Genomic DNA, 109,429 nt, shown 5'->3' with positions numbered 1-109,429 from the left:
AAGAGTGAAAGGAGTTTAGCGTGTGAAGGACAAATATATTTGATTTGATTTGATACGCCTGCAATAATCAAATACAGTGAGCATAAAGGGAAGCTAAAGTTCAGTAACCCAGTCATTCCAGTAACAAAAACTGCTTTTGCTGGTTTTTCTAATAACCATTTGGTTTCCTCCATCAACTGGCTCATCTCTTTTTGATCCACAGGTTTCTTGCGTTATTTAAGAGACAAAACAGACAAAATGATAAGCTCAGCGAGTAATCCTCCACCAGGTTCAACCAGTTATTAAAAGTTTATAATGTCGCTGAAGTTCCTTTTATTTGCTGCAATTTTCATCATAATTCGCAAAAAAAAAGTGTTGAATTGACATTCAAAGTGTTCACTGACTCAGGGCTGAAGCTCCTGCATTAAATAACTTCAATAAAAGAAAAAAAAACACCCCACCTTTCAAACTGCACGTAGCTGCCGGTGTCAATGCTTTTATTTCAACCATTTTTTTTTCATTTAGAGGAATAATTAGGAATAGTGTTGCTTTTTTCACATGGACACTTTATTTTATCCAGTGGTCACTGACCTGTATCTCACTCATCTGCTAAGGCTTTTCTTTCTTCCTGTTTGATATAAAACAAGTAAATAAGAAATCGTCAGATATGTTTTATAGGGGTGCAACGATACACAAAATTCACAGTTCTGTTCGATACTTTGGTGTCAGGGTTCGATATTTTTTCGATACAAAAAAAATGTTCATGCCTTTTTAATTTGTCATTTATTAAAATTATAAATATATATTTTAACTGAAAAGTACAGTTTTTAAATGTAATGTTGCTGAAACAACAAAGTAATAAATAAATAAATCTGATGGAGGAATCACTCATCTTTGGAAAAGAGTTTATTACAGAGAAATGGCTCTTTCCAAAATAAAAGCTATACTATACGCTTCTGGAATGCATGGAAGTGGGTGAACATGTGATCACACATAGCACTACATACCTGGACTTGATGTCCAAAATGTGTGTGTTGTAATGAAGCGACATCTACTGAAGCAGAGCTGGAGCCAGGCTGTACTTTCATGCAATACCACCCCGCACCACAAGATGGTGCAGTGAGATTTTTATTTTTGTATTTTTCTTAACCAGGCACAACATTATGACCATATTCGTATTTACAATAACAGCCCAGGAGCAGGAAGCATATACCTGAAAACATCTAAACACACATACTGGTATGGTATACCGTTACTCAAAAAGTCATCTCTAGACCCAGCAGTCTTAGCTAATTATAGGCCAATCTCCAACCTTCCTTTCATATCAAAAATCCTTGAAAGAGTAGTTGTCAAACAGCTAACAGATCATCTGCAGAGGAATGGTTTATTTGAAGAGTTTCAGTCAGGTTTCAGAGTTCATCACAGCACAGAAACAGCTTTAGTGAAGGTTACAAATGATCTTCTTATGGCCTCTGACAGTGGACTCATCTCTGTGCTTGTCCTTCTTGACCTTAGTGCAGCATTCGATACTGTTGACCATAATATCCTATTAGAGCGATTAGAACATGCTGTAGGTATTACAGGTATTGCACTGCAGTGGTTTGTATCATATCTATCTAATAGACTCCAATTTGTGCATGTAAATGGAGAGTCCTCTTCACACACTGAGGTTAATTATGGAGTTCCACAGGGTTCAGTGCTAGGACCAATTCTGTTTACATTATACATGCTTCCCCTAGGCAGCATCATTAGAAGACATAGCATACATTTTCACTGCTATGCAGATGACACCCAGCTCTATCTGTCCATGAAGCCAGATAACACACACCAATTAGTTAAACTGCAGGAATGTCTTAAAGACATAAAGACTTGGATGGCCACTAACTTTCTGCTTCTTAACTCAGATAAAACTGAGGTCATTGTACTCGGCGCTGAAAAGCTTAGAAATATGGTATCTAACCAGATTCTTACTCTGGATGGCATTACCTTGGCCTCCAGTAACACTGTGAGGAACCTTGGAGTCATTTTTGACCAGGATATGTCCTTCAACGCACATATTAAACAAATATGTAAGACTGCGTTCTTCCATTTGCGCAACATCTCTAAAATTAGAAATATCCTGTCTCAGAGTGACGCTGAAAAACTAGTTCATGCATTTATTACTTCCAGGCTGGACTATTGCAATTCATTATTATCAGGATGTCCAAAAAACTCACTGAAAAGCCTTCAGTTAATCCAAAATGCTGCAGCAAGAGTACTGACAGGGACTAGAAAGAGAGAGCATATTTCTCCTGTTTTGGCTTCCCTTCATTGGCTTCCTGTTAAATCCAGAATTGAATTCAAAATCCTGCTCCTCACATACAAGGTCTTAAATAATCAGGCCCCATCTTATCTTAATGACCTTGTAGTACCATATCACCCTATTAGAGCACTTCGCTCTCGCTCTGCAGGCCTACTTGTTGTTCCTAGAGTATTTAAAAGTAGAATGGGAGGGAGAGCCTTCAGTTTTCAGGCCCCTCTTCTGTGGAACCAGCTTCCAGTTTGGATTCGGGAGACAGACACTATCTCTACTTTTAAGATTAGGCTTAAAACTTTCCTTTTTGCTAAAGCATATAGTTAGGGCTGGACCAGGTGACCCTGAATCCTCCCTTAGTTATGCTGCAATAGATGTAGGCTGCCGGGGGATTCCCATGATGCATTGAGTTTTTCCTTTCCAGTCACCTTTCTCACTCACTATGTGTTAACAGACCTCTCTGTATTGAATCGTATCTGTTATTAATCTCTGTCTCTCTTCCACAGCATGTCTTTTATCCTGTCTTCCTTCTCTCACCCCAACCGGTCGCAGCAGATGGCCGCCCCTCCCTGAGCCTGGTTCTGCCGGAGGTTTCTTCCTGTTAAAAGGGAGTTTTTCCTTCCCACTGTCGCCAAAGTGCTTGCTCATAGGGGGTCATATGATTGTTGGGCTTTTCTCTGTATCTATGAAGCGCCTTGAGGCGACATTTGTTGTGATTTGGCGCTATATAAATAAAATTGAATTGAATTGAATTAAAATTCTGCCTCTTGCTGGTGACAGCTTTAGTTACGGTCTGCAGAGAGTAATTAGAGAAAGTACCTTTAATGAAATGAATGAAAATTGCCCTATGAAGTAATATCTTTTCACAGTTGCTCAGATATTGTAAAGGAAGGTGTGGAAAGAAACACAGACACATGTATTTTTTTAGTTTTTTGAAAATATATTTATTTATTTAACAGGGGCGGTGCATGGTAATAAACATGAGTATAAAAATCTAATGTAAACATGCCAGATTGTTGCAAAATGAATAGTTTGCAGCTGTAGCCCCTGAGCAGGTCACAGAAAACTTGAAATGATCCAAGTCACAGTCTAGAAATATATAATCCAAATGCATGTATTATCAGCACACTGGGCTTTTTCCCTCTTATGCACTCACAGACATTGTTGTTGCTGTTTAATGTTGCAGTTTTCTTCAGTCCCTATGTTGTTCTGTTTCACACCTACCTGAATAAAATACACTCACCACATATCTTCTCAAAACCCTCACTCCAGAATCTTCGTATCTCTCTGAGCACCAGTCCCCTGACTCCTGGATTTTCCCTCAAAACAATTTAAACATTCACTTTTTTCTGGGGCCCGGCCAGAGTACAGGTTGGAAGAAATTCAAGCAAACAGAGGGCTGCATACTTTCTTGCACAACTCTTTGCCTAGCAGAGAGAGCGGCCTTGTTGAGGGGGCCCGTTTCAAAGGAGACATTTGGCAAGGAGTCCCTGCTCCGGCTCCTGGCCTCAACTGTTTTCTGTCACTTTTTAAAAAAAAAGAAACATCAGTATTTTTGTTGTCTCCCATCCATCGTCTCTAGAACAAATATTATCCAGGAAGCCAGAGCATAAGCAGCCCGGACTATAATTTTTCTGGTTACACCTACAGTATGTTTTCTCTTCTTTATTAATGAAACAGTTGCAAGTGTCACTGATGCAATAGTTCCATAGATTGTGTCATTTCAGGTCATTTTAATTTCAACTAAAATTCATAGAAAAAAAAGAGAGAAGCAGCATGTTTGCTGAGCTGAAATGAAACCCTCGGCACCTTCTTGTGACTTGGAAGCCCTCTGGCATGTTTGTTGGTTTCAGATCTGCACGATCACTCCCTCCCTGCACTGAGAAGCAGTCGATATCGCCCCGGGCGCCTCATCCCACCTCGCACATACGTCTTACTCCCCTCTCTCCCTCCTGCTCTTCTTCATCACTCACATCTCTCAGTATTTCAGAGTTTAAAAGATGTCCTGGACGTATGCAACCCTCTTGGCTCTCCTCACTGTGCTTTTTGCCCTTTCATGTGAGTATGATGCAGGAGTGAGATTTTTTACAAAAAAAAAAATTGTCTTATTAGTTGGTTGCAGGCATGAGAAAAGCTGGATTCTGTGTTTTGAATTTAGACCTTTCATGTTTTGTGCTTCGACACAGGGTCTCCGGAGGCCAGCTCTGCAGCTGTGCCCAGTAGCACAGGCAGCACTAAAGATCCTCAAGGTCAGGGGCTGCATCAGCTGCGTTTCTTTTCCCTGCGTATCGCCCTGTGTATCACTTTACACTGTGAACTAAACTCCCTCCCGCTTCCACTGCAGGTCCACTGAAAAGGGTCTTCATGAAGCAGGCCGATGCCTCAAACTTCTTCAGAAGACGCAGCAGACGTGGTGTGAAGTCCCAGGATGAGCTGGACGGTGAGTTCACTTTGAGTCAGTTTGCAGTCGTTTGGAGTTTGACATGGTCAGCCAGGCTGTGTTTGTACGGTGAAGTCTGTTTGTGGTCAATTCTGGCATAAAATGCTAGAAAATGCTAGCTTTTACCTGTAAAAACAAGAAAAACATTACTTCTGCTAATGTTCTGCTAAATGTGCTTTAGGGCTGTACCTTTAATACCCACACACAATTCAAGATGTGACAGAAATAAGCTACAGTGTCATATGCTGTAATCAGATCTAAGAGGACGTGGACAGACAAATTACCGGCATCAACAGGTCCTTAAAGACTCTCAGAAGAGCTGTTTATGTGTTATGTCATGATTTAAAATCACGTTGGAACTTCTCAGAGAAGTTTAAATCTAGATGTGAGGGACCAAGCAGTGAAGGCATAGAGGACGCAGGAAATACAGCCTCACGGTGGGTTCTATTTTATTTTACCCCAATAAAAGAGCTAAACTAAATATGATTCTACTCAAAAAATGACTTACAGAAAATTCACTATTGCAAAAAAAGTATACACAACTTAAACACAAAGACACAAGAGGGTAACTTGGATAGTGGTTTGGCCAAACCGTTAACATACAATAAGGGAAACAGAAATAAACACTAACTAAGCACAAAATAACCTAACTAACCCTAAAACACCCCCTTGCTGACAAGCACATAGTTGGTCCTGCTGAGCTGGCGTTGTGCTTTCAAAGTCATGCTTTTTGCTTAGGCAGGAAACAGCCAAACCAGGTTGAACAAAAGAAAGAGAACCATGATATAATATACATTTAATTTGACAAAATACATTTTAGAAACCACACAGCGCTACTATGTGCGGACTTCATAATATCACTGTTAGGTTTAAGTGAAGAAATGAATGAATTACATTACTGAAATACATTTTTAACTGCAAAACCAAACCAATGAGGTGAGTGGACTGGTTTTTTACCAATGTGTGGCTGAGGCCATCACACCAGGTGTGACTGTAGTTGGTTATAAACAGAAAAATGAGCCTAGAAATGGGCTTTTTGTAAAGCTTTGAATATCTGATTGTTTAAATGATGGTTTAATTGTCAAAAAGACAGCATGGGTGGAGTACAGGAATATGCAGAAGACTAAAAAGAGCAGGAGGAAATCTTCACTGTTACTTGAAGATTTTTTAAAAATGTATTTATTTTGGCACTGAAAGAAAGCCTGATACGTCAGGCTGATAAAATATCTCTGAGATCCACAAGCCTCAACATTCATCATGTGCACAAGTGAAAAATATAGTGGTGCCGAGGCAAAGATAATAACGTTTTACACATTTGTCATCCTTATCCTGAACATAAAGATGTTTGATACTGTGCTGGGAACAAGTGTCAGAGTATTGCTGAACCCCAGTGATGAATGTATTGAAATAGTTTTATTGTATTACTTGTTTTATTAAAAATGCACTTCTGGTGTCTGTATTAATGATGAGATGACTCATAGAGATGCAGCCCTTTTGTTTCCTGACTCTGCTGTGAGGGAACATGTTTATGGCAGCCTGAAGGATTTTATAGTCATGGCAGCCAGCAGCTGTTAACCTTATTGTGGACCTGGCATGAACTGAGACCATCCCAGACCTCAGTTTCCTGTCCTGGTGCTGCAGCAGGACACACAGGGCGGCATGGAACCCACACCAGTTTGCTCCTGTCAACGTATTCGCATTACTGAACAATGTGTGGCATTCTTGAGTGATTTACCGCCGGCTGTTATGCACAGTTTTACCAGCAGGAAGGTGAGCGCGCACAACAATGCTGCTGTTCTGAACTGCAGTTGCATAACGTGCTGTATGTGTGATGACAGCGAGACACTTTGTGCAAAAAACCCCAGAAAAAACAGGAGGAATAAAATGAGCACAAAGCAGAGAACAGACTGAAAAGACAGAGATGGATGAGTGAGTGGGTGAGTGGCTGTGAGTTGAATGTGGAATGTGCCGACACACAGGCAGAAAGGGGTCAGAGGGGAAAAAAAGCAAGTACCAAGTGAGAAAAACAAGCTGCTCACTTTGAAGAGCCTCTCGTGCTGCATTAAGGCATGTACCTGTCCTGCAGTTGGATGAAATTTTGAAGGGAAGTATTTGATAGAGGCAGCTGTTTCAGCTGGCAGATATGATGACATATAGTTTCTAGTCAGAGTTTTGATATCCAAAGATGGACATCGCAGTCCAGCAAATGATGCTGTTTGGCTTTTGTGGGAGTCGGTCAGGGTGGATGTGCAGGGTGGATAAAATGATGGATGATTAGCTCTGCTTGTCAATTTTGATGGGGCAATCGTGGCTCAAGAGTTGGCAGTTCGTCTTGTAATCGGAAGGTTGCCGGTTTGAGCCCCGTCGTGGACAGTCTCGGTCGTGGTGTCCTTGGGCAAGACACTTCACCCGTTGCCTACTGGTGGTGGTCAGAGGGCCCTGGGCAAGACACTTCACCCGTTGCCTACTGGTGGTGGTCAGAGGTGTCCGGCAGCCTCGCCTCTGTCAGTGCGCCCCAGGGTGGCTGTGGCTACAACGTAGCTTGAATGGGTGGATGACTGGATGTGTAAAGCGCTTTGGGGTCCTTAGGGACCAGTAAAAAAGTAAAAAATACAGGCCATTTACCATTCTGAAAGAGATAAAATATTAAACTAAAGTCAGATGACCTCAGTACTAACTGTGCTGAATAAACTTTCACATGCTGGTGACAGATACTGCTCTGTAAGTTAATCTCTAAATCTTTTTCAGCTTGGTAATTTACAACTTGAATTCCAAGCAGCCGCACGTGTGCATGCCAACTTAAGCTGGGAATTCTGATGAAATGTCAAAGGCTGCTCAACTTTTCCAGTGTGAGTGGTTCGTCTTTGCTGAAATTGTGGTTAGGGTGTGGTCATTTGTTTGTTGTCTGTCTACTTGCAGCGAGCAGACAGCTGTCGACGGAAACGGCGTACAAAGTATGCGGTATAACCGGTCTGACAATAGACGTTACAGCTAAGTCTGCTGTCGCCCCTTGTGGTTCAAAGTGGTATTACATGCAGGTCAGGCCATAATTCTACTTCAGCTGATACCTCTTTAACACAATACCTAGATTTTTTTGGACATAAAGTCTTATTACAGCTCGCTTATCAACCAATCAGCTTTCGACCAACATCATCCACGTCCAGCAACATGCAGTTGTGATTGTGCAGGACTGCACAGGAGTATGTCTGCGTTGGGTGAAAACCCTCCTCCTCTCTGAAGCCTTGCTTTGAGTGCTCAAGCAGGGCAGAAAAGCACTATAAAAGAACCAGTCCATTTACGCTGTCTGCAGGAAAATACATACAATATGTGAACAGACACAGTCGTGGTATAAATTCCACATTGCTTGCCCTACAGGAGTGTTTTCTTCATTGTCTACCTGCTGATCAAGGATCCAAGGAGGATCTCTTTGTATTCTATTAGGAGACGTCAGTGAAAGTTTTAATTCTTCTAACTATCCATCTATTGTCTTCGACTTATACAATTCATACACAGTGTTTGCCTCACACTTCACAGGTCCTAGGTTCAAACACAGGCGTTTGACCTTTTCTGTGTGGACTTTGCATTTTCTCTTTCTTGTGCTTGATTTCTCCTGTTTATCCTTCCATTAAAAATACAATAGGTTAAAGGTACTTATTAGGTAATTATACTTGTCAGAATTTCAAGCGGTTCTTTTGTGGTTACGCATTTGTCTAACAAGTGGAAGATCCTTGTTTAGTCCCAAAAGGAGACACATATCTCTTTAGGGCATGCACAATCACACTGGATGGAAGGCCATCCAGTGTAAAAAACCCACCAAATCAAACATGTGGAGCTATCTGCTGTGACAACCCTTGTAAATAAGGGAGCAGTTGAAAGTAACATTCAGTACTTGGCAGAATTTCACTAAAACATTTACCAGTAGGGGGCAGAATTTTACCCACAACAGGGTGTTTTTTTTTTCTTCTGATATGCACTGATATTTTTTTTATTATTCTCATTTATTTTCTGATTTGTTTTAGCTACACCTAGGGTGCTTTCTGAAGGTAACTCCTATCTCCTATTCCTAACCTCTTTTCCTTGACTTGACTATAAACATCATCGAGATCAAGGGAAAGTGGGTAAGAGAACTGCTAAGGACTTAGGAAAAGAGAAACACCGTGAGAATTGGAACACTCTCACACTCGTCTCTCCTAACAATGTGACATTGTGTTAAAACTACAACGTACAGAAGATGAACTACAAAACGCACATCATATTTTGCCACAGTGTGTTCAAACCCTATTGTTTTATGGGCATCATATAAACAAGAACAGCCTGTGAAAAACAGGAGTGTTTTTGTGGTCTGCCTTATGGAATATGTATTTGTAAGAGGAGGAGAGAATATTCTCCTCATCACTTTCAGGAGGAGAATATTTAAATGTGTCACGCAAACATGTCTGTGGCACGCAATTTCTTGCAAATTGCACGCTGAAAAAAATCCTGTCTTATGCCTGTTGTGGTTGTGATAGCTGCTACTAGGAGAGTTCATTTTTAGGAGGGCGAGATGTTATCAGAATGAGTGTGTAATCGGCACTTTGCGTGGATGGCTCAAAGCTCTTATCGCAGTGCCAAAATTTTGTCTCGGTCCTAAAACTCTTCACGCAGTCGTCACGCTGAGTGTTTAGAGGTGAATGCCACATATTGTGCCTCATGCAAATGCGCCTTATGCAAATGTACTGTTTATAAGATTGAGGAAACCTGCAGTCAGCTGAGACTGAATCACTTGGATGAGTGACAAAACGTTTTTCCCACGTAAAACGCTACGTCCAGATGAACAGAATCAACTTTTGGGAATTTACTTACCTGGATGATTGAGCATGCATCAAGACATATTGTGCCTCAGTCACGTGGGATTTTACTGAAACTGAGCAGAAATTAGGTTCTTTTTCTTAGCACTGCGCACACAGCGAACAAATTCCCTCTGCTGAATCTGTAAAGAATGAAAGTGTTGGTGTATTAGATTATTGCCTGAATGTTGTAATGTGCTACCAACACTAAGAAGCTGTGTGCGCTTCACACACATGGCACAGTAAGATAGTAACTGGGACTGCTGTTTACAGAGAGAAACGCTTGCATGAAAGTTTAACACGCATTGTTAGGAGATCATCCTGCAGTTGTGACATCACAATAATTTGCCTCACTTAAGTAAATCTTCCAATGTCCTCTAATATCCTTTATTTACCATCATGGAGGAATTCAGGTGTTCCAGCAGCAAAGTGACAGGTAGATGGAGCATCCAACGAAAACCTCCTTGGGGGCAAAAATGTTTGAGGAATCAGTCAATGGCACACCTGCACCATCTTGTGGTTCTAAGTGGTATTACGTGAAAGTACAGTAAGGCCACAGTTTTCCTTCAGTTGATATCTCTTCAGCACAGTACCTAGATCTTTGTGGACATAAAGTCTTGGGTTATGGTTTGCTCACGTTAAACTGATAGCTTATGTAATTTTGGCTTGCTTGAAAAGATTTGCTGGTTAAATAAAGGTTAAAAATGATGATTTATATACCCAAGTGGGTTAAAATGTAAAACTGAATCGCTGCCACAAATCGTCATCCCCTGGATGAAGGAACAGCCCATTCCTCAAGTGATGCCAGTGTGAGAGCAGACCAGTGTTGGGACTAACGCGTTATTAAGTAATGCGTTACAGTAACTACGTTATTATTGTGGTAACGAGCACGGTAACTAGTTATTATGCCAAAATCAGGAACGCGTTAGTTGTTACTGGGATTTAGATAGGGTCGTTACTCGTTACTTCGTGTGGTGGCTATCGCGGAGCTTCCACAGATTCAATAACATTAGCAAGTGTTGGAGGCAGCAGGTGGATGAGGGAAAGGGGACGCAGAAGGAAAAGAGACCCGAGGCGGCCGCCGGTCCAAGTGTGAACTGAACTTCAGGTAAGAAGTTATGACCTGCAGTCTATCTGGGTCAGATATAAACCAAGTTTAGGTGGAGTTTATTTTCGTTATTCTGACTTTTTCCGTACTGCGTACTAGCTAGCATGACGGAGTTTCTATACAGCTGGGTGGGTGCTATGAAGTTAATCATGTTGAACTTTATTTTGTTCATAAGTTATTAGAGTTGCCAACCGTCCCGTCTGGTATTCAGAGAAAATATTACGCGTTTCTTATTGAGGTGAAAAGGAACAATTTGTCCCGGACTTCAGCTACAATGAAAAAGACACAAAGCTGGAGTTATTCTGTGTCTTTGCTGCACAGCTGCCTCTTCTTCTCTCATTCTTCCCCTCCCTCTCCCGTTTCTACTTCAATCATGAAAACTGATCAATGATCAGCTGATCGGCTCTCTTGTTTGTTTATCGCCCACTTTGCGCCAGAAACAGGAAACCAGCCGATGTCGCCTTAAACAACAGCAGCACGTTTAAGCTTGATCAGCTGTTGTTAGAATTTATTTAATATTAATTTCTAGTATCAGCTGATGTTTGCTGGAGCCACAGCTGCAAAAAAGCTGCTGGTCATGATGTCGGTTTGGTTATCTGGTGAGAGGGAAACATGAAGATGAAACCAGGAGATGTCCTTACTGAATCATCACAGCTGAACAGGTGATGGAGAAACAGGTTTACCTTTTAGGTGACATAAATGAGTTGAAGGGAAGTTATGAACTGTTTCTGAGAGACAGATAAATCCAGGATCCTTTTCTAAGTAGCTGACAGCTGGTAACTGTGCAGGTGCGGATCTAGCAAAGTTTTGCCAGGGGGGCCAAGTAGGGCATTAACAGGGAGAGGTGGGCACAAAGAAATACTTTTCTTTCTTATTCTCATTTAAAATGTCTAGCTTTTAAAAAATAATTATCTGAATCTTATAACAAAGGATTGATATATTGATGCATATATACCATCAAAACAGTGTACATCACTGTCACAACAGTGTTTGTTTTCATTCAAAGGCTTTATGATTTTTCCTATAATGGTGGGCCGGTCTCTAGTCAAAATGCCCGAGCCGATTTTTTGTCCCAGTCCAGCCCTGTATGCAGCTCATCTGCAGTCTGGTGTTACCTACATCTTCCTATTCAGAAGGCAGAATTTCTGAGTTCTGAGTACAATCAAAGCACCACGACTGCAGTTTTTGTGTTGGATGTAAAAGGCGCACATGACGCTGTGACGTAGGCTAGAATCATGGCAGCAGTCAATGACGGTCCAGGCGTGGGATTTCTCTCGTGGAAATATGCACATTATCTTTTCCTTTCTATTGGTAGGTGGCACAGTGCACTTGTGGCAAGTAAGCAAGCTAGAAGACTGGCAAAGTTGTGGAAGCAACACATTAACAAGAGAATTCTGAGTAAAACCAAAGTTACTTTCTCTAGTAACTAGTTACTTTGAAAGTAACGAGTAACTTGAAGTAACTGAGTTACTTTTGATAGAAGTAACTAGTAATGTAACTAAGTTACTATTTTAAAGTAACTTACCTAACACTGGAGCAGACGATCGCATTTCACAGTCTTTGTTACAGAAATCAAGCACAGCAGTTACATTCCAAGTCTTATTATTATTATGAAATTCCCTCTTTGTGCTTTTTTTCAAAGCTCAGCAGTGCAATGCAAACCCTTTCTTCCTCTTCTTCTTCCTCATCTTTCTTTTTTGGAACATTGTAATGTGTGAATAGCGAGTCAGCGTGAGACATTTAGAAGTCAGTTGGGGGCCTGAAATACAATACAGAAGTCTTCTGTCTCCTCTTCAGTGCTTCAGGCGTCTATAGCTCGTCCGTGTTTTCAAAGTGTCCCTGGACGCAGTGATTCAGTTCTGTGGATTTGTTTGAGGGAGCAGTTTTGTGATGTTTAACAGCTTGTGTGAATGCGTGTAAAAGTATGTGAGCATTAAATTTAAACTGGTTCTCTTTTGTAGCTGCTGTATTTTTCTGCACTGTACGCAGTGTACAACTTCATACCTCTACTCTTCTACTTCCTAGCAGCTCCATCTTTCCAGCTGATAGGAAGGCATTAGTGACTCAAATCACCACTTGTTACAACAAAGGTATGCAGAAAAACACCTCTGAACACACACTACACTGTAACTTGAAGCAGGTAAGCTACAGCAGCACAAGACCAAACTGAGTCTACAATTTACACATACTCATCAAAATTGGACAAAAGAAAATTGAAAAAAAAAGTTCAGTTTTGATTTCTGCTGTGATGTTCATCAAACAACATGAAGACAGCCTACATGAGTGTGGCTGTTGACTGCCTCCATCCTTTTATGACCCAGTTTGGGCCGGCTCTTATTTACAATGTTGCTTCAGGTCACTGAAGTTTGAGTATTAGTGAAACCAACTTGTTTTTGTTCTTTAATATCACAATAATCATCTCACTAACCTGCAGATTAATTTCTTTATCCAACAAGAGGACTGGTGTGACACAACTGGACTAAAGTACCTAACCTAAATAAAACCAGCTCAAACCTCGACAAACGGCATCATGCATCAACCGGGATTATTGACTCTTCTCAAGAATAAATACTTGTCCTTCAGACATTTTTGTACTTTGAAGTCACGCATTAAATGCAGCTCGTATTTCAAAGGAAACAGTCCAGATAGTCACACTGAAAACTGGACTCAAGTAAATGAGTGCTTCAGTAATTTTCCTACCAATTAATAATTTCCTTTTACATCACCTTAAACAAGATTTTGGCGTTTATCTTTCTAAAATGCTCCTTACGCCTTGAAAACCTGACCATTTCATACTTGCTGTGCTTGCAGCTGAGCAGAGGCAGATTTTGGCTGCAGATGAGCGGAAGAGAGAGTTTCACGAGGAGAAGCGGAACGAGTTTGAGAGCTACGCTGAAGAGGAGCATGACGGTACGTGGAGCATTTTCATCGGACGCAGGTGAAAAAGAAGAGTTCGTTCACTGAAATTCTCCTCATCTACTTTCAGAGCAAGACGAGAGGAGCAGAGAGAGCACCGAGCAGTGGAGGGAGTTCCACTATGACGGGATGCATCCTGCCTACGAGTACAACCGTCACTCCACCTAAGAGTGATAAGAGGAGACGTGCGACTGCTACATAGCGATGCTTTTCCACACAAAATGTGACCGCTAACATAGTAAAGGCAACGACTATGCAATGTATTTTTCAATTTTAACTAGATTAATGATTAATCAATTAATCACGTGGTGTAGAAAATGTTAGAGAAGTGTTTAAAAACGGTCTGACAAAGTGGACAATGAAAACCAGCATAACAAGTTAACATCAATCAAAATGAAGAGCTTTTGGAAACTTATTTACCCCAATTTCATAAAAAAAATTATTTATCCTCATTTTATTTACCCCAATTTACAGCTGAGATCACCTAGATCAGGGATGTCCAACTCATTCTACATCTAACCCTAACCCTGAGTAGGCTGCACAAACTAAACTCCCTTTTCTGTCACTGTAAAAAAGTTTAACTACCATTTAATCCTCAAGATTTCTTAACACAGGAAAGAAAGGTGTGTGATCTCAACAGTGCATCTTAGTTTTTCTACATGATAAAGACATGCTCTTTTAGTAAACTAAAGAAATCTGTCATTGGGCTAAAATTGTAATAAATAAATAAAATCCAGTTAAAAGTCCAAATGTTTACGCCTTACTTCGCATTTCCCAAACCTGTCCCGTGGGCCACATTCCTACAGCCCTATTCTGGCCCCTGTGCCTTATGTTTGACACCCCTGTTCTACATAAATAAAATAAATGTGAAGTGTTTTATTCAAACTGTTCAACTTTTCAGGATGCCCCGGACTCCTGGATTATAGATAATGCAGTTGGGGGGGTTATTTGCAGTATGCCATATAAACTGTACAGGCAATGGGTACAAAGTGTAACTTAAAGAAAAAAGACAACCACCACACATGCAAACAAGCTTCTTTTTAATGCACAAATCTCTACAACTCCAAAGCACATTTCAGTAATAATATGTAATACATGCATACTGAGGGACTTCCAGTGCTTTATAATTTGCTTTCTTTTGCCGATCCAGGAGAAGTGGTGGGAAATATAGGGAAGACCAAAATAAACACAACCCAAAGCTTGTTGAGATTTGTATTTACAGTAACTAAAAGCTCAAAGTCCATTTTGATATTCACCACATTTTCTTCTCTTTTTTGGGATAATTCAAGATTGCAAAACCCTCAAAACTGGAGATGCCGTCGTGAAGGGTTTCTTTCTTTTCTCCTTTCATATTGAGCTGGTAAAAATCCAGTGGTTACCACAGAGAAAAATACAAAGACGGATGCCTTCACTGCTCTCTGTGAAAGTCTGCAGAGAGCGAGTGGTAAGGGAGAGAAGGAGAAAGAGTCTTTCTGCTAAATTCAACAGGCTGGTATGAAAGCACAGTGATTAAACACAGAGTGAGTGAGCCGTTTTCAGACCAGCCACTTCACGAGCGGAAGCAGAGCACGATATTTCAACTACTCAACTGGACACCACTGATTGGATTGGTCTCGACTCCTGAATACATTCGCATTCATTTGTAATTTTTTTCTTTTTTTCTTTTTTTAAACTACAGACATAAATTCACACGTCACTGGTCAACACTTTCTTTACATCCAAATATGATTCCAGGTTTTTAAAGGGAGAAAAAGAAACTATTTGGCAAGACTGCTTTAAAAGAAAGGAAACATCTCTGGCACATCAGAACAATATGCAGTATTTTAAAGGAATAACCTCACCATGTTCATTGAAACAGCAGAGCTTGATCACTTGGAGTTTGGTCAGCTTCACCTTCACGTCCCTGCAGATCCCTGAGAACTGGTCACAGAGCAACAACGCGTGGTCGCCTTCGTGTGGTCAAAGAGGACTTCACAGTCACGTCAATCAAGTCATCAAATAAAACAGCAATTACAAACTAACAACTAGTAGATACTGTATCGTACAATTCGGCAACTTGATTTAATAACACATTTACATGATTCTGTGACTGATATTCTTACAAAAATTCATAACGTATTATAAGAAAATAAATATTCCAATACATTAGTGCAATGCACTAGTCCTCTCAGCGATCGCCGCCATGATTGATAACACACCGTCCTGCTTCACGTCCACACACTGAAAAGCTAAAAAGGAACAACATCACTACCGTCAGGAGTTTACGATGCCGTGAGCCAGAAAAAAAACGAGAAAGTTCAGAGTGCAGATGATGTCACAATTAGTAACCACAGCTTGAAGCTTATATTTCACTTGCATAACACAACTCCACTCAGCAGCTCCAGGCAGGACATCGACACAAGGCATACAGTGGAAGGTCCCGTCCCAAAACAACAGAAAAGACAGCAGCTTCAATAAAGAGTTTCCTTTAGTGTGGCACTTCCAAGATCAGACGCTCTTTTATCTGCCAGGCAGCACTGATCCAGGCTGAGCACGGCCTCCACACATTCACACCTTCGGTCGAGAGGCTCCCTTCACCCCACCTCTGTACTTCCAGGTCTAAATGACAATGTGAAGGGAAGCAGAGGGGGAAGCTGTGCTGATCCAAATGGAGCTGAGCCAGCGCTCCTTAAATTCCTCCCGTTTCTTTGTTTTTCGTTTTGGCAGAAACTGATGGGAGGTGGCGGGACGGGCAAACTGGGTAACGACACTGAATCACGAGGCCTGGGATGGGTTTTTTTTTTTCTTCTTTACCCACCCAAGTCTCAAAGCTCCGTGGTCTCCCAGCTCACCTCCCGCGGAACCTGGCGTCATTTAGTCCCCGTGTGGATGACGGTAACAGTGGAGGGTCGTGGCCTGGGGGGCTCGGCCGCCGCTGGTGGCTCCTCTCGAGTGGGAGAAGGGGCATCTGAGTCCTGATGGTACGCTTTAGCAGCACATGGCAGAGGATCTATAGGGTGACCTGTGGGAGAAAAAGATTTCCTTCACCAATGAATCACATGCCATTAACTCTAAGATAAAGAAAGTTGCCAACAAATAATAATGAGCACGACCACAACTGCTTGCTAGATCTCCTGTAACAATTGAACCCTGTAGTTGTACGTTAAACGAATAAATATTAAAATATTGTAAATACTGGATTATTTAGTCATCTATACATGTTAATCATAACCCACAGTGCAGCTGATTTTTGTGGAAACCGCCCTTGAAAAACAGATCTACAGATGGTTCAGAGAAACAGTGTTTGTGAGCCTCTCTGTACGCCAATAAGAACCCATCAGTTTATTCAGCTTCTGCCTTTTTATGGCTACTTAAGTCTTTATTTGATCCTGAATCACATAAATGGTAAAAACATTGCCAACACTTTCATGTTGTGCATTACAGCAGAGTGATTCAACTGACAGCGTTCCTGCTGGTTATTTTTCTTAGCTTTTAATTTAAAAAATAAAATCCTCACATTTGAGAAGCCGTATTGATTTTTTTCCCCCCTTTGTCAAGAATGTGTTTTTGTAAAAGTGGATAATTTTTATAATAACGTGCAAAAGTCTTAAGACATTCTGCATTTCTCTATATTTTTCTACTTTTGGTAGCCATCAGCAAGCTTGTGGTACACGCTGGCTGGATGCTGAACCACTCTTCTTTGCACAATTGACGGAGATCATTTAAATAGGTTGGTTTCCTTAGTCCACAAATTTTCAATATGATTGAGGTCGAGGATTCAGGAAAGCCATTCTAGAAGTTTAACGTTAGCTGTCTTTACACTAGTTTTGATGCGTGTTTAGGCTCATTGTCCTGTTGTGTCTAAGTTTCAAATAACTAGCTGGTGATTTGAGGTGAAGTTGAAGAATTTGGAGGAACCATACTGTTGTACCTCTAATTACTGATGACCATTTGAACCAAAAATGTTACATTTGGATTAATCTGACCTGTTGCCACTGATTTTCAGTCCAGTACTTGTATAATGTGGAATACATCAGCCTTTTCTGTCTGTTTCCCTCCCTTAGATATGGTTTCTTAACAGTCACTCTTCTACCGAGACCATTTCTGATGCTTCAGCGAGCACTGGGCTGATCAACCGAAGTTCCTGTGTCCGGTCTTTGGTGGATTTTTTTTTCAGTTTCTTAAGAACATGCCTTTCAGACTGAGTAAAGAGTCCAAATATCCAAATAAAAACTCTGAAAGGCTTTCAGAAAGCCTGGAGAGCTAATGCTCAAGACCACTTTCAAAATCACTCCTTGTTAGGAAAATAGAAAGAAATGAGGGGTGGTGGCTCAAGACTTTTGCACAGTGCCTTAGGCACTGACATCAAACTAAATTCAACAAAAAAATTAAATTAGGACCACATTTCACATGTTAAACTCCATTTAGACTGACGAGAGCTTGTTAAACAGTTGTCATTTAGCTTAATGAAGTGGGCAGGAGAGTGAAAAGGCTGCGCTGAGCGTGGCGCTAAAACTGAGATGTGGTCGTGTGTGAAATGTCACTCACAGTCCTCCAGGGAGAGCGGGGCGCAGTCCACAGACTGGCTCTTGGCTGGACCTCGGCTCTGAGAGCTGGACACGGAGCTGGAGCTGGAGACGCTGCTGCCAAAGCTGGTGCCCAGCTGCAGGCGTCTCATGTGGCGGATCACAGCGGTGGCGTTAAAGGCTTGCTGTGAAGAGATGTCGTAATCAGACAAGAGTAACCAAGACAGATTTCTGTAGAAAGACAAACGACTCCATGACTTTTTTTTTCCCCCTAAAAAGAGAAAATATTAGAATATCGTGTTTTTTTCTTTTATGATATTGAACAACTGAGAAAAACGAAGTCTCACCCTCCATTTGCTTTTGGCAAAGTTTTTCCTCATCTGTCGACTCACTGACTCGTGTATGTTCTTACACAGGGCAGTGTCTCCAGCAATCCTGAAAACAAAACAAAAAAACAGATCAAATATAAAAGACAATACACACAAACCAAAACAGCATTACCCAGAGGACTTATATTTGTATGTGTAAAATCCTCATGCTGTTTTCCAATTTGCTGCCATGATTTTTTTCCATTCAGCAAAAACGTCATGATTGATGGGGCGATGTTTCAGCAGGTGCTCGCACACCGTATCACGTTCTGCCTCATTCATCACAATATCTCAGCACGAAATATCGTCAATGAAAGTCATTTCTCTCCGTTACGACACCTGTTACCGGTGTCACAAGCCACATATTTATATCAGAGGGACCACCTGCCCAAAACCCAGAAAATATGCATCGCTGGCTAAAGGACTTATTGGCCACCTCAGCTGGAGACAGCAGCCCACGCCATTTTTCTCGTTAAGCTCTGATGCGGGCCTGGGAAGACATCCCAATTGTTCATTAGAGTCCACATTCTTCGAGGATCCTTCACGACACCAGCCACTAATTGGCAGCCATTTATTCAGCAGATTTCTCTCCGAGGGCCGGCGATGCCGAGCAGAGGTGGACTCGCGGCTCGAAGCCATGGTGACAGATGACAGTGGGAGGACGAGCACTCCGTGATAAATGCGTAAGCCCGGCAATCTGCGTAACACTGCTGTGTAATCGCACCGAGATGTGTGGTTCCCTGTGATTGTCTGGATGGGACGCAGTGTGGCGACAGTCAGTTTCTCACCAGGGGTGCTGAAGGGCCTGATCGCAAGTAAATCTCTTCTCTGGATCCTTCTCCATTAGGCAGCTGATGAAGTCTTTGGCTGAGGAGAGAATTAAAAAACAAGAAGTCAAAAGTTCATCCAGCTGAGAAAAAAAAACTATATCATTCAGTAACAGGCTCCAACTCCTCCCGCGACCTGAACTGGATAAGCGAATTTATATGATATTAATACAATTTTAGACAAAACGCATGTAATTAAATAGATAAAAGAAACCAAAACTACACAATAAATTCAGAGTTGAAGTCTCCAATTAAGTATTATTATTAGTCGACAACCATTAGAGTATTAATAGCGAATGGGTCCCAAGCCTGCATTCTTTCTAATGCCCAACAGATGGCAGTGAAAAGAAGTCTAAATATATGGAGGGCTATGGGAAAAATGAACTTCTGTCTCACTTGGTTTATGACCTCAGTAAACACTACCCTCATCAGTCTATGATTTCTTTCAGTAGTTTTAAGTCTTACTGAACTCAACGTGATGTTCATTTAGTAAATAATGACCCACATTAGAGTCAAAAGAGATGATGATGCTTTAAGCCGGGCCGGCATGAACATGCAGTGTCTTCTTAGTGATTTCTGCCCTTTGCTTAGCAGCCTCCTTTTTTCCTCATGATTTAAGCCCTCATTAAATGCTTTCCTAATGAGTCTCTTGTCTCAATCCCCACTTTCATGCCGTCCATAGACACTGCTCATTTATGTCCCATTTAGAGTAAAATAAAGTAAACAATAACAAGCAGGGTATTCTTTATTATCTGGCTACCCAGATGGCTACCCTGTGGCTAACATACTGCTACCATACGAGTGTGCAGCAATGTGGGTGTCTCTGTCAGATCCACATATTGCTTGTTCAGAGATAAGATGCACTAAGGCATGCAAGGGAAGCATTTCCAAAATTATGTGCCGTGGCCCCCTGGAGAGCTGTAAAGTTACTGCAAGGTGGCTGCAAGAAGTCACTTAATGACAAAAGGCTTTTAATTTGTTTTATACGTCTTTTCTATAGAGGGAGTAAAGCTTCTACAAATTTACAATGTACATGTACAAAGCAAAGTGTCTGTAGATTAAAGTGAATCAATGAAAACACAAAGATGGAAATCCTTCATAGTCTCACAGTTTGGGAATGGGCCCATGAAAGTACAGTTCTTAGAGTAGATTCCTTTTTGTTCTAAGACTGTCGCTAGCATCCCAGCTGATTTCACAAATACACCTCGGCAAGGAAACTAGCCAGCTTGTGCTAACATTAGCTAACAAGCTCAACACACCTTTCAAATTATCATTACACCCAGTTTCAACAGACAAAAATATAAAAACTGAAAACTCTGGACTTCAAAACACACACAGAACCTAAAGGTGGCCAATTTTGATATATACACTTAGTGGCCACTTTCTTAGGTATCTGGTTGGATGCCCTTTTGCCTTCAGAATTGCTTTAAGTCTTCGCAGCACAGGTTCATCAAGGTGCTGGAGACATCTCTCAGAGATTTTGATTCATATTGACATGATAGCATCACACAGCTGCTTCAGATTGGTCAGCTGTACATCTATGATGTGAATCTATTCCACTGCACCCCAAACGTCCTCTGCTGCACTGATATACAGTGACTGTGAAGACCGTTTGAGTACAGTGAACTCACTGTACTGTGCTTTGAGGGAAGGAAACAGCAACTGAAATAACTCGTTGTTACAACCAAGGTGCGCACAAGAGCATCTCTGAATTGAGCATCTTGTAGCAGATGAGCTACAGCAGCAGAAGACCACAGCAGTCAGCTAAGAACAGGAAACTGAGGCCACTGTGTGATGCTATCATTTCTTCTATTTAGTGACACAATTTACATTTTTGGATTTGGCTAATCATGGTCTAGTTATTTCTTCGACATAAAATTTCTAAGTAAAGTACAGGATTCATGAAATAGAAATGTTACCATATTTCCCTCCAACACAAAGACTGACAGCTAAAACTCACCAGAGTCAGATATGTCGTCCCAATACGGCGCGTCAAACTCATAGTCTGCCTTGAGGATCTGCTCAAACAGCTTCGAATCGTTCTCATCGTAGAAAGGAGGATAACCACAAAGCCTGAAAAGATGAAGAGGGTGCGATTACACAACGCCGGCCAGTGTGAAAGCCATCATCAAACTTTAACCCAAATCTAAAAGGATTTGCTGTGGTCCAATCTCATTTACAAGCAGTTTGATTTTTCGCATAGCACGCAACAAGAGGCGCCTCCGAGGGATTATGGCGAGCACATGAATACAGAGAGAGAACAGTCAGAGGCACAGACGGTGCGGGCATTGAAATTACACATGTGCAACATGATTGGGAATTTTTGCATTATTATTATTATTACTAAACTTTTTTCTACAGAAAACATCAGGCAGAAGCGTCTTTTGTTAACATCAGAAACACTTAATGACCTTAAAATTTGCTGCACTTAAGGAAAAGATCATTACACCAGGGATCGACGCCACTTTGCATAATTAGGTTGGCGGCTTTGTGTAACACTTTCTACTGAAAGCCTTCCAGACTCTGAATTATAGGAAGAGCAGCTGTTTAGACTGCTTTTATGTACTGCACTTTATTACTTTTCTTAAGATATGAAATCCTAATTGTCCCCAATTGCACTTGTTTTATAATTTTACATACACAAGGTCAAGAAATGGCACCAATAGTCAGCCTGCAACCACTTCAGAGATCCGGGCAGTACAGAGGTGATTCCTAATAACTTAGTTAAATCGCTTAACCGCTTTTCAACTTTGTCCAATTTTTGATCTGCTTAAAAATACTGGCTTCCTGGCATTTAGCTCGTAGCATTACTGCGCACAGTACATCCTAATAGATCAGCTGACTGCATGACTAGAGAGACCGTTTATCTTTAATTTTTAATCTTATTATCTATTTCATTGTGTTTGCTCACTAATATATCTCCCTTTCTTAATCAGGACACTTTGAGCAAAGAGGTTTTTAATCTCACTGAGGTTTTCCGCTCGGTTTCTGATCTGAATAAAGAGTTTCTGTTTAAATGGGGGCTTATTATGCTTATTTACAGCTCAAAGCTTCTTCTTTTTTTTTTTTTTTAATTCAGGGACTTCACTAGAGGGGCTTTGTTTGCAAAAATCTCTACAGATTTTATGCTGACAGTAAATAATCATTTTTAGCCATTTCGTTCCATTCACTCCTATTTGTCAAGGAATCTCCCATGAGCACACTTTAGGGGAGATGCAGCTTTTGGTGTTGTGGTCCATAAATAGGCTCTGTCTACTTGCTGGGTATCCCATGACTGTTGCAGATTTCCTTACATAGAAATGATAAATGAATAAATTAAAAAAAAGTAGGAAGTAGAAAAACAACAAAGCTGTGAATCACAAGCTGATTCCCTTTCTCATACTTTTACCTCTTTATTTGGAAGTTTGACCGTGTGTTTAATAGGACAGAAACAAAGGAAAAGCATGCTGCCCTGTATGTGAACTAAGGCAGAATTTTAAAATGATTACTCACAGAATATAAGCGATGACCCCAATAGACCAGCAGTCCACAGCTTTACTGTAAGGCTTCTGTGCTAAAACTTCAGGAGCTGCAACGATAAAACGTTCTTTTTAAAAACATCATATATATTTATGCAGTAAAGCAATGCTAGCAGTTTTCTGCATGCACGACGCCACAGAGGCTGGAGGACAATGTGAATATTTGGTGGAGTGCCTGAAGCAGATGGCTAAGGTTAACCTGCGGCTACTGGCAGATTAAATTAGGTCACGTTCAGCCAGCGAGGCCATCTAATTGTCTCTGAGTAAGTTTTCAGCAAAGCCAGGGCGTCAGAGGGCATCCTCACCGACGTATCCTGGCGTCCCACAGGCGGTGGCCATCACGCCACCTGTTCCCTCCATCTTTGACAGGCCAAAGTCACTGATCATGATCTTTGAATCGTCGTGAGGACTGAAATACAGCAAGTTCTCAGGCTGAAAACATAAAAGAAGAGAAAAGCTAAAACCTATGCATTCGCATGTCTGTCTGCGTTTAGTTAGAAGTCATGTCATGTGTGCGCTGGCAGCAGCTGTGGCAGTTCTCTGTCTACATTTTGCTACGAAAGACATTACTTAAGCTCTTTTTAACAACTTTTTACACAGTCTCTAATTGGATTAAATCATAAAGCCGCAACATTTTACATCTAAAAGGATTAAATCATAAAGCCGCAACATTTTACATCTAAAAGGTCAAGTCTGGACACACATGGATGTAAACATTAACTTGAGTGGTTGGTGGAAGGCAGCCACCAGATGATAATCAGATTCTTCTGATTAGACTGATGTTAGTCACCAAGACATTAAGATGTCAGGCAAAATGTGACATCCAGGAAGCTCTGACGGTTTTTCAGAAAAGGAAAATCCCTGACATTTAACCTTTGTGGGTCATGAGTACTGAGTATAATAGCACTCGCACAGGTTGAACAGCGGGGATTTCCTCCTTACAGGGTGACTGAAGAGGTTTCCTGGTTAAGCACTAAAAGTGCAGTCAGCTCATCAACACCAACAACAACAAAAAAGAAGTTTGACTATGAATATCAAATACCGCAGTACCTTTAGATCTCTGTGTACTATGCCCATGGAGTGCAAATAGTTGACTGCGTCCAAAACTTGCCGAATGAGCCGACTGGCATCCATCTCTGTGTAGAAGCCCTTTTCTACAATGCGGTCAAACAGCTCGCCTCCAGACACCCTGTCAGTCCACGCACACAACAGCAGAGGGAAAGGTTACATAAAACTGTATTTGCAGTGCTTTACAAAAAGCAGGCGTAAGGCAAAGAAAGATTAAACGCATTACTGTTTTTCATTTTATGTATCACTGTTTGCTCTTTCTAATTTGATATTTCATTTTAACACCACAAATTCTTGCCTGCTTGCATTTTCCCCTTGACGCTGCTGCACACCTTACATGCAGCAGTGACTGAAAGGGCCCTTGCACAGGAAAAGTGTGGACTTCTTTACTTATTTGTACCTGCACTCAGCCTGCAAGAAAATCTCCAAACCAACACTCCGGATCGCTCAAACAGCCTTCCTGTTGAAGTTCACCCTCAGGGATTTCCTCTAAATCTCTGCTGAAGCTCCTTGCATGCATTGCTATAGTTTAGTCACTTCTTGTATAATCCAATTTATGCCTGCAGTTTAAATTTGTTTAGCCTTTAGTCACTTCCCAATGTACTAGTTTTTTTATTTGATTAAAATAAACAACTTATAAAAACACAACAACCTGTAAGAAGGAAGGAAAGGAAGCTAAAATTAGGTGTCTTCTTGTTTGCTTCATCTGCATGAAATGATCTAATTTGAGGCTATGAAATACTGCTAAAGTTCTAAAATACCTTCTTTTTTAATTCTATCTATGATGACTCATTATGCAGCAGTCATTTATTATTGTTTGAAACTGATGAACCAGCTATTCTCAATGACTTTAAACTGCAGCTACAAAAGGCAAAACTCCCACCAAAAACACTGACTCATATTAAGTTAAGAATATGTGCTTTCATATAGTGCTACCAATAAGATTTACGTAAGTGAGACTTCGGAAACACTAAGCACCTTTGAGAGATACAAAGAGGCCGGGTAATGGATGGCTAAATTGCTGGTGCATCACTCACAAATGCTGTGAAATTATCCGGGCAGGGGAAAAGGTGTCAGAAATCATGAAGACGTGCAGTTTGCAGGAAAACCGCATAATGGCAAAGAAGAATTTCTGCAGAGTGCATTTTATTCCACAACTTCACTCCACAGACAGCTATGCATGTGCTCCTCATTGTTGCTATAAGGATAAATTGATCATCTTTCTTGTAGACATTTGGATAAGAAGACTGATACCATCCTCTCGTCTGTCCCCTAAAAGTGATTCTTAGCTGCACAGTGAACTTAAACAGCTGTGGAAACAGCCGTACTCGACAATAAACACGATAAATCTTATTAAGTAATTCATTCATGACAACAACATGGAAAAATGGGGGGGGAAATGCAGCTTAAAGGTCTGAGAAGTGATGGCAGAAGTGCAATTTTTTTGAGGAGGCTAGCAGTTAGTGACTTCTTTGGTTAGAAGTCTGCATAAAGGTCTATGAGAAAATAAGCCTACTGTTCATTTGATCTACAGCCCCAGTAAACCCTTTCCTGGCGAGTCTGGCGTCTCAGTAGCTAGTTTCACATGTTCATTCTGAAAATCACTGTCCCTGTTAGAGACAAAGAGGACAATATAGCAGGCTGTGCTACAATGTAAACATGAGTTATCCCTTGTTTGTTATACCCTCAGAAGCTACTGCAAAAATGCAAAAACTTCACTTGAGACTGAATCCAAAAGTCAAGTCAGTGGGCCCAGTTTTGGTGAATAAAACAGTAATAGCTTATCAGTCCACTACTTAGCATTTGTTAGCAAGTATCTCCTGCCATGAGATACACCCACCAAACCTGCTTCCCTTACATCAGGGGTGTCCAACTCCAGGCCTCAAGGGCTGGTGTCCTGCAGGTTTTAGATGTGTCCTTAATCCAACACAGCTGATTTAAATGGCTAAATTACCTCCTCAACATGTCCTGAAGTTCTCCAGAGGCCTGTTAATGCAATAATCATTTGAGTCAGGTGTGCTGACCCAGGCTGATATCTAAAGCCTGCAGGACACTGGTCCTTGAGGCCTGGAGTTGGAGACCCCTGCCTTACATGACACCGCTGTCCTCTCATTCAAATATCGTATTGTTTAGCTCCAAAATAAATAAATCAATAGCACGCAAGTATCCCATATGGCAATGCTGATGTTACAAAACAGTGACTATGCCCATCTTTTATATACAGTCTATAGCAGGGGTGGGCAATCTCAGTCCACGAGGGCCGGTGTCCCTGCAGGTTTTAGATCTCACCTCGGGTCAACACACCTGAATCACATGATTAGTTCTTTACCAGGCCTCTGGAGAACTTCAAGACATGTTGAGGAGCTAATTTAGCCATTTAAATCAGCTGTGTTGGTTCGAGGACACTTCTAAAACCTGCAGGGACACCGGCCCTCGTGGACTGAGATTGCCCACCCCTGGTCTATAGCCACCATCCGATTTCAAAAACACTAATATGGCAACAAGGTCGATCCTCAGCACAAGGTCTGAAAAAGGCACTTCACTAACCAGCAGATCAGCTGTCACTGTGGTTACGTCCATCTTTCATATACAGCCTGTGGATCTATGCACAGCTATCACATTATCTGTGATATTTGTTTCTTTCTTAAAAATAAAATTCAGTAGTGTCCATTATAAGCATGTAGCTCCTTGTAAAATCTTTGTAAAAGCTCATGCTTTTTTTTTTACCTCTAAAGTTAAGCCAAGCTAGCTGTTCCCAAGTGTTTCCAGTCTGCCAAGCCAAGATAACTCGTGGGCTCAGCTTCATGTTTACTGAACATATAAGGGAATGTCAACAATATACTGATTATTATCTCTGCAAGAAACACAAATGTGACCTAAAGGACTGCATAGAAACATACTTGTTAGTTGTTGTTTTTTTAAATTGCACTACTCTTACAAAAATGGACTCCTGTCTCTTTAAAGCATTGCTGCATTTACTGCAGCATAGATGTCTCAAGGATATTAAAGACACTTACTCAAGCAAAAAAACAATGCAACAAAAAACCACATTATCAAAATGACAAGCCAAATGGAAAGCAAAGAGCTGACCTAAACAAAGTGGTGGCTTGATGTACTTACAGCTGCATTATGAGGTACAGGTGGTTTGAGCTCTCATAGATGTCCTCCAGAGCCACTATATTCTCATGCTTTATCCTGCAGAGGGAGAAAAGAAAATTCACTTTGCTTGCTGTCAGCTTCTGTTCATTTCAGCACAGGCTACAAATGAGGTCTAATTAGACTTTTCTTTGGTTAAAATGATGCCCTGTCGACTGAAAGCCCTTTTTGCTTTCCATTACAGAATGTGTGCATGTCCACAGTTACGAAAAATGAACCTAGTGTAATGTATTGTTCATACAGGGTGGGGGAAATAAAAGAAAAAAAAATTGTAAATGGCAGTGAGTGTGGGGATTCTTAGATGACACGGAGCGATGAGTCATGAACGGCAACCCCTGTTAGCGGGAGCACCTGAAGAAAATAACACAGATGCTGGGAGAGCCTGTGTCCAGGTAACCAAGATAGGAAAAAAAAGTGTGCAAAGGCAAGGTGATACACAGATGACAGAGCATCTTCAGAAGGGCCAGTGTGGGGGTGGAAAAAGAGGAGGCGGGGAGATCTCAAAGGACCAAACAATCTTCACAACTTCTCTCCTTTTCAAAGTCCAGAATGAAAATGAGGTTTCAGTTTGAGGCCTGTTAGACTAACACAGACGAGTAAAGGGTAAGAGGACGGGAAGGAAAATGGATGCGTAACCATGACAGGGAGGGGGGGCGGGGGGGGGGGGGGGGGGGGGGGGGGAGGAAGTCAAAGGATAGCAACTGTAACCAGGCACTCACTTCAAGAGTGAGTGATAACTGAGCTTCTTGCTGCAATTACCCATCAGGCCCTGGAGGAGGATGGAGTGTCACCTGGTGTCAGAGCAATCCTATCATACCCTGTAGGTGTGTGGGTGTGTGTCTATGTGTGTACACGCAAAATAAATCGATAGATGGGATTAGGTGAGGAAGTCACTTAAGCCCGACAATGACTGTTAAATAAACTGAGACTGAATAAACCAGCTCAGGGTTGCAGAGAGAGAGAAACAGGTTTCCCCAGAGGATGACACAAACCTAGCTAAACAACCCTGCAGCTGGGTCAACAAAGTTCCTCGAAAGGCCACTTGAGTCTCGCTTCATCATTCAGTGAAGTTAAAATACCAAACTTTAAATCAGAGATAAACATGGCACAGTAAAAACAATTTAACAGATTCTGCCAGGTTTCACTGACTTGGAGTTCAGCAATGTTAGCTTGAGATAAAAGGGTTTTTGTTTATTAAGGGCACCGTCTGTCAAATATTTTTGTGTGTGTGTGGATTGTAAGCATAGACTGTATATAAAAGATGGCCACAGTCATGATGAAATTACCCACTGGTGACTGCTTAACATTTTATGAACACCATCTTGGTGTTTTGAAACTTGATGGCATTAGCGCGAGGCGGCTCTAGCTGAGATTTTTATGGGGACAGAGCAAGTTCGTAGAGGGCCGTGAAGACCTGGTTTGGTGGCCCCTACTGTTCATTCAGCTGAATTCTATTATTATGCTTACACTAATCAATACAGTTTGGCAATAATGAAAAACTTAAACATCCATCTCCTGATAAGTTACTGCCGTGCAAGTTTAATTTAATTATTTGGTTAACAGTAGCAATGTGCAGCAATCATGGTAACAAGCATGAGTGAGCTGATGGGCCTGTGCAGCTCCAGCTTCTACAGCTACTTTTAAACCGCTGAAAATTGCAAAACAAATGAAATGTGTTGAGGACGTTGTGCGCTCACAGTTAGCTGTTCTAGTGTGTGGTGAGCTCATTAATTCACTTCTGCACCTAAACAACATCTCTCTCCTGTTCGCCCCCTGCTTTGCCTCTGCAATCTAGAAGATATTTTCAGCTTTGTGGAATAGCAAAGTGTCTTGACTCAAATGTCCCCCCTGTCATAGCTAGCGGTTCGTCCTCTGTATACACTCTGCTCCCAACCCTAACCCAAGTCTGCTGTCTTTTTTATACAGTCTCAGTGATTGCACTGTCCTGAGGTCTGTGCTCCAGTTCTGGTGCATGAAATTCTACTTTATGAGTCAGGTTCTTTTCCAGATTAGCAAGTCTCTGTATCTGTGCAATGTGCAGTCTTCTCACGAGCTTGGAAGCATTAGCTGATAACTAGGGCACCCCATCATCCAAATACGGTCACTTCTGGCACTTTTACATGCAGCCTATGTGAGGTACCTACTTCCTTAGGACGGCAATTTCGTTTTCAATGCTCGTCTCCTTCCCCTTGAGCGCTTTTTTCGGGATACACTTGATTGCAACCATCTTCCCCGTGGCCTTCTCCCGAGCCATCACCACTTCAGAAAACGCACCGCTGGAAGAAAGCAAGACAGAAAAAGAGAAAGAGTCCTGCTTTATATGCGCTCAGACAATATTGACACATCATCAGTGAGTAGATAGGGGGCACTCAGAGGCACACAGGCCAGAGTACACAAACAGCATATTGGGAATATTTACTGAGAACTGGCCAAGTCCCCGACTATGGCCAGCAGCCTTCTGTGCTGGCGTACGCTTGACGCTTGCGCGCAGCCAAAAGCACAGCAAACACTTTTAAAACCTCTGAAAAAAACACCCATTTAGGATGGCAGATAGCGTGTCTTCCTCTGCCATCTGCTTCCATACGTGAGCGCCTTTAAAAACAAATACCAAATTAGGGGAATATTTGCTCAAGCAATCTGTATCTGTTGCCATGATACCACATAGATAATAAAGCTTGCTGAGCAGGAAGCGTGGTGACTTTTTTCCTTGTTTTTATTGCACACCTTCAGGATGGTTCGATGTCAAGCTCTTAAAGATTTACTGGGTCACGTGAGCTAGGCTTATTTTTGATCTAAAAGGCAGATTATTGATTATCACACAGTCTTACAACTCTGATATCTTTCATTAGGATTAAAAGATAACACAGAGGAATTATTATTCAAAACGGTGGTGCTATAATATATCATGTAATTATTATAAGAAGACTCATTATGCCAAAATTACTGAGTTTCTTTTACTCAAGTTGCAAAATCAACCATCACATTTAAGCCCAAAATAGTTTGAAATATTTATGTTACTTCTTGTGTGTTCCTTTTACATCTGAAGGAGCAGACATTAGGACTTCCTCTTGCAAGTATATCTATATTATACACTTTTCTGGTTTCTACGTGCTTTTACATGTTGTTCTTATTGTAATGTTAGAGTATTGGTCAGTTCTCGGTTGGTGAGAACGGGTCTCCACCACAAGATTCTGGCAGCAGATCCAGAGCACAGTAAAGACCACAGACACCAGCTGCAATTCAAGATAAAGGAACTGGAGTCTGTGCAACCTGCAGGATGAGCTCCTTCCTGGAGAGGCATCTGAATGATAAATGACTACTACTAAAGTACCACGGCCAGTAGGGCTGTGCCACATCATGTTGTCTGCAACAATACCAAGTTTAGCAACAAAATCCATCTACATGCAGGCAATAACGAAACAAGCCCAGGCATGTCTGAGACGGAGAGTCCAAGTCCGCCTGACAACAGTTTAGTTCTTCAAGTACTAAATTGTTGTTACAGCTGCTTCAAAAACCTCCAACAAAGCATAGTATGTTTCAAAATATGCAAGAAAACAGTTCCAGCTATAGATGGAAACAAAAAATGCTTCACAGAAAGAAAAATATCCACACCATTTATTACAACCAGGCTACCAAGGAGGAGCTGCTACAGCTGGCGAAGCGTCAACCCAGGAAATAAATGTTTCTCTCAAGGATCACTGGATCACTAACGCTTAATTTAGACTTCTGCAGGAACGTGATGATCTACAGTGTTCCTAAACCCAGTGCGACTAACATCAAAGGCTCCATTATGTTTTCATAGTGTAATCACCACCTCCCAACAGGCTGTAAACTCAGCGCCACTGGCTGCAGTAAGTCCCACCATGGCCATCAAATCCACGCTAATCCCCCATCCCTCCCTTTTACAGAGGGGGGAGGGTCAGTCAGTATCGTGGTACACAAACAGAGGCCTGTGTGGGCAAACGCACACTACTTGGTTGCAAAGCCATGCTCCAGGTGTGATGAGGTGGAGCCCACTCACCGCAAACAGAACGGTGAAGGCTGGAAGCGTGCGCCCTTCTGACTTGACCTCATTCTGACATATGATGTGGGACCATATGCAAATTCAAGGGCTTGTGCAGGTGAATGAGTTGGTGCACTACTTGCTGGCCTGTTACAGCACTATCTTCCCACCACAGCTGCTGCTGCCATTAAGGCAATGGGCGTCATTCTTATTCAGCACACGCCACCAATTTCCACAGCTGTACGGACATTCGAAGTGCAAAATTCCTCCGCCATCGCCACGCGCCGCCTGACAAGCAACTCTCGAGCGTGTTTTTTCAGAGCATGTGTTCTGCTTTCTGCAGCAAAGGAAACACAATGAAGAAAACCACAGGAAGCCTGTGAACTCACTGAGAGAGCATGGTTAAGGGTGTATAACATGGTTTCGGTCCCCCTTGCTCACTAGACTGACAGGCAGCAACATCACTTCCTGTGAATGACAACTTACAATGTCAATGCATGAAGCATGACAAACTGTGCTGCAAGCTCTGACTCAATTAATTCTATTAGTTCATAATTCACAGGAAATAATACGTGTGATCTCTGCTAGAAGCATGCATATGGCAATGCTGCTGCCCACACACTGCGTGTGCACATGCATACACATGGATGCAGTTATGCAAGAATTAAAATGATCAGACAAAAACTAAGTTTGCTAAGTAAAAAACTATTAAAGCAAAAGTGATGAATATTTTCAAGCTCCATGTTTCAGATTTGAGAATTGACCTACTCCAATCTAGCAAGTGGAATTAGTTTAGTATTTTATAAGCTGCATAATTAACTGAGGAGTGACAATAATCATTAGCGAAAGTGCAACTTAACTAAACAGCCATTTGGGAGCAGCACTAAGTGACGAGAGAAAGAGTCATCGAAATTGGGCCCTTTATTGAAGCTTATCTCAATCTATTACGCACAATGAAAATGACTGTATGCCTGCAAACTGTTCCTGACCCAGTGTCAAAGACTGCACAATCAAGTCAGCACACTGACTCACTTGGCTGAATAATGTCTGAATTTTAAGTTCCTCCCAGAGCCACAGAGCTCCCCGTTTCGCCGCTCTTGGATGACAGAACGAGCTGTGCGTGACAGTCTGCAGTCACACAACACCACCATGTGCAGATATCCAACTCAAACTGGCTGACTAACGCAAAATGTGGGCTGCTCTCTGTATGAAACCAGAGGCTGATGCTGCAGATGCAGATGCAAAGCGAGCCTCCTATCTCATCTAGAAGGAAAAATAAATAAATTCTAGGCTACGACCTCAGCTGGTTGTTCTTGGCGATTATAAAAATGCGGGGCAATTTTGACGGAGGAAGTACTTTCATGGAGGAGGTGGTGGGCTTTGACAACCGAGCCTTGCTTACTGATATTCACAGACGGTGCCTGCATTGTGTTACTGCGGGGTAATCACACTGATTCATCTTGTGTAAGATGCATTAGAGCGAGCAGTTACGCAACATATGGGATGGAAGAGTCAGAAGTCGATAATCCAGGTAAGGTAATACCTAAAGTCACTCCTGAAAAGTGAGGCAACACCTTTAAATCAGACACAGAAGCGATGATGAAACCTGAGTCGAGTTCGAAATCAGTTCAGGGAAACCTTGTGGGCTCCCTCATTAAGACTGGAAACCAAAATCTAAAGTCAGGCTTGTAGGATACAACATTTTCTCACAGAAGGCTAAACTGCTACAATGGTGGCTTAATTCAACATGTAATTTTACAAATTTTCAGCCACAATCCCTCAAAATCTGCTATCATCACTGTGCAGTTACACAAAAGACTATTTTTAAATCAGGCTTCACACAATCATCTGCTCAGCTGGGTATTTTGCTCCTCAGTCTGAATTTTTTAAACTATAGTGACTAGAAAATTGTGAAAAGGACACAGCCTTCCACTTCCTGCTTTAGACACCATTCCTCTCATTATCAAACCCCAAAATCTGACAAAACTTTGGCCTCTGCAAGGATCGGCTGAAGAAAAAAGAAAATCCAGGTAAAAGTCAAATCACCCAGTTGTGGCCCAATGAGTACCAGAGGCTCAATTATGCAAATCATGCAAATAACCATACTTTTATTGTCTATGTGGAACACATAAAGTAGTGCCCTTCAGCCATAAATGAAACCATAGAAAGTCTGGTGATTACGCTTCTCCACAAAGATGAGTCAGGCTTTGAGCACACAAACTTTCACAGGACCTGAAAATGCATTACAGAGAATGAACACACTACACAAGAATTTCTAAAGCCTAAATTGTTCATCAGTCCACAATAAGGCAAAGTGTCCACAATGGAAATTCAGGAGTGTTACTCCTCTCCCTAAGAGTGGGTGTCCTGCAAAGCTCACACCAAGAGAACAGCGTGTAATCCTGAACGAGGTGATAAAGAACCCGAAGTAACAGCTAAGCACCTGCAAAAATCTCTACAACTTGTTAAAAATCCCATTATTAGGGGGGAAAATAAAATTCTGAATAGAAATTATGTTAATGGAAGGACATGAATGTTCCACCAAACTTCTGGGATGTTCTGCAGGCGAGGTGAGTTAGAAGCTGAATGTGGCACACTACGTTTGAAGCTTAGTTGAGGGAACAATGACAAAGCAAGAATTTTTAGAGGAAAGTGTGATGTGAGGAGAGGTTGGCAAATGCAGATATGACAAAAACGACCTGAAGCAAACCACTGAACTGTCAGCAGCTGTAGGACTCATCTAATGGAGGTTGGTGCTACTAATGGAGTGTAAGCTGCATCTGTGAGCTTGCAAAATATATCCAGTCCCTTTAAAACTTCAAACTTCTGGGACTGATCTGGTCAGTTAAGCAGAGGGGGTTGTTAATCAGTTTCAGCTGCTTTGGTGTTATTAGGTAGTTCAGCTCCACCCAGATGGCATATCAATATGTGCCATTGCCAGAAGGTCTGCTGTGTCTCTCAGCACAGTCTCAAGAGCATGCAGGAGATTCCAGGAGAGGTAGTTACTCAAGAAGAGCTGAAAAGGGCCGAAGGTACTTAACCCATCACCAGGAACGGTATTTGCTCCGTTATGGAAAGAGAAACTGGATCAGTACTGCCAGAGAACTACAAAATGACCTCCAGCAGGCCACTGATGTCAGAAACAGAGTTCATGAGGGTTGTCTGAAGGCCGACGTCCACCACTGTGGAACCCAACTGGCATTTACCATAGATTACCACAACTGGCAGGTCGACCTGTGAATAAACTAGAAATTAACAGTTTTTCAACAAAAATTAATCTGGCTGAATCAACTGACAGAAGAGTTTGCCACTTACTGAATGAAGAGATTTAGCACTTTAGTAATAGAAAAAAAATGCAAATATTGTCTGTAGTAGAGTAGGCTGAATATTTTAATGTTGGGTTCTGGTTTAAGAAATGCCAGTTTGCAGAAGAATAAATCAAACATTCCCTGCAGGAGGGGGATTCCTCTCCAACCAGCCAAAAATGGCTTTCTGCCTGTTAAACGAACTCGACTAATACATCCAGTGAAATCCAGCAGCTGTTAAGGTCCCTACAACTGGAGCTGGGAGCCATTATTCTAATACCCTGTGGACCTCAGGCTACTTTCCAGTAATGTGCAATTTGAGGTCACTGGACTGATGATGAAAAAGAGAGCGATGGTCAGTTTACAGGCTGTTAAGAGCTACTGGTGCCCACAAAGAGCTGAAAAAAAAAAAAAGGTTTCTGCCAAATATTTCCCAAGAGCACAAGATAATCTTGTCTGAAACCACAGATCAGTCTGTCAGATAGCAGCTGAATTATTTTAATAAGTGCAATTACATTTCCTGTGCTCTGATACAGGGCAGCTTTGTATCCTTCCAACTCTCCGAGTACACTGGATAACACAACATGGCTGTGCAGGCATTCACTGCGGTCAGAGGTGCCACGGATGCAAATGGAAATGTCTGTGCACAGTCAGTGTAGATGGAGAACAGCAGTGATGGTGGGAAGTGGTAAACAGTCTTCTTCAGGCAGAGCAACCAAGGTCCTCTATCATCCTAGTTGCCTAGCTTCCACTTTCATGGCATTCATGCAGCTTTCAAGGACCCAACTTGTTTCAGAGAATTATCAATGCACAGAGGCAACAACAGTCACTTCAAAACCAACAAGTGGGGCTCTGTGAGAGGCCAGCTGAGTTTAATATGGGTGTTTATTCATGAATGTCAAACTTAGAGAAAAAAAAGATAATTTTCCTAAACTGGAAGCTAAGTGAGGACAACTTTGACACTGCAATTTCAGAATGTGGGATGTAGAACACATCACAAAACACTCAAAGCAGATGTAGTTAGAAAGCATTTTGGACTGCATTTGAGCCACAAAATGTAGGGAAATAAATAATGTTTTAGAAGATTTGCTTTAGTGAAGTACAGGTGTGCAGTGCTCTGTGCAGTCCTGTGAAAGTGCTAGGCACACCATTACTGCTTCCACGGGAACTGATAGGGTAAGTAGCAGCCAAGAGCTGATAATCAAATACACTTGATTAACTGATCATCAGCAAGCGGGAGAACCTCTATAAAAGGAGAAGTTCTGGCAGTTTGCTGATCTGGAGCATTAAGGTGTGCATTAACACAATCCAAAGTCTTCCCAGGAGTGGACGTCCCAGCAAATTCACCCAAAAATCAGACCGTGCAATGCTCAAAAAACTGCAAAAAAGCCAAATATCTGCAGGTCTCAGTTAGCATGTAAAATGTTAAAGTTTATGACAATATGATTAAAAAAAGATAGAACAAGTCTGGCTTGACAGGACAAAGCTTCTTCTCTCAGAAGCACAAGTTAGCTTAGCAAAGTTACATCTGAACCAATCACTTCTGCAACAACGTCCTTTGGACAGATGAGACCAAACAGGAGATCTTTGGCCATAATGAAGATCAAAGCAAAGCATATCAGCACAAACACCTCATATGAACTGTCAAGCACGGTGGTGGAGGGGTGATGATTTGGGTTTCTTTTACAAACACAGGACCAGAGGCATGTACTACAAAGCAGAATTATATCTTATCCAGGTAACTTTGTGGTTACCGGGGTTTTCTGTACTTACAAAGAACAATCATTTCTTACTAGGGTGCATCCCCCATAGTAACTTATTCTGCAAACCTAGCCTGCTCAAGGAGTTGAAAATCAATAGATATGAAATCACCGACTACTGACCAATCAATTCTCTGGAAATCAGCATCACTAATCAGCAGCAAGATCGATTTTTATTAGTGTCTAAAGTTTTTGTGTTTCCCAAATGAGCATCAGTAATAAATACAGATTCTTAGATGCTGTTTTCTTCTTTGACTTTTTCAACTTTTTTTTTACCAATAGCTGTAAACAGTCTTGCTATTCAATATGCATTAATAGATGAATCAAGGCACCTATTTGTTCCTTTGGACTTTATATCAATCACAGGTAGACTAAGCCTACATTTAAATTCTGTTTTTGTATTTATTCTTTACATGCCATTAGAACATTAAACATCATTGGGGCTTTCGATGAAAGAATAAAAACTAATGGTCCAACGAGATTATAATCCATCATATTCTCCCACAGTTGGCAAACAGAATAAATTTTTATTAATATAAAAGTTATTTTCCACTCTTACTGACCAAAACATTTAAACACACACACACACACACACACACACACACACACACACACACACACACACACAAAAGGAGACCGATCACAACAAATAAATGTGATTGGTCAGATGATGCCAGCACCACCCCTTTCATGTGAACTTGCTCGTATCTAAATCGGGACAACCAGGTTAACATAGCGAGTTGATAACACTGGCTTCACACATAGCTGGTTAAGGTAAGTGGATCCAGGGAACTGGAGAAATACCCTCTGCATGTCGGGTTTTCCTTCATAGTACTTGGGCACGTTGCAGTCACCGAGTTAACCATGAACTCATCTGCATCCTAAAGTACTGTAAAGTGAAATGTGAAGCCATGTTTTCAAAGCTTGACTGAAAAACTGCTGAAAACAAAAAGAATCAAGGTGGTGCAATGGTCCAGTCAAAGCCCAGACCTCAAGCCCATTGAAATGCAGTGACAGGACATTAAGAGAGCTGTGCATAAATAAATGCCAACAAACCTCAATGAACTGAAGCAGACAAGGGGGACAAAACTCCAAAATTCCTGCACAATGATCTGAGAAGCTGATGACATCCCACAGAAAACAATTACTAAACATGCAAGCTCTAAGGAGCCTGAAAAGAAAGTGACTGGACTAATTTAAATTTCTTGAAGACATTTCATCTTTTATCCAAGAGACTTTTTCCAGTTCTAAAACCAAACGCTGGAGAGTCCCAGGTATTTAAACCTTATCTGGGTTTAAGAACCTGCTCCTTAGACCACCTGGATGACTGAGAACCTACAGATTTACTACATGCAGTTTTTATATCCCATTGACCCCCGACAGTTATGGTTCACCCCTATTCATTTAGAAAGGGGTCCTCAAATAACTCCTAATAAGCATTACCAAAATGGCTTGCTTTAAAAGAACGGGTTCATTCTCAAGTCTCTCATAAAGTCAGGAGGAAGCTGCTGGTGGAGACCAAAACAGAACAATTAAACTTGGGTTAATATTAAGCCTCTGTTCATCAAGTGGACACAAACGCAACTCAACCTGAAGAGAAATATGGCCGGTGTGTTAACAGTAAGTTCAAAATTTTAAGCTTTAAAGATAATAAACTATGTAACAGACACAATATGTATACCAAACTCATCTGTGGCATTAAATACAATCCAATTATCGGGTTGCTGAAGTGTCTCACCTCACTGAATCTTACATAAGACTCACTTATACAAGAAATCTTGCATAATGGACTTAAAATGTTTACACAATGGGGAAAATAGTGTGCTGACAGTCAGACTCTAGTATGTTAGTAATATCTCAGTCAAATACTTCAAAACTCACAACTCTTCGCCCACTGGGATGTCTGAAGCTGCACTCGGGTAACGTCAGCTTACTTAACTTGCTCCAACAGGCTATCAAGCAGCTTAGGGGCCTAAAATTAGGCCAAAGTCGAGCAGAGCTGAAGTGATGAGGACTACCTTTCAGTGGTGAAGATCTCATTAAATCAACAACAACAAAAGAGCTGGGAGAGAAGAGCGGCCAAGACCATTATAGCGTCGCGGCCACAAGCTTCCTGTTCTAAAAGTCCTATCACTATCTGATCAGCCGCTCTGGCCTCCAGCTACTGTTCGGATCTCGTCTCTTTGTTCTCGTCTTGTTCGCACCGATGTGAACTTTCTTTGCAAGAGGCCATCCGAGCATCTCAGAAACAATGCGGGCAGTCGTTGCAAAGAAACATTCACCTCCTTTATCTCAGGAGGTGTGATCATTGCGGTGTGCGTTTGAGAACGATAACACATTCAGAGCGTTTCGAAGAATAAAGGTGACACGGTTAAAATGCAAAGATCCACTCTAAGCATGAAATGCATGATTAAAGATCAGTAAAATTAACTTTAACAGGCAGAATAGCCATTAGTCCAATGTTACTATGCATCAGGTTCTTAGGTTTGCCATTGTAACATAAGAAGGAAACACTTGTGAAAAGCACATCAGAACAAGAGCACAGTAATTTCTTTAATGAGCTTTCCATGTTTTCTTTGGCAGCAGGACACTTCCAGAGGGATGATCCCTCTCGGACAGCGATTTGGAAGCCCAACAACTGAACCAACAGTTGAAAAGTGGAGCAAGAGGAGGAAGAGGAAGACAATCTGTCCCCTCCTTCGACCAGCAGCACTTCCTCTTCTATTTTAATCCCCAGCCAAAGCTGCAAGCTCACTGGGCTTTTTTCTGCCCCAGGTGGCCTGTTGTGAACCCCGGAGTGCAACAACAAGCCACTCCCTGATTAAGACGTGTAGGAACAAGTAAAAATGGCCCTCACTCGAATTCAGCCAGCCAGGCGGGAGGAGTACACGCTGTACGGTGTGTGCCATTACAACCGAGTGCTGACGAACCAACCCTGCAGATGTGTGCTGGGTTGTGGGCGGAGGGTTGTGTGTTCCTCCAACCTGGCCATGGTGTGGACAGTAAGTCTCAGTGATGATGATGATGATGATTCACTGGTCTTATTCAGAGGCTCTTCACACACAAACGAAAGCCTTAGGGGGGGTGAAAAAAAAGAAAAATCAGAATTGCCTCTAGGTAGGAATGTCTGACTGTTTAGTCCAGCAGCTGAAGTGTTGAGTGCGCTTTATGAATCACCAATCTCAGAGAAATGCTAGCAGCATTTTATGATGCTGCCAGAAAAAAACAAAACAAAACAAAGCACAGCAGATCTGCAGTCACGCTGAACAGCTCAAGAGTTTCCCCAAAATGAGAGGATGATGATAGGATACAGACTAATCAAAGTTTACACAAGGGGACGATGCCCCGAAGAACAAACCACATAACCATAGTGACCTATGAAAGTGACCTTTTGTTTTGGTTTTTTTTTACTGTGCAGCTTGACACCAGTTTCAGCTAAATTAAAGAAAACAAACACGTTTCCTTGGGGAGACTCCATCCCTCAGCATCTCATAACAACATAAACACCACCACAATGACTACTTCTCAGGAAAGAGGAGGAGGGGGGGGGGTAAAGCAGAGCAGCGAGAACCGCACTCTGTTAAACGTGTGATAGCACCTAGCAGTCTATCACAAGGCTGCTTGGATCGTGTGAGCACGACCTGCTCTGGCTGTCTCCTGTCGCTCATTCACTCGGGCTCTTCTGTCTGTGCTGCATGACTTATTCAAAGAAGAAAAAGGCATGAAGTCAGGCAGCACTAACAGCAGACCAAAATAAACTGTGGAATTCGCCTGCTCTGTGGTCCAAGGGCAAGGGACTAGGTTCAGCCAAAGATGAGGGGAGTGGGGGAGTGGAGGGTGGGGTGGGGTAGGGAGGGGAGGGGAGGGGAGGGGAGGTTTCCCTAGAAACAAGTCCACACAAACCAGAGCACAACAGTTTACTGTACAAACAAGAATCTGCCACAGTGACACAGATCCATAAAACCCCAGACGTGATCTTTCTCAGCTCAAATCCGTCCCTCTGTTTGGAGAAGAGAGTCAAGAGGCCGACAGATCAAGGCACAACACCCACTAAAGTCCTCACAGATGGCCCCCTTAATTTGGGGGAGCAGATTTCATCATCATCATCATGTAATGCAAAAGAGGCCCCTGCTGTCTTTGTCACAGTTGTGCCGATAAATAAATGTCAGCCTTAACAAAGCTCTGGATACACGCGTCAGTCCTGGGAAAAAACATAAAAGCAGAAACATGCCGCAGTAGTTTCTGAATGAACCGTGACATAACGAGGGGGGGGGGCATCACGCGAGTCTGACTTCACACATGATTAAGATCCCCTTCTCCCCCCCCAACACACACACACACACACACACACAGAACAATAAACTCATCAGGCTCCAGGTCTGGGTTTAAAACGTCTCTATCGGCGGGCTGTAAGTTTCTGCCTGCGCCTGTCACCGTCAACCAGTTAATTCAGCACACATTCAACAGCTGTCAGTCAGCGCTCATTTCCGCCAAAACCGCTACACTGTGGCATTGTTGTCTTGACACCAATTTGCACAAGTGGACACAAAGTTGTTGGTTTTCTGTTGTTGTTTTTATCCGTCGCCCGCAAAGCCTGCGTGTATCGCGTTACTCACGTCCCAAGGACTTCCTTGAAGTCAAAGATTTTCTTGATGTCATCGACATGCTTTTTCCAAGATCCATCGCTGGACTCGCCGTTTTCTTTCGCCATTTCGCGCAGGGGTGGGGGGAGGAGAAGAAGAAGAGAGAGAGAGAGAGACGGAGAGAAAGAGAGAAAGAGGCTGCCGGAGGATCACCAGTCGTCTCACCCAACCCAGGAAAAAAAAAAAGAAAAGAAAAGTAATGCACTTCTCTATTTCGCCAAGGGCTTCCTGGCTTTCTGTCAGCACAGTCTATCTTGCCTCCTGAGCCCTTGCATGCAGTCAGGCAAACCCAAAGGGGGTGTGGGGGGGAGGTATGTCCTACTCCGAGAGGTTATTTCACTAATCTGTTTGACGTAGCGGATCCCAAGCCTGAGCTTCCCCAGTGCTCAGATCACTGTGACGGGGGAAACACGGGCTCTCCTCCTCCTCCTACCCCGGGCGGGATTCAGTCAGTGTTCATGCGGCGATGCTTTGAGCAGAGGACGGGCTACTTGCAGAAGGATGACACTTGGCAGTCGCATCCGAGCTGCTGTGCCATCGAGTCACACCGACCGCCCTGTGGTTGTTATAGCAATAGGAGGAGTGGGAGGTTGCTGCTCCCGCCTATCTATCTGACAGCGCAGAAAGCGATTTAAGTGTTCGCATTGCAGCAAATCACCGGCCCGCAGGAAAGTCCTGGAGTCATCGGTATCAGCGTCCGTCTGTGCGGCAAAAATAGATTGTCACAGTTAACACAAGTCTGTATTTCTGCGTCTGGGTGTTGCACATGTGCGTTGGATTTAGAGGCAGGTGCGTAGCTAGGAGCAATAAGGGTTCATGAGCAGCAGGGGATCCTTGTTTCCACCCCCACCCCATTTCGATTTTCTCCAGGGTTTTTTTGGGGGTTTTTTTTGTTTTTTTTGTCTTAACTCTTTTAAAAACCTAAACTCTTTTATAATGTCCATTGTTGGTGTCTCTACTCAAAGTAATTTACAACTTTTTTTGTATTCTTAATTGTCGAGGAAAGGTTGAAATAGTCGTCTGCGAGCAGAACTGCACCATGAAAAGATAAATATTTATGCTGTTTCCAAGTACAATAGCAGTCCAATCAGATCGTCTTTTACAAAGCAGGAAATGTCCTTTCTGTGTGGACTTTGCATGTTCTCCCTGTGTTTGTGTGGGTATTCCAGCTTCTTCCCAAAGTCCAAAGACATGCATTTAGTGGAGTTATGTTAATTAATGATTCTAAATTACCCATAGCTGTGGATGTGAGTGTGAAAGGCTGCCTGTCTCTCTGTGTTGGCCCCGTGACAGGCTGGTGACCTGTCCAAGGTGTACCTTGCCTCTTGTCTTATGGTCACTGGGATAGGCTCCAAACAGCCACAAGACCTTTTTAAACCATTTAACTTTTATCTGTAAATTCTATTACAGGTGTTGCCTCTTTGCCCCCGACATAAGCTTTATAACCTGCAATGCAATGGGCTCAGTGTCTTGATTAGTTGGCTCAGAAGGATAAGAATTAAACTCCAGAGCAAGAGGTCAGGAGTTTGATAAGTGTCTCCTTCTTTGGGCCAGTATGATTTGTGTTTACGAATCAACAATTTTACAAACACAAAAGTAGTAGTTAACTAGAACTGAGCTAAGACCAAAATAACAAACACCTCGACAACAGAGCTAGCCTAACCAAGAGCTTACCCCCCCCCCCCCCCCCCCCAATCTTCCAAAACAAAAGGCATTTCAGCTCTACTTACTCCTTCAACCATGCACACAATTATAATTGATGTTACAAAAAATACTGGATTTTGAAAGCAAACAAGTGAATGATCCTCTCTACAGAGCGTGGCTATCTTGACTCCTTATGTAAGGTGTGGTCACCAGCCTCGAGCCAATCGTGTTTGAGCTGCACCTCCACATTTCAGCATATTCTACCTCTTCATAGAGGAAAGAACACAGCAGTTGCACACAATGACACAAAAATAACACAGCAGTCATAACAGTTCTAATCAATAAGACCATAATATAGATGAATTCTTGAAATTCAAGAAAGTCCTATAAGGATGCCCGGGCAACAGCGAGGTTACATCTCTGGTATTGGCACAGCTTTAATGTCGGAACTATTGGCACAACTTTTGGAACTATTGAACCAAGACATGAAGAAAAGAAGGTCAGCTGACGGTTAATCAATGTCTAAATGTTCGCCAGGTGGCCTTACATTGGCCTGTTGTTGTACATTTCCTGTTGTCAAGACAACCGTTCTCATTTGGCTCAACATAAGCACCATCTAACGCCATCCCTCAATTCAGACAAAGAAAAATATTTTTTTAAAATAACACTGACCTTTTATTTAAATAAAGTAAAGCTTGGATCTTCAGACATTAATTAATGATTTAGGAAAAATAAATAAATACAAAAATCTTCTGGCTTTTGAAGTAGAGCATGCTCCACATCAGCAATCATTGTGGCCTTTTTTTCATCTTCACTAAACACAGAAACAGAGTTTCAAAATGACAGTTTACAACAACAGTCATCTTTGGACTCTCTACATTGTAGGGTGGGGATCTTAAAGTGTTACAGAGAGAAACTGGAGAATCCTCTGTGAACAAGAAAACAAAAAAGGGAAATCTTCCAGCAGAACCAGGCTCAGACAGGGTCAGCTTTCTCCCATGACCAGCTGGGGGTGAGAGGAAAAAGAATAAAGAAAAGTGAAGCATAGAGTAAGAAGACAAAAAACAAAACTACAGGAGGAAAAAAGTTAAAAGCAAAAGCTGCATATAAAGACATCAGAAGTGAAAGAGAAGACAGTGGGGAAAACACCTCAGGGCATTGTGGGAAGTCCCCCAGCAGTCTGACCCTATGCTAAGTGATGTTTCACGCTCGACTGATCCTGCCCTAACTATAAGCATGAAATCACAAGCTTAAAAAACCTTCCTTTAATGATGTCACACCCTCTATCACATTGCATCATATCCTGTCTATCTGGTAGTGTGTGTTAGTGTGTGCCACTCTTCTGGCCTGTGTGACAAAACCATTTAATCTTTCACTTACTGTATGTGATCAAGATTTGTTGTAAAGAAACATTTCATGATCATCTGAATGTGTATTAATTATGTTAGATTCTTGCATCCTTTCACCTTGAACACAATAAAAAAAACACACCAAATTATGTCATCCTGGTTTATTTAATCCTTCAGATAGCTTGTTAGTGCCGTCTTTTTGGTTTGATCTGTGTTTATTTGATTTTATCTCTCATGTTGAAAAAAAATAATAAAACCCTGTGGTTTTAAGCTTTAAATTAGAGAGGGTGTCTGTGTCCTGAACTCAAAATGGGAGATTGGTGGTCAGGACAGGGTACTGATAGCTGAAGGCTCTGCCTCCCATTCTAGTTTTGAAACCCAAAAAGGACTTTTGTTAGGATAATATTGTACTATGAGGTCTTTAAGATCGATGGGGCATTGATGGAGTTTGTGTGTAGAGAGAAGGATTTTGATTCTGAATTTGACAGGAAGCTAATAAGAATTTGAAGTGGGAGAAATATGACTTTATGGCTCCTATTAATGCTCTTGCTGTTGTATTTTGGATCAAATGAAGGTTTTTCAGGAAGGTATTTCCTTGATGACATGGATTTACAATAATCCAGCCTAGAATTTATTCTGGAACAGCCAGACCTAATATACCTCTATTATGAAGTTTTTCAGATATGCTGGAGCTTAGTCACTGAGAACTTTTTATGGGAAGAAAATCACTTTAAATTGTTCCCTGTTTTCAGTTGAACTGTTGAATACTGTAAATTTTTTTGAAGGATTCCTCCTCTGATTGATTGTGTAACTTGTTTGGGAGGGCATTGTCGTTTTATTTAACTGAATGAACAATCAAGCAGAATAAACACAACTAATTAAATCAAGGTCATGACTTCAAGCTAATTTTCCTCATTGCTTTACACAGAGGTGTTGTTCCTTCAGTCTGCAGAAAAATCATCCACCCACTTTGTTTTTGGATTTTTGAATCCAGCCTCCAAAAGTATCGATCATCTCATGTCTTGCTTTAACTGGAAAACAGACATTTAAGAGTGCGTCAGCCTTTATTGGAATCTCATTTAAAAAATCCGAGAAAAATATGAATGCAGGACCCAACAACTCTGGGTCCACTCTAACAATATCCTGTCTTAAGCTGAAGTATGGTTATGCAACTGTAAAATGGTAAATGGCCTGTATTTGTATAGCGCTTTACTAGTCCCTAAGGACCCCAAAGCGCTTTACACATCCAGTCATCCACCCATTCACACACACATTCACACACTGGTGATGGCAAGCTACATTGTAGCCACAGCCACCCTGGGGCGCACTGACAGAGGCGAGGCTGCCGGACACTGGCGCCACCAGGATCTCTGACCACCGCACCACTGACCCTGGGGCGCCTCTGCCCCAGGGTGGCTGTGGGTAAAGGGATCTATTATACTCATTTACAACTGTGCATTTTTACTGTTGCTGAGCATTATCATGCTGAGCCTTGGTGATGCCCCTCAGTTGAACCTCTGTCTGAAAAAATCTGCTTCACTTCTTTTCCCTTTAAGCCAGCTTTCATCTAATTTGCTCTCCTTCACATAATGGTTTGAACCTGTGTGCCCGATATGACCACATAAGTAATATTCACTCTCAATGACATCATACAGAAATAAGAATAGGAAAAAAATGGACATTTCTGAAGCCTAAAGTTACCGGCTCACAGTAATTTCCTGTACATATGTTAATTTATTTGAAACTATGCCTGCAGATGAAGTTAATCAGATCAAAGATATGTTTGAGTTATCTGGCTTCACTCACCAGAACATCATCAGGTTACAGGAAGGTGGTTATAAACTTGGTAAGTCAATCACGGGATTTCCCCAATCTTATTACAAGCCATTGTCATTAGAGGGGTAACACTGACCAATCACAAACAGCAGTATTTGAATCAAGGAAGGACAGGGTGTTTACACTGTGAGGATTATTTGACATCACCGTCACAGCTCTATCAGTATGACACTGGAGAACCACATAGATTACAAGTGTTATCCCTTTAATGTTTAGTTAATGTGCATAAAGACAGTTCATCCTTCCATCCGTTTGCTTGCACTTATCCACTTCAGGGTCGCAGGGGAGCTGTGGTCCCTGCGAGGAAGTGGGATTACCTGGTGAGAACCCATGCAGACTCAGGACTTTGTTGCTGCGAGGTAACAGTGTTAACCAGCATGCCCTCTGCATAAGGACAGTTTTAGTTTTTATTCCTTCCAGCTGCAGTCTTGGTGGCGTTTGCAACCAGGAGGGAAAAAGATATCCAGAAATAGGGCTGCATTAACCTCTTAAGACCCAAACTCTTCCATGGCATGAATTATTAAGTTCTCTTTGATATTTGGTCTGATTGGGACCTGATGAATGTAAAAACAAAAAATTACCAGATTTTTTTTTTTTACCTAAATTTTGTTTCTAAGAAAAATCAGAGCCATATATGAGGATATTCATTTTCGATACAAATTTCAATAGAACAGTAGCAGTAGAGTGTCCTCGTAAGTGGATATTAGGCCCCTGTAGAGCAAGATTTAGTATTTTGGTCTAAATAACCCAAAATGTGATGTCCACATATGTGGATGCCAGGTTATAGGAGGTTAAAGAATCTGTATTTCTTACAGATGGTGAGGGAAAAATAAACCCTGTAGACCAGGGGTGGGCAACACCAGGCCTCGAGGGCCGGTGTCCTGCAAGTTTGAGATGTGTCCTTGATCCAACACAGCTGATTCAAATGGCTAAATGACCTCCTCAACATGTCCTGAAGTTTTCCAGAGGCTTGGTAAAGAATTCATCATGTGATTCAGGTGTGTTGACCCAGAGTGATATCTAAAACCTGCAGGACACCAGCCCTCGAGGCCTGGAGCTACCCACCCCTGTTGTAGACCCTCCTTCTACCTGCTCACAGAGATCAGAGGTATCTTCCACAAATGTGTGGCCGTAACTCAGGAGGTGCAGCAGGACACGCTAAAGTATCCTTGGGCAAGATATTTACCCCTAGCTGCTCACCAGTGCATCCACCAGAGTGTGAATGTTACACAGAAAGTACCTAAGCATAGAAAGTGCTTGTATGAATGGGTGAATGAGGCAAGTTGTATAAAGCACTTTGAGTAGAGTAGAAAAGCACTAAAGAAGATTCAGTTCAGTCCATATGGTGACACCATTTCCCAGAGAACTGATTGGTCAGTAGGTGGTGATTTCATACCTGTTGATCTCTAATCTATAACTAATCTCACCTGCTGTAATCTGGAGCAGCTTATGTCTGCTGCACAGCTCAGTAACAAGTGAAGCTGCCTTTTTAAAAAGAAAAAAAGAAAATCCAGGGTTAAACTGGAAGTTAGTGGAATAAGCACGGATCCTGCTTCGTGCTACAAACTTCAGGAGCGACTACTCTTATAGAACGAAGCACGTTATTGGTCAAAAAGAAATAGACACACAAACATGAAAACAGATTTATTTTAAAATATACTCTTTAATGCCAATATTCTGATTTGAAGCTTCAGTTTGGTAAAATGGTTAAAAAAGATTAACTTTAGTTCATATTTGTAAGATAAGAAATAAAACCGGTCTGATAAACATTCAGCAGTTTCAACGGTAACTTCCTCCTGGTGATCACGACAGACTTTCAAATCTTCAAGTGTAATGCTAGTTTAGCACTCACATTCTTACATGTTTCAAGGTTAATGCACAAATACATTCCCACTACTTTATGATGTAAACAGTAACTCATGCAGCCTGTGTGCACGAGACGAATAAGCAGTTCCGATTCCTGAAACACGGAATCTGTAGATTTCCCCCTGACAGGCGTCCATCACAGTCACCTTGTAAACGCCGTCTGTAAGGCTTCGATTAAAGTGCCTCCATCCTTAAATACAGGCATGCTGAATGACAGAAAGGAGGGAACAGAAGTAGACTTTTCATTAAAAACAAACACTTAAGAACTACAAGAGAACAAATAAAATCATTAACACTATCCTCTTTCACACATTTCTCTGATTTGATCTTCATTACTGAACAATTTGTTTAAAAACAGCCCATCCACGCCACGTAAAGGTCCCGCGTATCTGTAGTGCAGCAGATGCAGCATGTAATGTTGTACCGATGCCTGCAAACTTGATATGTTTTGGTTTGCAGCCTTGTTTAAGTCTTAGGAGAAAGTAGCAGTGAGGATGGCCTCTTGCTGCTGGTGATGAAGGGTCCCGATGCCGACAGCAGGGGCGGGCAGAGCGGGCCGGCTCACTAACTGGAGCTGACAAGGACAGAGGAGGGAGTCAATTCAAGTAATATAATTCACTGAGGTTCACAGTGTAGACAGAATTGTTTCAAACTGTGCTCACCTTGCAGGCCAGCTGCTTCTCAAACCTGGGAGCTACAAAAGACCAGGGCCCCATGTTCTGAGGCTCCTCCTGGCTCCAAATGAACTCTGCAAGAGGATTTTAAAAATGTGATTATAATCTACAGCGATACAGGACACTGTTCAGTGTTTTTAAAAGGCGAGTTCCCACTAAAGATTTATGTAGGTTAGCACTTTGGTTGAAGTTCCTCTCTTGCAGTTCAGTGAAATTTCAGCTCAGTGTGAAACCAGTTTGCTATAGAGTATTTGGTGAGAACAATAGAACAGCAAACTGAAGTGAAACCTGAGCTTTGTTTCTCATCCACACACACAAAAATGACCATTCAGAACAACTGCCAATCTAAATTATGTCTCTCAGTTTTAATTAAAAAAACCCAAATTCACTGGGTCTTGCTTCCAACTTTACAAATGCACAAACATACGTGCAGAAAAATAAATAAATAAACAAACATATAGTCATTCGCTAAAGAAAATGTGCCATCTTTCAGTTCTAACAGGATTGAATGAAATGTCATGTGGTCTTTATCGGGTCTTGAAATTATTTAAATACAACTTCGGCTGGGTGGTAGTAATAATTTTTCTTTTTCCTTTTCTTTTTCAGTCTTTTTTGTTGTAGATCTGTTGCTCTGCTTGGGATCGTTGTCTTGTTGCTCGACCCAATTTCAGTCAAACTTTAGCCGTCACACAGACGGCCTCACATTTGACTCTAGAACACTTTGGTATACAGAGAAGTTCACGGTTGACTCGATGACCTTAAACTACCCAGCTGCTGTGGCTGCAAAACAAAACCAAATCATCACTCCTCCACCACCGTGCTCGACACTTGGTATGAGATGTGTGTGCTCATATCTAATTGCGGTGCTGTGCATTAAGGTCACACATTTCCTTATCTGTCTCATCTGTCTAAAGGACACTGTTGCTAAAGTCTGGTGGTTTGCTCAGACGCAGCTTTGCAAACGTGCCATGTTTTTTTTTGTTTCTGGTTTTTCGAGAGAAGACACTTTCTCCTGGTCACACACCAAATAAACCATATTTCTTAAGGTTTTTTTTTTTTGTACTGTCATGAACTTTAACATTTAACATACTGAGGCCTGCAGAATCTGACATGTAGCTCTTGGTTTTTTGCAGTTTCTTTGAGCACTGCACAGTCTGACCTCGGGGTGAATTTGTTGGGATGTCCACCCCTAGAAAGACCGGTTACAGTCTTGAATGTCGCTCACTTGTAAATAATAATAGTGAAAAACATTAGATGTAGAATGATAGGCTTCAAATAGTTTGGAAATGGTCTTCTAACCCTTCCTGGATTGATGGGCAGCAGCAATTCTTTCTTTAAGGTCACTGCTGATGTCGTTCTTCCTTGCCGTTGTTTTAACACACACACCTGAACCAGCAAACTCACAGAACTCCTGCTTTTATGGACACGATGCATTTGATTGTCAGCTATCAGTTCCTGGCTACTACTTATACTCACAATTCTTGTAGTAGCAGGAAGGGTAGTGTTAGTTTAAGGGCACGGCACACAGACATAATGTGCCATGTGTCATAATTTGAGTAGTATAGTCAAAAAGCTCCTCGTCATATCCCTCAGTTACGGTCTGAAGACCATTATCTGAATCACCAATTTTTCTTTTTTTTAAAAAAACAGAACAAATATTTCTGACTGTCCTTTGCTGTATTACTGTTAAATAATAATCAGGATCTTTGTAAGACCAGAACCTATGATTTATACCCCAAAAATGTGAAGATATTTTCAGCCCCGTGTTTGAAGTCTTCTTATCCACACAAGCTGCATTTAGCACAACAGCCTTTAAAACAAAAGCTGTCTGTGCCTAAAAAGTAAAAAGAGGAACCTAAAAAAAGTATGCAAATCACTCACCGCTTTGAAGGTTCAAAGGCTGTGGGCACAGGGTAATAACAGAGGCCAGCTCAGAAAAGTAATTCAAGATTTTGATCTACTCTGAGTCCTCAGCTAAACTTTACCAGTTGGACACACACGTAGTATTTGTACTGCTGTTTACGTAAATGCATTTTTGTGAAACTAAACGTGTAAGGATGGTGTGAATAAGCAAAAAAAGACAATGTTGGCAAGGAAATTTGCTCGTGTATGGAAAGCATGTCCATCACGCCTTGAATGATGCTCACAAGGACAGTAAAGGATAAAGTGAGAGAAACCTGTGAGACAACAGCTGTGCAGTAGGTAAGAGTTTGTCAGATACTTGATGATCTGGCATTTCAACTAAACGGTCGAATGTCGTTTCTGCTTTCAGCTGGATCACATTTAAATTACTCTGACTCAGACTTCGGCAGCGCGCTTTTGTAACCTTTTTCTGTCTGGCAAAAAGTCATCCTTCTAAAGTTTTTGACAGATTGCTAAATTGTATCTGTTTTCTTGATTATATGACAGGTGGTCTGTTAAATGTAATAATAATAAAAATAAAAAACAAAAAACCCAGTAGTTTGTTAAATAGATTTTATAGACCAACCCTTAAAGGTTAACCCCAACACTAACGTTTATAACTTATACAGAAGACACTTTGTATGAGGTATGACCTCTCCTGGATGTGATGCAAGCCGTCACCTGTCTGGATCGGAATTACTTTCCATTCCTGAATGAGTGCAGCTGACAGCTGGCTATGCAATGGTCACTGGTTGTAGCTGCCTCTGATGAACGCATCCACCCAGGCATGTTCAGCAAGAAACACGTCAGGACTAAAGGAAAAGGCCAAGGAACTGTCTGAGTACTCTCCTGATCCAGAAAGGCCTGCACTATCCTGGCGGTGTGGGAACCGGCACCGTCCTGCTCAAGCAGCCACCACAGGCCTGGCACGACTACTCATCTCTGTTCCATGAGATTTCCACCAAGCTAAATCAGATGAGAGACTTTCTCTGATGGACATGCGAGGCTGCAGCAGCAGCAGCTCAGAACATCGGTCAGCCACATGGTGGCACTGATAAAAAAAATCATTCATACACCATTTTTGTGTTTACTGAAACCTCTGGATTGCAAATGTAGTAAATTGAACTTATTCTGAGTTTTTTTTCTGTTCTGTCAACAAATAATCTGACTGAAACCAATCAACTACAACCAATATCTACTCACAGAACACATTTGGATTTTCTAAAAGATTGATTTAAAATAATTTACTAAGAAATGGATTTCAAGCAGAGACTGGAAAAAGATTTCACGAAAGAAAACTTGTGATTCTTATTCTGACTCATTAATAAAGTACCGTTGTAGTTAGGCGGAAAAAAAGACATTTAGATTTGAGAACATAAGTGTTTGTAATGTTTAAATGTATTATTGTACTGCTCTGAAAGGACAGACACCACCTGCACCACCCTAACACTAAAACTAATGAAACAAAACATTTTTAAACAACACAAACTAAAATGAAACAAACAAATCTACTCTGAAAAACAAAACAAAACTCATAAACTGATCTAATCAAACTTCAACTACAACTCAAAGCAAACTGCTAGTGCACCTCCATCTATAAAGCCGGTGTGTTTGCTGAGAGTAAAGATGAAGTAGGCATGTAGGTGGGAAAACAGAGATTAGTGAGCGGTCACGCTACCTTTGGCTTTGGGGTATTTTTTGAGCTCCTGCTGCAGGGCATCCAGAGGGAACGGACACAGCTCCTCCACGCGGATGAGCGCTGTGTTCTGGTTGGCTGCTGATGTCTCCCTCTGTTTCAGCAGAGCATAGTAGTGCTTCCCAGAGCACAGCACCACCTTCTGGACACTGTGTGGAAAAACAAAACAAAACACTGGATTGGGCTCAGGGTTTGGGCTACTTACATGTGTGTTTTTATGGTTCTTTCAAAAATCTGAACTCCTGCAGTTTCATTTAAAGACACAGAAACAATCACACACCCACACTGCAGATTTAATATAACGTCTTCTCTACCTTTCTGCTGACACAGAAGTATCACCCAGCACTGGCCTAAAAGACGTTCCTGGTGCCATCTCAGTCAGACTGGACACGGCCCCCTGGGAAAACAGAACATGTCCTTCAAGCATCGAGATGGAAGCATCTCTGAGGAGCTGGATGTGTCAAATCTGTCCTAGAGACCGATTGGTGACTTCCTGGCAACCACTGGTCGCTAGGGAAAAAATTATATTCCTGAACTGGTTGGCAAGTGGTTACTGGAGGCTGCTGGCTGTTGCTAGGTAAAATTGATTGCAAAGAGGGTGCTGCACAAAAACCCTCCTTGCGATTGCTTTGGTTGCTAGCAGACTGGTAGTTTCATGGAAGACTGCGAAGACTTAGCAAGTACTTGCCGAGCAGTAGTGAAACTCTGCTGCAGCCAACACCATTCAAAAGGTCCAGCTTTTACTTTGAAAAGTGCACGCAGAGTTTTTGTTTTGGGGTTTTTCTGGTGCAGCACCATATACCTGTTTGTGACCAACTTCATTTTGCATCTTGGTGTGATTGGGGCTTTAATAGTCGATTTCACGGCAACAGCCAGCAACCTTGAAATACCACCCGCAAAACAATCACAGAAATTTTTGCATTTTTCCCTAGCGACCGCGGTTTTCGACGTATTTAAGCCCGACTGAGCGCGGCCTAAAGTACTCACGGAAAATCTCAGCAGAGTCTTGGGTCCCACAACAATGAGAGGTTTGCGGAAGTTTCGAACCATCTGCCTCCGGAGCAGATGGAAATACTGAGCGGAGGTGGTGGGGTTGACCACTGACATGTTCACAGTATCGTCGTCCACACCCTCCTCCTTACTGTCGCACATCTGCGAGACAAAAAGAGGAAAAGTTAGCATTCATTTATATTTCAGGTAATGCGTAACTAAACATTAGCTTGAGTAGCTTCCACTCTTGTAAAGCTGTAACATGAATATGAATGATTTTTTTTTATACCTCACCTGCCAAAGATGACACAAAGTAAGTGTTAAGTATGCAAAATTCCAATTTGGTGTTCAATAAATTGCGTCTATTATCGAGGAAATGATTTTAGAAGCAGCCTCAATCCCAAGCAATTTGTCTGCTGATTGCTTGCAGCCCATTAAGAAACATTATCTGTGATGATTTGCCATTGATCAAATCTGTACATAATGTGCTCCTGACTACACAGCCTTCCTCTGCACCGAAGAAACCATCTGTAACTTCACACAACAAGCTTTTCATTTAGATCGAAAGTCCTACGGGCTATATTAATGTTTAAAATCTCACTTATAGAACCTTTATTTCTCATTATGTGGTTACCATTTTGTCTATTTAAATTATGGTATTATTCGCGGATAAAGCTCTCTGCGTGACGCTGCATTTGTTATTACAGTTCAACTCTACAAAGGCATGAGTGAAAGGATAATCTCTTTCCTGGCAGAGGTAAAAGATTAAACCTCCATGGAAACTATTCAGGTGTTTTTTTAATGTGTTGTCAAGCAACTGATGAATCTGCAGGATCTGAAATGATAGTCATATCGTGACTGTTTCAGAAGCAAAAGAGAGAAGTGGGATGTCTTTCTCCCATGTCTTTGACTTTAGCAGAGTTTAAGATTTTTTTTTATTACTGCAAAAGAAGTTGTGTAATGGTTAGAGAATACTATGTGGTGAAATCTTTGCCCTATATCCAACTAACTTTGCTTCTCTCTGCAGCTGTTCGTGTGATTCATTTCAAACTTGGTGGGGTAAGTACACTGCTGAATTTGAGGTCCTTAGCCTGAGCGGCTGATCTTAATCCTCAAACAGTACTTAATACTTAAAAAAAACAAATAGTTATTACACAAAGACACCTGAACAACTACACACTACACTGAAGCACTTCTCCCATTTTGGTGAATGAGTCACAAAAAAAAAAACTGCAACCCACAATCTGCTCATTCCACACACACACACCCACACACCCACCCACACACATTCACACGATATTATTATTGCCCTCGTTTCAAATCATCTTGCTTGCCTGTACACGACACATTTAAGGGATGTTTAAACTGTAGCTTTAACAAAATGGTTTCATAATCTCTGTGAACAGGCTCTGCACTACTATGATACACTGACAGAGCACTTGTTTATCACAGTATAAACACAAAGTCTGTTAAGCTTCAGGGATATCGCTGTGCTGTTATGAATCATAAACCATTCTGAATCCATTTCAGCTGCTTTGGTGCAAACTGAAGTGATAACACTGTCCTCTCTTCATCCCTCCGGACTAATGGCTACAGGTAAAATAGATTCACGATAGTTTATGCTGACTTTGTTTTTACTGTTAGGATCAAGTGTTTCTTTAATTTTGTTGGTGCAGTGCATAAGGAATTGGTTGCACATTTGTGTTATTCCTGATAGGAATTGTCAGGAAAAACGTGTTCTATGTGTAGACAAATGAAAGAGTGGTTGGAATAATGTAATGAAGAGCACAGACATTCAGCCTGAATAAAAGGCTTCACCTGGGCCCTCATATGGCTAGTCCATCAAATCTGAACTTAAGTAGCTTTAAGACTGTCATGTCTTTCTGTAATATTAAGTAGCAGGTTAAATAAACAATAGTGAAATTAAGTGATTGACACTGATATGACACGATTCCAGATTAGAAATACCGACACAGTCCTGACTCACTGACCTGGAGGAAGCGCTCCATACGGCAGGAGGAGTGTTCAGGTCCAGCGCCATCGTATCCATGAGGCAGCAGGATCACCATCCCACACTGCAGCAGCCACTTGGCTTCACCTGGAAACACGACAGTTTCACCTCTGATGAAATAATCTCTCTTTTTTTTTTTTTGACCGAGTTTATTAGAAAATGCGGCAGAGGGGTGAGAAGCTCACCTCCCGAGATGAAGGTGTCAAAGACAATCTGCGCTCCGTTAAAGAAATCTCCAAACTGAGCCTCCCAGATGGGCAGGAGCTTCGGCTGCGCGATGCTCATGCCGTATTCAAATCCGAGCACGGCCTCTTCAGACAGCGGGCTGTTACACACCTAAACACAAGACACCACAATTTGTTTTGTTTTTCATGTTGACACTGATGGTTTTATCCGCTTTGCGAGGGCATTACCTCCAGGAAACCTGTCTGCTCGGGGCTGATGTGATTCAGAGGGATGTACATGTCGTTAGTGTCCTGGCACACAACCATGGCATGCCGCTGACTGAATGTACCTCTTCCAACGTCCTGTCCACTGATACGGATATTAAAACCTGCAGTGAGAATAGCTCGAGTTTAAAGGAAACCCCAAGAATTCCCAAACTGGAAATGAGTCATTTTTATTCACTGCTAAAAACACCAGACAAAACGTGACAGACCTTGGCAGAGGAGAGAGCCGAAAGCGAGGGCCTCTGCTGTCGACCAGTCTAGTTTGGTTCCCTCTTCCAGTTTCTGCAGCCGGGCCTGAGTTTACAAAAGCAAAATAATTTAACTGCTGTGATGTTTGGACAAGGCAACGCGGCAGAAGGGTTAGAAGCAAAAGATCCCGGTACCTGTACGTGGGTTTTTCCGAGGTGGCTGTGCAGCTGGATTTGCTCAGGGATATCCACAGATTTCACTCCCACAAACTGCAGCAGAGGAATGGGAACACCAGTGTCCCAGGTGGTGACTCTAGCCTGGGGTTCAACAAGATCCCCCCAGCGGCCCTGCAGGTTGGTGGGTGGAGGGCTGTACAGCGTCATGTTGGACAGCTTGTCATTGAGCATGCTGTAGTATTTGGTTTTGATCTCGTCACGCTCAACTTCTGTCATCAGACCCTCTGAAATCAGCTGGTCTGAGTAGGCGTCTGGGATGCTCTTTCGAGACCTGCAAGGAGCAAACAGGAGATGATCTGATTATTACCCTGTATTCTTTTAAATCAGACGCCCAAGATGGGACTGGGTGCAGACTCGAGCTTTAATTCAAGGGGTTCAACAAAAGCATTGCATTAACTGTTTGGGTATTACAGCCACCTTCAGATGCTCAAAACGAACTGGGCAGTTGACTAAGATGTTTATTTGTCCAGGTTAGGCCTGTTTATTAGTTCATAACAAAGTAAATAAATAAAAATCTCAAAGTGATTCAAAGTATACAAATTGAATTTGTAATTTTTTCACTTGACTTATGATGTTAAAGGAGGTTCAAGGAGATGCTGACGTAAGTGAATTATTATTATTATTACGGGCTGAAAAATGCAAATAAATCAATGAGAGAGATCGCAAAAACCTTTGGAGTGATAAAATCAAAATCCTGGTTTGTTCTTAACAAGAATGGCTATGCTGGCCAGCTCAGAAACACTAAAAGCTCTGAAGACAACTAAAGCGGATGGTGACATAATTCTTTCCTTGGTTAAGAAGCAGCCCTCTGCAGCACAGAGCCGAGTCAAGAACACTCACACGGAGGTAGGCGTATAATTGTCAAGGTCTAGCCTTGATGAATGTAATTACAGAGGGTTTACAACAAGGTGAAAAAACACTTGTTACAAACACAACAAGGTCTGATTAGACTTTGCCAGAAAACATCTAAAAGAAGATCGCACTGATGGGAAAAAAAAACTTTTTTTGGACCTTTAAGTGATGGGAAGAGGAAACTATGAAGGAGGAGGGACGGATACAGAGATGATGTAATGGTATGGGCATGTATGATCGCCAGCGAACAGGACTGTTTCTGTGTATTAAGTAGCAGGATGAATTATGTATTGCACACAGCTGTACTGTCTGCTTTAACCACATGCTGTAAAACTGATGAGACAGAACTCCACAGTGCAAATAGATAATAACACAAAGAATACTGCAAAAGAAAGCAAGACCTTCTCAAGACAAAGAAATGGGATATGCTTAAAAAGCCAAGTCGGTCACCTGATCTCAGCACAAACAGCATGTTTTCCAGTTACTGAAGACAAAACTGAAGGCGGAGACCCACAAACAACAGCAACTGAAAGCAGCTGCAGTGAAGGCCTGGCAGAGCATCTCAGTGACAGAAACACATCACCTCATGCCCAAGAATTTTAATCCCAGTAGTTCAATATGATGTTTATTTGTCCAATTAACTGTGAGCTTCTCAAAATTGGGACTTGTCTATTATAATGGCTGTAATTCCTAAACTGTTAAACCACTTGAATTAAATGACATATCAACCGATTTAAAATCTATTGAGGTGGTGTGCAGAGGCAAATTCTTTTTAAAAAAGGCATAAAAAAATAACTAACCTAGGAACTGCATCTTTAAAAAAAAAAAAAAACCTAGTACCTTTTTTTTTTTTTTACTCCCCATGTGATTAAACAACATTTTTTTTCTTGCATTCACTTTAATCTCTCTCTGGCAGTTAGTGATTTCTCCTCTTTGTTGTTCTTCATCCATATTCTCTTCCCCCTCATCCTCCTAACCAGTCACAGTGTATTGCTTCCCACTCCCTGGTCATGCTGGAGGTCGCTTCCTATTAAGAGAGTTCTTTCTCGCCACGGTCGCCAATTGCTTGCTTTTAGAGGCTCAGCTAATTGTTGCAGTTCTCTCTTTAATGTTGCAGGTTCTTTAACATCCAAAGCAACATACTAAAATGACTGTTGTTGTGAAGCAACTGCATATTCTCTACTGTCCTGAAATTCAGAGTTTTTATAGTTTCAAAGCACTGTAGTGGTTTAATAGTTGAAACACTACAATTCAAGTTATGCTTGCCTTTCACACAGAAATAAAAATTCCACAATTACCCAAATACACCATTAAACATCAGCCATTCCTACACAAGTAGACCCATCATGTAAATGCATCAGTGCACCTACAAGGATAATTCAAATCAAACTGCTAAGTAAAAGCAATAGCTTTAACTAACCGGATGATCTTGTACATTGCCGGATTGGTGAAAAAAGGCTCGTCCAGCTCATTGTGGCCCCACTGACGGTAACAGATCAGGTCCAGGATGACATCTTTCCTGAAGTGCCGCTGGTAGTCGACAGCCAGCCGAGCGGCTCGCAGCACCTCCTCGGCATCATCTCCGTTTACATGGATCACAGCACAGTTCACCATCTTACCTGTGGAAGAAATGTCGCCCATTACAACATGATGAAGGTACCACTTTACAAAGTAAAACTGCACTAACACTGGCTAATTTAAAAGACCTCTCAGATATCCTATTTCACCGTATGTATCATATTAGACGCATACAGGAAATAATCCATATTCAAAACCCTCATGAAACTGTTTGACTTAGGCCTCAGGCTGCATGCTACACTCATTTTTAGCCCCATTACTTTGGATTTTTGCATAGAAACAAATGAAGCATCGTGTAATGTGAAGTGTTTTTTTAAACATTACTTTTTGGGCATTTTTGCCTTTATTGGATAGTGGAGCAGTGAAGATAGGCAGGTCGCAGCAAAAGGCTGCAGGTCACTCTCAAATACGGGCTGCTGAACTCTGTGGCCATGTGGGTCACCCACTCGTCCACTGAGCTAAAGCAGCACCCCACTGATTCTTTTTCCTACTCACCATTCATCTTATATGAAAACGTCAGGAGAAAAAAGGCTTTGCTGGAAAGATTGCCTGACTAAAGCCTGCTATTTGATTAAGTTGAAACACAGTAGACACAATGTCAGGTCACAGGACATTTTGACATTCGCTGTACCTCTAATTGACACTGATCTTGGAAACACTGGGTTTAAATACTTTAGAATGAGCTCCAAAAACTTTGAAGCTGTGACATTTTAAAAGTTTATATTTAGTTAATCTGCAACTCTCCTCACACACTTTTTATCTCGTGTCTGCCTATTCTCAAAGTCTTTTTTTTTTTTTTATACACACAAAGCGCTTTCAAATAAATAACGTATTCTCTCTGTACACGGGAATACTGATGAGAAGCTTTCACTGACCAACATCACTGCAGTACAAAGACGATCGTCCTCTTTCCGACGGGGTGGTGTAGCCCACTTGGTTATTCACGATGAGGTGGATGCTCCCACCCACTCTGTAGTGAGGAAGATTTGAAAGGGTCAGAGTTTCAGGAACGATGCCTTGACCAGTGAACGAGCCGTCGCCGTGAATCTGTGGAGAAGGAAGAAAGGAGAAGTTATCTCATTGTACAAACAAACATCATCTAACAAATCCTGCTTTTTTTATACTGACCTGATTAGCTATGATTCTTTCAAGTGTGGTGTGTAGTCAACATGCAGAAAGTACAATTATAAAGTTTTAAAATATGTCATATTTGACCTCTGACCTCTCCTTCAAGGTCAGCCGAATGATCTGAAGGTCAAATTGATAGCAATGCTATACAGAGCTATTTAAAACTATTATTCTTACCACCAGTGTTTGTGTTGACAACATATAGGCATTTATGGAAAGGGAATATGGGGATTCTAAATATTGCATTATAGTTATAGCAACCAAATATCATGTCACATTTGACCTCTGACCTCACTTTTACATTTCACATCTGTCTTTCTTTCAAGTTGACCCCATAAAGCATTTTACCTTTAAAGAAAATGATTTGAAGAGGAAGAGAATGAGCTTCCTGGTTGGTTAGTTAGTATAACATTATATAATAAGCACAAGTTAAAGTTGTGATGTCTGTAAGTCACAATATTAACATGAGGTAGAGCCAATAAATGTAAAGTTGTCAAATTAAAAGTAATAATTGTTCTTCATTAATTCATTAAAGCATACAGTGATTTCTTAAGCATTTTGGAAGGGAGAGGGAATCTTTTTCAGCACACAGAAGTAAAACACTTTTTTATTTGTTCCAATAGAGCTATTTGTGTTCGTTTATGAAATTCCACACTAACAGACTCATCACTTTTTCTAGCTAGTTGTAAAATATGTCCTCACACGTGCGTGCAGCTGTGTTACCTGCAGACAGATGACTTGGTCCCCAGGTTGGGCGTCGTCCTCGGGCGAGTAGTCCCCTTCTTTCCGGAGCTGCTGCCTGGCTCTGGTTTTGCCCTGAGCCACGGGGTTGATGGCCTCAAGGTGAGATGGGTTGGGCAGCATGGTGACATGAAGGGGGTGTTTGGCTCTGAAATCTAACTCCACCGAAGAGGTGAGGTGGGAGAGGACGTCACCGATGGCCGGCGAGGTGTCAGGGAACTCGCTGAGGCCGCGCATCTTACGGAACATAAGCTGGAGAGAAAAATGAGGGAAGCACAGCGTTATCCGAGGCCGTCTCGCTTTTGTTTGTCGTGCGGCAAAGGCGAACAAAAGCTGTTCAGTGATGTTAAAGGAAATTAAAGATAAGCTTGAAGATCGTGACTAAAATACAGTATACGGGTCAGATTAAATATCCAAACCTCAGGTGGGAACTTGAGCAGGCCTGTCAGGAGGTTGAGTCGGCCTCGGTGAGGCATGCCGATCACAATGTCAGTGACTCCACTGTGGGCAGACTGGTGGAAGAGCTCAAAGAAAAACCCCATCATGCTCTCTGCTCCCTCTCCTCCATAACGCTTCACAGTAGCAAACTTGGTGGCCAGAAAGTGGTCGAATTCCTGCAGGTCGAAAGAGGAATATTATGAAGTGGATGTCATTGAGATCACGTGCTACAATTCTTTTTTATTACTCTTCTGAAACCTGCCTGAGACTCTAGCATGATCCTGGCCAGCTGCCTTCTCTCCTCTGAAGAGAAATTCTCTCTCTTAAGCTCCTCGAAGCGGTCAGCGAACCACTCCCTCTCATCCAGACTGCTCAGCTGGCCGGGCTCCACTGACAGGTGGCCACAGTAGACGTCTTCCAGGTAGGCCTGAACCTCTTCCACAGAAGCCTGCGCTTTCCCAAAGTGCCGCAAACCTGCAGAATCACATGTAACGAGTAAAGCAAGCAACACCTACCTGTGAATTATAAGGGTGGGGGAGGGTCACAGAACAAAAACAGCCCTAATATGTACTTTTTAGTGTTCTGTATTCACAGATGAATACACTGTATATTTCACAAATGATATGAAGCTAGAAAACATGCTAGAAAGTAATGAGGGTTACAGGGTTTTTTCCAGGACTTTAACCTGCAATCATTTTACTCTGACTTTACACTTTTAAACCAAGAATCGAAATTCTCAAATGTTGCATAAAATGTAAATATAACAGAATGCAACTGTTTACAAATTGAATCCTAAGACTTAACGAGGTAACGACGAGCTGCTGTTACCGTGAAATACTGCGACTGGTCTGATCCATTGACACGCATCACTAGCACATAAGAACATGGGTGAAATAATGATTGAGTGCAGTGGGTCACATGGTCACGTTCCAGCCCTGTAAGCCTGTGATCAGATGGGGTCTATCCAGTCCAGCGCTTGTTGTTGTAACCAGTACAGATCTAGACCTTCCAGCGTGTGGCTCTAATAATATGGTTATCCTGGATGAAGAGGACGGTCCTTCAAGTAAGCAACACAAGACAGATTAGGACGCTGAATGTGTAAGTAAAAGTGGAACTATGTCTGCTGTAACGGTTTCCTTTAGGGATTTAATTTTTTAACGGTTATATACACTCACACGCCGCTTTAACAGGTACAGCTGCTTGTTAATGAAAATATTTAACAGGCCAGTGACATCACAGCAAGACGACCAGCTGAAGTTCAGAAACTGCTGAGCTAAGGGAACAGTCAGAAAAGGATGAGGACTGAAGAGCATCTCTGAACCCACGACATCTGCAAATTTGAAGCACGTGGGCTACAGCAGCAGAAGACCTCACCGGGCACCACTCCTGGCACATAAGAACAGGAAACCGAGGCTTCAGTTCACACAACTCAGGTGTAAACAGCCTGGAATAAAGAGCCATCCTGCCTTGCCCAAGTATTAGTGCTGACCATGTCCTTTTATGAGCGCCGTGTAGACGTCTTCTGATGGCTCGTTGTGACTGGACAGCACACCATGTCACAAAGTTAAAAAAAAAAAAAAAGAAAGAAAAAAGCACAACGTTTTGTGTGAAATGGATCAAATTTTGCTGCTTTACATCAGCCTGTAGAGAACTTTTCATTTTTTAACCTCATAATTAGGCATAATAATGGGGCAGTAACGTAACATAACAGTCCATACTGACTCAAATTTTGCATAACAAAACATAAAAACAACTTTATGTGCGTCTACCTTAAAGAGTTCATGCTTTAGCATTAAGTCATGGATAAAAGGGTGTGTGTCGTTTTGTTTTCTCCTCACTTTCAGAGACAACTGATGATCAACCAGGTGTTGCGCAAGAAGGGCACATGCCAACAAGTAAGTACAAGTTGTGTCGAACAGAGTCCTCAGTAAAGCATTAAAACTGGAGTGCAGCAAATACTGGGATGGGCAGGATTTCATAATGAAAGGCAAACGCCATATAAGTTTAACACTTTTTAAAGAGCAAAAAGTAGAGAGTTGGACGTGATTAACACTTAAAAACTCAAAGTGAAATGACATTGTGGGTGTTATTTTTTCCCTCATAGTTTAAATAAAAAGATTAACACTTCTCAGTGTAAAATATCAACTCTTGATTTAAGTTTGCGCCTGTCGTCTTCTTCATTCAGCTGCTTCCTTTATCTCCCCCCATCCCTAGCTTCCTCCTGTAATACCAAACCTCTGCATTTTCTCTTTCTTTTTTTTATTATTATCTATTTTATTGGGACAGCAGTTGAACATAACAGTAGTTTGCCTTTTTACATTTTCTTTGCTGTCACATTTTAACTTATAATTGAAAAATAAAGAAGACAGAAAAAGAAGAGAAAAGAAAAGAAGAAAAAAAAACTAGGGTTAGGAGGCAGCAGAGCAGGTAGGTTTACGTAGTACTCAGGGTTGTAACATCATATACAAAAATCACACCTCATATGCTTAACATAGTCTGTCCATTTAGACCATATTCCGTAGAAGGTATCCCTCTGAAGTTTAAGAGAAAATGACACTTTTTCCATCGTATAGATCTCTTGTACAGAATGTATCCAGTCTTCTATCGTTGGTGGTTCAGGCTTAAGCCATCTTCTCGTAAGAGGCTTTTTACTTGCGGCCAGAAGCATATACAGGAGTCTCCTGTTCTCCTGTTCAGTTTATCCACTGGTACATTGCACAAAAATATGGTCTCAAAAGTTGAAGGAAAAACAAATGAAAAAACATTTTGTAAATGATCATGGATTAGAGACCAATACTGGCGAATAACTTTACAGTCCCAAAAGATGTGGAAATGGTTAGCTCCATCTCCCCCACATCTCCAACATTTATCACCAATTCCTCGATATCTTTGTTGAGCAGGGGTAATGAAAAATCTCATAATGCTTTTCCAGCAAAATTCACGCCAAACATTAGACCCAGTGGTAGCCCACTGTATCTTGCATGCGTGAGCCCAACACTTCTCTGTAATTGACAAATTACCCTCCTTTTCCCACTTCGCTTTAATATACAGAGTGCTGTCGTTTTTACACCGCAGGATGCTGTTATTCATCCTGCGGTCAAAATTATTTTACTTTGCGCTTCAGATTTGGTTAGTAATAAGAATGTTTCTACAAATTGTAATTCGTTTAGGTTCACTGCATTTTCTCTTTCACTACCATCCACAAATCTTCTCTGTGCTCTTCCTCTTTTCCTCACCAAGTTTGTCTTTAAACCTGAGCTGTCCCTGTAATGCACTCATTTCCAATTCTGTCCATCCAGGTCACGCCAACGAAAATCTTAATATCTTCAAATCTGCCACCTGCAGCTCAATCTTCTATCTTTGTCAGGCCACCATCTCCAAACCATACCTCACTATCATCTAATAATCTTTTCTATGCTGTTAGGTGCATATGTAAACCGCTTATTGATGAGTCGCTAAAAATCCTGCTTCTTCATATCAAGCAAAAAAAAAAAAAAAATCCCTGAGCAGGTATGTTTGGTTTTCAAGAGCTTCTTTAGTTAGCATTACATAAATATCAGACTCAGGTTGAAGACCACTGATATTCCTGGTCCCGCTGAACTATAAGAAGAATATAATTTTATTTCCTTTAGGTGGTTTGTGATCAGTTTGAACCCCTTACAAATATTATTATCTTACTATCAATCAGGGCGTTTTATGTATACTAATATAGCAAATTTGATTTTAATTCATTGCTTCTTGTAAAGTTACAATAAGATCTGGATGACTCACGTGACCACATTAGAGACCCGACCAGCTAAAAGCAGCTGCATTTGTAAGACTAAGGTTAAAAAGGTAAACAAGTGTGCGTATGCTAACTTCGGGTGCATGCTTTCTGCAGGATTCCTTTACCTGAGGTGTTGAGTTGTCCACTCAGGGTGCCAGTCAGCATGCTAATCTCCGGGACACTGTCAACAACAGGCTTTTGGGGTAGCAAAGGGTTAATTTTAGCAGCCTTGTGTCCGTGTGCTCTGTATGCCTCCACCAGTCTAGCTAGAGCATGATCTGAACACAAGAGAAGAGAACAACGCGTGACAGCAAGCTCACATTAAATAAATGACGCGTTCACTGCACAGCAGTTAACAGCTACAACAGCTTCCAGAGTCAACGATAGGCCACCTAAACAGAATATCATTTAAACTCGTATAAAAATACCGCAGAATAAAATAAGCCCACAAACAAGCGTTAATGCAACTGTCTTTGCCGAGCCTCTATGTTAAACGACGGTAACTTAAGGGGACCGTACTGTAATTTAACTCCATACTGACCTTGATTTAGTGCAGCCACCCGCTCGCTCTGCCACTTCTGGTCCCGCTCGGTCCTCTTGGGTCGGTACCCGTAAACACCTCTCTCAGTGTGATAACTGCAGCCGACAACCTGCCGAGCGACGCTCTGCGGCAGTCTGCTCAGCGAGCTTTTCAGCAAAATCAAGACCGACATGTTTCCAGGTCTTTAGTCTCGCATGAGATAGGGGAACACATCTGAGGACAGGCTACAGGACGGCAGCCATACTGCCCGGAGGAGGGACACGTTAATGGGAGGAGATGTCGAATCGGCAGGCGATTGGTTGAAGCTTATCTGGTCGATATTTAAGTCGAGTAAATTGTATTTAATTTTACTTAAACACAAGGTTTGAATCTGTAGGACACGAGGTTACATTTTTACATTTCGGGCCAGCGCTATGTTGTCTTTAAGATGGCTAAAATCTCAGAAGCAAGTGAAGTAGTGCAACAGGTGTCCAAGCGACGACGTATGTGCTAAGTTCAGGGACTTCTTAAAACATCGTAATTACCACTGAAGAGCAAGATTATTATAATTAACTGAAACTGAACTTAAAATTCATAAAAGCATGCATTTAAGGCATGAAAAACACTTTGAAATAACTAAAAAGAAAGAAAGAAAGAAAGAAAGAAAGAAAGAAAGAAAGAAAGAAAGAAAGAAAGAAAATAGGTGTGGGGAAAAAAATCAACAAGTTTTTTTTAATTTTTTTATTTATTATTTTATTTTTGATTTTTTTTTTCTCTTTTGCGGGAAAAATACTAACAAAACGACTTAAAACAAAATATAGAAGACTTGCTGGGTTTTTCAGTCGAATTTGTCACCACACCAGGTGAAAAAAAAGTTACTGTTTCATATATTTACAGACTGGAAGGTCTATAATGTTCTAAGTCAGAAAAACTAAAAAGTGCATTTTGAAATCGCTGTTCTAACCTTCTTAAATATCCCATGACAAATATTTAACCATAAAATTATTTAAAAACACCAACACTAAAACTAAAAATATTAACTGGTAAAATCAAACTGTTACTACATTTTATTTATTTTTATTTTTTTAAAATATGCTGAGACTGTTCTGAGGTCAAATCAATGAAAATGGTGGTTTTGGGGGATTTTGAAACGGTGAGACAGTATGCCATGTCTATGTGTTTTAAGGGCCAGTGGTGACAGAGATCAAGGTGAGCCTTGACACTGTAACAATAGATGCCTGTGCTCCCATCACATTTGCCCAGACTCCCACACTTGCTAGTCTTTCATGGATCATGTAGGAATCTCCGAACAGTGAAACAGCACCCGAGCTCCCATTTCAGTGAGTGCATGAAACGCATGCACAAGTCCCACACACAGGTTTCCTGCACCGAGCAGTTTGTAATAGGCAACTTTTGATGTTTTGTGTTAATTAATGTTAAATAAATAATGGCTAATAAGGACTAATCAACCATTCATTAGTCCAGGACACAAACGTCAGGGTCTTCCACATAAACTGTGATCAGATTTAAAGACCCCAGAGCTCTGGAGTTTAATAACAGTGCATTTTATACACAGCCTAAATTTTTTGCCAGCAGTATCAGATTATTCGAACAGCTCATAGACCTGGTTTACTTTACGACAGAAGAACCAACATTTTCTGATTGCTGAAGAGCAACCAAAGCATGATTGAAAATGTAAAGTTTAATTGCAAAGTGCTAAGCTTATTATATTTTCCCTTATGTTTTGTATTAATCCAAAATGCCAAAGCATCTTTATGTATCGTCTCACTGCCTGCCATTTTCTGCAGAGGGATCTCCACCACTGGGTGGCGTTATTGTACTACCTTAAGTTCCATTTTTAAACTCGTCAGAAGTTCATGGTTAAATAGAAAAGACCTTTGCTACACTGTACAGAAAGTGCTTTCTAAAGTCACATTACATCTCAGCACTGTGACGTGTTACATCCTACTTCCTTACATCCTGTGTGTTTGATGACTGAGAACATGGAAACGCCTGCACATGGGAAAAGATGCCAGTTTCTCCTCTCACACCATTTTCGCAACAGAACAAGCTGGATCTTGAGGTTCTTTGTATGCCTTTAGACTGCTAATGTGATGCTGCTAAATTCACTCCCTAACACTCTGGGAAATAAACGTGTCCTGTTACTAAAGGAGGATTTAAGATGTGACCTTTTACTGATTTGGGGGAAATCTTAGAGATGAGACTTTTTAAGAAACAATAGCTTTTATCTGTGGTCAATTGTTTTGTTTTGATTTATATTTACTAAAAGGAGATACTGACTTTTTTCTAGAATGTATGTTTTAACTTAGCCTCAAGTATTTGTCTTCTCAACTAACAGAACATACCAGGAAACAGGAAAATGCCATGGTTTCATCTTCAAATTGGATATTTTGTCCAATAGAACACCAAATCACATGCTATTGTTGGTCACTTTATTAGGTACACCTTGCCACTACCAGGCTGGACCCCCATTTGATTTCGGAGCAGTCTCAGTACAACAATAGACTTGACTTAAGTTGCTGGAAACATTCTTCAGAGATTTTGGTCCATGTTAGCACCACATTGTGCAGCTGCTGAACTTTCATGATGCCAAGCACCTGTTCCATGACATCAAAAAGGAGTTGTACCAGAATGAGATCTGGAATCTGTAGAGGTTATTTAAGCACAGTGAACATCAGCAAAAAATAAGGTCTAAAGTGTGCCAAGAAAATATTCCCTACATAATTACACCAACTGTAGCAGCAGCCCGAGTTGTTCATAAGAGGAGGGGAAGAAGACATCTATGCTTTTAAATGTTGTTTATGTTAAGTTCCGACTACCATCTGAATGTTGCAGCAGAAATTAAGACTCGTCATACCAGGCAACATTTTTCCCCAGTCTTTTATTGTCCATTTCTGGACAGTCAGCTTCCTGTTCTTAGCAAACAGGACTGGGCCTTGGTAGGGTCTTCTGTAGCAACATCTGCTTTAAGGTTTGACGTGTTGTGCATTCAGAGATGCTCTTCTGCATACCTTGGTTCTAACAGGCGGGTGAACTACAGTTGCCTTCCCTTCATTGCAGTCTGGAAATTCTCCAATGCAGTTTCACCCAGGGAACTGCCTCTCAATGGATAGTCTATTTTGTGGACCACTCTTGGTAAACACTGGACATGTTCGTGTGGAGAGAAAGTATATTCATTTCAAATCAATATAAAGCAGTGCAGCAAATAACCCTCTTTTGAGAAGCTGAAAAAGAGGGGACAAAACTAGATTTGCATTTATCTCAGGCAAACTGCTTCAGATCTTTGCTTTTAAGAACTGAGCTCATTGATGTACTGCAATTGTGCATTTTTAAAAATAATAATAAAATAATCAGTTTAATGGGACTTGCTCATTCTTTATACCACAACATCTGAGTTTGAACTGATGTTTTGTACAAATGCAACTAAAGTGCCTGCATTTCTTTGGCTCTTGGGTGCAGGTTCACAGATCAGTAGTACTTTTACCGATAAAACCCAACACAATATGATATGGCTCGTCCTGCCCACCCCACCTGTTACAGCTCAGGTAAAAGCAGAAAGAAGCACAACAAAGAGAACAAGTTAGTGAGACATGACACACTGGGGAAGGGTGGGTGGGTGGAGGTTTGTACAATGCCTTTACAACACCGGACAAGCACAACACACAAAGACACAGTCCATATTAGGGGAAATGGTTTAATTCGGAGACAGAGGCAAAGAAACACACCACACAAACAAACATCGACCCAAAAAAAAGAAAACAAAACAAAAACAGAACAGTCTTTCAGCTACGCACTCCACTATGGGAAAGAACAAAACTACACACAGGTAAAAAGCAAGGCTCAAATTAAACAGTTACCTTTTCAACTAAGACAATTATCCACACAAGTTGTCAAAAATCCTGATGACCATTAAAGTATGTGGACAGCACAAATATACTAACATGAAACTTACCACAATTTAGAGGATCCTAACCCCACCCCTCCCCTGAAACTGATTCATGAAGTGAGGGACACAGAGATCCAAGGGGGATAAAGAAGATCAAAAACCAGGCATCATTTAGTGGCAAAAGCAAGAGGGGGGGAAAAAAAAAATTGCTTGACACCAGCAAGAGGCCAGACTCCAGACCAAGGCCACATTGATAGGCCAGACAATTTCTCCCCCCCCCCCATATAGATTTTTTTTTTCCTTTAATTTCCAATATAAAAAGCTTCACGGGTACAAAATACATATGAACCACCAGTTGTAGAAATTGGACAGCCTGTGTATGTCTTTTGTCTTTTTCAAATCCCACCCAGTTTCAAAAATTTGTAATTGAACAGAACGAAAAATATATATTTATATATAACTGTACTGTGTGTATAATACAGATTACATCAAGATGCACTCACTTTGGCTTTCATCAAGACAAGACAAAAACATCTATTAAATTATTGGTGGAACATGAACAGAGTCCTACCGATTATCAGACAAGAAAAATAACACAGAAAAAGTTTTTTTTTCTCTACTCTTTTTCTTATAGATCAAGACAATATCTATAGAGATGCAAAGCTACCACACTGTCAAAAACAAAAGAAAAAAAGCACTTCAGAATATGAAAACCAACAGAAGAAACCGTGATTGTTAGAGCTTAATCAGGATTTGTGATGGAAGCCCCTGAAGTGAGTCGAGTTCCTGTTGGGACTGCTGTGGACTATACATTGTGCTTTATTCCCCCCCCTTTAAGTTTAACTATATTAACTATATTCACTCACAGTAACACTTCACCATGAACTGCGTCACCACAGACCTGCAGTCATTTCAGTGGCCGACACATGGCACCCACACTGACTCTTCTGCACTGTACCTCCGTTTTATTAAATTCAAAAATATCCCACCACCACCAAAACACGCGTGATCCCCCACGGTTTGTATCGCCAAGTGTCACACGCGCTCGCACTCACTAAGAAAGACGTTTAACCTTCAAATGTATAGGGAAGTTTATTGTTTATCTACAACGTTTTAAACCAACTGTTCAAATTGAGTACATCACAATACACATTTACCAATAACTCAACACAGTAAAGGCGAAGGAGAAGGGGAGACATTAGCAGGTGACAAGAGCTTTCATGACACTGGCATAAATAGACCCAAAAGAAAAAACAAACAAACCCAAAACAAAATAGAAAGGCGAACTGCAGCAATCTCTAAACCAAGGCCTAATAATGTGTAGGCAGTTTCTAGACGTATATATGGCACTTTGAATATTGTATTGCATTTGGATAGAAAACAAAACAAAAATACTGCAAAAAGCACATGCCCATATTAAAAGAGAAATCAGTGGTACCTTGGAAAAATTTGGGATCGTAACCACACATACACACGACATTCTGCAAAAGTGATTAGCTCCCACAATTGTGCTTAACATCTCCTTACAAAACTATAACACCCCCCCCAGCACCGGTTCAAATTTGGTACCTTCCTTTTGTTTATTTTGTGTAGGAATATTTAAGTTTAGAGAAAAAGGGGAAGAATCCCAACTGAAAAGAAAGTCAAATGGTGGTTAACGGTGCATTTTGTGTGGTAATCTTGCGTCAGTGTCTAGTCCCCCCCACGCACACACAAAAAAGAAAAAAGGAAAAAAAAAAAAAGAAAAAAAGAAGAAGCCCTGAGCTGACAACTCTTTAGCGCCATCAGGTACGCAGTTTTAGGGAACCCTTTCTTTGGGGGAAAGGGGAGGGTGAAGTGGTTGTTTTACCAGGGTCGTCACACAAAAATGCCACCCTGATAAAAAAGTGTAAACTTTCGTGCTGAGAAAAATGGAATGTTATTTGTAAACCAACACTACTGTGGTGGATTAAGTTGATTTAATGTGCTGTGTGACTTCTTGAGCATCACACGAGTGCATGTTTTTAAAAGAAAGAGGAAAGAAAAACAAAACGTGCAGAGACCCACAGGTTGCGTGTTGTGTTGTGTCCGAGTTTTCTCCTCTTCAGGGGCTCCCACATTTGCAACCACGAAAGAGTGTTTGTGTGTGTTTGTGTGTGTTTGCATGCGTTGCAGCGTGTGTGTGTGTGTGTGTACAGACAAACTAGGTAATATTACAACAAACAAAGTGGTGAGTTTTAAAAAAAAAAAAAAAAGAAGAAGAAGAAAGAAAGAAAGAAAAAAAAAAAAAAAAAAAAGCAAGAAATATTTGACACATGGGCACTTCAACAACAAAATCCAACAGAACAACATTGTCTGGCATCTGTATGATTAACAGACATTGTAAATCATCTCTCAACGAGGCATCCAAACAAAACCAAAGTGAAAAATTCATTAATTAAATTAGCAAAGAGAAATTCACAGAAAGTTGACAAGATGTACGTACCATGGAAGTTTAGCAGGGATATAAAAAAGAAAAAAAATGGGGGGGGAAAGGCTCAAAATATGACCCTTAAAAGAAAAAAAAAAAAAAAAAAAAAAAAAAAAAAAAAGAATTTAAACCAGAAAACAAAATTGCAATTAAAGCAGAGGAATTTTGAACTTTTTAATTTACTAGAAATGACCCTCAAATGGTCATGCTGATCAAACAGATTTTTAGTCCTCTTTAAAAATGTAGTACACTGAAGACCCTCCCGCCCCTGCCCCCCCTCCCTGCCCAAACACAGATGACATTACAACGTAATCTACAAAAAACCCAACGTTTTTGCCTGGGTTCTGTTAGTTAAACTTCTATAGATTCAATGGTATAAAATATAGTTAATCTAAGTGTGCATTTAAACCACAGATTGTCTATTTGTGAATCAGTTCTAAAAAAGTTGACTCATGTAGGTAGTCATTTCTCTCAACAGAGCAATGTACCTTTTATTGTGCCATCAATAGTTCAAAAACAAAAAACCCAAAAAGAAATCAAAGAAAAAGAAAAACACTGGATATTTTTATAAATGAATTTTTTTTTTTTTTTTTTTTTGAAATAGCCTTGGTGTAAATCTTCGCGCTGCCTGCAAAATGTAGAGATCATTACAGAGCACTGAGAGGGATTTTAATGGTCAGACTTTCAAAAGTGTTGGAAAGTGGTCTGTAGCATTTTTTTTTAAGAAGCCAACATATTGCTAATGGCACCAAATAGCACAGCTGTGTGCCAATCCCTGTATTCAACTTTCAAGTGAGCTTTACTGAGAGAGGTAAAAAGAAAAAACATTTAATATAAAAAAAAAAAAAAAAAAAGTCCCACAAAGCTAAATTAAAAGTAAGAAATCCCACAGGTTTTTTCTTTTTAAAACATTTGCAAAAACAAAAAAACAGGTCACTCAAATGAACTTAACCTAGGTAAAGTTTTCACATTGATTTGCTTGACCTCTCTCCCACCCGTCACATTTCTATACAGAAAAAGCAAACGAAAACAAAAATGAATATACATGCAGAAAAATCAGGTTGAGCTAAGGTCAAGGTCAGTGGGTGGCCAGGTATTGGTCAGGCGAGCTTAGAGAGACATCACAGACAATGGTGGGATGATGTGGGCCAGGAGTTTGGCTTGGCTTTCAACATCATGAAGACATGCTAGGCTAATGATGAGCAAACAGGCATGGAGATTTGTTCTAAAAAGGAACAAAAACACAAAAGGAAGAGAGGAGAGAGAGAAAGAGAGAGGACAAAGAGGAGAGAAGAGAAAGTTAGGGCACAGCACAAGAATCATTTAGCCATGAGGCACAAAAAACAAAAATAATGCCAGTCACCACATATACAGTAAGGACAACAGGGGGGAGGGGCAAACACCCCCCTCTCCCAACGCACAAAAAACAAAAACAAAACAATAATACACAGATTTAAGGAAGTGACACCACCAGGACATATGGCAGAGACTCCAACATGCACAAACTGTATACTTGGCACCCAAAGAGATCCATCTAGAGCCAGTCCCTTGTGGGAGACTTGGAGGATGGATGGAATGACTGGAAGAGGTTGTTAATAAAGACGCAGAGAGGTAGCCTAGCTCAACATGGCTTAGATAATGAAAGATGACAGAGAGAGAAACAGAGGGGAGGGGGTAGAAGAGAGGTGTGGTGAAGACTGGAAAATCTAGCGTAGAAAAGAGTTTCACATTGACAATGATACGGATGAGACAAACTGCACGTAAACAGCCAAACACAGGCTAAAGCTCTGGGTTCGGGGGTCCTTGTGACCTAGCTTCAGAAACAACAACTGATCCTTAGTCAACCTGTCTAGCTTGACCTGAAGGCAATGAAATGGCATGGAAACATCTGATGCTCTCCACTAAATACAGTGACACAAAATACCTCCAGCGAACACTGACTCCAGTGATAGTCATAAATAATCATATACATTAAAATACTAAATCAGACTCAAATTACATGACAAAACCGCAGGAATGAAATACAGCAAAAATGTGGAAAGATCATTGCAAACATTTTTTTTTCTTTTTTAAGGAATAGGCCGAGTCTCCCTCCTGTGATGGGCTTCTGTCCCCTTGCCCCACTGAGTCTCTGCTGTGGTGACCGTGGCTGGAGGGTGAACTTACCCTAGCAGTGCTAGCTTTAGAGCTGGGGAGGGGGAAGGCCCCGGGGCTAGGATCAGTAGGGTTTGCTGTCGTTCTTGGAGCGTTTCAGCTGAACCTTCAGCCTCTTCATGCCAATCTGGAAACCATTCATGGCCTGGATGGCAGCTTGTGCAGACACAGGATTGTCATAGCTGACGAACCCTGAGAAAAAAGAAAAACTGAATACATTACAAAACAGCAACTTAATGCCAACATTTCATTTCCATATCACCAGGTTGACAATCACCCCCTCTCCTTGGCATCTCCCTTCCTGTGGCCAGACAGACTCCATCTTCACATTCATGGATTGCACATGGTGAATGTAGTTCTTTTTCTGCTCTAGAAATCCACTAAAAGTTTCAGAGCCACTAACCAGAACCTCCAGCAGGTGGAGTACTGGTTCACGTGCCTCTATATCAAACAGACAGCAGAGCAAAACAAGGACTGCAGTCACTACCTGCAGTTCACAACAGGAAAGCTGGAGTCCATCCACAGGATGAGGAAGTGACAGGAGAGGTTGCAATTTTCCCTTTAAAAGCACAAACCATGAAATAACTACCAGAAAAATCTAATTTTAGGTAAACTGAGTGTTTAGTGAACCTTCTGACAAAATGTACAAAATAATTTCCATATCAAAGTTTAAATGTGAATCATATTTGCTGCATTGGGTGTTTTTGTAATTTATACCTTAAAAGTGTATTGTATAATTTATTTTGTTTTTAAGGGGAAATTAAACAAGATAACATCATTAGTTTTACACATATTTGGACACCATGTGGCTGGACAGGCTGCAGAGGAAAGCTGGCTCTTATTTTTCTCTCTGCCAGTTAATGTCAGGGTCACAACTATAAATACTGCCTTGTGAATCTGAGATGTAGAGGGCATGAAGAGCAGCATGTCCAACAGACTGCTGCCTCAAACCTGCTCTGACAGAGAGACTGACGATCTTCTGTGCCCAAGGCCATAAAACTATTCAGCTCCCCTCAACTCCAGTCAGAGTTACCTTTATTCTAGCACTTGGATAGTGAACTGCGACTTAGCCATGTTAACGTAATGCACAAAAGCATGTGCATTATTACATACTCCTCTTCAATTTTTGCACCATTTTCACTCACTACTTTAAATTTGCATTTGAGGTGGTGTTACATCACAATACTGGTGTACTGCTTGCACTCAGTAAAACACTAATGCAAATGATATTTAATACCACCTCCGGTCATACATACATGTATCTAATCCATTTACATAGAAAATACAAGTATCAACATGTTTATCTTTACAGAGCACTTAGATGCCATTTAAACTTTAAATCTGCAGTGAAACAAAGCAATTAAGGTAGTACAAATGGAGGGGGGGGGGGAGCCTTAACATCTTAACTGATGTAACCAGGGAAACGCCAGCAGTGTCACCACACTTACCAAAGCACTTGCTCAGATTGGTCTGTTTGTCAATGAAAACTTTGGCAGAGACCACATTTCCAAAAGGCATGAACATCTGCAGAAGATCCTGGTCCCCACACTCCTGGGGGAGGTGATAGATGAACAGGTTGGCGCCCTCTGGCCCTACTCCATTTGGTAAGAAATTCAGATACTCTAGTTAGACGTGAATTCAAATGCACACAAAACATTTACTGTAAACATAAAAGTTCATTGCATTTAGGAAGAAACTTCCGAAAAATCTTATTGAGTGATGTGTGCCAGGGATCTTCTCACCTTCCTTCTGACTGCCAGCCACACTCTGCTGAAGGAGAGACTGGCTGTAGAGGGCGGGCAGGGCAGACGCTGTGTACTGCTGCATCCCTGAGTAGGCCTGGGTTAGGGCATCCATAGAGCTGGCTGCTGACCCGTTGGCCATGGAGGCTCCCAGACCCCCGTTCATGGCCCCCATACCTGTAAGAAGCAGAAGTTTAATAGTACCCATTGAGCGTGGGGACCCAACATCAACATGCATCTTCCTTTTTTTTTTTTGGCTTTTATCCAGTTTTTAAATAAGAAGATTCTCACCACTGACGCTGCTGGTGAGAGCGTTAAGGTTGTTGAGGCCCACAGAGGTCCCAGTGAGACCTTGCAGAGTCCCCAGAGATGCCAAGGGGTTCACGGCAGCACTGGACCCTGCTGTTGACCCAACTGTTGACAAATGACAAAATAAATAAATAAAGAAATTAAAAAAAAAAAAAGATATTCTTAAAACCTTACATCTGCCTCACATTGTTATGGTTATAGAGGACATGGCAGAGATGAGGCAGTTAAAAATCTGTCTCACAAAGAGGAGCGGTCATTACCAAAGCAGCCATATGTTAAACTTAGACAGATGGAGCCAATGTATATTTACACAGATTGAAGGAAAATGGGGGCTCTCATAAAATTTTTATATGTGGGTGATTAACTCCCATAAAGTAAATGAGGAATGGCTGAGGGCTGTTAGGCAAATAGTAGATGAGGGAGATTTGCAGAGAAGCGGCCTGACTGTGGACATGCACTGTACATCTCAATCAGCGAGAGAGTAAATCTTTATACTTTGTGTACTAATTCATGTATAATATATTAACTAAAGAGCAGAGGTGGCGACTCAAGCAATTACAGCCAGGCCATGCCAAAACACACCCCTAACAAAACTAACTAGTCCTCATGCTGCCATGGGGCTCGACTCACAGAACTGTTTTATGTATTGTACAGGCAGCATTCAAAATTCATCTCATGTTTGTGTTTAATTACCTGGACTGGCAAGTGCTCCCAGGGCACTGCTGCTTGTAGACAGAGCGCTGGTGGAAGTTGGGCTGGCAGAACTCTGAGCTGCAGCTGCAGCGGCAGCTAATGTGGCCAGGTTCTGCAGCTGAAGTGGATTCACACCCGCTGAGAGTACAAAGACACACAAATTATCAAAGACTGAATTTTTCTGCATACAGCATAAATTTGAAAGTAGTCGTGTAAGAAATACATAGATTTTAAAATCAAAAGAGCAAACAATGCATTTTTAAAGTTTAAAATAGGATGTGCTGCCATTCATTTAAAAATTTCCTCTATATTAAACTGCTTGGATATTGGGAAATTTACCATCACCAAATCACATTCTCAGATCTCAGAGAATGCGAGATGGACACGGCTGTAAAACCAGGATGGCTCTGACTTAGTGACAAATGTCATCCTCATACAGTGGCAACTTGTCAATTACAGGGTAGGGCCACATTTATTAAAAAAAAACAAACAAAAAAAACAAAACACCTTGCTTTTTGAATGCTGGCACAATAAAATGACAGGAGAAGTTGCCCCCCACTGGTCACGAGGGAGACTGCAAATTCAAGCCACTTAAACCTGGATCGGGAAGCTATTTTAACATTTTAAATACAGTATATTACTTTAGCATGACCAACAAAAGAAGCAGACTTGATCTATCAAATCCATCTAATATGAATTCCAACTTGAAGATTTATCATTAGTTTTAGCACCCCATCTGTAGTTTTCCAGCTCTTCACATTGGCTTTTAATATGACCAAGGCAGAGGGATGAGCAGTTTGTCTTCAAGCAGCCGGAATAGGCCGAAAACAATCACGTAGCACAACATTATATACCAGGTAGTCCAACTTCAGTAACCCTGCAAACGCCACTGCTGTTTAGTTTTCTGTCTTTATGTTGGAAGTGGCAGCAGAGCTGTACGTTTTAATTAGTTTCAAAAATTTCTCAGTCAGAACATGGTATGAAATGTTTAGGTGGAAACTAGCGAGCAAACTTCCTGTTAACTTCTAACTCCGTTAAATTTAATAAATTCTGTTTTCATGGATGCATGGATGTTAAACTTAATTGTTACACCCGATAAAGCAGCAACGTTGATGATTTAATTAATGATGAAAGAATTGAGACCGTTTTTAACTTTGTGTTCGTTTGACTTTGGGACCTGAACCTGACGGAGTTTTGGACCCAGATTACTCCGCAAAGCTCCTCACTACGGCAGCCGTAATGCTCTGACAATCCATCAAGCAGTACGGCTTACCAAAGTTGTACTAAAACATTTAACAGATTTCTGCAGCCAAAATCAGTTCGAGGTCAGTAAGCACAACCAGAATTCATACATAAGGCACACTCTCAATTTTTGAGAAAATTAAAGGATTTTAAGTGTGCTTTATAGTGTGGAAAATACGTTATACAGAAGAAAAGAATATATCGTGATATATATCGTTACCGCACATGCTTCAAATTATATCGCGATATGAATTTTAGGCCATATCGCCCAGCTCTAACAGCTTGTTCATTTGCATTTCTACGACTCGTAAACAGCAGACTGATCTTCTGAAACTCACCTCCTAGCCTTTGAATACTATTGAGACTTCCTTGGTTAGTGAGAGAAGTGGCCTGCTGGAGCAGCTGTCAAGATATGAAAGAAAACAAAAGTCAAATCTAGAAAACAAAATTAGATCAGACATGATAATTAATATTATTTTTTCCTAACATTATTAAATCCTCTTTAAAATTGGGGACTAAAACTAAACTATTCACTGTTTGTCTAATCTGTGGAAAATTATCTGATGCACAGGAACAACTCAGGACCAAGATTTATACCCCATGTCATTATTTTGACAATGTTAGCAAGAGGCAACACATTTTGACCAGAAGGCAAAAGTTATGTGAGGTTTAAATTAAATAAACGGCACGACAGCTTTTACAGCTTCATGCAACAGGCTCAATGTCTCATTTTCGTCCTAGAAACATAAAACGCCTCAGCTGTTGCCATCTAAGTCACATGTTCTTTGGCTCTGAATTAGAGAAGGCATATGCAAGTCACATGTCAGTGTCCTTTAGCCAGAAAACAGTTCGAGGAGGAAGATTATTCTACTCCGAGCCAAGTTTCAGTTTGTACTTTTGGTCAAAGTATTGTGCAATATTCAGCTTACACAATGACCTTACACATTTTCAGCTTGCAACAGATTATTTTATTACTTAGAACAATATGGTTGGATACATCATACAAAATGGCAGCTGTGTTTCCAGCTAGAACAGTCATTACCAAAACTTAAAACAAAAAAAAGGATCACCTGACCTCAATATCCTGACACAGGAACACATTCATAAAGCTTAGTGATAAAATTCTTACATGCACGCTCACGCACCCACTCACGGGATAGATTGATAATTATCAGGTGGTTCAGTGCTCTCTACCAAGTGTATTCTGTACACTCAATATAATTAAACAGATAAACTATAAAAGGTTTTAGTACATAAAGGCTAATCTGTGTGTTCTTTAATAAAACTCACAGCTAGGTACTGCGGTGAAAGAGTCCCCAGCCCAGCCAGGTTTCCCCAGGTGGAGGCGCTGTTGAGCTGCTGAATCTGCTGAACTAGCTGCTGCTGCAGGCGCCGCTGCTCCTTATCTCTCTGTGTGTCGGCAAACTTCACCACCAGAGGTGAGGAACAGCCCTGGAGCGGTGAAGAGTTAAGAGACGTTAGACCGGTTCAAAAGCACACCAAGTTTATTTACCCATGCAAGGACAGTCACTGCATAGGGATTTTTTTTTCATTTCGTTTTTTTTTGTTTTGTTTTTAAAGGGGGGAGTGGGGTGGGTTTGGTTCCTCTATGCCTCAAGATAGTTGTATGCCTGTTGCATTCATATCAAAGCAAAAAGAGAGGACATGTGCCATGCATAGCTAAACCAGGCCACATTCCAAATAAATAAAAGCACAGGACAATGGTGCAGACGGTGAATCATTTAAGCACGTTAAAGAGTTTAATCGAGTCCACAAATAGGCAGACAACAGATGGACAACATTAACAATAAATAACATTCAAACAGGGATATGTCAGACATTAAGAAAAATGCATTACAATACGCAGACTCTCGCAAACAGACAGTCACATGTTCAGACAGACGCATGGACAAGGCATGCGGTGCAAAAGTATTTTAAGAGTTGAGAGCCAGATGGGGACCAGGCTGGTTAGGGAAAATGGCTTCTGCACCAGCAGCAACTCCCACAGCAGCTGAGAATCGGGGAGTACGTGATTGTGGGTGTAAAATAGGTGGCGCTGCTACTGGGGCCCCCGAGTTTAATCTGGTAGGAGGAGTGTTATGTTTGGTTGGACTCCTAATTAGACTTGGTCTGATGCTTCACTGGGGAGCCTCTGACCTGCTAGCTGTCAAATTACCGCTGCTCTACTTCCACAAAGACTCCATTGGCTATATGAGTACACAGACCCACTTTTTGAAGAAGTGTAATAGGGGAGCTGTTTCAGTCTGTTTTTTCCTGATAACCTATATTTGATAGTGTGGATTCTTTTCCCCTGTAGTCCAAAATACAGACTAATATAATGGCACACTAATGGGTAGGCTCTGTTATCAGAATCAATAAGTGAAATGCATTTAGTTCAGCCCAAAATAAAAGATGACAGCACTTTTTGTGTCCTGTTAGTTCTGAACTCAGCAGCTATGTAAAAGGCAATGTTTCGAGTTTTATTCAATTATTCTGCAGATGACAATGTAACTTTGTAATTAGCAAGAGTGGTTTTGGAAATGACTCATGCTTTGTGATGAATGGATGCCATCTGCTTGGACAGGTTCCTCATCTTTCAACACAAGGGGGCAGCAAAATGTATGGGGAAGGGGGGGGAGAGGGAAATGAGAAATAGGTGCTAAGGGGTACAGTACCTCCATAGTTTGAGAGTGATGCATGGTTTTGATTGCATTCTGTGCCATTGCCCTGGTAGCAAATGTGACAAACGCACAGCCTGTAGGGGGGAAACAATAGGAGAGGGGGAGGGGGGGAGGGGAGGGACAAGAAGAAACAAAAACAAGACAAAAGGTTTGGACAACTCGTTATGAACCCCAAAAAAGACATTACAGTACAGAGAATGGCAACTCCCAAGCACACAGAACCACCCTCACTGGTTAGCACATGAAGAAAGAACACAACAAGGAGAACGGTAACACGTGTCACATGAGCGGTGATCGACGGATTAAATTGCCACCCAGAGAGGCTCGACTACGTGATGTCATGGTGAGACAGTCAACGTGATTATATACACAGAAAATGCACACATAAATACACACTGAAAGGCTTTGATTTACTAAAATATGCAAGGCCTGCAAACATCAAAGGCTAATAGGGCCCGTTTCAAATTGTAGGAACACTGCGTACGTATACTAGAAAAAGAGCAGAAATTCATGGCTAGCCGTGTCTTCTGTGGGATTTAATCGTATATAAGCATCGACGCTAGAGCCTCGTGCTGCCTGCTATCTGAGGCTTTATTCAGCAGAGTGCTATGTAGGAGATGCGATGACAGGCTAATTCCAGCCTTTGTAGAGTGTGATGAAGGAGGCGGTAAAGGAGGAGCTGAGCTGAGCCGCCTGCCAGCTGAGCCTACGAACACCGGCAGCCAGCGGTTGCCTAGGCGACGGGCCATTGTGGCGGACAGCAAGTGCAGTGGCCCTTCACTGCGAGTTGTGGAGGCAGAGTGTCACAGTAATGGGAGGATACACTATGTGGACAGAAAAAGTGCCACTGGAGGTGAATAGCACTTGATCTGAGGGTGCCGGGTTGCAATGAAGAATCAGGGAGGGGCCCTGTATAAATACTTGATGAGAATATGTACTCTGGTGTGCTGAACATGGCGGATGCGCGGTGCTGAACATCATGTCCACACCGAAGGCACGCTTACCTCTGCTCTGACCATCCGGTCCCCGAAGTATTCGGCACTCTTCGATCTGTCCGAAAGACGAGAACATCATTCTGACCTCGTTCTCACCGTATTTCTTTGAAACCATGCCGACAAAGAGTTTTCTGTCTTCTACCGCTGCAGGAAGACGAAAATAGGAAGGCTTTTTAGTGAAACCCAAACAATTATGGCGCTGTGAAAGCAGCAGTTCCATCAGGTGCGAAAATCTTGCACCCCTCTCTCTTGTTCAAGCAAGCGCTCTCTCTTTGTCATGCTGCCACATTTTCTGCCTCTCACTCAGAGTGCCAGCCTTTTGCACAAATCTCTGCGACTTGCCGCTTTGTTTTCCTTTTGTGTCTACTTCTCTAGACACAGAAGTATATCATCCTGTACCAGCTCTGCTCTTAAACCACTGCACTATATAGATGCTGTGTACTGCTGTCAATTTTACCCTTTTCAAAGCTCACACCCCATTTGCCTTTACCTAATCTTTCTCCTCAAAGGTTTTCCTCAACATCTCCATCTCATGGCTTACGTCATCCTGCATGAATCCACTTACCACTTGTTTTCTCACTGTCAGCGGGTTTCATCTGGATAGGATGATGCATCTAGGGGGAAAAAAAAAAGAAAATGTAGGGAAACCATTCACATCTGTCACCATTATAAACTCTGTTATCTCTCATCATAAAGGCCTCATGTCTTCACTCATCCTTCCATCTTCGAGCATTTCTCCCCATCTCTCGTTTTGTTCTTTTGCTCTAAGACCATCATCCCTCACCGCCGCCAGATTCAGGAGGAAGTGTCTAAGAGTTGCTGGTAAGGGATCAAATTCTCCGGTATCCAATTTCACTTCTCGCTGTAATGTAGACTCGCGATTGAACTTATCGATTGCTACTGACAACATCCCTCATCTTCTATAGAAGAACTCTGGTTGACAAGCAAGCTTCTTTGGTATTGCTTTCGAAATGTACAGTGAGCTTCAGGTTTGGTTTCTTTTTTCCCTTCCTCCAGATACAAGTCTGTCAACACCCAATGCACAATTGGATCACATACAAATAGAACAAGGTGTGGCAAATCTGAGCTGTGAAAAATCTCATTTCAGTCAGCATAACATCTCTGAACACGACGCTTGTTCTCAAGCTTGTTATGTGAGAAAGTGGAGGCAGAGCAAATGCTGTCATTTCATGCCGCTTAATGAACAATTTTCTCCAAGAATGCTGAACTTCAAGTGACTACATCTATAGCACACTGCATGCCATGTGACATGAAAGAAGAAATAAATCTAGCCATGAGATGTCTGAGCAGGTTGTACTTATGAAAAGTGGTGGGTTTGTTTTTGACAAGCACTAAGGAGAAGCAGACAGATGGCCTGCTCAGTATGGGGACTGGCTAGCGTCACTGACCAAGTAGAGAGAGGCACAGAAGGGAGAGAAAACAGAAACAGGGAAACAAGCTTTTCCTCTATCACGCAAATCAAAAATCAGTCAACTGCAGTCAATGCCAGTAACAGTAGGACCCAGGAATGGGATTTGAGAGCTGAGCCGTTAGACCACACTTTGTTTGAAATGTCTGCCTGATTGATAGTCTTCCAGAGAAGAGAGCTAGGACATTATTCTCAGCCTGAGAGACTCATTTATCAGCTCAGTTCAATATTTACCTGCAAGCTCACTGACAGTAGCTCTTTTTACTGAAAGACTGGACTATTGGTTTCATCGACAGCTGGGGTTGTTGAGTATAGATTAAATTGATTGGAAAGCTGGCAATACAGAATGATGTATAGACAAGACAGTTTTGTGGATGTTTAACAAGCCACTGCACTTATTCCAGTTGGCTGGACTTTAACCTCACTAGAAGATTGGGTTAAATATTAGGGGACCACACTCTGTCTCACCGGGCTGCATTGTTAAAACGGGGGAGAGAGAGAGGAAAAAAAAAAAGGACGAAAAGAAAGACTTCAACTTGCCTTCAGCTCCTTTCCTGCTTCTAATTTTGGGGAATAAAAATGTAGATGTGCATCAATAATTCATGAATACAAGCATTAATAATTTGTTCCACTTTGTGGCGATCGGGTCCTGTGTCTCAGTGAATAACCTGCAGCCTGGTCAAGCAGGCTTTACCCGATACCTGCACGCTTAGCAATTCAGTGTGCCGAGGTTCAGGCCGGTCCTAAGTGTCGCGTAAGTGATAGTGGGGGTTGAGACATTTCTCAGGCTAGACAGGCGTTCAGTGAACCGAGAGCTCATTATCGGCCAGCGTACAGCTCACAGCCTGCATCGGGGATGTAGTGGGGCTCAAGCAGCTAAAAGCAGCCCATGCTGTGCCTACTCACCCCACTTAAGGTCTTTATGTTGTGCAGTGCATTCTGGGCCTCCAGTGCAGCTTTTCTTGTATAAAAAGTTACAAAACAGCATCCTGCAGAGTGAAAAGAAAAAAAAAAATAGGGACAAACAATGGGTGGAGGGAGGGAGGAGACAAAACTGCATTAAAAACACAGCACACAGACATTAAATGTAATACCATGACTGCTGCAGAACAGGAAAGATGCTAAATGGATGAAAGTACTTTCACCACATATCATATTTTAGAAGCATGTGACAGGATATTCTTAGCGCCAACTGTTAGATGGTGCACATACACCATGTAGGAGCTGGCAGCGAGGACAAAGGAGTAATGAGACAGCTGAAGGCTGTGACACAGCCAGAGAGAGTACCACAGGGTTAGACGGCTGTCAGGAGGCACTGATGTGCAGTCGGCAGGTCAACTCAGCCCAGGCCAACACATTACATTGAGTATTGCTGCATTACATAAGAATCCAGTCCCATACATGTGTGCATACATATAAACATGAGGCATGAAAACAGCACAAAGAAACAAGAGGGAGTGGGAGAGAGCAAGGAAGAGAAACCATGGGAGGAGAGAGTTTGTGGGGGAGGGGAATGAAGAAAAGAGCGTTAGGAGGGGAGGAGAGGGAGAAAAAAAAAAAAAAAAAAAAAAGCCTCTCATCCTTCCGTCCCAGTAGACCGCCAGTGGCGTTCCAGCCTGTCAGTTTCACTGGGCTGGGGAAGTGGAGCACTGCAGCGTCTCTGACCTACATAGTGTGTATTATGCTGTTACTGGAGCTCCCAGGCCACGGGGAGGGCTGTTGAACTCTAATATGCATCAAGCTGCACTCTCCTATCCCTCCCTCTCTCTCTTTTTCTCTCACAACCAGCTGAGCTCTCCCTTTCTCTACTGCTAAGCCCGTTCTCCGATATACTGGAGCTAAATAAACCATCCAGAGAGGCGTGATAGTCATCAGATGAGTTTTTCATGACCTGCAGTAGACATGACCTTAAAAAAAAAAAAAAAAAAAAACAAAAAAAAAAAAAACCAACACTAAAAAAAAAACAAAAAAAAAAACAACACTAGTGCAAATCTGGTGGCTTGTCAATTGATCTGCACAAAAGTAAACAAGCAAAAATGGAAGTGGGATTACAGCACTTTCAACAAATAAATCAAACAAAAGCAACATGATTATATAAGAGTTGGTTGGAGAGTGGCATTGTGTGGCATGCAAATAAACAACAGCCAGACTATCAGTAGGTCATTGATGAAACTGCAGTAGGAAACAAAACTACTGTGAAAGGAGGCATACAGTGAAACTGAGCGTAGAGGTGTTGCTGCAAAACACATTCAACTTCACTTGGCTGGGTGAAAAACCTCCTGTGATCAGGCCTGATTATCTAATAGAATACATTAACATGTCCATAGGCCATCACAGCTGACACTGCATAGAGCAGGGGAGGGGTGCTGCTTAAACAATAAGGAGCTTTGAACTCTTCAGCCTCCCAAATGAACTGCACAGCGTTGTGTGTATATTTACACACACACACACACACACACACACACACAATTATAAGACTTTCTGGTACACCTGTAAACACTCGTAGGATTTAGTGGTGTTACATGTGTGTACATCTGTTCCAAGGCCCTTATCATGGGAATTCAAATGCTCTCCTGGTGGCATGCTGTCCAGCAGTTTTGGCCTTGACACAATAAAGTCAGGGTTTGAAACTCGCTTTAGTCAATGGGCCACATATAGCCCAATTGGACCTCAAGTGAGCCAGACCAATAGAACAGCCCTTTCTGTTAATTTAAATAGTATTTATATTTTAAGGTAAGACATCTATTCAAAAAAAAAAATTAACACAAACAGATAAAGTGATACGTGCAATTTCTAACATGTAGAAAGTTACACATTTCACTGCAGTTGTTGCCAGTCAAAAGATATCCAGTATGTCTTTAGGTCACATGTTTGACACTCAAGGCTCTTTCAGAACAAATGGTGAAATTGTGATATGTCTGAATTTAGTGCAGATCTAATAAATGCCATGTCACAAGTTTATTTTCATCTATTTAGCATCTTTCCTGCTCTGCAAGCTTATGTTGTTGCTATATTGCTCTAAACCCAGAAAAAACACAAGACAGGATAAGTTACACTCATTAATTAAAAAACCCACTTCTGCAACGAATTGAGACAGAATGTCTGCACATTACAAGATAATATAACCTTTTTCTTTTTAAATTACAGTTGTGCAGCCGATGTTTACAAGAATACTAGAAAAGGAGATCCCAGAAAGACATTTATCTCTCCAGACGGTGCAACTGTTGTCAACCTGTCTTTGGCTTGTTAACAGCAACACACGCACACGATCAGCAAGGTAGTGTCAGTGATTCATAACAGCCAAACACCTCACAACAACTACATCTGGCCTGGATTGCCAGGGCAGTGTCTGGTAGCACAAATATGGTTCCTTTTAGACTCAAGCTCAGCATCAAGTATAGTCCCACCACATTAAAAGCCAAGAGTGGTTTAGTGCCTTTAGCTACAGCAAATCATCCAACCATCAAGGGAACTGAGATTTGGGTGACCCAGGACAGTTGCATCAGGGAAACTGTCGTTACTTTATTCACCTGCAGTTAGTTACGGGAGACCGAGCACTTCCAGTGGCACTTTTCAGCTCTCTGCAGACAGCAGGCTTCCACTTCACCATCTCCTCTAATTGCAGCCTAAACTGAATCGCTCAACTCGAGCACCATTTCTAAGGTGAGTGCATCGATGGATGTCTTAATGGAAAATTGCAGTCAAGTAACACTCCCTTTGTACAATGCTGCTTCTAAAGCTGCATTGTACAAAGAAGAGGGAATTTAGAATATATGAATATTAAAAAAAAAAAGATATCATTTAACCCTGAAACAAAAGACTGCTTGCATATGAGGTGATCTAACACAAACACAGCTGCACTGCATGTGCAGACAGGCAGTGCATTGCCTAAGTGCTAAAATCTGAAAGCAGATGAGGAGAGAAGGGGGTTTGCACCAACTTATGCCGGGCTCACACTGTGCGATTTTGTCAGTCGCGCGATTCAGCTCCTGCTCAAACTGTACGATTGACTCGCAGGGGTTAGAAGTTCGTAGGTCACGATGCAGGGTCTCACACTATACGACCCGATGCTCTGATGCGACCCGAGTGCTCACACTGTGCGTCCATAAAATGAAGGTTATAACAGAAATTCTGTCGCTCGCTCTCCCTTTGTCTTTCACTCACACAGACACGCACACCACCGCCATCAACTTTGCTAAATTGCTAATGAAAAACATTGATCAGGCAGCTGTGATTGAGCAGCAATGTCTATCCAACTATTTTCACAGTTGTTGTGGTCGTGATAATTTTGTGAGGCCACATCGAAAAGGCTCGGATGAGCTTTCCAAAGTTCTACAAGTGCCTCCATCGCTTGTGTCCAGATCACACACTGCACTGCCGTGCTGCGCCGTCTTTTTCGCTGACAATTGTGTTTGCGCGTGCGCAGTGTGAGAAACTGCGGTGACACCCTCACGACGGTCGCAAGGATTTCAAACAGGTTTGAAATCCTCACGAGCAAGCGATTGATGATCAGGAGCTGGTCGTGAGGTGTTAATCGCTTCTCGTTACCCCACGTATACTACACGATGCACGATGAAGGCCAAAAATCGGGCCGATCGCCAAAACGGTTGCACGACTCAAAAATTGACTCAAAATGGGCCAAAAATCGCACAGTGTGAGCCCGGCATAAGAGACCAAGTTGTTTTTGTCTATGAGCAATGAAGGTTTTCCAGTAAGTGTCACACCTAATTAGTGTCCATCTCTTATTAGAGATGGTATATAGAGTGAAAGTGAACAATAGAGAAACTGAAAGTATCATCTGAGCTTTTCAGTTGTGTCACTTCATTTAAACAGATTGCAATGCACGCCTCAAATACCTGCAGGCTGCTGTTAGCATGCTACATGCTATACTAGTTTTCCCCACTAGCAACTGGTGCACTCCTCCTCACATATGGCAAAACAAACAAAACAGGTTTTTAAGATAATCTGGATGGATGCATAATCCAATGTTTTCAATTAAAATAAAATGATTATATGCCAGATCGTTTATATTGAAATCTAAATCACTAAGGAGAAATTTTGCTTGCAAGGTAGTAGAACAAATTATTCCTGAAAGTAAACTTTCACCCAGACTGTACCTTTGCTCTGAGGAGGATTCTGAGTGCGATCACGAAGAATGTTTATCTGGTGCACGGCTCCAAAGGGCTCAAATAGCTCTTTAAGTTCTGTTTCTGACCAGGAGCGGGGGATCTGTCCAACAAACATCTTGATGGAGTCAGGGTCTGGCTGGTCCAAGTGTTCCAGCGACCCGTTCATCTTGCTGCTGCTGCCGTTGCTAAGAAAAAGAAAGAAATGAAAAACAATTTTTGTAATGTGTATGCCAGAGGTTAAACAAATTTAATATCATAATTCAAGTCATTGCAGGCAACCCATACTGCTTCAGTAAGTCACGAAAAGTAAAGGAACAATTACCATTATCTGGTTTAGAACCACTTGCACTCACATCTAAGGACTGTCCCGTTTGGCAGCTAACAATTTCATTTCATTTTCATGCTCAGCTTAAAGGAATGTGTCACATAATGATAAATGGGGATGGGAATTGAGAACAAGTTCTTGCAGAAAACCGGTTCCTAGTAGTCCCATTTCTTGGAATTGTTTGTTCTTCCCATGGATCCCCCTTATCTGCTCTCACACTCACTAGAACCAGCTGATTTCTGTTTGCAAAATGGAAAAGTGTGGGACCCGGGGAGGGGGGCAGAGCCACTGCAAGGGGGGCGCAGTACGAAAACACAAAAAAAAAAAAAAAAAAAAAAGAACCCTTGGACGCTGCTAGCATCATTGACAGGTTTTTGACAGGGCTCCCACACAAACGCAAAGCTGGAGATGAAGCATCGCCAAAGATGTTTCCAAACCATCTTCCTTCCAAGCCAAATGCTAGAAAATATGATGAAGCATGTCTTCCCTTTGGCTTCACCGACACAAGTGCCGAGGTAGGTCTCTGCGACAGAATTAGTTTCCCTTGCGTCTGGAGCACGCGCTGGGCTCTTCAAATCACGGAGAAACAGTATCCCACATTCTTCGAACATTTTTCTTGTAAAACAAAGGGGGGCCCAGCAAAAAAAAGTTTGGGAACCACTGGTCTAGAGGATTGATATGCACTTTTTTTTTTTTTTTTTTTTTTAATTGCACATAAGGACAAGATAAATGGTGGACAAATGTATGCAGGACAGAAATAACTGCATAATACTGCTAACACAACTTTGGTTCTTTGCAAGCATCTGCCAAAACAGCATGCTATTGCTAAGCTAGCCAAGAACCCAGAGCGAAAGCCGAGTGAATACCCACCCCAGCTGCCAGACCCTTAGCTTCAACAGGCAACAAGCACATGAGCAGCCTCCCTTTCTACCCGTTCACGTTTCTAAAGCAGAATCCCTTTGTATTCTATTAAGAGAAAAATGCCCTCATTACAGATTTGTATTGGTGTGTGGGGTTGTAGCCTCAGGTTTGTATTGTTAAATGGTGATTATGAAATAGTAAAATAGCTGAAATGCACTGAGTAACATGAAAGTAATGTAATCAGTAGTATAACAAATTATTCTTTTCCAGGACTAATTAAGTAATGTACTGCATTGCTTTTAGGAAAAGTGTTCTGTGTAATATGTGTAACAATGATGTTTTTGAGTAAAGACTCCAACACTGATTACAACAAAGAGGAAATACCTCTTTGAACATTTGACCCACATCATGTAATTAAGTTGCATGAATGTAATTTATTGCTGCTTAAGCAACGGTTTTCACACTCAAAACTGAGCCAAAGAGAACCTGATGACAATCGATAAGGAATCTAATTAATAAGTGATATCGATAGTGGAATTGCTAAATTCTTATTAGTTCCCATCCCTAAAATAAATATCTAATGCAAATTTTAGAGTGGCACAGAAAGGGCCTGGGCAAATGATCAGCTTCAATGAGTTATTCTTCCAGCAAAAAGGCGATGTCACAATAGTGCCAGTAGTTCAGAGAGAACAGCCATAATTGCTGCTTTCTTCTAGAGGCTGAAATTTAGAAAGTCACTAAGGTCATTTAATTTAGAAGCACGTGACAGGATATTCTTGGCGCCAACTGTTAGATGGCGCACATACACCATGTATGTATATCTGTTTATTAGGGGTGCAACGATACACAAAATTCACGGTTCGGTTCGATACTTTGGTGTCACGGTTTGATATTTTTTCGATACAAAAAATGTTCATGCCTTTTTCATTTGTCATTTATTAAAATTATAAACATATTTTAACTCAAAAGTACAGTTTTTAAATTTAATGTTGCTGAAACAACAAAGTAATAAAAAAATAAAAATCTGATGGAGGAATCACTCATCTTTGGAAAAGAGAGTTTATTACAGAGAAATGGCTCTTTCCAAAATAAAAGCTATACTATACGCTTTTTCTGGGCTATATTCTCAGCAGCATATTAAACATATCAGGTCCCCATAAGGAGAATCATGTGCTAATGGCTGTCTAAATGACTCGGGTAAAGTTTGTAGCATGCCTGCTTGTTGTTTTTGTCTGCTTCCACTTGTCTTTGCACTAGGATGATGTACGAGTAAATGTGCAGTCATATTCGTTGTGTTCCCACTAGTGCTGTCAGCGTTAATCTCGTTGAAATGACGTTAATGCCACAACACGGCAAATCTCCGTTAACGAGCTACCGCAGATCGCCCCGTGCATGGGGCTGGACAGCCAACACGTTAACGAGCTAACTGCGCTAAAGCACTAGTTCCCACCAATATAATTGAGCATTGCGTGGCACATCCGACATACTGTTTTACTTTTGTCCATGAAGCGCTTACCTTCAGGGTCATACTTCACATGAAGACCAAAATAGTTCCAAACGCCACATCTGAATCAGGGTGGGGGAGGTTCAATTTGCCATGTTGCAACGACAGCTTAACTTCTGAGCTCAACTTTTCAGGGCAAGCTAGCCCTGTGCTCAGTAAATCTGTGTTCGACTACTCTGCCTAGGCCGCACTGTCGGCGCAGATCCACTGAGCGCTAAACACAGACAGCATCATCAGAAAGTTGATAAAATAAATTAAACATTTTGTATTGTTTGATACATATGCGTACCGAACCGAAAGCACTGTATCGAACGGTTCAATATCAATACAAGTATTGTTGCACCCCTACTGTTTATATTTTTAAATAAAGAAAAAAAAAATGACACCATCTCTTTTATTTTTTAACATTCACCTAAACATACTGAGACAAAACCAAGATTTAACAAATAGGTTACACTGCGTTTTTAGTATTATAAAAAAAAGTGTATTGCATTTTCAGAATTCCTACCAACAAGTCAAATGATTTGTGACCGTTTAAACACGCGTTTACTCAAGTGCAAGCTGAAACAATATATCATTTACAAGTTATTGCCAGCTTCCTCTGGGGAAAGCCTTGGGGACAGAGAATCAATACCCACCAGTGTACCTGTGACTACAGCATCTTTGTCTCACTCTCACACAGAATCAAACAAACAATTCCTGACAGGGGTAGAGGCGCTGGAAATTATGAATGATGGTGAAGTAACAGCCCTTCACGGGAAAAGAAATAACTTGCAACAGACTTCCAACGCACACTACAGATATGTAATATTTCAAACAAAGGTTAAAAAAAAACAAAAAAAAACCCCAAACAAAACGACAACACCGTGGTACTAGTCTCACAAAAAAAAAAAAAAAAAAAAGTATGTGAATGTTTGCACATTTAAAATAACTATTTTACACACAAACCTCTGAACACGAGTCATCCATCTCTTGCAAAATGATCCCAGCCGTTCAGCAGAAACACCAAACTCCTTGAGGGACTTAAATGACATGCTAACAAATCACACTTCTGCTCGTGTTCCTCCCGAAATCCAACTCCACACCTCCAAATTAGCCCTTGCCCCTTCCCTCTGAAGGCTTTCAATACATTTGAATGATGACAAACAAAATTTTCCCAGAGAAAAAAAAAACAAAAGGAACTACTGTGAAACAAAAACCTCTTCTCCAAAAGAGGGGATTGTGGCCCCTCCCACTAGCATGTAACAGCTACTCAAAAACAGCACCGCAAAGCTCTAAACTTCCAAGAATCGGTGGTTAGCAGGCCGAGATTTTGCAGTGCATCTCCTCCTCAGGCGCTTTGGCGATGGTACAGAGAGTAACCTACAGCTTCTTTGCCACAGCAGGGGAACAATCACATATTGTTCCCCCATGCTGGAGAACACTATTCACCGTTCCTCTGCGGCACAATGGACCAAGTCATACAGATGCACTGGAACACGTCGAAGGCTACGTCTGCTAAGGCCACAGTACTGGTGTGTGACACCATTTGTCCATTTCTGCCAGTGGCATTCCGACACCATTTTGCCATAGGCCCTTTGCTCAGATCTCACAGCACATAACGAGAAAACCTCACTTGAAAATACTGGATTTGTGTCAGAATTCAAAAACATGAAAGCTGCATATGACACCGTCTCCTTTACATTCATTAAACTCTCAAAGCCACTGCAGCTGTGCATAGCTCTTCTGCTATGCCACTGTGAGAATGCATTCTTCGGGCATGATTCTGCTGCATTTTTAGTTACAGGGAAAAAAAAGTATACACATTAGGACATTATTCAAGGAAGTAAAATTCAAGTAAACAAAATCTATTATGAAACTGTCTGCTTCAAGATGATGTTGCATCATACAGCATAACCGAGCTGACAACTGTACAGACACCTTTGAATATTACAAAGGTGACTGCGGCGAACTAAGTATTTATATTTGCACGTATAAACCAGTTTAAAGTGATGTCATATGCTGCAGTGCTGTTTTGCAAAACAAAAACCTGTTGGTATAAACCCCAAATAAACATGTAGCTGAAATCCATTCACCGTGGGTCCAATAAGGTCAGAAGAACTGGGGCATTAAGTAAAGACATACCACTGTTGGCTTTTTTTTTTCTTTTTTTTTTTTTTAAACAAATACATATTCAAATGCAATTTCATCAACTTTACTGTAGTGAGAGCAACACCAGAAATATCAAGACATTCAGACAGACTTGGTAACTTTAATTACTGCAATCGGTATGACAGGCACAGCAACATTGTTTATACCATGCTAATTAAGGTTGCTCGATTATGGCAAAAATTAAAATCATGATTATTTAACACAATTATGCTATCAGAAAAAAAATAGCATAATTTTTTCCATTTAAATAGTCATTCAGACAATTTGGGCCCTGGGAGCAGCAAAAAGTGGGGCACTTGAAGACCAAACAAGACCATCCTTGTTAAACCAAATGTGACAATAGGCATTTTAATCCCAATTACCTTGTTTTAATACTGACTGAAAGCCAAACAAAACAGTAACTGGAGTTAAAATTTGATTCATTGGACAGCTACAGTGTCAAAAATAAAAACGCTTTTAAATGTAGATTTTACAAGGATGTACCATTTTACAACTTACAAATGGTAAATAGCTCTGAATTTGTCAGAGCACCCAGAAGTAGATCATCTATCTTAAGCTGCTCTTTAACCATGTTGTGGACAGAGACAGGTGCAGACACAGATGAGTGGCTATTCCTGTTATACTCCTTTGAAGTCCACAAGAAATATGGATGAAGGGTAAATGCAAAGTTGATGCAATGCCACATACAAAGAGCAAGAGCCACGTGCTCACCTTATGATGACAAAATCTACAGCAAACACCATTATCTACAGCATAGCTACATAAGCAGCTGTGTTTTCCCACTCACTGATCACATCATCCAGCCTGCTTTAGATTACAAAGTGTCAACCTGAACACTGACCACCCCAAGATCAAAAGTTTCTCAGGCTCATTGTACATTTTGATTTGTGTGAAGCACCAAAACTCAAGTTTTTTCAAAGCTACTGCAATTTGGGTGGTGCAGCTGTCAGCCTGCTGCAAAGTTTACAAGAAATCTGACAGTTTTGAAGATCTTGGCAAATTAAACAACTTGTTTAACATGCACTGTTGCCACACAGTTTTAAAACAAGTTGGTTGTTGATAGAAGAAGAAAAACATTTTTTCCACTTCTGATCGTGTTGCACAGGTTTAGATTGTGAAAAAGGGAAACCATCTTTGTTTGCTGTCTCAAGGCTGCAGCGCAAGTGTAAATTGCACCTATGACGCCATCATCTTCGCTGTTATCTGTGTGTTTGTTGAGACAAGCAGAGGCTCTGAGCTGAATTTCACTAAAATTTATCAACTTCAAAACATGCAATATAAGACAACGCTGTGGGTGTTGTTGACCGTCATGCCCAAGCCTCAGCAGGCGGACCACGTCAGGTATGTTGTGTGGACAAATTTAATCAGACAAGACTAAATCCAAAGCCCTTCACTGTATATATTCATTTTGTTTAATTTACCAAGTACAAAGTTTTATTTTTCTTCTCAGAGTCAAGTTTCTATTTTGATGCCTTTTCAGACATGTTTGGGTTTTTGGCCGTAACTATAATAAGCTAGTTATTAGGGGTGCAACGATACTCGTATCGATATCGAACCGTTCGATACAGTGCTTTCGGTTCGGTACGCATATGTATCGAACGATACAACATTTTTAATTTATTTTATCAACTTTCCTTCTGATGATGCTGTCTGTGTTGAGCGCTCAGTGGATCTGCGCTCGACAGTGCAGCCTAGGCGGAGTAGTCGAACACAGATTCACTGAGCGCAGGGCAAGCTAGCGAGACAGAAGCTAGGCTAGTTGCAACATGGCAAATTGAACCTCCCCCACCCTCATTCAGATCTGGCGTTTGGAACTATTTTGGTTTTCATGTGATGTATGACCCTGAAGGTAAGCCTGTCATGGACAAAAGTAAAACAGTATGTTGGATGTGCCAGCAATGCTCAATTGGTGGGAACTAGTGTGTTAGCGCAGTTAGCTCGTTAATGTGTTGACGTCTTCCAGCCCCACTCATGAGGTGATCCGCGGTAGCTCGTTAACGGAGATTTGCCGTGTTGTGACGTTAATGTCATTTCAGATTTACGCTGACAGCACTAGTGGGAACACAACCAATATGACTGCACATTTACTCCGACATCATCCTAGTGCAAAGACAAGTGGAAGCAGAGAAAAACAACAAGCAGCATGCTACAAACTTTACCCGAGTCATTTAGACAGCCGTTAGCACACGATTCTCCTTATGGGGACCTGATATGTTTAATATGCTGCTGAGAATATAGCCCAGAAGAAGCGTATAGTATAGCTTTTATTTTGGAAAGAGACATTTCTCCATAATAAACTCTCTTTTCCAAAGATGAGTGATTCCTCAATCAGATACAGGGCTCGCAAAATCGCTAGCCCGACGGGGCTTTTTTCCAGTCGGGCTACCAAAATCTATCTCTGCCCTGCCCGTCGGCCTATCCTAGGAAGGAAAAATATATGTCAATGCTTTTGCATTCTTTTGGAAATGTAGCTGGGTAATTATGTCATTGGCATCGGCCACTGTCAATATGTGACATACTGAAATCGCGTTTGAATTTGCGCTTGTTTTTTGCTTTCACTTTGCAATCGCGTGAACTGTGTATAGAGAGCGACAGTACTGATTGGTGAGTGATGATAATTTGCGCACCAATTCCTCTGACATCGTCTTATCAATCGTTAGCTTACTATGCAAACATGACAAGTGAAATCTCCCGCAGCTTAAACATGTGAGAGGTTGATCGCGCAGAGAATCGCTGAGCGTTATGTTAGTGCGTGTGTAAAAGCAGCAGGATATATATTTTAGTTCTGCTGAGCCAAATAAGACAGGTCAGCGTGAAGAAGTGACAGCCAAAGAAAAGCTTACCACAAAACGGAAAGGTTATGACAAATCAGACTATAAGGAAAAAAGAAAGTGCAGCTTTATGGTTTCATGGACAAAAGAATTTCTGTGGCTGCAATATGACGAGCTAAATAACCAGGGCTGCACATAAGTGGTCCGCAGGTGCGCATTCGCTGTCAAAATAAAAACCCGCACAAGATAAGAAGTTGCAACGCGTGTTTGCGTACATAAGATTTTCAGGAGGACAGACATTTGTTTAGAACTCTTAAAGATGTCGAAGAAGCTCCTTTAAGCAGTTACTGTGATGTTCCTCCACCTCCAAAGAAATGTCAGAAGGAGTCCGAACCACAAAAGAAGCGCGTATTCTCTGAAAAGTGGTTGCAGGAGGTGAGCTGGCTTCAAACAAATGATGAACGCACAGAGATGTGGTGCAGAATGTGCCGTGAAAATTTAATAAATGACAAATTAATAAAAAGGCATGAACATTTTTTTTGTATCGAAAAAATATCGAACCGTGACACCAAAGTATCGAACCGAACCGAACCGTGAATTTTGTGTATCGTTGCACCCCTACTAGTTATGTCAGACCCTTAAACATTGTATTAAACTATTGGACCTACACAAAATGTCAATACTTTAATCAAAGTGTACCAGTTAAAATAAATACTGCATTTGATTCTGTCAGTACCGCCCATCTCCGCTCCCAGCACCACCTGCCAGAGTATTCCCAGACGGCAGTGATGAAGTCTTTTGCTGAGCTTCCACAAACAGCCCTGCGTTGTGGCAGCTCATCGCGCTCCAAGACACCCTGCAGCAGCTGACGAGCCATCCAGAGCCACGGCAGTTGCATGCCCACTGCTGCGCCACCCATAAAAAAAGATGATTTATCTAGACCATGTGTCTGTCCTGTTGGTGAGCTCTGACCGCGCAAGTATGCCAGCGACACCTTTTCCTGTGCCCATAATAGAAGGCCAGCCAATTTGCCTGGTTATACTCGTGATTGTGGACATTACTCATTCCAAAACCCTCAGGAGGGTCACAGCAACACCACATGTCACATGATGTAGTTTTTTTTCCCCACCATTGCTGATGGAAACCAATCTCACTGCCTGCTATTATCAATCATTAAAAATAAATACCAGCTAACATTTTATCATTACTAGAAAATCACTAACGTCGTACATTCAATGTCAAACCATCACAATGTTGCTTTAATAAAAATATTGATCAAGTCTTACTAAAGACATGTTACAAATTGCAATGAGTCTCTTTGCATTTGAGTGACAGACCAAACTCATTTCATCACCTGGTACTCAGCAGCATGCCACTTTTAATACTTTATTGGGGATAAAATAAAGTCAAGGTTCACACAGAGAACATGCGGCTTCAAAGAAAAGAGAGAAATCGGTCGACTGAAACAGCTGTTTGCTAGTAATACCCTTAAAGAAAAAAAAAATCGTGTGTTGTTTTTTCCTTTTAGGAAACCAGTGGCCTTATAAGCTGATTCAATGAGACACAGAATGCCTCTAATGCCTCAGTAATATCTCTGACAGCTGTCAAGTAGAACATAAAGTCTCTCTCTCTCTCTCTCAACTCCATTTATTTTCCCTAACACTACAAAAAAACAAAACAACAACAAAAAAGGCAGAATATTCTTTGACAGCTTCAATAAAGTATAATGAGCCTGGGAAAAAAAAAAATTTTTTAAACTCCTGACGGCTTGAAGATGCAACTTAAAAGACTGGCCACAGACAACAGGATTTACAGAATAACTGTTATCAAAAATCAATATAACTCCTTGTTTTTTGTCCCAAACAAACAAACAAAAATTTTATAACTTCAAGGCAGAAACAGGAGAACTGTGTGTCATTTGATTTCCATACCAAGTGGCTGACCTAATCAGCACACTGTGGTTCTGATGAGAAAATTATTGAAATATTTTTTTCTCCTGGCATTAACTCCAATTCAGCTCAAAATGGCCTAATTTCATTGTTGCATTTGCCCTGATGAAGACAGACGTATTCAATCAGCCTCTGAGTGGGCTGCGTGTTAACAGACGGCCAGCATCTGATGACAAGGCCCGCCCCATTAGCTACATAATCACACCAAGAGTCCCCGGCGGTTATAGATGGCGATGCTAAAGTAAAGCTTGCATGAACAGTCAAAACGTGCAACTACAAACTCTCCTCAGTTAGTGTCAGACGGAGCGTCAACAATTAGTCTCAAGTGAAGAGACCAACAGCCAACTAAATGCAGCAATCAAGCTCAATCAATTTGCCTGAATGTGGTGACTTACTCTGACATTCATTACACTAACCTGTAACAGAACAGCTTTGATTAAGATAAAACTTGTTTTAATTATCCAACCTGTTCTTTTTTATTATTATTATTATTATTATTATTATTATTATTATTATTATTACTACTACTACCACCATCACCATCATCAAAATAGAGCATAGAAAGTCGAACACAAATCTACTGCTACTATTGATGTTCCTGCTTATGTGGGATGGGGAATTACCCGTTCAGGGTTCTTCCTTGTTCAAAATGGGCCTCTGAGGAGGACCGTGGAAGCTCAACCGTTCCACATATAGATAAGGCATTGTTACCTTAGCTGGGACAAGACTATCTTCCTGTTATTTCTAGCTATCTGATAAACATTTACCAAAAGCCCATTCTAAAATAATGGTTATTACATTATTTTAGACACAGACCCCCCGGTTAAAAATGCAGGGAAACCCCCTGGTTACATGAATTTGCATGCATACCCAAGATATCAAGTCATTAATTCTGTTGTGTGATGTTGAAATGGTGCTCCACGTATAACTGAAATGTGTGTACATCAAAAGCACACATGTCAGATTAGTTACAGAATGTAGTCACATCAATTTCAGTGGTTAGATCAGGTCACTGACAGTCCGAGTACAACTGCTCATTTTTTCAATTAAAATACTGCAGAAGCTTGGGAGAAAGGTGCCAGCGTCTGTCAGGGCTGTCCCGAGAGATGTCGGAACATGTTTGAACTAACAGATATTTTCCTTGGTACCAGAAATGCTAGTCTGCTTAACTCAGCTTTAGCTTATTTATGTACAAACTAGCCAGACGTCTTTTTGTACCACACTTTAATAAGTCCTCCTTTTGGTTTTAAGAAATTATTTAGTCAGTGTGATAATTTCCCACCAAAAATAGTTCCACACTAAAAGCTGATCAGATAAATCCATTATTTTTCAATGCTTTACTTTTTTTTTTTTCTCAACTGCAACAATAACTGGAGCAACTACTGCACCATTGTGGCCCATACCTTGGTTTGGGGATGGATGAATACGGCTTTTTTTGTGTGTTCTCATGAACCACCACCACACAGGCCATTAATGTAAACATTTCCACTTCAGTAATTGTGGAAATGATCTTGAAACATCACAGCTTTCACTAGTATGGTTTAATATTAATAGCACTATCGTTGTACAATATTGCAGACGTGTTTCCGTTTCAGTCTCAGTTTCACCCCTACAGGCTCCAATGGAGAGTTTGCAGAAAATACTGCACATTGAAGAAACAATACTTTAAAACAAGGCTTCCAGTTATGCACAAAATTCAAACTTGCACTGTGATCACTGATAAATTATAAGCTAATGATTGATTTATCTAAAGCACAGATACTCAATGCTATGCAAAAGATGAGGGTTGTAATTCTCAAATGCCTTTAATCTAATCCATTACTCTAACTAATCCCATAGTTTTCTGCTTAAACAGACCTCTTACCTCTTTGTTAATCACTTCAGAGCCAACTACTGATAGAGTCATGGACATAGTGGGTGACTGTGGTCTTATGCAACTCACTCTGTGCCTCAACGTCTTTTGTTTGCAAAGCTTGCAGAAGAATTTGCTCAACCTTCGATCACACCACCCCACAGTGGAGATAGAGGATCTCACTCAGTGTTTTGTGGATCCAGGACAGACAGGCTTGCAGTTACTGTCATGCTAAGGCAAGCAGTAACAGCAGCAGCAAAAAAAAGAAAAAAAAAAGTAACAATCCAGATCAGAGTGGTCCTTCTTTTGGCCTTTAACATCTGGCTACAAGGGCATTCATCCACCAGCACCCTGACAGCAAGGAGAGTGAACAATTGGCCCGAGCAGCCATCCAACTCAGCGCCAAGATCCGAGACTTCACACAGATCAACAACTCCCTGACCGCAACAAAAAGGGATCACTGTGACACTTAGCTAACTGACATAGCACTATGGCAGGGTCGGCTGCCAAAGGATCATGCTTAAGCCCCGAAAGCCATTCTCGCTGTCAACAATTAGACAAAAATCAATCAAATCAGTCAAGATGCAGTCAACATAGTCACAAAAGACAAACAAAAAGAAAAAAAGGCTTAACTGGTTATTTCTTATCATATCCCTGGTCGTTTTCCTTTGGCACAAGCCCAGAATGGATGGAGGGAAATTTATCTAGAGGGGGAAAACCCCTTACAATATTCACACATTATTTTACACAAGAAAACAGGATATCAAAAAGGTGGAACTACAACGACCACTGTCACGTAAATGGCCATTGATCCTCAGTATATATAACACACAAAGCCACAAATGTAAATATTTGCAGTTTACTGGCACGTTTAAAAAGTTTCTAAAAGCTTAAAAGGCCACTTAATATGAAGCGTTTTACAACCCAATAAGCAAATCATTTAGAAATAGTGCAACATTTTAGACTAGAAACAAAAATATTTTCTTGTTCAATCTTTTTAATTTATAGTTTACTCTAAAGCAAAAAGCACAACAAGCAAAGGATAACGTGATTAAAACATTTAAAGAATCCTTGTTCAGCTGTTGAGTTTCCTCATTTGTGAGACCATGCAATAACAGCCATTTTGTTGCAAACTACAGAGAGCATTGCTGGAATTGCAAACATTTAAATGTTAAACAGTGTCGTAAAGCAGGCGGTGGTTTTGGAAATGTTTTTGTCAAACAGGATTAGCTGACTGTGTCGATACTACTTTCGGGATGGGGAGTTATATATGGACCTCTGTACTTTATAAATACCTTTCCTCCCACTTGTTTACATGCCCCGTCACAAGATTTCCATTAATGGTTCAATAATGTAGCAAACCACGTGTTTTCTATCGTTAAGTCAGCACTCTATAACCAACATGGACGGGAGGAGGGGGGTACAAATGCATGCGAGCTGCAGCTAACCATGTTAGCAGGCTCGGCTGCTAGCAAGAGACACAGGGAGGGACCGGGAGTAAGTGTGCCGTATCCTGCCTGCAAACAAGGCTCACGCACGCTGCTGGACTTTAGAAACTGAAGTAATTTTAGTAACGGCTTGGCAACGACATATAGTGTTAAGGAACTTTAAAGCAACTTCTCACACTTCGTCTGCTAAAATCGCTTGTTTTCAAAGCCCGACAATTGATCGTCTAAACATCCACCGTTTGTTTCGATCGACCGCACTTCAAATGAGAACTTGATCAGCTGTAACGAAGTAACCCGAAGCCAGAGCAAAAACAAACAACCAAAAAACATGTCTGTGCAATTAATGCAACGTAAATGGCACAAAATGGGCATCATGTTTATTTATTTGCATATTTATTTTAAAGCTACGTGGTTTCTTTTTCTGGACTGATACTGAACGTGTGATCTCCGGAAGCACATGTCACTTGACTATTGTAGCGCGCCCAAGCGTCGGGTACCGCTGTTAGCAAACTGCGTTTCCACTCAAAGTGACGAGATAAGAGGTTAGCAGCAGGGCCACACTTTACTTAACTGCAATTTATTGTGGTCACATGCCTGTATTACCCAAGTTAGGCTAGCAACTTAAACTCCAGGTGAGCGTATCCTCACCGCTTCCCTGATTAGCAACGTTAGCATCCCAGTTTGCTCGTTTAGCTAGCGTTAGCTAACTCTCAACTAGCCCTCAACTGTTTTGTTCGCCTCGCCTGCTTAAAAAAAATAAAAATGCCAGTCGGTGTTTACGATGTGGAAGAGGCGAGGCGGGAACTCGGCACATGTCTTTAGCTGATTTACTTACATTGTGTCGCTCGAAGTCATTAACCGACTTTCGGTGAGAGGGAGGAAATCCAGGTTGTACGCCGAAGTCATGCTCCAAAAAAAAAGAAAAACACACACAGCGTCTAAACAACGAAAAGCGACGTCCACTCAACTCCTGCGAGACGGCGAGAAGACGAAGCGGAGCAGGTGCTGGGAGGGGGCGTCTTCTTTAAAACTGCAGAGAGGGAGGGAGGGAGATATATAGAGAGCGCGAGGGCACCGGTATCCGCCTTATTCCTTCCTTCTTGTTTCTCTCTCTCTCTCTCGCTGTCTCCGAGCGAAATAAATTCAGGCGAGCCGCCGTCAACACTGCACACCGAGCTGCAGCAAAGCAGAGGCGTGGCCTCGTCAACAAAAGTCCGAAAGACACGCTGCGTGTTGCTCAACAATCTAAATGCCCCTATCTAAATGACTGCAATGTCCCTTTAGAGACCACACGTGGTGCCCTATGGAGAGTTTACTAACCTGTTTTCTAGTTTGCGATCTTTTATCTGCTGTAGCATCGCCATTGCATTCCAATAATGACCCACATTCTGCAACCCTTTTACAAAAAACAAAAACACGTATTAATCAGATCATGTCGAGCCTTATTGTGAAATGAGTCTATCTGAGAATGAATCTGTGATCTAATAATCACAATTGGTGAGCGATTTAAAATGTTTAAATATAGTATCCAGTCCATTACTATCAGTCACACTAATGCCACTCCTGTTTCCATATCTTCCCAGCACTCTAAATTAGGCAACCGGGCCTTTTGTTTTTATTGGATTACTTAAATAAATAAGATTATTGGCTGCAGGTTGTTTATTGCCTTGCACTGCAGATCGGTCCATAAATCAATTCCCAGTCAAAAAGTTAGATGGGTAAAAATGTAGTTGTTCTTGTCTGCCTTCATCCATTCTTCCCTTCAGGGTCATAGGTCATATTCCCCCTTTGTGCTGGACTGTTATCTCCTAGAAGGTGGGGGAGAGGGGGGAGGGGGAGCCTATCTTCCTTTGTTGTGCCGGACTTACAAGGTGAGGCCTCTACACGTGGAAGGAAAGGTAAACGGGCAGACGGGGGGGAGAGGGATTGGGGGTGGGTGGATTGTTGTCAAGTGCTGTTTGAGAGACGAGTTGGGGGGGCTAGCCTGATGATCAAACCACTCATTACTGCTTCAGCAGCTGCACAGTCCTAAAATATTATTCATAGTGAGCATTAAGAAACATCCTATTTATGAAATCCTACTTAATCCCTGTATCCATAGCAATTTCAAGGCAACCTGGCACCAGTGTCGGGTCTGCTCTATTAAACAGTGCCTGAAAGAGGCTTGTGTGCATAATGTGATAATGCAAACTCTTTTTCCATAAATGCGGACGAGCCCACTGTGCAACATGCATCACGTTTAGCTTAAGGGGCTGCTATAAAAAGGTACGCTAAACCTACGCTAAAAGATTCGGGTTTCATTAAGACGGAGGCATCTGCAGCATCCATACATTTCAGCTGTGTTGGTATGTACTATTTGTTTTTTCTAAAAAGATGTTTAATAGATTGGATTTTACATGCCTAGTGTCATGTCTAGTTGCTGGCACCTTCTAATACTAGACTGTCTTTCTTAATCTCAGATGATTACTACTCTAATCCTATCATAATCCTCCACATGTGCCATCCTTTTGTTGTTTACATCAAATGTTTTCTCCCTCATGCAGTGGGAGCTGAAGAGCCCACTCACCCAGCATTTAAATGTGCAGCTTTTCGTGATAAAAAAAAATGTCCAAGGTGTAAAAATAGGCCAGCTTCAACTAAAAAACAAAAAGGGGCCACATCATCTGTTTTTAAGCAGGACGCCTTTAACTTGAAAGTGCACTTATTCTTAGCTCTGCCTTTCATGAAATCATTTGTCGAATGGCCGACCAGCTGAAGTGCTCTCAAAATGGAGAGAGTGAACTTCATCTTATCTTTCCTTTGCAGAGGAAATCAACTGTTTCAGAATGTACTAAATAAATATAGCGCTGCCTTATCAGTGTAAAGTTCCACTGAATGTATGCAAATGCACATGTAAATGTTTCCTTTTCTTGCATTTAAAGATAATTGATATCTTCAGTTGTGTTTGACTGGCTCAGCACAGTGAGGCCTGGGCAGCTTTCAGCAGACATCCAGTCACTCGTACTGCTCTTCTTCAGTGGGCTGTGCAGTTCGAAGGCAAACACCTACATCACTGACACCTCCACCTTTTTTTTTAAACATTTATATTTCATGCAAATCTACAATTCCTTGAGGAAGCTTGAAATAAATAAAGAAGGGATGTACATTTTTATTCAATTTTAGTGATACATCTTTCTTGGGAAGTTGAGGAGACATAAACTATAAAATGCGTTCAATTTAAACATGGCTTCTAGATTCCTGTTTAAAAAGAAAACCATATAGGTGCACCAGAGGAACACTACCCTGCCCACAGGCACACTCTCACAGCATGGGAGAACAACTCAGCTGGAAACAATACATCCTATGACAATATCCAGCCCAGACAAAGAGGCAGTCCAAATACGGGCTGCTCCACAAAAGCTAGCCCAAATTTGAATGAGGGGCCAACCCAACGTACCTCATAGGCAGGTCCTCATTCCTGACTGAGATCCTGGCCGCAGAGGGGGGACAGCGCATGCTGTTGGCATACAGACTCTGCACCAGGGCCAGCTCAGAAGAGTGTTCCAACATCGGTGCTCTGGAAAAATCCACCCGGTGTAACGGACACTTTCTTCTCTTTCCCTCTTTCCTCGGTGTGTCTCTCTCCCTTTCTGTGTCTCCCGCCCACTCTTTCTCCTTGGTTTAGTGCAGCAGAGCGGCGCCCACCCCCTTCGCTGGCTGTGGTGGCTGAAATAATCCTCTCTGACAGCTCATCGTGCGCTAATGCATTGTGCTGCCTGCGGCAGCGCAGTTTGCAGGCTGTAAAGCTGTGTCCACAGCACTCTTCTACTAATTGACACCCATATTAGGGAAACTTCAGAAAATTGGACATGGATGATTTATTCCCATTGTCACACTAGAGGAAATTAGATGAAACATCAACACAGTCGACACAGAATTTCATTCTGTTCCAGTCCTGATTTTGTAGCATGTTTTTTTTCCCTTCTTTTTTTGGATGTTGCCATGTAGTTCAGTCAGTGAACTGCTCTAAATAAAAGCCTAAACAAGGCCAACTGGTTGATCAAGCCTAGCATCCTACACCTGCGCCCACCACAACTCATTTTTATCAATAAATGCTCTGTCTGAGCACCTGCAGATACTAGAGATAAACAGTATAACCACTCTCCAGGCAGTGAGAGCATGTGCATATCACACTATGCTTGAGTTGTCTGGTTACTGACCTGTTTGTGACAGCGAGTGCGCTTTCTATGACAGCCTGGCATCATTACTATAATTGAGTAGATAGAGATAAAGATAGGCTGCCAGAATATAAGCAAACACTTAAGTAAGTGTGGGTACTTGTGAAATAAGGACAGATGACATTACTCCCCTTATTGTCCACTCCAGGTACTGGAGTGTACCTCCAGTACCTGGAGTGTTCAAAGTTCACTGAGCAGCCCGAAACTGTGGTCCTACTGTGTTTTAGATTATAACACAAACACCGATGCACAAATGACATGTGCCGGTATGTAATTCTACAAAACAAAGGTTCTGCACAGTCGATTTAAAAACCAGAAACCCCAACCATGAGAATTAAGAGCATGTTGAAAAGACCCAGCAGCTTTTTATCAAAAGTGTGTAGTTTTATCATTTGCATGGCACAAAGTTCACTCCACTCTGCTGGGAGCCATCTAGATAGGAAAATGAAGAAGTCAAGGCAGCTTTTTTTTTAAGCTCCTGCACACATTCTCTCGTACTCTCTCAGCCAATGTTTGTGCTGCCATGGACCAATCAGGTGAAATATCTGAAACTAATTTACTGCAATATTCTTTTCACCAAAACCCAGGAGGGACTCAATCTAGGTCTTCCCCTCCCGTAGGTGTTGTGTCCCGCTTGGGTAATATGACATTAAGTAGGAAAGTCATCTGAAACAGGGTCATGCCAGTGTGTGCTGATATCACAGTCGAGTACAGCAGCATGAACGGGCTCTCTGCTTCTTCTGATCGTGGCACGAAATCCTCTTCATCTCAGCCCCGCTCCTTCTGCTGAATATTTTAAACACTTGTGCTGAAATCCAGGCCTTTATGATGCCATGCTGCTTAGCGTGACTAGTCAGAGCCGCCGAGCACGAGGATAACTGAAAGATTTTCTTGCTGCTCTGCTATGAACACCTACAGTAAGCGTACAGTACGATAACGCCTGCGTGCTAATCGCTGACGACTGAAAAGAGGTGACAGAGGTGTAGTAATATGGCATGGGAATGATATATGAAACAAGGAGTATTGCTGTGAAAGGGAGCGTTATTGGGTTTCAGTGTATTTTGCGGCTGAAAAACAAAACGCATTCACGTCTGACATGTACTAAATTGAATAACAGCACATGGTGAAAGCACTGCAGGTGGCCTGAACAGTGAAAGCAACATCAACTTTCATTTTTTTCTTCTTCTTCTTTTGCCACTTTTGGCCTCCCTCGGGACCATTTGCACAGACAAATTCTGTCTGTGTTTTTGCAGGTTAAAACTGAAACTGTCACAGCTCGGTGAACACTGCTCGAGTGCAAACACCACATGCTGGCAGCATGACTTTAAAGTCACACTTGACACTCAAATTTTCAAACGGTTACAAGCAGGCACATCTTGTCCCCCCCCCCCGGGCATCATAACCTGTTTATGTTACCTATTCACCTGGACACGGTGGTTAAAAAAAAAAAATTTAATATCTAATAATAAGAAATAGAGATTTAGGCCTTTTTTTAATAGCAAAGTTCTGTGTTTGCAGGCACTGGGCAATAAAATTTATGATCCAACAGATGCTAGCAACAGGCACCGACAGCAAGAGACCTGACACCATCTCGATGAGGGAAAGAGACACCCAAAACCTGAGTGGAGTTGACGTTTTAGCACCAACAGGCTGAAGGCAGACACTGTTAATGAAATTCCTTTTCATATACAGTCTGATCTTTTTATTTTTCCATCTCAACAATCATTTTTTATTTTTTTTTAGTTTGTCTACTTTGATTTTACAGATTTAGCACACATCAGTTCTCCTCCAACGACGACCTGCATGACTGGACGCGCCTGGTGTGATTAAAAACGCCATACCACATTGAAATGTCAGCTTATTTTGCATGGACAGAAGTAATTTTACTTCCCTTTTCTTCTGTCACACATCATTTTTTCCACTTCCTCTTTCATTCTATGTTATCGGAAGATGTTGAGTAGATTTCCAAATTTGGGAGTAAACAAGAAAGAGAAAGGAGTGGATAAGTAGGAGGAAATATTCGCACGTAGGTGAATGAGTCAGGTTTGCTTTCTATGTCCACAAAACATCAAGGATCTAGATCTAATTTAAAGATTTATACTCCACCACATCCTAATGGGGTTTGATTGGACTGAAATCTGGTGACTGTTTAGGCCGTTTGAGCACAGTGTACAAAGCTTAATTTGCAGGAATAATTTGCAGGAATGAGCAATCTGCAGATGGGTACATTTTGGTCATAGAGGGATGGATATGGTCAGCAACAGTTGTCAGGTAAGCATTTAAACAATGTTCAGTGGGAACTAAGGAGTGATTGGTGTACTACAAAAAACATCCCCCTCTCTATTATACCACCATCAGCCTCAACCATTGATACAAGGTGGGATGGATCCATAGTTTCATGTTTGCAGCAGAAGTTGAGAGTCATCAGACTAGATGACCAATGCTCATGGTCTGTGTGAATTGTAGCCTCAGTTTCCTGTTTTTAGCTGACAGGAGTGGGACCCAGTGTGGTCTTGTGCTGCTGTAGATCACGTGCTTCAAGTTTTTACTTGTTGTGTGTTCAGAGATGCTCTTCTAATGTGTGTAGCACTTTCTTCTTCACTTAAATAAGGACTGAACTGAAATATTCAGTCAATCAATCGCAGATGCTAAACAGAAACGCTGGGGTATCCACCTCTAAAACACAGACTTCATTAGCCAACTGCCAGCACAAAGCTCAATATTTATTTTTTTAAAAACTCACTGAACTCAGACCTCAGAATTTCTCTACGCCCTTTCAAAGGTTTTCATATACTATTACTTTTCTGTAAAATATGACCTGTGCACCAAAACACCGAAGACAGCACTGGTATTGCTTGTTCCCGGAAATATATGATGCAGAAGCACATTACAGCAGATACATATGAAGATGTTTCACATCTCAGTATATAAAGTCATTGACGACTGGTAATCAGCTTCTGCTACATATGATTCCTCCTCCTTCAGAGGCTTCATTGCAACGTTTAATTTCAAAGAATGGAAAAAGTGACACAAGACAAGCAGAGCCCATGTTCTAAAATTACCATCCAATGATAATTCTGCAAAGGATGTTTTACTACCTGCCCCCCGCCCCCCCCCCTACAGAAACCCACCTGAATAGCTTCTGAATGGCTGTAAATGTTACTGTCATTTATAGGGTGTCTTACAAGGGACAGTGCTTTTAGAGACGATTTCCTTTCAAGGCATGTTTGAGAAGATCCCAAATGCATTACCTAAGAGAGCAGTTATAGCTTTTTTACATTTATGATGTGGTGGAACACGGTTTGCACGAGGCTGACTCGTCGTCCACGCCTTATGAGCAAGGCGCCGGTTTCTGTGCATGAAGATTGACACCGTGTGGTCATTCGAGGAAAGGCAGCAAGTCTACAAATATCCCCATTTGTAGCAGACAAACTGAGAAGTCAGTTCCTCACAATCCACACAAAATTGCTCAGGTGACCTTCAGTGTTCAGTGTTCAGAGTAACGGTAACAGTAACAGTAACACAGCTGCAAGGGAGGATCCTGGATTAGTGAATTAACACGGACAAAATTCAACATACAAAACTGGGTTTGATAAAATATTTCCAATCTATTTCTTATAAAGCCAATGCAAAAAAAACAACCCAAAACAATTGAAAGCGTATTCGTCGGAAAATAAATAATAATAAAAAAAAAAATCAAGGATGCATGGATGGGTTGGACAGGTGAGTTGGGTAAAGTTTTGATGGTAATGAGATTGACATGTTAAAGTCTGTGAGTACACAGACCATTCATCTTTAATATTCAAATCTCAGTGAAATTAATTACATTACAAGCACAGCTACAGTATAACTCCAGGACTACTCCATATGAAGGGAAAAAGGGAAAAAAAAATAAAAATACAAACTTTAAATTTAAAAAAATGTACAGAAATTACAGAAAAATCAGTAGATTTAAAAAGCAATATCTGAAAATGGATTTTTGAGTCAATAATCCTAAGAACAAAATACACTTGGCTTGGAAGTTGGTATTTACACATTTATACATGCCTGATGCAATCATTTATATACATGACATTTCAGTGATATTGCAGAAAATTGGGAGAAAGGCTTGACACAAAGGTCATGACATTTCTTGGCAACATGAGGGAAAACAGAAAAAAAGACGACAGCTGTTCTTCTTTCTTCCACTTTGTTGAGAAATTTTAACTCTGATTTGACAGAAACTGCCATGGTCTCCTTACACAGACAAGATCTCCAAGATTGGACAACCAAAAGCAACAAATAAACAATTTATACGCAAAAAAAAAGGGGGGACCACATGAGAACTAAGGCTGATTATGTGCTGGTTAAATCCTTTTTTTTTTATCCTCTTACCAACTCACAATGAATCGTGGCTGACATCTTTAAAAAAATCCTCAGAAGTTTGCATCAGCCATAATTTTAGCTTTCTTTATCTTTGCTTTTTTTTAATTTTACAGTTTGCCATGAGTGTTCATTGATGGCTTTAGTCCAAAACAGTCCAAAATGTGCTTTTGCATAGTCTCAATGTGGTTTGTGTTTCCTTTTCTTGTGTTTTTTATCTTTCTTCTTGCTGGAACATTTAACGCAGAACCACTGCTGGTCCTCAGGGGGCGCTGTGACGACCCCAACACAAGGCCTGAGCACATAACAGAAGAAGAGAGTTGAGGTTAGTGAGGAAATGGTGAGAATGCAGTCATTTTCCTATGAGGCTTTAGCCCCATTTGATTAGAAGACATTATGTTTGACACTGATGTCAAATTAAAAGGAACACACATATTGTTTATCTAGGCCTCATCCTCTCAGGTTGCTGGCATTTAATAAAGTCAACCACCTACAGACTTCCCAAGGAGATGTGAGGGGATGCCATTCATTACTGGAAATCAGGTCATTCAGTCATTGTTGTACTTTTTGATATTAAAAGATGCATTTAAATTACAAAAAAAATCAGCAGCTGACTGACAAACACATTCAGACTGACTTTGTGTTTCATGTCTGAAAAAAATTGATCTCGAATTATCAG

The 109,429-nt window shown here is 41.4% G+C and overlaps 5 protein-coding genes and 1 long non-coding RNA gene across 11 annotated transcripts in view; 1 reads left to right on the top strand and 5 right to left on the bottom strand.

Moving 5' to 3' along the window:
* The first annotated feature begins 3,031 nt into the window (after nt 1-3,031).
* On the top strand, nt 3,032-14,425 carry ucmab (upper zone of growth plate and cartilage matrix associated b). Of its 2 annotated transcripts, none has more exons than XM_085168570.1 (5): nt 3,032-4,355; nt 4,463-4,521; nt 4,617-4,712; nt 13,458-13,556; nt 13,633-14,425. In XM_085168570.1, the coding sequence occupies exons 1-5, from the start codon at nt 4,273-4,275 to the stop codon at nt 13,728-13,730; spliced, it is 435 nt and encodes a 144-aa protein (XP_085024696.1). In that variant the 5' UTR covers nt 3,032-4,272; the 3' UTR covers nt 13,731-14,425. The 2 variants fall into 2 exon arrangements, with proteins under 2 accessions (XP_085024696.1, XP_085024695.1); XM_085168569.1 differs by having other exon boundaries at nt 3,036-4,330; nt 4,459-4,521.
* A 160-nt stretch (nt 14,426-14,585) lies between these two features.
* camk1db (calcium/calmodulin-dependent protein kinase 1Db) lies at nt 14,586-41,475 on the bottom strand. Its single transcript, XM_085168565.1, has 11 exons — nt 40,689-41,475; nt 29,149-29,280; nt 26,969-27,043; nt 23,831-23,969; nt 23,086-23,212; nt 22,755-22,830; nt 21,223-21,335; nt 19,224-19,302; nt 18,415-18,502; nt 18,090-18,252; nt 14,586-16,563 (listed from the first exon to the last, which is right to left on the bottom strand). Exons 1-11 carry the CDS (start codon nt 40,781-40,783, stop codon nt 16,412-16,414), a joined length of 1,239 nt encoding a protein of 412 aa, XP_085024691.1. The 5' UTR covers nt 40,784-41,475; the 3' UTR covers nt 14,586-16,411.
* A 5,688-nt stretch (nt 41,476-47,163) lies between these two features.
* dhtkd1 (dehydrogenase E1 and transketolase domain containing 1) lies at nt 47,164-65,146 on the bottom strand. Its single transcript, XM_085168557.1, has 17 exons — nt 64,602-65,146; nt 64,186-64,338; nt 60,557-60,768; nt 60,276-60,470; nt 59,839-60,108; nt 58,863-59,034; nt 57,830-58,028; nt 55,516-55,828; nt 55,342-55,426; nt 55,097-55,236; nt 54,869-55,019; nt 54,664-54,770; nt 52,670-52,834; nt 51,997-52,079; nt 51,665-51,831; nt 48,073-48,158; nt 47,164-47,984 (listed from the first exon to the last, which is right to left on the bottom strand). Exons 1-17 carry the CDS (start codon nt 64,771-64,773, stop codon nt 47,883-47,885), a joined length of 2,772 nt encoding a protein of 923 aa, XP_085024683.1. The 5' UTR covers nt 64,774-65,146; the 3' UTR covers nt 47,164-47,882.
* Nucleotides 49,091-51,658, bottom strand: LOC146515275 (uncharacterized). The gene is made up of 2 exons (XR_014875370.1): nt 51,417-51,658; nt 49,091-50,992 (listed from the first exon to the last, which is right to left on the bottom strand). It is a non-coding gene; the product is annotated as an uncharacterized LOC146515275 (long non-coding RNA).
* Nucleotides 65,147-69,337: 4,191 nt separating the features above from the next.
* On the bottom strand, nt 69,338-103,856 carry LOC146515273 (CUGBP Elav-like family member 2). 5 transcript variants are annotated; one of them, XM_085168562.1, is made up of 14 exons: nt 103,608-103,856; nt 87,299-87,495; nt 83,088-83,170; nt 81,318-81,366; nt 80,762-80,896; nt 79,752-79,831; nt 78,367-78,528; nt 77,415-77,478; nt 75,835-75,972; nt 75,124-75,246; nt 74,833-75,009; nt 74,539-74,682; nt 73,103-73,282; nt 69,338-72,161 (listed from the first exon to the last, which is right to left on the bottom strand). In XM_085168562.1, the coding sequence occupies exons 1-13, from the start codon at nt 103,718-103,720 to the stop codon at nt 73,155-73,157; spliced, it is 1,593 nt and encodes a 530-aa protein (XP_085024688.1). In that variant the 5' UTR covers nt 103,721-103,856; the 3' UTR covers nt 69,338-72,161; nt 73,103-73,154. The 5 variants fall into 5 exon arrangements, with proteins under 5 accessions (XP_085024688.1, XP_085024686.1, XP_085024690.1 ...); XM_085168560.1 differs by having other exon boundaries at nt 74,539-74,685; nt 103,608-103,854; XM_085168564.1 differs by lacking the exon at nt 103,608-103,856 and adding an exon at nt 101,007-102,011 and having other exon boundaries at nt 74,539-74,685.
* A 4,309-nt stretch (nt 103,857-108,165) lies between these two features.
* The window catches only part of taf3 (TAF3 RNA polymerase II, TATA box binding protein (TBP)-associated facto), a 7,350-nt gene continuing 6,086 nt past the window's right edge, over nt 108,166-109,429 (bottom strand). The window contains exon 7 of the mRNA XM_085168556.1: nt 108,166-109,045. Within this exon, the coding sequence (XP_085024682.1) occupies nt 108,931-109,045 (115 nt within the window). The 3' untranslated portion in view covers nt 108,166-108,930. The remainder of the gene's footprint in view (nt 109,046-109,429) is intronic.

The sequence above is a fragment of the Neolamprologus multifasciatus genome, chromosome 7, assembly GCF_963576455.1.
Source record: "Neolamprologus multifasciatus chromosome 7, fNeoMul1.2, whole genome shotgun sequence".
NCBI classification, from domain to species: Eukaryota; Metazoa; Chordata; class Actinopteri; order Cichliformes; family Cichlidae; genus Neolamprologus; species Neolamprologus multifasciatus.
Note: the sequence above shows the minus strand (reverse complement) of the source record. Positions and strands in the feature narration are given on the sequence as shown.

Bases quoted from the DNA above. Each gene is read 5' to 3' on its own strand.
- ucmab (XM_085168570.1), top strand. From the start codon at position 4,273: ATGTCCTGGACGTATGCAACCCTCTTGGCTCTCCTCACTGTGCTTTTT. The intron at 4,522-4,616 runs GTCAGGGGCTGC...CTTCCACTGCAG, and splicing joins CAGCACTAAAGATCCTCAAG to GTCCACTGAAAAGGGTCTTC. The intron at 4,713-13,457 runs GTGAGTTCACTT...CTGTGCTTGCAG, and splicing joins GTCCCAGGATGAGCTGGACG to CTGAGCAGAGGCAGATTTTG.
- camk1db (XM_085168565.1), bottom strand. From the start codon at position 40,783: ATGGCGAAAGAAAACGGCGAGTCCAGCGATGGATCTTGGAAAAAGCAT. The intron at 23,213-23,830 runs GTACTGCGGTAT...TTATGTTTTCAG, and splicing joins TAGTACACAGAGATCTAAAG to CCTGAGAACTTGCTGTATTT. The intron at 16,564-18,089 runs GTGAGTGACATT...TTTCTCCCACAG, and splicing joins CCCGCTCTCCCTGGAGGACT to GTCACCCTATAGATCCTCTG.
- dhtkd1 (XM_085168557.1), bottom strand. From the start codon at position 64,773: ATGTCGGTCTTGATTTTGCTGAAAAGCTCGCTGAGCAGACTGCCGCAG. The intron at 55,020-55,096 runs GTAATGCCCTCG...TCTTGTGTTTAG, and splicing joins AGCAGACAGGTTTCCTGGAG to GTGTGTAACAGCCCGCTGTC. The intron at 52,835-54,663 runs GTCAGTGAGTCA...TTTGTCTCGCAG, and splicing joins GTATGGAGCGCTTCCTCCAG to ATGTGCGACAGTAAGGAGGA.
- LOC146515273 (XM_085168561.1), bottom strand. From the start codon at position 103,720: ATGTTGGAACACTCTTCTGAGCTGGCCCTGGTGCAGAGTCTGTATGCC. The intron at 78,529-79,751 runs GTACTGTACCCC...TCACCGCTCCAG, and splicing joins ATCACTCTCAAACTATGGAG to GGCTGTTCCTCACCTCTGGT. The intron at 75,247-75,834 runs GTAATTAAACAC...ATTTGTCAACAG, and splicing joins GGGAGCACTTGCCAGTCCAG to TTGGGTCAACAGCAGGGTCC.